This window comes from Nicotiana tabacum, chromosome 22, assembly GCF_000715075.1.
Source record: "Nicotiana tabacum cultivar K326 chromosome 22, ASM71507v2, whole genome shotgun sequence".
In the NCBI taxonomy this organism is placed as follows: domain Eukaryota; kingdom Viridiplantae; phylum Streptophyta; class Magnoliopsida; order Solanales; family Solanaceae; genus Nicotiana; species Nicotiana tabacum.
The window spans coordinates 159,458,364-159,602,542 of NC_134101.1; the positions used below are offsets into that span (position 1 = coordinate 159,458,364).

Consider the following 144,179-nt stretch of genomic DNA (forward strand, 5'->3'; position numbering starts at 1 on the left):
TTTGGCTTCCGCAACAGTAGTCACAGCAATCCTCAGATGGGAGATCTGGTAAGATCGGAAAACGATCCAACAAGAGATACCAAGCACGACAAAGATAAGTGTCTTCATTAATTCTAACATTTTATATAACCTAGACTAGATTTGATCGCCATCTATATTATTACTGAGAGTAAAGTTCTTCCCAATCAGGCATGTCTGGACCGAGACGCCTCAAGAATGATGCAGTTGCAGCAGTCTTCATAGGATATCTTGGTAAGATAGGGGCCAAAGCGTGACAAAGATAAGTATCTGCTTCATTTCCTCACAATTTCATATAACCTAGATTTGATCACCATTTATATTTATTATTGCTAATGTAATTCTTCCCAATCTGGAAAGTTATAGACTTAGGCGCTTCGATGATTATGCAGTCGCAATAGTCTTAGTGGAAAATCTGCTATGATCGAGAAGGGGCCAAACAAGCGATGCCAAAAACGAAAAAGAAAATTATTTTCTCCAAGTAATTCTGCGCCATTCTATATAACCTAGATTTGATCGCTATCTATACTCATTCCTAAAGTAATTTTTTTCCCATTTTGCTACAACTTTTCCTTTTCTTTAGTTTTACACGCACTTCAAAACTATACTGCAATATTTAGGCAAAGAAATTGACTATTTTATTTTAAAAAACGTTTAGTAACTTTAGCGCAATAATTTTTTTTATATAAAGAAGGGAACAAATAAAATAATGGTGAAGTTTTGGGTTGCTTAAGTTTCAACCTGTCTTAGAAATTGACTTCACGACTAATGAGTACATTAGGGAGGGACTATGCTTGAATACGACATATTATATGAACTTATAGTTGTAAATTTTAATTAAAGTTGAACATTTCGAATTCGTAACATATTTAAGGAGATCAACGACACGAGGACGATTGACTAAGCTGGACCATGGCAAACTCAACCAAAGTACAAGTATAACTTCCATAAAGTTACATGCTATTAATTCTTTTAGTTACATTTCTTTAATCACTTCCTTGAACAATGCTTACACTTATGTCAATCATAAATAGCTCAATTCCAATTGTGTACATTTGTTAGGAAGATTAGTGCAACTCTTCACTTATTCACGCCGAAACACAAATTAGTATCCCTAATCTCAAACTTAATGCTTGCAATTAATCTATTTCCCCTAGTCCATGTAAGTCTTACTATATTGCACTATTGATTGTTTTGTCTAGTTGCTATATGTATTTTTTGGTTAACGAGAATATGTACTAGTCCTATGATCTTATTGATACTTATAAAAATATGTAACAACTGGAATAATATATTTTATCAATTTGTCTTTGATTTTAAACATAGGCTCAAAGTAAAGTTATTTATTGGTCGAGATAAGTATATTTATAGAATCTATATTATATTAAAAAGAGAGTAGTGAAGCATGTGGTTAAGCCAAGTGACAAGCTAAAATAAAGCCACTCGGCAATTTTAAGACAACATTAAAAATCTATATCTATATTATATTAAAAAGAAAGTAGTGAAGCATGTGGTTAAGCCAAGTGGCAAGCTAAAATAAAGTCACTTGGCAATTTTAAGACAACATTAAAAATTTGAATTATAAATGGAAACATATTTGATGGAAGTAGTAGTTCAATAAAAATTATTATTTAATTATGATAGGAAATATATTTGACGTATGTTGACTCTTCAGAATCTCTATTATATTATTAAATTTAAATTTAAATTTGGAAAATAAATAATATAGAGTAGTATAATTTAGTTAACCTTTTTTGTATAATTATGGTAGGGACGTCTGTTATGGAAACAATTAAAGATTGATAAAGTATTCTTTAATTGATCAAGCTTTGTATCTGACCTTATTTTGGGTAAATATACACTAATGTAGGTATCTTTAATTAAATTTTTTGTGTATAATTCAGTTATGGTCGGTATCCTTTTTTTGAGAAAAATCAATTAAATTTTTGTTTTGTATCTTACATATTAATTTTAAGTTGAAATAATAATTCTTTGTTTAGTACAAGCTTTGGATCTGACATTATTTGTGTACAATATACATTAATATAAGTATCTTTAATTAAATTTTGTATATAATTCAGTTACGGTAGGTATCCTTTTTTGAGAAAGAATCGATTAAATTTTAATTTTGTATCTTGCACATCAATTTTAAGTTGAAATAATAATTCTTTAATTTGTTGGATTCTGTTTGTATAACATTAATAAAAGTTATTACTATTAATAATTGAATTTTTTGAATTGCATAAAGTTGTCACCGAATTGTATAACTAAATAGTACTAAATATCTTTTTCTTTTGAAAAAACATTCTCTAGAATTTTGTACTAATTACTAATTGATTTTTTGTTAAAGAATTGCTAGAGTTGTCACCGAGCTATATAAGGAAATAATATTAAATACCTTTTCCTTTTGAACATTCTCTAGAATTGTGTAGCTAATCTAATTAATAATTAAAACAAAATTTATAAACTGCATAAAGATATTTAGTTTCCTTTTGAAGAAACATTCTTTAAAAATTTTCCCTGATTAATAATTGAATACTTTTTTATGAATGGTATATTAGAACTATGACTGATTATATAAGGAAATAATATTAATACATTTTTCTTTTGAACATTCTCCAGATTTGTGTATATACTTAATAATTGATTTTGTTTTTATGAATTGCATATTAGAGATGTCGCTTATTTACCTAAGAAATTAGTATTAAATATTTTTTTCCTTTTGAAAATCCTCCAAAATTGTGTATCTACTTAATAATTGATTTTTTTATAATATTGTATATTAGAGCTGACACTGATCTATATAAGGAAATACTATTAAGAATCTCTTTTAATTAGGGTTTTGCTGCTTATAGTTTTTAATATATTAATCATATTATATATAGAAACATAATTAATGGAAGTAGTTTAATGAATCTTATACATAATCTAAATAGATCTAGACAAATCTAATCTATATATTTATATTTAAATTTATATGTATATTTGTATCAATATCTATATCTATATCTATATTTATATCTATATATTGATCCACTCATAGATTTTCTTCTATGTTAGCTAGAAATATGGAGGTGAAAAATTAATTAAAAACTATAATAGAAAAAAATATATTAAAAACTATAAGAAATATATATAAAGACGTAAATTGAGATAACCTATGACTATTTATACTTTGGAGTAAGTTAAAATATAAAATAAAACTAAAAATTACTTAAGATATTAAAGATTTATTGAGTTTAAAAACTAAATAAATTCAAGCAGCAAAATAAGATCTTACATAAAGTATACAAATTAATTATAAGGTAAGAGAAAAATTAAATAATCAGCAAAAGATATTTTAATAACAAGAAAAATAAATTCATATTAATATTGATAAATCATGCAAACGAATATTTTATACGTAAATATTACTACAACATTTAGATATAATGTGTTCAAACAATTAAGAAAATATTTTTCTATGATTAATATTTGAATTGAGTTTAGTTAGTTTAAGTTTGAAAGCATACCATAATTTTTTTTAAAATATGGTCCAATTAAGAAAATAGAATGATTAAAATTATTTGAATTTGAGATGAGAAAGTATTTTAATTTTTATCTATATTATATTAGAATGAGTATGGTAAAAATAGATATTAAATTCAAACAGGCTAATAAAAATTCACATGACAATGTAATAATATTAGGTATTGAATAATATAAAATCAATAATAAAGAATAAATAGAAAAAAACTAAGATTTTTTATCATAGGAAAAAGTGTAAAACTTATTTAAATTTGAGATGAGAATTTTTTTTATATTATGATAAGAAAAGTCATAATATAAGTCCACATAACTTAAGTCTAATAGTAAAATAAAAAAATAAAAATATTGAACAATACAAATAAATTAGAGATAATGTAAGAACATTTATAAATCATAAGTTTAGAAAATAAAATAAAGTAAATATAAAATAAAGTAAATATACAATACTTAAAAATACTATTAAATTTTCGAGCAATATTTTTGAAACAAAATAAATATTTATTTTATAATTAAAAAATTATATATTTATCTTATATTATTAAAGAAAAATAGTTGAGAATGATATTAAATAAAGTTACGAGTTAATGAAAAGCCATATAAAACGTAATAAGACTATATATTAGATTAAAAAAATAGGAAAATTATGTTAACTTATTAGAAATTTACTATTAGAAATGAAAAGAAAAGACTATTTGAATTTAAGATTAGAAAGTTCTTAAAACTACGATGTGAATGCTCAAATTATGAATAATACCACGAAATTGAAGTCTTATTTATGAAAAATAAAATAATAATAAAAAATAAAATTTTAAATTATAAAATAAATTTCTAATATAGGTAATTTTACAAAAATTAAATTTGTATGTTAAAACTAAAAGAGAAAAAAAATTATGTAAAGAAGTAAAATGACAGTGAAAATATTACTACAACATTTAGATATAATATGTTCAAACAATTAAGAAAATATTTTTCTGTGATTAATATCTAAATCGAGTGCAATTAGTTTGAGCTTGAATGCATAGCATAATTATTTGAAAATGCGGTCCAATTTAGAAAATAAAATGATAAGAATTATTTGAGTTTGAGATGAGATTTTTTTTGAAAATATTACGTAAAGAATTAAAATGACAGTAAAAATATTATTACAATATTTAGAAATAATGTGATCAAAAATTAAGAATTTTTTTTCTATGATTAAATAATTTTTTAAAAATACAAAATAAATTTCTAATATTGGTTATTAATAATGAAAATTAAAAATTAAATTTTATCTTATAGCTAAAAGAGAACAAAAATTTAATTGCATCTAATACAAAATTAATTATAAGAGAACTCAATACATTTGGAACATGATAATCAAATAACTTATGTATTAATATTTTAGACTTATGATTAATATCTGAATCGAGTGCAGTTAGTTTGAGTTTGAATGCATAGCATAAGTTTTCGAAAATGTGGTCCAGTTTAGAAAATAAAATGATAAGAATTATTTGAGTTTGAGATGAAATTTTTTTTAAAAAAAAATTATATTACGTAAAGAATTAAAATGATAGTAAAACTATTATTATAATATTTAGAAATAATGTGTTCATAAAATTAAGAATTTTTTTTCTATGATTAAATAAATTTTTAAAAATACAAAATAAATTTCTAATATTGGTAATCTTAATAATGAAAATTAAAATTAAAATTAAATTTTATCTTACAGCTAAAAAAGAAAGAAAATTTAACTGCATCTAATACAAATTAATTATAAGAGAACTCAATACATTTGGAACATGATAATCAAATAAGTTACATATTAATATTTTAGACTAATTAAAAGTTACAATTTAAAACAAAATATGACATTATTTTGGTTATAGGTAAAATATTAATATAAAACTAATTAACATTTATAGTAGGAAAGAGAATGTATATTAAAAAGAAAATAGAGCTAGTGTGAGGATACTTATACTTTAAATTAATTTTAATATAGATAAAATAAAATAATTAATTATATTTAAAAATATTACTGACAAATTTAATTGATTAAAATATTATGAATAAGAGGATAAAAGTATAAAAATATATCAAATTTCGAGAATAAAATATTTATTTTTATCACATACTATTAAAAGGATAATAAGTAAGTCATTAATTTAATTATAAGCTAAAAAAAATTATATGATGGTATAATAATATGAAATATTAAATAATACAATAACTATAAGAAAAGAACAAAAAAAGGAATTTACGTAAAAATAATGTGATGAATAAGACATATTTGACTTTCTGATAAAAATAAAGTGATTGTAAGAATTTTGTTAAAATAATATGATCTAGTATGCTCGAACAAGACAGATCACAATATGACATGTTTAATATTCTTTAATATCGACAACGGAACGAAATGCAAGTACTAAAATCAAGGGGTTAGGTTGCTACAAATATATGTTAAAAAGATTGGTTGTCTACTACGAGATTTGATCAGTAATTTCATATCCTGCTTCATAATTAAATTCTCATGTTATATAATTTTTATCTGAGATATACATATTTTAAGGTTATTTGTACAAATATATGTTAAAAAGATTGGTTGTCTACTACGAGATTTGATCAGTAATTTCATATCCTGCTTCATAATTAAAATCTCATGTTATATAATTTTTATCTGAGATATATATATATTTTAAGGTTATTTGTACATGATTCAAACAACATACTTCGCAATTTGAAATGATTTGTTCGCGCATCGCGCGGGTACTAATACTAGTTGATAATAATTGTGTTATTGAAAAATATGCATAAGACTATTGTAACATGTGGTACAACACCATTGACACATTATGTTTGTTTTGCCACTATCATCTTACTATATAATTAATCTAATTTGCAATATCCAAGTAAGACTAGTTAGATTCTATGAATTGGATGATGTATTATCATTCTTTGCTTAAAATCCCAAATATTTAAGAATTTCACATTGCCCACATGTATAGTTAGTGTTATTATTTCTCTTTATGTGGTTAATAATTGATGATTATAACATAATAATAATAATATCTTTAAAAATGGAGAAGTTACTTAAATTGTACAGTTGAAAATTTAATCTTTAGATGAGTTTGAAATTAAATACTACACAATCCACAACAGAAAAATACATTATACACTGCACCAACTAACCCTGGTTATCATCAAGTAAGTGTTAGAACAAGGTTAACCCACGTTAGTCAGTGACCCCTATATAAAGAGTCCAAACTTATTCAGTGTTGGCAGCAGAAGAAAAAAGAGTACTCAGAGCTCGTGCCAAATGTTGTGGCCATAGCGTGCAAAATGCAAGAAATGGAGTTCACGCCTTTGCAAATTTTGGCCTTTTATAACCTTTGGTGAGTGACCCTTTTGATTTTGGATTGAACTTTTGCTCTTTCTAGTTTCACTCTTGATATATGTATGTATCGAGAATCAGTTTTTTCCTTTTTTGGTAAGACTCCTTTTCCAGGTTTATTGATTATATTTTTGCCTTAGTTTATTTGGGTTTTTGAAGATTTTTCTCGATTGTTTTTTTTTTTGGCTAGAATTTTGATTGATAAATTGTTATCTTTTTTTTGTGCAATTCTGATGCTTGATTTTTCGCCTTTGATTCATTTGAGTGATTTTGTTGCAGAAGATTAATTTGTTTGGCAGCTCATTTACTCTGACTCAGAGGTAATCTTCTTTTCTTTCATTTATTTCCATTCCCTTGATAATGTTGCTGGTTTATTATGCTTATTAGAGCTGTACCTTTTTATTGCATTTCTGTTTGGATAATTTTATGTTGATGTTATGTAGCTTATCAAGGAATGATGCATACTTGTTTTTATCTTTACTTTTGCAATTTCTCATTCTCTGCTGCTATGTTTTCTTTACATTTTTAATTCCCGCAAACACCACATTACCACTGAATGGCGTAGAGATTTGAGTAATTGAATTACAGCAGAATTTGCATTCCTCATTGAATATTAGTTCTTTGGCTGCTTCACCTGAATGATAATGTTGCTGCTTTTATCGTGCTCACTACACTTGTTCTTGTTCTTTTTCAGCCTGTCATTTTTGTTTTGGTTATTTAGCCTATCAAAGAAACATTGATATGTGTTTTTGCCTTTGTCTGACAACTCCTTTTTTCTCTGCTGCTATGTGTTATCTTAAATTTTAATCCCCACACACACCCCGACATTATTACCTAATGGCGTCTTGCTGCAGGATTGGGAACCACAGATAGACACTTGAATGAGCAAATTGCAGTAGTATTTGTAAATCTCGTAGACAACATAATCAAAATGGTTGATCATAACAGCACTGATGATTCCAATGAAAAGTCATTGGTGCATTCTGACCAGGAAAAAGGAAGTAGGAACAAGAGGAAGTTCTTATCTGAGTTTCCTCCTAGTGATTCACCTGTCCTGTCTCTTACTGAGTTTCCAAGATATGAATTATTAGAGAAAAAACTGCACAGCACTCTTAATCAGCTCAAGTCATTGGATGGTGGGTGTCATCAAGGAGTGGAAAGGTCAGCAGATGGAGATTGGGAAGAACCAATAACATGTCAACTCGAGGAACTTTTATCACAAAACCTGTCTGCTACTTTCCGGAGTGCAGTCAAGAGGATTGTTGAGTGTGGATACAGTGAGGAAATTGCTGAACGGGTTATATTGAGGAGTGGCCTCTATCATGGTACCAAAGATACCGTCTCAAATATCGTCGATGGTGCTTTGGCTTTACTAAGTAGGGAAAAGGATTTTGATACCTCTAGACATCTCGCGTTTTCTGATTTACATGGGCTGGTAGAGTACACCATGCTGGAGATGGTATGTGTGCTGAGGGAGGTTAAGCCAGCTTTCACAGTTGCTGAAGCAATGTGGTGCCTCTTAATATGGGACTTGAACCTGGTACATGCATGTACAGTGGAAGGTGATATTCTTGATGAGTTATGCAGTCAAGAAAGTCCAGGCAATAGCTCGAAGACTGAGGCTTCTGAGACTACTCAGTCAAACCCGGATAAACTACAGTTGTCAAAACCTTCCATCCCTATTGCTCAATCCAAAGTTGCTGTTGCTAGTGCAGCCCCTCAAGAACCGACTTCTAAAAATTCACATGTTCGTCAAGCGGCAATAGGGAAAGGAAGTTCGGTACCTCTTCCAGAAGCAGAGGCTAAATCCTTACCCACCAGCAGCAGGGGGCATAAGCAGAATCCCTCGAAAGCAGCAGTGTTAGAAGATAAGTTGGGAGCTGGTAGAAAGGGGTCATCCCTAAACTCCAAGAAGGATCTTCTTAGGCAAAAGACATTTCAGTTTGAGAAAAATTACAAAGGCCGTATGGGTAAGGGTTCCATTAAGGCAAAACTCTCTGCCTGGGGCAATATGGTTATGGACAAGACACTCAACCCTCTGTCAGGTTCTTCTGGTGCAGCAACGAAGAGTTCTTCCTCTAAAGTAAATACTTCAGTTAAAAACAATAGTCCTATAGCAGAAGGAAGTTCTGATAGTCTACGCCCTTGTTCATCCACTGCACCTGCAACTGACGACTCTGGCGTGCAACATACTGTTATTCCATCGCCAGCTGTAAACAAAAAGGATCCTTCATCATTAGCTTTGGATCCTAAGTCTAGTGTAAAGGCCCCAGGCGGCAGCACAACTAGCTCTTCTGAGGTTCCAGATTATTATGCTGGTATCGCATATGATGAGTCTCTGGGGAAATATGTCCCTCAAAATGAGAGAGATGCTGCTATTTTGTTGCTAACTCCCCATATGAAAACACTGCAGAAAGAGCTCCAACGGTGGACTGATTGGGCAAATGAGAAGGTAATGCAGGCTGCTCGGAGGCTTGGCAAGGACCAGGCGGAGCTTAAAATGTTGAGGCAAGAGAAAGAAGATGCTGAAAGATCTCAAAAGGAAACACAAATGCTGGAGGAAAGCACCACAAAGAGGCTTTCCGAGATGGAGCATGCATTGTCAAATGCTAGTGGCCAGATTGAGTTGGCTGGTTCTACTCTTCACAGGCTGGAGGGGGAGAATGCTGTGCTAAAGAAGGAGATGGACGCCGCCAAGCTCTTTTCCGCAGTGTCTGCTATAAACATGCATAAAGCTTTAGCAACAGAGCAGGAGACAGTGAAGAAGTATCAAGCAGGAGAGGTGGAGAAGCGCTCATTGCAGGAGGAACTCTCTATGCTCAAGCATGAAACATCTGATTTACAGCAGCGACAAGAGAAAGTCAACAAGCGCCTGGACCAGTTTGAGGTATTTCTATTCTGGGAAAGAAGTTCTTTTGCTTAGTCGATCAAAGTTTTATATTTTTTACAAATATAGTTAGTGTTTTTAAGGCCTACCTGTTGTACAACCGGTGGTAGATGTTTAGGCTGTCAGTAACTTGTTGTTATAGTTCAATTATAATGTCAGTTCTTTTTTACTTATAGCCTCCAGTAATAGTTGTTCCAGCATTCACTTATGTAGTCCTGCTGAAAATTCATAGTGCTATTTGATATTCCTTCTAGTATAAATGCTAGCACATTATAGAAACTTGTAAGACTTTATTCTGTGATTTGCTTCTGAGAAAACAAAGAATTGCAGGTTCTATGGAAGCAGGAGGAAAGGCAGAAACAAAGGTTTGTACAGCAAGCCGATTCCTTGAAAGCTGAAAGAGAACAACTCGGTGTTCAGGGAAAAGCAGCGGAGAATAATTTGAGAGAAAAGGCAGAGAGCAGCATGCAAAAGCTTAAAGAAAATATCCGAAAGCTTGAGAGTGAAATCTCTCAGTTGAAATTGCAGTCTGAAAGTTCAAAAATAGAGGCACTTAAAAGAGGCATTAATGTGGGGCTACCTCCTAATATCAGAAAGAGTTTAGCAGGCTATGAGGATAATTTTGGCTCTACAGTAAAGATGGAGAGGGAGTGTGTTATGTGTATGACTGAGGAGATGTCGGTGGTTTTTCTCCCTTGTGCACATCAAGTCCTTTGTGCAAAATGCAACATGCTTCATGAAAAGCAAGGAATGAATGACTGCCCTTCTTGTAGGACCCCAATTAAGATGCGGATTAATGTCCGCTTTGCTCATTCTTAACAGTTAGCAACGGGAAAACAGTGACAGGAAAAAGGAGCTGGTCGTTGGAGGAATGATGTTTCAAAGCCAAGACATTTTTCGTTTTTTAGTATGTCCTTTTTTGAGGCCTTTCTTTCATACCTTAACTGTAATATTGATAGGAAAATGCAAAAAAGGTATAGATATGTAGAAAGTAATGTGAAAAAGAGTTAGAAAGAGGGACTGGTTAATGAGCCTTGTAAATGCTTACTTTGAAGGTTTTATACAAAATGTTGTTCTCTCTGTTTTCTTCCCATTATTAGGTAATATACTACTTAGCAGGAGAACTTGTTTTTTAAGATCTTTCTCAAACATTTTTGACAGCGGGTTCCTATGTTGGTTACACCTTTTCAGTGATAAGATTTTGTTCAGCTTGGAAATCTTGATACAGATTATTGGAAACAAAATCAGACTCCCAAATTTCCTACCTCAACACGCTTGTTACATTTGAAGAAGGGGTGTTCGATACAGCTACCTACAAAAACAAAACTATTTACCCTTATCTACCCATTTGTTTTTTTACTCATAAACTAATTACATTTCCTACCCATAATAGTTTTTGTGGTGATTTTTTTCTGTATTCTCCAATTCTTTTTTATTTCTATGCTTCTTTTCTTTTTCTTTTTTCTTTTTTCTTTTTTCTCGTTTTCTTCTTAATTTTTTCGTTTTTCCTTTTCTAATTTCATTTAACTTCTTTTTTTTTTTATATTCTTTTTCTTTTCATAATCTAATTTCATTTACTGTTTTCATTATTTTTTATTATTCTTATTTTTATACAATAAGAAAAATAACTGATATAGTAAATATTTATTACCTATTTTTTTTTAATATAACTAGTGTAATATATCTTTTGTCTTTTTTTCATTTTCTTAATTCAATTGTTAAACTGAAATATTATGAGTTGTCACTTCATCTAATTCACTGAATATCACACTGATTGCTGCTAAGCACCATAAATTACATAATCAGATTCTAAGAATCAACACGTGATTGCCATACAAACCTTGATCTTCTTCCCTACAAATATCAGTACACACTCTACCATTAGCAGTAACACAACCAGTCATGGAGCAAGAAAGCATAATCTACGACCACCAAATCTCTATATATACTAGTTAGAATATAAATGATAATAAAATATTGGAAAATACAATAAAAGTATAAGTAGCAAAAAAGACTTGTAGTAACATATGATACTAATATGGTATACATGTATACCAACAAAGTATATGATTGCTCTAGAATATTACAACAATTATCTGCGACTATACTATTGTACCAAAATATTAAAGGATGCAATATAAGTATGAGAAAATTACATGCTCGCATTGCAAGCTAAATATTCGCAAAGCAACTTGCTCATTCCGTATACTAACAGGGTATATAGTTGTACGGGATTATTCCAACAATTGGCTATAACTATAGAAACTATTACATAATACACATAATATATGTCTATCGGCACAAAAAAATTCCAGTACTGCAAATCATGTTCATATAAATAATTTTAGAATAGAATTCACTTAAGAATGCAGCTAAAACAACAAAAAAATGTTCAAACTACCATATGATACCAATATGGTATATAACTATACCAACATGGTATATAATTTTATTTGTTAATTCTTAGCAACTATATGACTATACTACTATTACATAACACACATGCATAAAGAGAAAGATAAAAAAATAGTGTACCACATATTAATATAATAAAGTATTTCAAGATATTGTACTATATTACTATTATTAAAAGAAAATCAAATAGTATACCAATTAAATGCAGCTAATACAACCAAAAAATGATTCAACTAGCATATGATACCAATATGACATATAATTATACCAATAGGGTATACGGTTCTACTAATTAATTCCAGACAACTATATATGACTATACTACTATTACATAATACACATGCATAAAGAGAAAAATCAAAAAATAGTGCACCACATATTAATATAATAATGTCTTTCAAGATATTGTACTGTAATACTATTACATAAAACAAATGCATAAAGAAAAAATTAAAATGATTACATAATAAACATGCATAAAGGAAAATTTTAAAAATTCAAGATACTGTACTATTCTACTATTACTAAAGAAAAGTCAAACAGTGTACCAATTAAATATAACTAATACAACCAAAAAAGGTTCCAATTAACATATGATACCAGTATAGTATATAGATATACCAACATGATATATAGTTGTACGCGAAGAGTTTAAAAAAGATTTAATTCTATTATTACACCGAAATAATATCAGTTGTCACATAATCTAATTAACTCAATTTTCTACATCATAATCTAATATCAGTCAACTTGGAAAATCCTCTAAACATAAATTGCCGACTTTCGGCAAAACAATACAAATCAACATCCGGACCTCCGAATGTGACTCCAAGCAAATACTGTTCTAGGGTTGTTTTCACAAAAATCAAACTTCGGTCAACATTTCCAACTTAGGCTTTTAAACCAAGAACCAAAGGGACCAAAATAACCCGAAGCCTTTTCGGAACGAAAATAAACCTCGCAAGTTATAAAGCCAAAATTACACGTGTGTAAAGCATCAAAAGGGGAAAGAAGGCGCAACTACATAAAACAATCAGTTGGATCGTTACAAATGATGACTACCTATAAAACCTTACAATTTTGTGGCAGACTAAAACCTTAGAAATTTTTATTATTTTTTGATAGATTTTTTTGTTAGCCTTCCCCCCCTCTGGATGGATGATAAAGACATAAAAGGAAAGGTGGATAGATCATACATCTACTTAGAAAATATAGGGATACTGGCAACGTCAGAAAGAGAAGAAAGAGAAAGAGAGGAAAAAGGATAGGGGATGAAAGAAAAGGGAGGAGAAAAGTTAGCTGCAGAGAAAACAAAAATAGGACGATAGATGGTCGGGTTATTATTTTTGATTGTATAGGTATGTACTGTAATTATTTCTAGAATGGGTAAAGTCGGGTAATATTTTTGGGTAGAATAGGTATATAACATAATTTGCTCTTGAAGAAGGTGATGGATTTCTGTAGAAATGACATCAGGTCGCCATTTTAAAGGGCTGCTATTTAAAGATTAGCCAGTGCATCCTAAATTTTAATTTTTCAGTTCAATTTTTCGAACAAAAATATCATGAATATTATCACGAAGTTGAGATTTTTAGTTTAAAATTTTAGGACAAATTAAGTACTGATTAATTTCTAAATAGCATCCATGAGAATGACTATCTGTGCACTTGTACCTAGATTTCTCCTTAGTTGAATGACCCAAGTTTATATCAATTGCACCTCAATATCAAACTAGTTAAGGTTGATTATATCAATCTTCATATTATTATTATTACTATTATTAGGAAAAAGGGTCAAAAATATTTCTTTACTATTGTTTATTGTTTACTTGTGCCAACCGTTATACTTTTCGTCCATTTTTGTCCCTACCGTTAACAAAGTTTGCAAAATTACCCCTTAACCCTAACGTCCCTCCACTATGGCAGCTGATCCCATCAATTTTATCCATGTCAACTTCTATGTCAACTACCATATCATCGACCCCACCAAATTAAAACCCTAACATAAACGACCCCCAAATCCTTCTTAAACATTTTACTGCGCGACAAAACCAGACTATGTATTCGAAAAAATTGAGTCAATCCATAAAAAGATACAGCCAATAAACCGCCCTAAATGTAACTTGTAAGATCTGAAACAGTAAAGAAATAATTTTTACGGTACAGAGATGAATTTTAAGAGTTTTTCATCAGAAATAGGGAGAAAATTGGTGATAGTATCAAAAATTTGAACATTGAAAAAAAAAATCAGCTCAAAATTTCCATTCTTTCGATCTTCTCTAAGAGAATATAGGAACGCGTGTTCATTTCAATATGTGCAATTAGTTCAAAATGAGCATATGAAATCGCTGGGAAAAGATAATGCAAAAAAAAAAAGAAGGAAAAAGACCCTTCAATTTTATTTGAGGATTTCCAATGCTGACATGGCATTTTATTTGGTGCGACCTGCTGACTTGGCTGCTGATATGGACAAAATATTAAAGGGGTCGGCTGTCACAGTGGAGGGACGTTAGGGTTAGGGGTAATTTTGCAAACTTTGTTAACGGTAGGGAGAAGAATGGACGAAAAGTAAAACGGGTGGCACAAGTAAACAATAAACAATAGTAGAGAGATATTTTTGACCCTTTCCCCTTATTATTATTATTATTATTATTATTATTATTATTATTATTGTTGTTGTTGTTGTTGTTGTTGTTGTTGTTGTTGTTGTTGTTGTTGTTGTTGTTGTTGTTGTTGTTGTTGTTGTTGTTGTTGTTATACAACTAGTTTGAGTTTTATTGACGTGACTATATGAATGGTTCTTTATTCTCAAGGTTCAAATTCGACAGCTGCGTTTTAGAGTGGAGGGAACCCAATTATCCTACCACGCCCCTCGGTAATACCTACAAAAACTTTCAAGTGCGGCAATTAATTAATAATAGAGCTACACCATTTTGAGGGAGATGCATACAACTCTCATTTGATAGCTGAAGAAAATAAATTATCCAATTCCTATTTTCCCATCCTTCGTAGCACTTCTGAATCAAAACTGCTGCATTTCTCTTAACTTAACATCATGATGAACCCAAACATTTTTATGAAGCATACAATGGCAACACTAGAGCATATGGCTAGTATAATTCGATTGATCCTGATCAATGCATCTATATTGAAGTGATGAAGTGGAAAAGAGTTTTCGAAACAGCGCAAATACTCACAAAATTCATTCTGGTAAACTGGTCCTTCTACATATAAAATAAACCTGAATAAGGTTTATAATTAGCTCCATTTGCAAGGAGCAGTTGGATGATCATCTACTTGCAAAAAGACTTGCAAGGAGTAGCACGTCTTTTGATGTTATAGCGACAAGATGAGATGTAATTTTTTTGACCAGGAGTGCAACCAAACCCTGGGTTCCAACTATGGGAATGAAATTCTTTTGTAAGCGCTTTTTCTTTTACTGTGAAAAGAATTTCTACCGGGAGCGATTTTCATTTTAATCCATCTTATGCCAACACGGAGATTGGACACCGATAATTCAATCTTATGGTTCTTCATTATTTGCATATGGCCATTTTGCCCTAGACTTTTAGTTTAATATTTCTACTCAATGGACGTGATTATTGGCAAGAAGTTACTGAATCCATTTAGAGATGACAAAAAGGGAGTGCAGGAAAAACGAATTATAAGATAACTTGTGCATTACCTTGCAGAAACCAGAACAGAAGTCGATATGTCCGAGTGGTTAAGGAGACAGACTTGAAATCTGTTGGGCTTCGCCCGCGCAGGTTCGAACCCTGCTGTCGACGAAATCCTTTTTTACCACTTGTCGTTTTTCTCTTGGTTCAGCGCCCTTTTTTGCCACCATTATAAACTTAACGCATTTACGTGATAGGTCTATTTCTTGTTGCAATTGGGTTTAAACTTTTGGATGTGGCTCTTTTGTCCTTTCTTGATCTCTACTGATGCTTATATTGAAGCGTCGTAATTGGTCCTCATTTTCTTCAAAGTTATCAAAGCTAAGCTAGCTGGTTAGATATTGTGCTTCTCTGTGTTGTCATAATCACACGTTTTCTAGCTTTTAAAGTGTGAAATTATGAATATAATTTTGTCGAAGACAAAACAGAAAAATGGAAGAAATCTACCGAAGTTATTTGATATTAGTTAATGATGTGTTACCAAAAGTTGGACTCTTATTACAGACGTAGTAATCATATAAAATTACTTATTGTCACAGACAATGCTACTGCTTTGTTTAATTTGGCTTAAAAGCGAACCGCGTCCTACGAAGCACACGATTTTCAATTAATGGCATCAAGTAACATATATTCTTCATTATTTTTGGACTAATCAATTGAATTTCTTTAAAACAACTTTTAAGTATATTAGCAGAAGAACAAGAACTTAATCAGGAGATGATGGCGCTCAAATTTATTATAGTTAATCTATAAGAGCTAGTTAGGACTGTTTGACCAAAAGATGTCAAAACCTTTTTGATTAAAACAATTAACAATAATGATGAGGTCAATCTTAGTCAAACATAATAAACCCTAGATCTGGAAATGAATTGGAAAGTAATGAATAAGATGAAACAAGAGCAAGCAATCTTCATTCATCGTTGTCTTTTCCTCTTTCATGATGCCAAAGAGGTCATCGATTTTACATCCTTTTTGGAAGAAAATAGAAGGAGAGAATGTAGAGAGAGAAAACCAAAAGAGCCCCCGCTATCTTTGGAGAATTCACCCATATATATAGTTCTGAGACCATGGCCACCTTCTCCGATCGGTATGCCCTTACGTTGTGGTCTTTTCGTCGTTACTTAAGTGTTGTCTTTTGACCCACTGTACACTATGGGTACTTAGACCGAAGTAGGTTGTGATGGTCCTCGCGGGGTTTTAACTGGGTCTGCTACTGTGGTCAGATTTTGACCCATACAGTTAGTCCCTCCGTCCGTCGGGGTCGTCTATTGGTGGGCCCGGCGGGCGGATTATGATTTTGAACACTTAGGAGAAATCTGATTGTTCGTGCCTTGGACGTAGTCTTTGGATCGAGGCACTGGGACGACGATACAACGGTGCCCTTGGAACCGTCGCGACCGTTCAAAATTGAAGCGTTTGTTCGATTTGAAACGCCGTTCGTGGCTGTTTTCATTATGACACACGTTTCCTGGTGATTGAACCGTTTTGTGCCTTTATCAGTTTCGATTAGCGACTCTTGGGTTTTCCGCTTGGGGAATTTATGTCCCTATAAATAAAGGAAATACATCATTCGATTAGTACACTTTCTAGCCTTTGTTGAGAGAACAGTGTAGATCTTCCTCTACTTAGATACTTTCAGATTTTCGATCTTCTTTGGTTAGCCGGAAATTTTCACCCCTGTCTCTTCTTTTTCTTAAGCCCTTTGTTCCATTAAATCAATACAAACGACTGGTAGTTCTTCCCGTGCTGATAATCTTGCCGCAATTCCGGCGTCAGAAAGTGATGTCTCTGCTTCCGAAGGAGTGGAAGTGATAGAGGAGGAGGGGATTCCGACGGTGGCCGAGATATTGCCTCACCCTGGAAAGCCTTGGAACGATTTCCACAGTCCTGCCGGAGAAGAGCCGGAACCCGCTTCCTCTGTTATGACTTAGGCAGATATCGCGGAGCTGAGGGCAAAATAGGGGATCCCTCGCCATGTTGAAATGTTGCCGGTGGTGGGAGACGATATCATACATTTCGATCGCCCGGGATATTGTGCGTTCTACGCCTATCCCTTCATCGTCGGTATACTCTTCCTCTTCCCCTCTTGGTAGTAGATTTATGCCGTTTCTATGAGGTATGTCCAGCTCAACTTTCACTGTATTTGTATAAACTATTCCTTATGCTGCTCAAGTTCGCGGAGCTTGCTGGTCTGGATGTCATGTTGAGGCACATGCTCAATATCTTTTCCCCTCAACTCATCTGAGGCATGATGATCCACATGCGCCATCGAGGGACAAAGAGTCTGGTGGTGAGGATGGACGACAGGGCCAATCATCGCTTTTATGAAAACTATTTTTATATGCAGACTGAGCACCTCGTGGCAGATCCTGCAGGATTCCCTGAAAGATGGAACTTCACACGTAAGTTTGTGCCTTTAGTTGGAATGATAGTCGACCGCTTTCCTTTGGGCGGCTATTTAACTATTTTTGTTTTTGCAGTCGCGAGACTACCCCCTGTGCCTGTTGACGATATCCGTGAATGGGTGAACGCCATTCTTCCTCATATAACGGGAGTTCGCGCAGGGGTTGTTGTTGAGTGTGTTCATCTTCAGGCAAAGGTGTGGTCGATGCAATCCAAGATGGATTAAAATGCCATTAGGGTCGAGGCGATGAGTGCAGAATGGGTGGGAAAGTTAGCTGAACTGGAGAGAAAGGTTTTCGGGTTGGAGAATATTAAGAGTTCTTGGGCGTCGGCTTCAGCTAGGGCGACGGCTTTAGAGGACACTATCCACGTTCTTTAATCCGAGCAGGAATCTGAGAGGGCGACGATGACGCTTAAGGAGGCGAGGCTTGAAGAGTGTATTGGTGACATTGATCGGGAAGCGTCGGCTTTGGGGTCCGGGTCACTGCTCTTGAAGCCGAGAAGGCGCAATTGTTGGCACAAGTTGAATCTTCCTCCGCCGCCGTTCCCCGTTATCTACATGAGCTTTGGGTACATGCCGAGGCCCAGCGAGACATATATAAGAGTTTGGGGGAAGCGGGCAATATTTCTGAGGCTTCATATGAAGGAGCACAAGCGAAGGCACGAGAGGCTCGTGTTAACTGCGGATATGATCCTGCGACACCGGGCGCCGATGAGGATGTTGATATTGAAGAGATACTTCCTAGAGACAGTGGTGAGGAGGACGACAGTGATGACGCCGAATGAAAGAATTGCTTATCTTTGTGTTGTTTTCGTTTTTTTGTTGTCTTTGTGTTCTCTTTTTTTTTTTTTTTCTTTAGACATTCCCGGCTTTCAGCCGTATGTAATTGGTCACTATTTGCACAACGGCTTTAAATAAAAAGGAGTTTTCATCAGTGTATGTCTTTTGCGCTTCCCTTCCTTTTCCTTTGCATAATTTTGGCGTGAAATTTCGGATTTCCGTATGGTCGATTCCTGATTTTCAAGGGATTTAATCTCAGCCGACTGAGTTGGACTTCGTCGTGTGGGTCTGAATGGAGTCGTTGAACTGCCTATTTGGGCGAGGTCAATAGGTGACTATTTGCTTTGAGCGTATTCGCTTTTGATTTGAAACGGGATTTTATAACATACTCGTTATTTCGGACGAAGCCAGTCATAACTTGGGTCGTCCGGGTAGGATCAAACTACCGTTGGCGATGGCCCTTGGCCTTAAGGGTGTTATTTCAAACTTTCGTCGAAATATTAATCCGCCGTTGTTCGATCGAGGTCGAATTCTTCTCTTTGGCGAAGGCCCTTGGCCTTAAAGGTGGATGTTACTTTCGATCCTACACCGAAGTAATATCCTGTCGTGACTCCCAGTTTTCTTCGGCGATGGCCTTTGGCCTTAAGGGTGTTATTTCGAACTTTCATCGAAATATTAACCCGTTGTTGTTCGATCGAGGTCGAACTCTTCTTTTTGGCAAAGGCCCTTTGGCCTTAAGGGTGTTATTTCGAACTTTCATCAAAATATTAACCCGTCGTTATTCAATCGAGGTCAAACTCTTCTCTTTGGCGAAGACCCTTGGCCTTAAGGGTGTTATTTCGAACTTTCATCGAAATATTAACACGTCGTTGTTCGATCGAGGTCGAACTCTTCTCTTTAGCAAAGGCCCTTAGCCTTAAGGGTGTTATTTCGAACTTTCATCAAAATATTAACCCGTCGTTGTTCAATCGAGGTCGAACTCTTTTCTTTGGCGAAGGCCCTTGGCCTTAAGGGTGTTATTTCAAACTTTCATCGAAATATTAACCCATGTTGTTCGATCGAGGCCGAACTCTTCTCTTTGGAGAAGGCCCTTAGCCTTGAGGGTTTTATTTCGAACTTTCGTCGAAATATTAACCCGTCATTGTTCGATCGAGGTCGAACTCTTCTCTTTGGCAAAGGCCCTTGGCCTTAAGGGTGTTATTTCAAACTTTCGTCGAAATATTAATCCGTCGTTGTTCGATCGAGGTCGAACTCTTATCTTTGGCAAAGGCCCTTGGCCTTAAGGGTGTTATTTCAAACTTTCGTTGAAATATTAACCCGTCGTCAGTCCTAGTTTTTTGGAGAGTCGGGTATCCTTTGGGGGAGTCCTAGTTCTGCTCAACCTCTGTGCTTCCTGGGTGAGTCCCAGTTCACTTGATTTTGTTTGCATCAGAGAGTATAATGTCGGAAAGTATGAAACGTTGTTGTTTTGCTCACGTCCGTTTCGTGCACACATTAGAGTTTCCTTGTCTAATCTTTTCACTTTCCAGTCTGGAGATGTCATTGGTGGGTGGGACGATGAATTATACTTTGAACTTAGGGATGTCTCCCTCATCGACTTGGTCCCTAAGCTCCCGGGAAAACCCTATTGGGACAACTCCTAGGTGAGGGAGGGAGATTACAGCTTAAGGGGCATCATTTTCTAGAAGTTGGATTGTCAGGTGGCCGATATTTCGGTTGTTTTGTAGTAGTTTCCCATTCTCCAGTTGAGATGTTTCTTTGCTCGCTCGCCTGCACGGCGCTTGTGTTCCCGTTTGAGCAAACAACAGAAGGTGAGCCAAAATAATATTTTCCTTACCCCGATCCGATGAGTCGGTGAATGAGGGTTGATTTATAGCGTTGCTCGTTTTACTTGGCGTTTCAATGGCTGATGGGGTGGTGGTTTCTGAATTTGGTGGATGTATTCAGCTCCCTTTCCCCTTCTATTTTGTGCTTTTGCCTTGCGTGGATTGGGCTTGCCTTAGCGCTCTTTTTTGGTGGGTGATCATGATTCTGATTTTTGACCAAAAGATGTCAAAACTTTTTGATTAAAACAATTAGCAATAATGATGAGGTCAATCGTAGTCAAGCATAATAAACCCCAGATCTGGAAATGAATCGGAAAGTAATGAATAAGATGAAACAAGAGCGGGCAATCTTCATTCATCGTTGTTATTTCCTCTTTCATAATGCCAAAGAGGTCATCGATTTTACATCCTTTTTGGAAGAAAATAGAAGGAGGGAATGTAGAGAGAGAAAACCAAAAGAGCCCCCTATCTTTGGGGAATTCACCCCTTATATATAGTTCTGAGACCATGACCAGCTTCTCCGGTCGGTATGCCCTTACGTTGTGGCCTTTTCGTCGTTACTTAATTGTTGTCTTTTGACCCACTGTATACTATGGGTACTTAGACCGAAGTAGGTCATGATGGTCCTCGGTACCCTGCCCCTTAGGCGGGGTTCTAACTGGGTCAGCTACTGTGGTTAGATTTTGACCCATACAAGGACAATGCAGTATCTTTAAAGTATATTAGCAGAATTAATACTATTTTCTTAGTGCTTGGACAATATTTCAACTTCTGCTAGTTGCAATAAATTAGAACTGACTCTACTATTGCTATTTCTGTTTGATCAAAAAATATAAACTTTCGGTTAGACTATTAAATTTTATGTAATGGAGGATTAAACTTAGTTAATGATAATATCTCTAGATATGAAACTTGACAACACGGATAACATGAGATAAATTCAGTATGAGATTGAAAATGACGCACATTTAATATTTCAAAGGGTATGAGCAATAATGGAGGAATAACTAGCAATAAATAACAACAAATGCCATTTAAGTAAATAAGGAGAACGATTCACCCAATAATGAATGAGACGGATGATTATTCCTCCTGACAATAATGAGTGATAGACAAATCCTAAAATGTTTGAACTATTCTCAGATCTTATGGACAAGTGTCGAATAATGTGAGTATGAATATTGATGAAAAGGTAAAGTTTGTATCTTTGCTAGAGAGAGAGAATCTTCTTCTGAAAAGTGTTCTTATCAAGTGAATATTACATGCCTAATCGCCCTTTTTTCTATTTATACAAGACATATCCCGAACAAATCCTAATAGTACAAGTGAAGAGAATATCCGATAGAATATTCTCTTTAATATCCTATTTCAAATACTAGCTGTTACAGTCCTTTACACAATAATCGACCTCGGTCATGGTTGACACCTCAACCATGAACTTAGCTGCTTCCTGGTCGACCTCGACCGATTCTCTCCATAGGGCCATATTACGCTAAGTATCCTTAGAGCAGATTTTGTCCTATACAGTTAGTCCCTCCACTTATTGAGGCCGGCTCCAAACGAACCAGATAGACAGGCTCTGTTTATCGTGGTTGACAAAATTGGGTGAGCAAGTCGAGTGTTAGCACTTCAGACGAGGTGACAACATGACCTTTCGTGAGCCACAACCTTTGGGGTCGCATCATTTCAGAATGAAGCCATGACATCATGCATCATTATGGCATATTTTTCCTATACTTTGCGTCATTTCCCGTATATCTGCCGTTTTGATACCTGTGCTGGGTAATGATGGCCTGATTTCTTGGTCTTGACGCTTGAATTCTTATAAATAGGGGCATGAGACCATTTGTTTGTATTTTACATATTCTTAATATCGAATCCTTGTGTCTTCTTCTCTACTCTTCACATTGGATCTTTGCCTTCTTTTTACATCATTAATGCATACCTATTCCCCTAATTCTAGTGATTCCAGTTGCTTCCTACTCTACTATACTCAAAAACCCCTTCTCTTTAAAAACATGGTTAACGTATCCTCTGGTTCCGGCATAGAAACTGACCCTTTCCCTTTGGCGGTGCGTATGACTCCTCATCATGATAGTGTTTCTGTTACCGTTGAAGATGAGGATTTTCCTACGGTGGAGGAAATAATCCCTCGTAGTGAAAAAATTAGGTTTGAATTTTCGAAGTCGCCTGAGATGACCCTGAGATATTGGAGGCGACGATGAAAGAGGTCGATCTTGCTGACCTTAGATAAAAGTTCAAAATTCCGTCCTGCATTGATCTGATTCCGGCAAGGCGCGATGTGGTACAAATACACGCCCCGGGTACTGCACGTTCTATGCGTACCCTTTCTACGTCGGCTATTTTTTTCCTCTTCTCCTGTTAGCGGAGGAATTTTGCCGTTATTACGATGTTTTCCCGGCCCAGCTTTCTCCATAATCTACAAGATTATCGGTATGTTTACAAAATATGCAGAGTTGGTCGAAGTCGAGGTCTCACTTTGCCACTTGATGCATCTCTTCGCCCCTAGTTTCTATAGGGGCGATGTTGCACCTTCACCACCGAGGAAGTAAATGTCTGGTGGTGAAGATGGACGATAAGGCAAATCATCAGTTTTGGCTCAATTACTTCTTTGTCAGAACCGAGGACGTGGTGGCCAATGCGAGCAGATTCCCTAAGGCTTGTAATTATACCATATCTCCCCTTCTCTTTTTTGTCAAGCATTTGTTTTGCCTGTTTTAGTCGTGGTTTGACATTTTGTTCTTTATTTGTGTAGCCGAGACTGCTCCCCCTCCTTTGGTCGGGGACATTCATGACTAGGTTAGCCAGGTTCTGCCTCACACAACAGGGATTCGTGAATGGCCGTCATTTCTCAAGAATCTCGGGCTTGCATCTTTCGTGACCGGTGAGTTCACCTATTTATATCTATACTGTTTCAAAATCATGTTGCTTGCTTATTATTGTCTTGTGTGGGAAGTGATGATCTTTTAATCTTCCTTTTGCAGCCCGAGCATCTTCGAGAAGGCCGAGGGATCCCCCTACTGCATTTTGTAAGATGAAAGCTGCTTATTTGGAGTCCGTTCCTATTGTGACTATGGCCACACCTGCCCAGTTGTCTGCTTCTATTCTTCCTTCTACCGCTACTAGGTCTTCTCGGTCATCAACTGCATCTGCAGCAAAACTCCTGACTTCCCCTTGCATAATTTAATAGACGAAGAAGAGGAGTCATTGCCAAGTGAGGAGGGTTTGATTTTCCGCAAAAGGATATCTGTGGACGTTAGTGATGGGACCGTCCGAGCCGTGGATTCAGTAAGGGGTGATCGTGAACTGGTGACCGTCGTGCTTGAAGATGACACTAAGTTTCCATTTGAGGTCCCGCCATCAATTGAGGCCGTAGAAGGCGTACCTATTCATGATGCCAAGACTGGAGTTGGAGGGCCATCTGTGGAAGTTCCGGGTCCTGTACGGTGAGATGAGCCATCTTCCTCGCGATCGACTAATGTTCCTTCTTCATTGGCCGATGGGAGAGGTAAGGGTGTCGCCGAGGATGGTTATGAAATGGGCTCCGACCTTGATGCCGACGAAGTGAGGATGATGGGGGAGTGGTTTACCCGACTTGAAGTGAGATTAGATGGGTCTATGTGGACCATTGCGATCCCCATGGATCGAGACTTACTAGTTAATACGGAGAATGTAGTCCCTTCCTAGGTCCCCTCTACTCCGACATGGAGGGTAAAACTCTCGAAAAACTGGAAGATGCTACCCTATCAAGGAGCATAGCCAGTCTCGCCCTCAGGGTAAGCTTTTCGACTTTTAATTCTCAAGTTCAATGCTTTGTACTTCATTCTCACTTGTTGCTCTTTTATTCTAGACCGCGGTTTTGGAAATTGAGACGCTCGATGAGAAGAGAGGAGCAAGGCTATCTTCTAGAAGATGGAGTAGAAGTATCGTGAGTACCATAATAAGCACCGTAAGATCTTCAGAGGGTTTGGTGAGAGTGGCAATTTTCAGGCTCTTCGAGATAAGCTGAAGGAGAAGGATGACGAGCTAATGAGAGTCATCGGAAAATGCAGCGTCCTTGAGGGGGCGTTGAGGGATAAGGAAGAAGAGCTTGAGGTGAGCAAGGGGGTTAAAGCCAAATGTGCCGATCTTCAAGCCCATGTGGTCTCATTGCGTGCCGAGCTTGAGGAGTGTCAAATCAAAGCGGACGCTCTGAGTGGCGAGGTCGTCGAGAAGAAGCAAACTTGGAGAAGGCAGAATTGGATCAGTTGGGGTTGTGAGGAAAGCGGAGGCTTTGGAGGTGGTGATCTGCGTTCTTCGTTCTGAACGGGGAGTGCTTTGGAGACGGTCAGGCTGAGAGAGGAGTGGCTTGATGAGCGGATAGGGGAGCTGGAGAAAGAGGCTTCAGGCCTTGGTGACCGAATTGCCGCTCTCGATGCCGAGAAGGCGCAGTTATTGGCTCAGTCATCTTCTTCCCGTACTTCTACTTTTCCTGATGTTCCGCATGATTTGTACGAGGAATGGAATCACACCGAGGCCCGACTGGATGTATTTAGAGATCTGATGGGGGCAGGGACTGTTTTAGAGGCTGACTTCGAGGATGCTCGTGCTAAGGCACGTAGAGCTCGAGTTGCTTGTTGCAATGATCCTGCTACACTAGAGGCCGACTATGATGAGAAGGATGCAACCATACATCAGATCGAACATGACGCATGGTATGAGGACGAGTATCCCAATGGCGTTGGCGGTGGTGGAGAGGCAGATGGAGATGGCCGAGGCAATCAAGCTGATGACGCTACTGGGTCAGGCAGTGATTAGTTGTTTTTCCTTTTATTTTATCCGTAGACTTGTGTATATATGTTTGTGGGCATCTTTTCGAGCCTTTGTGAAAAAGAATATTCTAAGTATAAAATTTTGTTTTTGTTACTCGTACCTAATTCTTTTTCATATGTTCGAGATTGTATGCCTCCTCTTTTTTTTTCTTGGTTGACTTAGTAATAAAAACTTAGTTCAAGTAGGTTATTTAGATTAAACTTAAAAAATATTTACCTATTAAAAATGGTGAAAATAAAAATATGATCAAAAATTAGGTGCTCACACAGGGGCCACACACACCTTGTCCCGAATAACTTCATTCCTAATTTTATCCAAACTAGTATGCCCACACATTCATTTCAACATCCTCATTTTCGCTACTTTCATCTGCTGGACATGGGATTTTTTGACTGGCCAACACTCTGCCCCATACAACATAGTCGGTCTAACCACTACCTTATAGAACTTACCCTTAAGTCTCAACGGTACATTCTTATCACACAAGATACCGGAAGCGAGCCTCCACTTCATCCACCCTGCTCCGATACAGTGTGTGACATCCTCATCTATCTCTCCATTCTTCTGAATTGTAGATCCCATATACTTGAAACTCTCTCTTGGTAATGACTTGCGTATCGAGTCTCACATCCCCGTCCGCCTCTTGGGTAACACCACTGAACTTGCACTCCAAATATTCTGTCTTGGTCCTGCTCAACTTATGACTCGTGAGACCTAAGTGAATCTAGTACTCTGATACAATGTTGCCACGACCCAAAATCTGTTAAAGGTCATGTTGGCACCAGACACCACTATCAAGCAAGCCAACACTAAATAATTAATTAAATTCTCATTTTAATATTTTTGAAATCATAAATTTCCTTCAATTTAACTAGTAAAAGAGGAACTTTATAGAATAAATAATAATGTCTTACAATTTCCATACTGAATATCCCATAATCATCCCAGAACCCTGTGTCACAAGTGCATGAGCATTTACTAGGAAATAAAATACAATACAGCAGCTGTCCGGAATACAAATTTGGACAGGAAAGAAAATGTAAATACTCTGAAGGAGACTCTGCTACCTGCAAGTTGTAATATGGAATGCAGTCCACCTAAGTCCCCTGTCAACCATGCCGTTGTGCCCACTAGGCCACTAGCCATACATGTGCCTGTACAATAAAATACAACAAGTGTAGTATGAGTACGGAAACAAACGCATACCCAGTAAGTATCCAGTCTAATATCGAAGAAGTAGTGACGAGAGGTTGACTTCGACACTTAGTAAGGCCAACAATAATATACCGATAATGTGATTAATCATGAATTTTATAAGATGATTGTAAACTCAATAATATGAAGCAGGTAAACAATTCTTTTGTTAATAGGAGATTTTCAAATTTATTTTTATCTTTTAACAATTTATATATCCATCCAATGAGGCCACAACAATTATCAATAATTCCAAAAATAATCAATTAAGTCATGCGCAAATCATGCTGAGATCGTACGGCCTGATCCAACATAATATTTAAACTGTGCACTGCCGGAGGGTCAAACGACGTGAATCATAGATACATCTATTTAATCTGCCGAGGCGTTCGGCCCGTTCCACAAAAGAAAAACACAATCAACAGTCAATCAAGAACTCATCAAGGAGAAATTATACAAGGAAATGTCAATCCTCTTTTAACGATTAAGAAAATAAAGTTTAACCATTTAGAAATTTATTTACCAAGTTTGATATGATTGAAGCAATTTAAATTGATAATAAGGTTACAAATATCGCAAGTATAGCATGCTTTTGGGTCCTAGACTACGCAGACTTAAGCATAATAGTAGCTACGCACGAACTCTCGTCACCTCGTGCGTACGTAGCCCCCACAAATAAAAGCACATATTGAATTATTTCACCTACGAGGTTAATTCCATCTTACAAGGTTAGAAAGGAGACTCACCTTGCTCAGAAGTTCCATAACCGGCTCTGACGAGTGTCTGGCGTGTGTATAAATTGAACTCGTACTCCGTCAAATCATAGTACAAAAAGATGTCGAACTCACAAAGATTGGTTTATCTATTCTATAGACATTTCTTGTTTTAATTACTATTTGAGAAAATTAGAAAGAGTTGAGTTATAAATTAACTAGCTAAAAATGCATGAATAGAGCAGTAGAAAATATTTTATTTTTCACAAATATAATAAATGATATTGGGATCTTGACTTCACTTAATATATCTATTATATAGTAGAATTATTATTCTTCAATTTCTATTTCTCAAAAATGTATAAATGTCTCTCATGATTACAAATATATATTATTACTCAAGTTGAATAATTAATTGCACTCCTCTCGGTTATACAAATTATTCTTCAAAATAGTAATACTAAAGAACCAGAAATATATGATTGAACTAAAACATGCTCTTGGTAGTAAGTCCCTTTCGGTTACCCTACTTGTTATAACTGATTATTACACCATTCGACTCTCTCGATTACAAATAAGTGTAAAATTCATTATAACATAAAAGAGATAGATGTTACTAAATAAATATTAACATTTATCAATACTATATTTAACTATATTATTTCTTCCGCCTCTCTCGATTACAGAATTAATAAACAGTTAATATGTAGTACAAGATAGATAGATGTTAATAAATTAAATAACATCTAACTGTAAAAGCAGATAAAAGTTAAATAAATTCTAGCTCAAGCATGTGAATTTTAGGAATAATATCTACTATTATATAGAAATATTAAGATCCTTTTTTCTCCCAAAACAAGAAAGTTACTCCATACTGGAACTAGTACTAATAATAGAAATATTCTTGTCCATTAAATAAAAAATAGAAAGAAATAGTCAAGAAGAATAATTCCCCCTATTTAATAAAAAATAGGAACTAGAGTAATTTCCTACACTGGAATTTATTTAAAAACAACAACTAAACCATTATTGTGATTTAAAATAAAAGATAACTCGATACTAGTGAAAGAAATAAAGTAGAGAAGCTTATTAAGAATTTGGATTTAGACTTCTAGCTCTAAGCTTTCTCTCTACTCTGATTCCTCTGATCGGGCAACATCTCTTTATATAAGAAAGTTTCATGATGACTTCTCGATTTGGTGCTAGATTTCCATGGTAAATCTAGATTTTGCATTTGCAGATATGAGAATTTGAATTCTCGATTTGGTGCTAGATTTCAATGGCAAATCTAGATTTTGAAATTGCAGAGATGAGAATTCTGCAATTCTAAGTTTAGATTTCATTGATTTCATCATAGCAAATCGAGACTTGGTGCATTGTCACGGTTGTAATGAATCATAACTCGATCTTACACTTCTTTGTTGTATTTTCTTGAATATTTTGTTTTTCATGTTGCGCACAATAATTCTGCTATAATTATTCCTGCAAAATAAAGTTAAGAATATGGAGGAAACATGATAATCTATATGTTTTCATGAGAGAATTTTATATAGTTAACATCTGGTAAAATGCACTTATCAAATTCTCCCATACTTAAACTTTTACTCGTCCTCGAGAAAAGAAAATAAATGAACATAGTAACTAAACAGTTACGTGAAATCATGAGAGGTTTTGACATATAAGAATTGACTAAGACCAATCCACGAGTTCAAATAACTTTTAACTATACTCATGTTCACCTATTGAGAACTGAAATCATAATATTTTTTAATCCCAAGTGTGTCTCACTGAATGAAGAGAGATGCCCATATATCATACAATATATAGATATAAGATTAAAGAAGGGCATAGATAAAAAATGCGCCCACTCTCAATAAAGAAGTACCTCAAGCTACTGAAAATAACCATAAGCTTGACTATCATATGGTTCTCTACTAATATAGGAGTCTCTGAGTTAAGATCATGTAGGACTTTTGCAAGGTTGTAAAGAAGGCTTAGGGATGGGTAGAATACATATAGATAATAGTGACTCAAATTCCCTATGAGCACTATACATTTATTTTATTTCTTAAGTACAATTGTCTTTCATTTCATTTAAACAATAAACCTCTGTTTTGTTTTATCCCCTTCAAAATTTTTTTTATGGAGTCGCCAACTTTTCTTAGTTGCTATTTTTTTTGAAATTCGGAAGCAATTATTTTTTTATTTTTTATTTAAAAAAAATAATATCTCAAAAGATCAACAACCTCAAACAATTATTCTTTCACCAATTATTTTTGCAATTACACCTCACACCCAGATTTTTATATTCAGATCAACTCTTAAAGTGCCCAAAAGGGAATTGGGTGATCAAAGAACAAGTCATAACAACAAACAGGCTAAGGGTTAAAGCTTGGCGACCAACAAAATAAGAGATAATTTATTTAGGCTCAACTGGGCTAACTAGAGATAAAAATTATTAAGGTAGGTCAATATAGGCTATGGCTCAACAAAGAAGGCCTATGTCCATTTCTTTACTCAAAGATCTGCCTAGAATTTTGCCTCAATCCACATTTAAGGCAAGTTCTAGATTTCCAGATAAGCTGGAGAACTAGACAATATAGCTAATCGCACAATACACTTGGGCCAACGAAACTATGATTTCAATTACCAATAAATAAGCATGAGCTTAGTAAAGTGATCATAAAACCCGTGAATGGTACTTAATCAAATTCGTCTTTTCTAAGTGTCATGCTTTTCAAGTCAAATCAAGTTTAGCCAGCTTATTTACCAAAACAAGTTAAAAAATCCTAAAAAAAATGTTCAGTTCAAAATATTACGACCATGGCAAAGAACTGAACAAGAAATCCATGGACGTACATGAAATAAGTTGCCTTAAGAATAAGGCAGCTCAATTTTTTTTTAAAATTTATAATTTTACTAAAAACACATTTTTCAGTTATAAAATATACTCTTTTTTTATTTTTTATATTTAACCGAAAAAAACATAAAATAAATACATATATAACTAACATATTCCTCTGCCCCCTAGCTTAAATAATGTCATGTCCTCGTAACAAATAACTTAAAAGTAAAAGGAGATAAAGGAGCTTCCCTGATTTTTTTTTTCGATTCTGGCCTCATTTCTTTTTCTTGGCTTCTCAAGGTTTCTCTCATATAACAAAGACAAGATTATGACAAAGAAAATGTTCTTTTTCATGATAGGAGAACACTTTCATTGTTGAAATCATGAGAGTGCTTCTTTATTATGGCAAAATATATTAATACATACTACATACACACATATATATATATATAATACAAACATGCAATTATTATTATTTTTTACTTTTTTTTAAGAAAAAAAACTAATTTTATTATATATATATATATATATATATATATATATATATATATATATATATATATATATATATATATATATATATATATATATATATATATATTTACTAAAAGGAAATATTATATGTTACTACTAATAATTACTTAAACGATTAAAGAGAGGGGACGAAAATAGTTCTGAGTTTAACATCGCCAGCTCGACTTATTTTAAAAATTAGGCAAATAGGATTGTTGATGCCTGTTTGTCGAAGAATCTGCTGATATAAGGCTTCAAACGATGATCGTTTACTTTGAATTTGTCTCCCCCATCTGCATGTTGTACTTCAATGGCACCATAGGGGGTCACTCCTGTTACTGTATATGGTCTTGTCCAGCGTGACTTAAACTTTCCTAGAAATAATCTCAATCGGCTATTGTACAACAGAACATGATCTCCAACTTTAAAATTTTTATGGCTGATGAGCTTGTCATGCCATTTTTTTGTCTGAGAAAAGCACAAACTATATGAGCATCATTTTTTCTAGTAGTAATTGCTTCTACCCATTTTGAAACGTAGTCAACAGCTACCAAAATATATTCATAGCCGTTTGAAGGAGGAAAAAGACCCATAAAATCAATGCCCCATACATCAAAGATTTCACACACAAAAATAGAGTTAAGAGGCATTTCGTCCCTTTTTGAAATGTTACCGATTCTCTGGCATGTATCACAAGTGGTGACATAATTCCTTGCATCTTTGAATAAAGTAGGCCAGAAAAATCCAACTTCAAGTACTTTAGCTGTTTTCTTTCTTCCTCCATAGTGTCCTCCTACAGTCCCATCATGGCAGTGACTTAAGATGTTGTTCATTTCTGTCTCCGGCGCGTATCTCCTGATTATGTCATCTGCACAAAATTTAAACAAGTAAGGATCTTCCCAGTAATAATGTCTTGCTTCTTTTTTAAATTTTTTCTTTTGTTCATAAGAAAGATCTTTTGGAATCCATCCTCCAGCCAAATAGTTGGCAATATTAGCGAACCAAGGTGGTCGATTTATAACGGTTGTGACTGAAAATATATGTTCATCGGGAAATCCCTCTTTGATATCTTCTATCTCAGTAGGAGGATTTTTCAAACGAGACAAATGATCAGCTACCTGATTCTTAGAACCTTTTCGATCTTTTATTTTAAGATCGAATTCTTGCAAAAGGAGTATCCATATTAGCAATCTGGGTCTAGCATCCTTCTTTTCTAAGAGGTACTTCAAAGCTGCACGATCAGTATAAAGTGTAACCTTTGTTCCTATCAAATAGGAACGAAATTTGTCAAATGCAAAACTACTGCAAGTAGTTCCTTCTCAGTTGTTGCATAATTCTTTTGAGCTTCATTGAGGGTTTATCACGACCCCGGTTCGCCCTCCATGAACCATCGTGACGACACCTAGTCTCTACGAGTAGGTAAGCCTAGATTGCGGAAGAAAACCAAAATTTATGGAAGTAAAACAACTTTAAACAGTAATAAAGTAATAACAATGTTTAAATATGCCGCTCGGCATACACCATATTCAACTCTCAATACCAAAACATAAATCCAAGACCCAAAAACCCACGAATCACAAGCTAAGATCAATACTACATAGCTCTATGTCATGAACCCAGAATTCCTATCCTCGGGAGCCGTGATGGCGCCTACTCGTAGAAGCTAGGCAAGCCACAAATCCTAAATCCCTAACTCCTTTATTTTTAATCCTTTTTATTGAGCATAACATCAAGCGTTAAATATTAATTTAACCGCGGAAATATGGAATTAAAGCGGAAGATTTAAATTAAATAAGCTGAACAATAATGCGGAAATCAACATATGCCTCTACCTAAGAACTGGTATCACATCACTCACGAACTACTAAGAGTACTAAATACAACCGTTTGAAAGAAATATAACACTGTTTGTCTCGAATACATGAGATAACAGAATGGAATATAAGATAGAGGAGACACCGAGCCTGCGAATGCCTGCAAGGTTACCTCGGTATCTCGATGGGTTGAAGGCTGGCTCCTGCGCTACTGCTGTTGTCCAATACCTGGATCTGTGCAAAAGAGCATAGAATGTAGTATCAGTACAACCGACCCCATGTGCTGGTAAGTGCCTAGCCTAACCTTGGCGAAGTAGTGATGAGGCTAGGACCAGACTACCAAATAACCTGTGCAGTTCAAATATATATACATGTACAACGGAAAAGAAATATAGGAAATAACCAGTCAGTGTGGGAAGGGGAAACATCTTAGGGAAGGTAACAGTTCCAAATAGAAAACCTCAAAAAAAGGGAGAAAGCAACAAAGCCAGAATGTCAACAATAATCAGAAATCAACATTTTGCACGGCAATACCTTCGTGCTTTTACTCTCGTCCTCACACAAACAATATCAATAATAAAGATGTGCACGACATCACCCTTCGTGCTATTACTCTCGTTCTCACCAAATCAATCGTATCATAATAATGTGCACGACATCACCCTTCGTACTTTTACTCTCTTTCCTCACCATATAGTCAATGAATATCGGTACAGAATAGTACATCGTACGGCACGACATCACCCTTCGTGCTTTACACTCTTTCCTCACAATAGCAAACAATGCACGGCATCACCCTTCGTGCTTTAACACTCTTCCTCACCCAAACAACAATCACAAACAAAGGGGCAATGGAGTAGACAAATAATGGTAGAAATCCCGGCAAGGGAATACAATTAAACAGCTAAATCCCGGCAAGGGAACAATATCAATAAATCTCAACATCCCAGCAAGGGAGATAATAAACAAAGCAACAAACATCCCGACAAGGGAGATAATCAACAAAGTAACAAACATCCCGGCAAGGGAACAATTCAATAACTCTTCCTCTTTCTACCACTTTTTACTTTATAACTCACTTTACCACTTGAGTCAATGCTCCAAAGGGTTCAATTATTTCATATACTTTCACAATTCATATTATAACTCGAGCCAATGCTCCTCGAAGTTCAAAGATCACAATTTCTTTCACATGCTTTTTACAACATATATATATCATCATTAAGGCATGAAAGATACAACAAAATCAGACTATCCGCAATATAAAGACTCACGGTCATGCTAGACACTAACGTATAGATACTCATCACCATGCCTACACGTCATACTCGACAATTAGCACGTAGCAAATAAGACTCAACTCCTAATCCCTCAAGCTAAGGTTAGACCAAACACTTACCTCGAAGCTTTGAACACCACTCAAGCCTCAATTATAGCTTTACCCCCTTGATTCCACCATCAATCCGCTCGAATATAGTCACAAGTTACTTGATTACATCAATAAGTGCTAAATGAATCAACCTCAATGCATGAAAATGAGTTTTCCCAAAGTTTTACACAAAAGGTCAAAATCACCCCCGGGCCCACGTGGTCGAAACCCGAGGTTCAAACCAAAACCCAATTACCCATTCCCCCACGAATGAAAATACAAAAATAGGCTTCATTTGCATTTAGGATTTAACTTTGAATTTTAATAATTAATTAGTAATTAAGTTGCTTTACAAAAATGGAAAATTACAAAAATAGTTTATTTTGCTCTTTAGTTTTGATTTTTGAATTTTGGTAGTTTTTCTTTAATTTGGTATTTAATTAGTCGTGGTAATTATCATCTAGAGTTAGTTAATTCAATAGGATAATTTATTTAGGAATTAATTTAGGTTTATGTTTAATTTTAATTTTAATTTAAAAGGAATTAGAAAAAACTAATTTGAAAAAGAAAGAAAAAAAATTGAATAAGAGGTCTGGGTTTGGGCCATTCTTGTTTAAAAATCCATAGGCCCAAATATTTTTCCCTGAAACCCGTTCAGGCAGCCCACGACCCGCCCCTGATACCCGGTCCATCCCCCCCCAAAAAACGATGCCGTTTTGGATTGTGTAATTTGAACCATTGATCTCTCCTTGATCAAACGGCTCAGAACTGAAGCTTCATGTGTATTTAAGTGTCCGAATAACCCTACCCCCCCTCAGAACCCCCTTCTGTTCATCACCCATGCCTCTCATCTCCTTGCCAAACCCTAACGCTGCCCTTCATCCCTTCGCCATTTCCGGCCGGCGTTGGAGCTCGAACACCACTCAAATTTCATTCATGCAACCATCGCCCTTCCCTCAACCCCAATCCACCACCATTTCTTCCCAAGCCCTCACCGAATCAGTCCAGTTTTGAATCGGAAAACAAAGAAGAAAAGAATCCGTCAAGCCTTCAAATTCCCTTGAACGATAGAGTTTGAAACGGGTATTGACCGTTTGTTTTCTTTGAGAACATACGGTTAGTGTTTGTTTCGAATCAAATCTAAGTCGTAGAGTTCATCAAGCTTTGTCCGGACGACCTTAAAGGTATTCTTTCCGTCTCTTCTCCGTCGTCTTCCTCGTCAGTTTCATTATTTAACTCTGTTTCTGGTGTTTCTCCTCCATCTTCATTTCGCCTTTTTCTTTTCATTTTTCCTTTTGTTTCTGTTTGAATTCATAGCCATGAGTTAACTTTAATTAATTTTGTTAAAGGGATAGAACTAATTCGGTTTGTTAGTATTGATTGGACTCTTTTGGGGCCATCGTTTAAATGATAATGTTTGGGGTAAGAGTTTTAGGTCTCAGAAGATTCAGGGGCTGGGTGAATTTCTTGGGCCCTCGATTTATTGTGACCCATCCCAACAACAGCCTTAGAGTTCTGGTTTATCGGCTGGGCCTGACCCATAGTTGGATTAGGCTGGGAGGGTAATAAACAAGGGTTTTAAAAGGGTAATTTTGGCAATTGGGGAAGGGAATCTTGAGTAACATAATTCAGAAACTTCTAGGAAAGTGGGGTGGGGACTTATAGGAAATCTGGTGTTTTAAACTAAGGGCTTTTGAGCAAAAACGAAAATATGAAAAGGGTCAAAATAAAAAATCTGATTTCTTTAGGCTGCCCTAGTGCCTTGCCTGTAAAGGCAACTTTTCTTGCCTTTCAAGGCAGAGTTTGAGAGCTGGAAATCCAGAAAATAAAGAAGCTGCATAATTTTACTATTTTCGTAGACTTCAAGAGTTAAAGTTTTGAGGGAAACAAAATTCTAAAAAACTGAAAAGGCTAAACACTTTGGAAACACACTGATTTCTCTGCATTTCTTTGTGGAAAATTGTTCAAAATTCTAATTAGTTTGAAATTTCTGATTCTCTTCATTAGTGAGAATCTCTTGAAAGGCTCCAATTCTATACCTGGGTTGAAGATGGTTTGACTTTGGGATATTAAAAGTTGAGTTTGAGCTGCAGTGGGGTTACTATTCCATTGTTGTTGCTGGGTTCTATTCTGCTACTGCTTGTTCTACTGATTCCTTACTTCCTCTGCTTTCCCTTATTCTCAGGTACATTTTCTGAATTCTACATAATGTGAGGTTCACCTTGAAGGTGGAAATAAAAAACAAAGTTGAAAGCACGGCATTAGCTTTACTTGTGTTTCAGTTGCCTTTTTCATGATGTTTATGTCTTTAGTTACCTAATCCATTGTGTATTCTAGTTGGTTTCTGTTTTGAATAGTCAAACTCTTATAATTGTATTTGATTTTGGGGACTGATAGAATGATTGTGTTAGAAGACTCAGTCAAATCAAATCTATCTTAAATTTGTTTTAGTCTTAGATGAAATAAATGTTCATGCTGGGTGATAACCTCATGTTGAACTGGGTAAAGAGGCTAAGGGCAAAAATGGTGATGCGTAGGGTGCTATTTGAAAGATACTGAAAATGTTATTGTTGCTATGAATGACTTGTGGTGTATGATTATGAGTTCATGTTGAAAATAGCTTAATTTACCTATGAGTATTGTCTAAGATTTGGCATAAATCAGCCATGTGTTTAACATCTGTGGAATGAGTTTTTTTACTTCACAGTTTCAAATTCTGTTTTGGAAAAGGAATTCAGAGGCATGGCGTGAAGGGTTCAAATTTATTATGTAAACACTGTCCAATTTAAGTAATTCCTAAAAGTGAGTATGGATATGTGTAGAATATAAATCAATTATCTGTTTAAGGCTATTCGAGGTAGGATTTAGTAAATGGAATCAAATTGAAGTGTCTGTTCTATTAGAGTTTAAGTGACTGTGTATGGGTTCTCATGACAGCAAAAGACTGCTTTTAATTTGAAAAGGGTTGAACATTAGGAACAAGCTTGGTATTTGTCTCCAGGGCAGTAATGGCTTTTAATTCTAAAAATCTTGTGCATAATCAATACTTAGTGCCGGATTTCGCAGTTGCGCCTTTTAGCGGTGGCCCAGTGTCCCCTTGACGTCCCAGATGTGACGGGCTTCATTTAAGCCTAGCCCTTTTGGCTTCGATGTGCAAGCTTCAAAAATGCTGATTTGGGCCTGTTGTAACTGAGCTTCGCACATAACCAAACGTTGGGTCATTTTATTCTACTGATTATTAAGGGTTAAATTATGTGTTGGCCTAGATTGAATTCAAATCATGCTAAGCCTTTAATTAATCTATTAGACCTCTTCGGTAGTGGAGGTGAGCTTTGTTAAATAACGAAAGCAGTTCGGGTCTTCGAGAGTTTAGCTTGAACTCCCTTTAAAATTGGATTTGAGGTGTGCCGTGCCAAATAAATCCTAAAATGCATGGCCCTCGCTTAATTAATATTTTTAATCTTTAGAAATCGAGGCATGTCATTTAGTTGAACTTCCATGGCCCTCGTAAACTTGAAAGTGCGTAGTTTCTTTAGGCATGCCATTTTAATAATTTACCTTCCTAAACTCGGGTGCGCATTTATGTGACCCAAATCCAAATCCCTAACAATGTTAGATAAAATATGTCGAGAGCCGCGGGTGCATTTATGTGACGTGGTTCGTGATGTATTTTAAAAGACATTGCAAGTTTCCTTTAAAATAATTAAATAAGGGCTGTGAGCACGTGATTTTTGTCCTACATGAATTACTCCCATAAATTCAAACAAAATAATTTCTTTTCATTATTTGGAATTTTTGAGGATTTTGTGGCATTTTCTGATAATTGTTTGCATTTGTCTATGCATATTTATTTTATTTAATTAACGAAAAATACAAAAATATGTCGCATTTGCATTTAGGATTTAACTTTGCATTTTTGAATTAAGTAGTAAATTAGTTATTTTATAAGAATTGAAAAAATCACAAAAATAGTTTAATTTGCACTCTTTAATTTGAACTTTGATTTTGAGTAATTTTCTTTTAATTTACTTTTAATTAATCGTGATAATCTTTAATTAATTTTAATTAGTGTTTTTTCAGGTTAATTAGGTCCTAGGATTTAATTTAGATTTTAATTTATTTTTGGAAAAAAAGAAGAAAAAAAATTAATTGAAAAAATGGGAATTGAAGAAGTTGTTTGGGCTACATTGTCCTAATTTACCCATGGGGAGTAGTTTAAAGATTCTCTTAGATAGCAAGATTTAGCTGAAGTCACACGTGTAGAAGATATAACTTAGATTTAAAATTGTCGTTTAGTTAAGAGTTGTCAGGACCCCCCCTGAATAATGGGACCTAGATTTCAAATTCTTAATGATACTTGGTAATATGATTTAGTTTTACACTCACATCTATGCCCAGCCACCAAACCGGGGTAGAAACTTTTCTTTGTTTTGTCTATTTTGTTGAAGTCAGGAGCCCGCCTAGAGAGCAGGGAATACATTTCAAGTCAGCAGTCAGGAGCCCGCCTGGAGAGCAGGGAATACATTCAAGTTTAGCAGTCAGGAGCCCGCCTGGAGAGCAGGGAATACATTTCAAGTTGAAGTCAGGAGCCCGCCTGGAGAACAAGGGAGTACAATTTAAGTTTTTAGCGTTCAAATTCTTTGTTTTATCTATTTTGAAGTCAGGAGCCCGCCTGGAGAGCAGGGAATAATTTCAAATGCAGCAGTCAGGAGCCCGCCTGGAGAACAAGGGAGTACAATTTAAGTTAAGCAGTCAGGAGCCCGCCTGAAGAGCAGGGAATACTTTCAAATAAAGCAGTCAGGAGCCTGCCTGGAGAGCAGGGAATACATTCAAGCACAGCAGTCAGGAGCCCGCCTGGAGAACAAGGGAGTACCATTTAAATTTTAGCTTTCAAATTCTTTGCTTTGTTTATTTTGAAGTCAGGAGCCCGCCTGAAGAGCAGGTAATGCATTTCAAGTCAGCAGTTAGGAGCCCGCCTGGATAGCATGGGAATACATTCACATTTTGAAGTCAGGAGCCCGCCTGGATAACATGAGAATACATATCAAGTTCAGCAGTCAGGCCCCACTTGAAGAAGGGGAAAACATCTCAGTTTACAATTCAAGGTGGCAACAAACGGATGTCTCCGGGAGAATGGAGGACAACAAGGCAACAAGAAACACAAAAGCAAGTTTGAAGATATAGATAGGACTTTTGTAATCCATAGACCATAGTCTAGTCTAGCTTCTTGTTTTATTTTGACATGGTGTAATAAGGGGGTTCAGTAAGCAGTAGCAACAACAGCAGCAACAGCGAAATCACAGCTTCCTGGTAGTCCCAGGTACCAAACATTCCTGAACTACACTGACCTGATTTCTTTTTAGCCAAGGATATGTAGGCAACCTCGAAAGCAGGGTGCGGTCAAATCTTTCAAAAATGCTTCCCACAGAATATTCAGACGGGCAAAAATCGCTCGTATCCGCTCACTTTATCTTTGCACGAAAACTCTTCGTGTTTCCAGGCAAAGAGGGGCAGGTGTGAGCACGTGATTTTTGCCCTACATGAATTACTCCCATAAATTCAAATAAAATAATTTCTTTTCATTACTTGGAATTTTTGAGGATTTTGTGGCATTTTCTGATAATTGTTTGCATTTTTCTATGCATATTTATTTTATTTAATTAGCGGAAAATATAAAAATATGTCGCATTTGCATTTTGGATTTAACTTTGCATTTTTGAATTAAGTAGTAAATTATTTATTTTATAAGAATTGAAAAAATCACAAAAATAGTTTAATTTTCACTCTTTAATTTGAACTTTGATTTTGAGTAATTTTCTTTTAATTTACTTTTAATTAATTATGATAATCTTTAATTAGTTTTAATTAGTGTTTTTTCAGGTTAATTAGGTCCTAGGATTTAATTTAGATTTTAATTTATTTTTGGAAAAAAAGAAGAAAAAGAATTAATTGAAAAAAGGGAATTGAAGAAGTTGTTTGGGCTACATTGTCCTAATTTACCCATGGCCCAATATTTCTTCCCCAAAATCCAGGACAAACCCGGCCCAGAAATCCCTATACCCGTCCAATACCCGGCCAACCCGCCTGCCAACTCGACCCGTTCCCCAAATAAATCGATGAAACCTAGAGGAGATGAGTGGATGAGCCCTAAGCCTAAACCAACGTGTACTGTTCGTCTTCTCCAAAATCACTCGAACCAAGCCCCAAATTCAGTCCAAATTCGGGCGAGTGAATCCCAAATCTCACCTCACGTGTTCCCCCTATCTCCCCACCACCATTTTTAACGGTTTCTGACACCAAAGATTCCCCTCTCCTCTCACTCGCTCGAATTTGAGCTATATCTCATGATTGGAAGGTTCTGAGAACGAGGAGCTGGATGAGTGTGAGGCATTGGATCGATTTCACTTAATCCAAGCCCCACATTCATCAAGGGATTCGTTTTCAAATAGGTCCAGTTCCGATTTTGATTTTTTTTCGGAGTTTGATATTTGGAGAGAAAAGATTGAAAAAAAATCATTTTAGTTTTCCTTGCTGGCTTTTGTGTTTTCAGGTGCGATTCTGGGGAGGAAGGTGAAAATTTCAGTCTCTTTTGCTCTGTTCTTAGTTCTGTTTCAAAGTCCGGAAAAATCGAAGAAGAGTTTTCCATTATCCTTCTTCGATTCCCTTCAAAAATGGAGACGAACTGAGTTGAGATCGAGTTGACCGTTCGTGTTTGAGTTCGTAGTTTTTGCATCCTAACGCATTTGTAGTCGCTGTTCTTCGAGTTTTATTGTCAAATTCACTTGTATCGGGTTCAAGGCAGAGTTAATCTAAGTTTTGCAACTCAGGTTCATCCCTTATCCTCTTCTTTATCGCTCGTGATTCCATGTTTGTTTGTGTTCGAATTCCACCATAGTTTAGTTTGAATTTGGAAACTCAATGTCTGTTTTGTTCTTAGTCGAGGTCTAAACTCGTTTGGCCTTGGTTCAGGTCCATTTTATGTTACTTTTTTTGAATTGAAAATAGTCCCAAGTCATAATAGAGTATGCTGGAATTTCTGAGTTTGTATCTCGTTGTTGCTGTCATTTAGGCTTCTGTTGGTTGAATCTTCCAGTAAGCAGGTTTAAGTTAGTGTGGTTCTATTCTCTGTTCTTCGAATCCCAGCCGTGAACTTATGGGATGATCGTCGGTTATCTTATCGTGTAAAAGGATTGGGAATGAATATGAATATTAGCAATTTGGAGGATTATTTCACGAATTTTCTACTGAAACCTTATTCATGTGTGTTTGCAAGTTCAAGCTAGGACTGTTCTCAGCTGTGTGTGTTCGTGTGTGTGTTTAAATTGGTGTTGAAACTCAGCTGTGTCGCTGCTTGTATATGTGTAAATTTGCTCTATTTTCTTTCCCCCTGCTCGAAAGTTATCTACATTGTTACATCTATAAGAACTCTGTTCTGTCGTGCTACTAAAAACAACTGATTCAAGCAATGAATTGTGTTGAAATATGCAGCATTTTGGGAATATTTGTTTGGACTGTTAGCGTGCTGAAAAGCTACCTTGTTTTGCACTATCTAGGCAGCTCTATTTCTTGCTCTTGTTCGAAATTTTATATGCCTTGTTTTTGCTACAAGACTTCTGCTCTTTTGAGTTGTTGAAGAAGTCAATTTGAGCAGTTGTTGGCCTGCCCTGTTTCGCACTATCTAGGCAGCTCTGTTTCCTGCTCTTGTTTGAAAATTTTGCGCTGTTAGCCATGGTGTTCTGTTTGAGGATTCAGCAGTGTTAAAGTTTCTGTGACCAGTTTTTTTTTCTGATTTCACAATATTCTGTGGTGTTCTGCCAGTTTCGTTGTATTGAAATGAAGGCTTGCTAGTGTAAATTGAAGTGTTTTGAGCTGGGATCAGGTTCCCTACAAACTGATTGGTCTTTGTTCATCTGATGTTCTTTTAAACTATTTCATAGCTACTATTGTTTAATGGCAGGCCCCTCCTTAGTATGTGATTAGATCTATCTTCAACAACCAGTTTGGTTCAGTCTCTAAGTTGATTCATAGGAACTTTCTTGTCTCCACGGTTTAGTTTTGGGACATCTTTCCCTTTGTTAAAACTTCAAATTGGGTGAGAATTTTGATAGCCAGTCAGAGCTGTAGCGACGAAGTTTGAGTATGGCAATATTTTAGTTTATGCTTTATTATGAATTCAGTGGTCATGAAGTTGTTGGTTCTTATTTACTATGAAGTTTCATGAGTTGCATGATTTAAGTGAAATCTAGTTGATGTATGCTGCCAACATTTTGATGCAAAGAAATTGCTTAGTTGTGAAGACGATCGTTCTCAATGTTTAACCTTTTCTTGATTCGAGTTACACTTCTGTGTTTGATTCGGTTATCCTGTTGAACTCTCCAGCTGAGATCTAGCATACTATGAGATTTAAATGCTATTGTTTCCTTCAAATCTTCCTTATTAAAATGGTGATTAGTTAGTGAGCTTTGAATTCATGGCATAGGCAGTTTTTTTTTCCGGTCATTGTGCCAACACAAGACACCAAGAAAGCAAGAAGTTTCCTGGGAGCAAATTCAGGGATTGGGCTTTATATTGGCTATGGGTTTATTTAAAAAGGGAAGAAATCTTGGAGCCTATGCACTGAAATTGCACCTGGCCCGTTTTCACAATCATATATTGTTAATATATATGTAGAACAGATCCGACATCTTGGTCCCTCTTAATTAAGTATGACTATTCTAATTATATCGAGGCGTGCCATTTAGTTTCCATGGCCCTCGCAAAGTTGCAAATTCATAATTGCTTTAGGCGCGTCAGTTTAATAATATTACCTTCTTAAACTCGGGTGCGCATTTATGTGACCCAAATCCAAATCTCAACGATGTTAAAATATGTCAAAAGCCACGGGTGCATTTATGTGACGTGGTTCGAGATGTGTTTTAATAGCGTTGTAATTTTCTTTGAAAAAATGAATAAAAGTGGTTAAAAAGTCAGAATTTGCATATAGTTTTAAAACTTGTATTAAAATCAGATAATTAAGCCGAATATAACAGTTGAGCGACCGTGCTAGAACCACGGAACTCGGGAATGCCTAACACCTTCTCCCGGATTAATAGAATTCCTTACTCGGATTTCTGGTTCGCAAACTGTTAAACCAAGTCAAACTTTTCCTCGATTCGGGATTAAACCGGTGACTTGGGACACCATAAATCTCCAAAGTGGCGACTCTGAATCTTTAAATAAATAAATCCCGTTTCGATTGTCCTTTAATTGGAAAAACTCCTTTATACCCTTCCTAGGGGGTGTAGGTAAAAAGGAGGTGTGACAAGGGCGGTTTTAAAAAGGGGTTAAAATGCACATAGGTTTAAACATGTGCTAAAATAAGATAATTAAGCCGAATATAGCAGTTGAGCGACCGTGCTAGAACCACGGAACTCGGGAATGCCTAACACCTTCTCCCGGGTTAACAGAATTCCTTACTTGGATTTCTGGTTCACGGACTGTAATATAGAGTCAAGCTTTTCCTCGATTCGGGATTCAACCGGTGACTTAGGACACCATAAATCTCCCAAGTGGAGACTCTGAATCTTTTAACAATAAATCCCGTTTTGATTGTCCTTTAGTTGGAAAAAATCCCTTTTATGCCCCTTTATAGGGGTGTAGTGAAAATGGAGGTGTGACAGCTCTGGCGACTCTGCTGGGGATCGAACCCAGAATCTCTGGTTCAGGGTTTAAGAATTCGAGCTTAGAATAATTGTTATTGTTGAGGCTTTATTTATTATCTGATTTTATCATATGTTTGGGCCTAATGTGCTAATTGTTGCTTTTACCGCTGTGATATTATCTGAACTATATATATAAATTGCTACGAAATCCCTCTCTTCTCTGTCTTGAGGAGTGCACGCTGGTCGTGATTTCTTTCTGTTAGTGTCATATCCCAAATAGAACGAGGTTCGGACAAGTTGCAAAGCCGGATAATCTTTTGGTTACCGGTACGCAGCCCCCCCCCGGCTCGAGTTGTCCGCTCGGGTAAGCCAGGTCTAGAACAAATAAACCCAGGGTTTTAAAACCTAGTATAACAATACCTCATGCTGGATTCCTAGTAGGAACGTCTGTTTGGATCGTGTGCATTTTTGACTTTGGAGACTCAACACAGGGGTTGAGTCTGTCTAGGACAGGTGCACCCGAAATAAAAAGACTATCCTGATGCATCTTACTTGCTACTTGTGCATTTATTTGCTTCGGATTTGCATGCTGACCGACTTTTGAATTAAAGGAGAGAGTTCGGAAAAGAAATAATAGTGTAGAGGGTTAACAGAGTTAATCACCTGTTTTAAGAAAAACCAGTATCCAAATAGCGCCGAAACTCTGCCGAATTTTTGAAAAAAAAGAGAGGAGAAAAATGAATTGAAAAATGGAAAAAAAAAAGAAGAAGAAAGTTTGGTTTTCAAAAATAGTTCATTTTATTTGCCCGAACTACGCCAGTTTGATTTCCACCGGATGTGGGATACGTAGGCAACCCCCATCGGGTCCAACTTTCTTTTTGCAAAAATAGCCCAAAAGAACAAAAATTTTACTTTTATTTGAAAATAATTAGGGCGATGCCATTCTTGTCAAAAATAGCCGAATGTCCCTAAAAGGGTGCCGGAAGGCTGCCTTTGCAAGAACAACCGCGTGTGGTCATTTTTCAAGGTTTTCACCGGTTAGACAACATAGCCTTAAAATCTTCGTCTTTGAGGTGCTGAAAGGCCGTATTTGCAAAACCGGATTTTTTTTTTAAAATGACAAGAGAGGAAAAAGTGTCAATTTTGTCTTTGAGTCAAATGAGTCTTGATTTTTGCTTAATCACCCTAATAAATGTGCAGAATGAGCACGAGTCCAAGTTTTCCGATAACAGTCATGAACAAGATCCCTTTGGAGTTGCATATGTGGTGGGAGGATCTGGAAAAATCGGAGCAAGATAAAGTCAATCTCCATTTGGGAGGTCTCACCGGGTTGTTAAAAATCAAACCCAGAGGAGATGTCATAAAGGCTTTGGTTACGTTTTGGGACCCGGCCCATAACGTATTTCACTTTTCGAATTTTGAACTCACCCCAACCTTGGAAGAGATAGCAGGTTATATGGGAAGTACTGAAGGACTGAGGCATAAGTACCTGATCGCTCCAAGAGCCGTTAACTCTCACAAATTCATGGATTTGTTAAAGATAAGCAAGGGAGTCCCGTACGCCGAGTTGGAGGGTAGTTTTTCCACTCTATGCTTTATATATCAGAGGTACGGGCATGTCGGAGGGTTCAACGATCCGGAAAGTGGGGTTTGTAGCAAAGAAAACCGAACAAAATGGGATGAGCATAGGCGTTGCGCCTTCATGGTAGCTTTCCTCGGCCTTGTGGTGTTTCCCCGAAAAGACGGGAATATCGATTTGCTGGTGGCTGGAGTCGTCAAGGTCCTGATTACCAATGCCAAAAGCATTCTTGCCCCTATGATAGTGTCTGAGATGTACTGAGCTCTCACAGCTTGTAAAGCTGGGGCAGATTTCTTCGAGGGATGCAATTTGCTATTACAGATAAGGATGATTGAGCACCTGTGTCACCGCCTCAGTATATGAGCTATGGATCTACAAAGAAAAGTTGCATTGAAGAGTTTGACACAAGGATTTCAGGGTTCATGCTGCCAGAGGGGTTTGGAGATTGGGTATCTCGCCTTCGTTCCATTACTGCAGGACAAATAGAATGGACATTGGGTTGGCTTCCTGTTGAAGAGATTGCATATATGCCCACCATTGGTCCTTACTTCCTCCTAATGGGTCTGTGAGGTATTCAGCCCTACGCTCCTTACCGGGTGATGAGACAATTGGGAAGGTGTCAGGTGGTTCACCAAGATGAAGACCTTAGCGTTTATGCTGTCGAGGTTAGTTCCGACGGCCAATTTCATGAAGAAATAGTTCGTTCTAAATGGAATGAATGCCAGTATTTGACGATGAACACTCGAGTGCGTGACCTATCTAGAGGTGAAGTCTCACCCGCCTATCTTGCCTGGTATAGAAAGAAAAACACTGCAAGGGCCAAACCAGAAATACCAGCCAAAAAGCCTCACATTCAGGAATTCGTTGAGGCGTCGCAAGAACAGTGGGCTTGGTTGGCTAAGTAGAATGAGTATAGGGCCATAATAGGAAAATTGGAAAAGCAAGTTAGAGAGCTTCAATTCGAGAGTGGCTTGCAAGTCGCGGCAGACGAAGGAGAAAAGAAAAGGCTAGCCAAAGAAAATGAGGCCCTTCGAGCCCAAATTCAGAAAATGAAAATAGCAGCAGAAAACCCCGCCCGAAGTGCCAAAGATGAAAAGCTTATAAATAACCTGAGGCAGAAAGTGAATGACTACAGTTTCGATTCGAACAAAGCAAAAAGTGAACTAGCCAGGGCTCAAAAGCAGTTGGCTAAAAACACAGATGAACGAGCGCACCTAGTTAAGCAGTTGAAAGAAAAGTACGACGATGAGGTCGCAGGATTAAAGAAAAGGGTCATTGCCACAGAAAACAAAATGATCAAACAAGCGAAAGATTTCAAGGCTGAAAGAGAACATTGTTATATAGCATTGGCGCAATTAGAAATAGATTTGCAACAACTTTAGGAGCAGAATCATGTGGCAGAGCAAACTTTGGAAGCCAGGGCCCAACAGACTGGGCATAGGTGTCATAAGAGAGAAAATTAGAAACATCGCAGATTATATCGTTATGAAGTGCCAAATCTGTGAGGATATGACTCGCACTACCTTCTTCGCGGCAGTGATGACATTTGTTAAACAGATAATTAGCGACTTGGACCGACTTCAAAGAGATCTTGCATATAGGCCCGCGGCGAGACCGAATGATGTCCCGCGGGCACCAGGAGCATTGATGTATTCATGATTTCTCATTTGAGTCTGTATTTCCTTTTCCGTTAGAGTCTGTCAGTTGTGTTGAGTTTGTATTTTCTTTTTGCTGGAGTCTGTCAATTGTGTTCGAGTCTGTATTTTCTTTTGTTGGAGTATGATAGTTTATTTTTGGAGTCTGTATTTCGTCTCTTCATCCGCGTCTGTTAGTTTCTCTCGGAGTCTGTTAGTTTGGAGTCTTTGTAATCAAAGTCTTTGCTTTTTATGAAAATTCCAAAAAATGTTTTATTTCATACTTATCTCCCAGAACTACGTTCGGTCTGATTCATGCGGGGTCATGATACGTAGGCAATCTCCATAGGATTCAACCATAACCAAATGAGAAAAAAAAACAAGAGAGGAAAAAACAAGAGAAAAAAAAGAGAGAAAGTAAGAGAAAAGAAACAATGGAAAAACAAGAGGAAAATGAAAAAAGAAGAGCAAAGGCCAGAATGAAAAGAAAGAGAAAAAGAAGGAAAGTTGTAAGTGGAAAAGCCGGGATGACGCAAGCAGCCGATCAAATGCATGATAGAAACGGTTAACTGCTTAGGTGCATTCATTCCCCAAATGTGCGGTTACCAATTTGTTAAAGCCCTAACCACTAACAAGGCTGTTGTTGATGCATTAAGTTCAAGCAGGGTTAGTTGGCTGGCATTCTGGCAACTCACTCATACAACACCCGATCAAAAGACAGGCTGAATATGGCCAACCAAGAATCGGAGACAAGTATTGTTGACCCGTCAAAAGAGGTGGAAGAACTGGATGTTAATGCAATGAAGGAAGAGATGTATAAGTTAAAGCAGCAGATGGCTGAAATGTACCAAGCCTGGGCAAAGGGGCATCCACCACCGGTTTATCCCGCCAACCCTGTTTATATCCCACCATTAGCCCAACCTCCGGAGCCTCCCACTGTGAACCCATCTCCAGCATTTCCCCTCTACCAACAATGCTATGGTGCCACTTCCCATAATTTTCAAGCTCCACCACCCAAACAGGTCCCAACCCCACCAATTATACCCGTGTTTGTGGCACCTCCACCTGCTACATTACACCGATCTTCTAGTAAACCTCTATTCCAAACTCACGATAACCAGTACTATCCCCCTAAACCCACATTCATAGTTCCAGAACCATATTCTTACACCCCTTATCTTGATCTCCCGGTAGGAACCGAGAAGCCACCCAAAAATCTTGAGCATGAAGAGATGATCAGAAAGTTCAAAAGCTTAGAACAATCATTCAGAGATATGAGGGGGTTGGGAGGTCAAATAAGTGTGGCTTATAAAGATTTATGTCTGTTCCCAGATGTTCAGTTACCAGCAGGGTTCAAAATGCCCAAGTTTGATTTGTACGACGAGCACGGTGACCCTGTAGCACACTTAAGAGGATTTTGTAGCAAGATGAGAGGAGCAGGTGGAAGAGATGAATTGCTGATGGCATATTTCAGCCAAAGTTTGAGTGGATCGGCATTAGAATGGTATACCAGACAAGATCACAGCAGGTGGTACACATGGGACGATTTGGCCCAAGCCTTTGCCTGCCATTTTCAGTACAACCTCAAAATTATCCCATACCGTCTGTCATTAACAAAAATTGAGAAGAAGCCCGGTGAGAGCTTTAGGGAATATGGATTCCGTTGGAGAGAGAAAGCAGCGAGGGTTGACCCTCCGATGAAATAAAGTGAGATGGTTGACTATTTCTTGCAGGCTTTGGAACCCACTTATTTTGGTCACTTGGTGTCAGCAGTGGGCAAGTCCTTTAAGTTGTAAAAATGGGAGGCATGGTTGAGTTGGGACTCAAGTTCAACAAGATCATGAGTTATTCAGCAATCAAAGCAACCACCCAGGCCATTCAAAACGGTACTGGAGGTGTACTCGGGAAGAAGAAGAAAGAGGATGTTGCCACAATTGAGTCGGGAGCTTGGGTTGGATCCAGGAACCTTCCACGTTACTACAACCCGCCTTGACCCTACCACCAAACTTACCCCCACAGTCCATATAGTCCACCACAACACTACTACCCAACGCTTGATCCCCATGTTTCCGTCCATCACGCACAAACCTATACCCAATGTCACACCTCCTTTTTCCGGCACCGCGAGGTGCGTAGGGAGTTTTTTCCAATTAAAGGACAGTCGAAATGGGATTGGTTTAATTATTTCAGAGTCGCCACTTGGGAGATTTAGGGTGTCCCAAGTCACCAATTTTAATCCCGAATCGAGGAAAAAAATGACTCTATATTACAGTCTGCGTACCAGAAATCCGGATAAGGAATTCTGTTAACCCGGGAGAAGGTGTTAGGCATTCCCGAGTTCCGTGGTTCTAGCACGGTCGCTCAACTGTTATATTCGGTTTATTTATCTGATTTTTAATACAATTATGAACCATGTGCAAATTTTATCTTTTACCGCTTTATTATTATAATTATTATTTTTTAGGAATGTGAACATCGCTTAAAACATATCTTTGGATTGTGTCACATGAAATTCACCCACAATACGAAACATATTTTATTTGATGTTTTAGGATTTAGATTTGGGTCGCATGAAATGCGCATCCGAGTTTAAGAAGGTAAAATTAATTAAATCGCGCCTAAAGAGTCTAACGCGTCATTATCTTTTGGGAAGGAAGTGAAATTCACTAAACAATCCATCCCAAATTCTAAGTAATTTTTTTAAAATAATTAAATAAATAAATGAGATTGGAGAATCCTATACATTTGTATTATTTACATCTATTTATTTTTAGCGAAATCCTTTAATAATATCCTTTAATGACTACCTTTTTATTATTACTAAATTTTTTATAAATATAAAATCAATATCTACATTCTTGAAAATGACATATTAAATAGAAGAGAAAAACAAATATTAGCAGAAAGTAATAAAATTATAATCATAGATACAACATGGAATTATCGAAAAGTAAAAAATAAAAATAAAAAAAAAACTAATTATCCCATAGTTGGATTAAAATTCAAATTGTTAGTAAGACTATCTATTTATTTTTAGCGAAATCCTTTAAGAATATCCTTTAATGACAACCTTTTTATTATTACTATGTTTTTTATAAATATAAAATCAATATCTACATTCTTGAAAATGACATATTAAATAGAAGAGAAAAACAAATATTAACAGAAAGTAATAAAATTATAATCATAAATACAACATGGAATTATCGAAAAGTAAAAAAATAAAAAAAAACTAATTATCCCATAGTTGGATTAAAATTCAAATTATTAGTAAGACTTAAGCTTATTGAAACTAATTATTTACAAATACTGAAAATTGAAAGAAATAAAAATAAAAACTTGAGTACTAAATCATATTTCTAAAAATTTAAACAATTTAACATTAACTAACTTTGTTTTAATTCATCATGTCCTAATACTTGTTTGCAAACTAATTCATGTTATAACTGAAATTGACTACATGATTCGGATTAACTTATCGTTGACGAAAAACCTTATGAATAAGGAACTTAGTTAATTTTTGCCAAACTGATTCAATAACGCCATTTTTACGTTATTTCTTCTATTTTTTTATTTAAACAATTTTAATTAATAATCAGGTTTAAATATATTTCCTAATAATCTGGTAAAGACGTTATTTAATATGTCGCTATAATATGCCTAGTTATGCTGATGACAGTGATTTACGGAATAATAATACATGAATAACCTAAATACAATACAAAAAATTAAATTAAACTAAATTAAAAATTTAACACTCCATTCTTCATTTCAGCTTACAAAATGCCAAAATTACAGTTGTGTACCTGATATTGTCAATATAAGAAGAAGAAAGTCAGCAACGTAATACGTAACACAGCAACAGCAACAATAACCAGCAATAACCAGTCAACGAAAATCCCAGTGACAGCTTTGAAAAATTCAAAATAAAATCCAGGAATGCCGAAAATAACGGACAGAAACCAAGGGAAATTTTCAGATTTTTGAAAGGCTAGTTAATCTTCAACCCTTAATTTCTACACCTGTATACCAGAATATTTATCAGGTGTGTACTACTTTCTCTTCTAATTTTCAATTTTTTTTTCTTTGTATGTTTTTCTTTTCTTGAGAGTTTCAATTTTTTTTTTTCGGAATAAATGTTCAGCTTTTTTTTTCAATCTCTTTTTTTTTCTGTCTGTATTTCCTTTCTTCTATCATTTTTCAGACCTCTATATATAATCCCCACGCTTTAATCAATTAAAATCAATCCCTTTCTCTACCAAACCCATTATCTTCCCACTCATCCCCATTACATTAAATAAACATATCACACCACCCCATTTCATTTTGTCCCCCATGCTTCTTTTAAAATAATGCAAGATTCCCCTTTAAATTAAATCTTGTCCCCCCTTTATATTAAATAATAATATCACAAACCACCCCATTTCATTTTGTCCCCCATGCTTCAAATAAACAATTACAAAATGTACAATTCCTAAACTACCCCTTCCGACCTTACTGAAATTACCAAACTACCCCTGAACGTATTACAAATTTACCAAACTACCCATCAGCTATAACACATCAATTAATCAAACTTAACCAAAATATAGACAATATGATCAATTTCTAACAATGTTCAAACAACAATATGAACATGGATGAACATCATAACAACAATATCACATGAACATGATTTTAACAACATTTCAACAACAAATCACATGAACACAAATTGAACAACCAAGAACAACCAAAATTTGATTGAACAATATTTTTGGCAACAACAAACCTATTTTTCGGATTTAAACAACAACAACAACAATCAAACAAGTATATTTAGATTCTTAAATTCAATAATATTGAACTTAAAATCAACTCTAACAATATTATAACAAACAATTCTTTTAAACAAGATTATGAGACTAATTCAAGAAATAATCACAAATGGTAAACAAGAAATCAAACTATACACATTTCGGATTCAAAATCAAACAAACATAATATGAACATGAATGAAAAGATTCAACCACAATAACAAACTTTATTCAAATTTCGAATTGAACTTAAACAAAACAAATAAACATATTCAAATCACTAATCTTCAAATAATCAATTAATCTTTCTTAATTAAATCCAACAAAAAAAATATAACAAAGATACATGATCATGAATGAAATCTATATTAAACAAACAACGGATTCAAGCGATTTAAACTAAATCTAACAATATTAAACCTAAACTAACAATTCCTTTTTTTGCAAAAATTAAATTAACATGAAATAAACTAAAAATCAATTAATTAAATTTTCATTTGACTCTGAAAATTAAACCAACCAAACATATAAACAAACTAAAAAAAATTATTTCAATGATGAACAAACAAAACAAGAATTGAATCATTTATCGATTTTGGATCCGAAAAATACCAAACAAAAAATATGGACGATAAATGAGATCCAAAAAAAACCACTAACCGGAAATGAAACGACGAACAACGACCCACCAACGACGAACTCGGACAGTGATCGACGACATCGACCAAAACTACTTCATGTATGCGAACTCGATTGGACTGAATGATGAAGACGAAACGGAAGCAACTGATGATGAAGAAGCCATAGCCATCGAGGTTTGCGAGCTCGATATGGACTGAAGCAGTAGCATCCGCTACTGCTGGACATCGGAGATTTGAAATGGACGCAGCAGCAGCTCGGACGCGAGGAGGAAGCAGCTGCGGCGAGCAAAAGGAGTTGAAGAAGAAGCCGCGATAGTAGCGGCGTGGCACAGGCAGGTTGTTTGTTCGCCGTTGGTGTTCGCGACTGTGGTCGGAGCTCGTGACTATGGTCGCGCTGGCTGGGGTTCGATGACGAGGAACGCAGCCATGGCTGCTAGAGAAACAGTGGTCGTCCATGGATGTCGAGCTCAAGCTTGAGCTCGACGAAGAAGATGAAAGCAAACGCGGGCAGCCATGGCGCAAAAAACAAAAACGACAATGGTGAAGCTTGAAGGCAACCATGGTTATGTGGTGAAGGGGTGGTTGTAGTGGAGATGGTGAAGTAGTCATTGATGGAGCTTTGCTTAAGGAAGAAGAAGAAGAAGAAAGATAGAAAAGGGGGGGGGGGGTGAGTTAGGCATTTCTTAGGGTTTTCTAAATTATTATTTTTTTTTTGTTTTTCTTTGTTTTTTTTTTTAAAATGAAAGATTATAGGGTGTTGGGTTATGGACCGGGTTGACCCAGTTCGAAATGGACTGGGTCGTAGGGAAGATTGGGCCATTATTTGGGCCTGTGGCTTGAAATTGAAGAAAAGGCCCAATTCCGACTTTCTTTATATTTTCGCTCTTTTTTCTTCTTTTATTTATCTAAAACTAAATTATAAAAATACTTAAACTATTATTAAGAACTAAATTAAGTTATAAAAGCGCAAATTAACTCCCAATAACAATTAACGCACAATTAAGTATTAATTAAGCATAAAATTGTATATTTGGACATTAAATGCTAAAAATGCAAACGATGCTTATTTTTGTAATTTTTTAATTTTTGTAAAATAAATTTAATTACTAACAACTATAGAATTAAACCTACATGCAAAATGCGACATATGTTTGTATTTTTTATTAATTTATCAAATAAACACGCACAAACAAATACAAATAATTATTCAAAATATCACAAAATATCACAAAATTGCACACCAAAGAAAAATCATTTTATTTTTGGATTTTTGGGAGTAATTCTCATATAGGGCAAAAATCACGTGCTTACAGCTGCCCCTCTTTGCCCGGATACACGAAGGGTTTTCGTGCAAAGATAAAGCGAGCGATTTTGCCCATCCGAGTACTCCGTGTGAAGCATTTTTTGAAAAAGATTTGACCGAACCTTTGCTTCAAAGGTTTCCTACATATCCTGGGCTAAACAGGAATCAGGTCAATGTAGTTCGGGAAGTCTTGGTAGCTGGGACTACCATGGGACTGCAATGTTATTGCTGTTGCATGCTACTTTTACTGTTTGCTGACCTCCTTATTACACCATGCTTAAAAAATAAGAAGCTAGACTAAGCTAGAAATTACAGAATCTTATCTGTTTTCCCCCTTACTCCGGTTGCCTTGCTTTTTGTCGGTTTGTGTTTCCTCTGGTGCCTTTTTACCAAGACTTCTGGCCCTTGGCTTTTTTTTTTTAATACCAGTTTTCGTCATTTTGTTCGGTCCGCTGGGGACATGGCTTTCTTCATTAAGCTTTTTGGCGGTTCCTCGGGGGACACGATTATCTTCATCAGATTCATCAAGACGCGTCTTTTCTTTCTTTTGACTCATGCGCTTGAATTTGCGCTGGGACTTCTTGTTGCCACCTTCTGCCTTCTGGTGTTGGGATTTTATTGTTTCCTGCTGGGGATTCTTGTTGTAACCTTTGCCTTCCGGTGGGGTTAATGACTTCAAAATCTGCAGTATAAGATTGAAAAGTATTCCTCTCGTTATACAGGTGGGTGCTTGGAAATGGAAAAATGAAATGTATGCCCGCATTATACTGGTGGGCGACCTGGAAATGGAAAACTGAAATGTATGCCCGCATTATACTGGTGGGCGACCTAGAATATGGAATGAACAGACAAAATGTATTCCCTCATTATACTAGTGGGCGACCTAGAACTGAAATGTATTCCCGCATTATACTGGTGGGCGACCTAGAACTGAAATGTATTCCCGCATTATACTTGGTGGGCGACCTAGAACTTAAAAGTATTCCCGCATTTTACTGGTGGGCGACCTAGAACATAAAGTATTCCCGCATTATACTGGTGGGCGACCTAGAACTTAAATGTATTCCCGCATTTTACTGGTGGGCGACCTAGAACTTAAATGTATTCCCGCATTTTACTGGTGGGCGACCTAGAACTGAAAAGTATTCCCGCATTATACTGGTGGGCGACCTAGAACTTAAAAGTATTCCCGCATTATACTGGTGGGCGACCTAGAACTTAAATGTATTCCCGCATTTTACTGGTGGGCGACCTAGAACTTAAATGTATTCCCGCATTTTACTGGTGGGCGACCTAGAACTTAAATGTATTCCCGCATTTTACTGGTGGGTGACCTAGAACTTAAATGTATTCCCGCATTTTACTGGTGGGCGACCTAGAACTTAAATGTATTCCCGCATTTTACTGGTGGGTGACCTAGAACATAAAGTATTCCCGCATTATACTGGTGGGCGACCTAGAACTTAAATGTATTCCCGCATTTTACTGGTGGGCGACCTAGAACTTAAATGTATTCCCGCATTTTACTGGTGGGCGACCTAGAACTGAAAAGTATTCCCGCATTATACTGGTGGGCGACCTAGAACTTAAAAGTATTCCCGCATTATACTGGTGGGCGACCTAGAAATTAAATGTATTCCCGCATTTTACTGGTGGGCGACCTAGAACTTAAATGTATTCCCGCATTTTACTGGTGGGCGACCTAGAACTTAAATGTATTCCCGCATTTTACTGGTGGGTGACCTAGAACTTAAATGTATTCCCGCATTTTACTGGTGGGCGACCTAGTTGGTAAAGAATAATTTGAATTTGTTTCCTTGATTCTCCGAGAAAATTTCCACTTGTGGCAGAAAATTTTCTGCCCCAATTCTGGCGATCTTTCTTATGGCGTATCTTTAGGCCATCATCAACACTTTATTTTCCTGTTCAAATCAAAGAAAATTTAGTTAGTTTTTCTTTTTTTTTTTTTTTTTGAGTGGTCATGTCACTCCTGATGGGGATGATTGTTCCCTTTCCCTTATTCCTGTTCGGCGTTCTCAAAACTTGTTGGGGATGATGTTATTTGCTGGGGATAACATTCTGCTGGGGATGGTTTTTCCATTTATCCCTTCACCATTTTGTATCTCAAAAATTTCTGGAGGTTATTTTGCCGAAGAGGGATTTTCCTTTCTTCCCTTCCCCTTCTGTGTTGTCCGACCACCTCGGAGCTTGGTCGATATTCGGTCGGAGTACTCTGGGGATCGTCTTGGAACTTGGCTTACAATTTCCTCAACATGTTTTTTTTTTTCCGGCTCTTCCCCGTACTTTCCTTGCCATTTTAGGACAGTATTATTCGGCCTAGCAACCAACGTCTTTTGTCTTATTGCCTTGTCTCTTGCCTGCCCTTTTCACATTTTATGTTGTACCATTTTGGCAACTGGTAGTAAGCTCTGAAAGACCTTTCTTAAAACATAAATTTCTAGAAAAATTCTTTTAAACAAAGAAATGAAAAGATAGAAAAATGAGAAAATCTTTCTGAACAAAAAAAATGAACTTATCTGGGTGATACAACCGAGTCCAATGATCATGTTGTGCATTCCGGATTAATCAACCCAGTCTATTTGTGTCGATCAAACTTTTTGATGTCTTCACTTGCTGGGGATAAATAGGTGCCCAATTCTTCGCAAAATACGGATCTTTTCCATCAATCTATCTTGTCGCCTTATAGTGCCCTTCGCGGGGTTTTCACTAACAAGGCTCTCTCATTTCTCACAACTCTCGTCGCCTTATGGTGCCTGTGAAGGTTTTCACCGATAAGACTCTCTCATTTTGTATTTCTCAGCTTACGTCGCCTTATGGCGCCTGTGAAGGTTTTTCGCCGATAAGACTCTCTCATCTTATTTTCTCAGCTTGGGATTGGAGTGTTGCCGATAAGATTTTTCTCTGCCAGGAATTCTTTTGGCTATAAATTCTTTCAATTCATGATCCTCATTCAGTCAGGGACCGACGTTTTATTCTTGGTTTTCATTTGCCTATCTTAACACCTCTCGGATACTGATCGGGAGGTCTTTTTTGGATATCAATATAGGTTTTAGAAGAAAAGGATATAAAATTCAAAATAACTTTGATGGGTAAAGTATTACAACTTTTGGAATCAAACTCCTTTTTTTTTTCTTTTTTTTTTCAAAATTTAGAAACATAATTTCTGCCCCAATTTTCTTACTTGGGGATTTTTCTTTTGATTTTTTTTATTACCTTATGACCGAGCCGTGAGGCGCCTACGTATCCTCTTTGAGGAATCAGGTCGAACGTAGTTCACTGACTCCTTTGTTTTCTTGCGACCTTCAATTTTTTTTTCATACATTTTTTCATTAATGATTCCAAGAGAGGGGTATAAAAAGATAAGTATGGCTCAAAGGGGTAAAACAAAGGTTAAAAGTGTTTGGATAGAAGAAAGAATTGCCTCCGTCATTTCATTATTCGATAAGCACTAAGTACAAACAAACAAATAAACAACAAAAGAAATTACACATAATATCTTTTGACTGCATCAGAATTGATAGCCATGTCGACGCATCTTCCTTCAACATCCGTCAAACGTAAAGCGCCATTGGATAATACTCTGGTCACAATATACGGCCCTTGCCAATTCGGGGCGAACTTGCCTTTTGCCTCAATCTGATGTGGGAGGATCCGTTTCAATACTTGTTGCCCTACTTCAAATTTTCTGGGGCGCACCTTCTTATTGTATGCTCTTGCCATTCTCTTTTGATACAACTGGCCATGACATACTGCTGCCAATCTTTTTTCATCCATTAAACTCAGCTGCTCTAGTCGGGTTTTGACCCATTCATCATCGTCAATCCCGGCCTCAACGATAATTCGAAGGGAAGGAATTTCAACTTCCGCTGGTATTACTGCTTCGGTTCCGTATACCAACAAATAAGGAGTCGCACCTATTGAAGTACGAACAGTAGTGCGGTATCCTAACAACGCAAATGGTAGCTTTTCATGCCATTGTCTGGATCCTTCAATCATTTTCCTCAATATCTTCTTTATATTTTTGTTGGCTGCCTCAACTGCTCCATTCGCCTTGGGCCGATACGGGGTGGAATTACGGTGTGTAATCTTAAACTGTTCACATACTTCTCTAATCAAGTTGCTGTTAAGATTAGCACCATTGTCCGTGATTATTATGTTTGGGATCCCAAATCTACAAATGATATGGGAATGGACAAAATCCACCACTACCTTCTTGGTTACAGACTTAAAAGTTTTGGCTTCAACCCACTTAGTGAAATAATCGATGGCTACCAGAATGAACCTGTGACCGTTCGAAGCTGTCGGCTCGATAGGCCCAATGACATCCATGCCCCATGCTACAAATGGCCATGGTGCGGACATTGTGTGCAATTCCGTTGGTGGAGAATGAATCAGATCTCCATGTATCTGACACTGATGGCATTTCCGTACGAAACTGATACAATCATGCTCCATAGTGAGCCAATAATATCCCGCTCGCAGAATCTTCTTTGCCAACACATATCCGCTCATATGGGGCCCACAGACTCCAGCATGTACCTCTGTCATCACTATCGTGGCTTGACCTGCATCAATACATCTCAGCAATCCCAAATCTGGGGTTCTTTTGTACAACATTCCTCCACTGAGGAAAAATCCATTTGCCAGTCGTCGAATGGCTCTCTTTTGATCTCCGGTTGCCTGCTCCGGGTATATTCCCATCCTGAGATATTCCTTGATATCATAAAACCATGGCTCGCCATCCATTTCTTCTTCTATTATGTTACAGTAGGCATGCTGATTACGAACCTGAATATACAATGGGTCAACATGGATTTTGTCTGGATGGTGCAACATCGATGCTAAAGTGGCCAAAGCATCGGCAACCTCATTGTGAACTCTCGGGATGTGTCTGAACTCCACTGATCGAAATCGCTTGCTCAGATCGTGCAAACATTATCGATATGGTATAAGCTTCAAATCCCGTGTTTCCCATTCACCCTGGATCTGATGTACTAGGAGGTCCGAGTCTCCCAAGACCAAGACGTCCTGAACATCCATGTCTGCAGCCAATCGTAGGCCCAAAATACATGCCTCATATTCAGCCATGTTGTTGGTATAATAGAAACGTAGCTGAGCTGTAACAGGATAGTGATGTCCTGTTTCTGAAATAAGTACTGCTTCTACTCCAACTCCTTTTGCATTAGCAGCCCCGTCAAAGAAAAGCTTCCACCCTGGTTCCTCATTCAGTTCTAACTCCTCTATATGTATCACTTCTTCATCAGGAAAATACGTCCTCAAAGGCTCGTATTCTTCATCAATAGGATTCTCAGCCAAGTGATCGGCCAATGCTTGAGCTTTCATGGCCGTCCTCGTCACATAGACAATGTCGAACTCTGTGAGTAATATCTGCCATTTTTCCAATCTTCCTGTGGGCATAGGCTTCTGGAAAATATACTTTAATGGATCCAGACGTGAAATAAGGTATGTAGTATGTGACAATAGATAATGCTTAAACTTCTGTGCTACCCAAGTTAGAGCACAACATGTCTTCTCAAGTTGGGTGTACTTATTCTCATAGACTGTAAACTTCTTGCTGAGATAATAGATGGCTTGCTCTTTTCTTCCTGTGATGTCGTGTTGACCCAACACGCAACCAAACGAATGATCCAGGACCGTTAGATAAAGGATTAATGGTCTCCCCGACTCAGGTGGAACCAATACAGGTGGATTGGATAAATAACCTTTGATCTGGTCAAATGCCTCCTGACATTCTGCCGTCCATTCTATCGCGGCATCTTTCCTCAGCAATCGAAAGATGGGTTCACAAGTTGTTGTGAGCTGAGCGATGAATCTGCTGATATAGTTCAACCTTCCCAACAGACTCATTACTTCTGTTTTGTTCCTCGGTGGCGGCAATTCCTGGATGGATTTGATCTTTGACGGATCCAACTCAATGCCTCGCCGACTGACGATAAATCCTAACAGCTTTCCAGATGGAACACCAAATGCACATTTGGCTGGGTTGAGCTTAATGTCGTACCTTCGAAGTCTTTGGAAAAACTTCCTAAGGTCTGCTACGTGGTCTTCCTGACGCTTGGATTTGATGATCACATCATCTACGTACACTTCGATCTCTTTGTGTATCATATCATGGAACACAGTAGTCATTGCTCTCATGTACGTTGCCCCAGCGTTCTTCAAACCGAATGGCATTACCCGATAACAATAAGTCCCCCATGGCGTAATGAAAGCTGTTTTCTCTGCATCTTCTTCATCCATCAAAATCTGATGATACCCAGCGTAGCAATCCACAAAGGAGCCGATTTCTCGCCCGGTGCAATTGTCGATCAAGATATGGATATTGGGCAATGGAAAGTTATCCTTTGGGCTTGCCCTGTTCAGATTACGGTAGTCGACACATACCCTGATCTTCCCATCTTTCTTTGATACTGGCACTACATTAGCCAACCAATCAGGATATCGAGAGACCCGAATAACCTTTGCTTGCAGCTGCTTGGTTACTTCTTCTTTAATCTTCACACTCATATCTGTCTTGAACTTCCTTAGTTTCTGCTTGACGGGAAGACAGGCCGGGTCAATGGGCAATTTGTGAACCACTAGCTTGGTGCTTAAACCCGGCATGTCGTCATATGACCATGCAAAAATATCTTTAAACTCAATGAGTGCTTTGATTAATTCTTCCTGATGCCAGGCTCAATGTGGATGCTGATTTTGGTTTCTCGGACATTATCCGCATCCCCTAGATTTACAGCCTCGGTGTCATTCAGATTAGGCTTGGGTTTCTCTTCAAATTGGCATAGTTCTCGGTTTATTTCTTCGAAGGCTTTATCCTCATCATATTCAGACTCATAATCGATCTCTTGTATCATTAAATCAGAGTCAGATTGATTTATTAGACTAGGTCGAAGATCCGTCGTTCATGCCATGTCATTAGAACCGGTAAAAAGAGAACTGTTCAGAAAGAGAAAAGAATAAAACAAAATTAAAATGAGACAAGAAAAGAATTTTATTAAAATGCGGGATAACAGGGTTCACACTTTTACAAGATAAAATGAGATTTGGATTACACCCTGAATAATCCGAAAAATAAAAAAGCAAAAATCAAAGCCTACTACCAGGACTCTCCCCGAGTAGGAAGAGGAGTAACCGTCCAATTGTTGGTTTTGGCCTCAGGCCCCATAAACTGTATGTCTGTTCCGCTGGAACCCTCTCCGACTTCTACCATATTGACATTAGTGAACAATCTTTCGAAACTCTGATTCAGTCCCCGTCAATCCCAATCAATCGCCCGAGAACTTTCGGGACTGGTGACCCCTTGGCGCTTGCTCTAACAAAAGATCTTGAGAGACGTGGCACAGGTTTGGGAAGAAACCAAACTTTCTTCTTCATTTTCCGAGCTCGTTTTACATCTGCCGCAGTCGGTTTGAACCCCAACCCAAAGGTCTCCAAATTCTTGGGCAAGGAAACAGGTTGAACAATTTCCTGAAGTTCAGCTCCCAAGCCTTTTCCTGGCATAAACCCATTACCCAGCATTTCTGAAACCATCATAACCGTTGCGGAAGCTATCCTAGGATGCTGAATGATTTCACCCTCGGGGATCTTGTTTGCCGACACTGCATCAAAAATCTGGTAGACCCAGGGACCTTTGTCATCATTGGTCTCTATGAAGGGTGCAATGGCGCCTCCTACGGTGCACGCAGTGTCCTCGCTGTGCAACACGACCTCTTGTCTATCCCACTCGAACTTGACCATCTGATGCAAGGTGGATGGCACTGCTTTGGCTGCATGGATCCACGGTCGTCCCAACAGAAAGTTATAAGATACCGTAGCATCTAATACCTGGAATTCCATGGTAAACTGGACTGGACCGATGGTCAACTCAAGTATAATATCCCCCACGGTGGCTGTTCCATTTCCGTCAAATCCTCGGACGCAAATGCTATTCTTTTGGATTCTTCCGTGGTCGATCTTCAATTGGTTCAGGGTGGATAATGGACAAATATTGGCACTTGAGCCGTTATCCACTAATGCCCGAGTAACTGCCGAATCTTCACATTTGACAGTTAGGTAGAGAGCTTTATTATGCTCTGTGCCCTCCACTGGCAGATCATCATCTGAAAATGTTACCCTGTTCACCTCGAAAATTTTGTTGGCAATCGTTTCCAGGTGATTTACAGAAATCTCATTGGGCACATGAGCTTCATTCAGTATCTTCATCAGGGCCCGACGATGTTCATCCGAATGGATTAATAATGATAGCAGTGAGATCTGGGCCGGTGTTTTCTTCAACTGTTCGACCACGGAGTAATCCTGCACTTTCATCTTCTTTAAGAAATCCTCAGCTTCTTCTTCTGACACAGGTTTCTTTATTGCAGCTGGATTGGGTCTTCTCAACTCCGCCGGAGCAAAACACCGTCCTGATCGAGTCAGTCCCTGCGCCTCACAACTATTCTCCTCCACTTGTTGTCCCTTGTACATCACCACTGCCTTCTCATACTTCCAAGGCACAGCCTTGCTATCAATCACTGGTGTTTGGACTACTGGTTTTATGATGACCGGTTCCCTGCAGACCCCTTTCACAACAACCACGGGTGCAGATGATGCTCCCGTTATTACCAACTTGGCTAGTTCTGGTTTCCTTGTAGCGGCAGATGGATTCTTCCCCAATATCACCACTGGCTTGACATCTTCCCCCTTCAACTGTACCCCTGCTTCCTTATTGATCGATTTTTCTTTCGGAGTGGCACGGATCATCATCACTGTTTGTGAGGGTTTCTTCGGCTCCCCTCCTTCGTGCACAAGTTCGATCATGTGGGCTTCAGGGTGCTTTGGCAATGGGTTCTGGTTAATGTTGGGTGCCTCCGGTGCCTGTACCTCGATCTTGTTGGTATCAATAAGATCTTGTATTGCATGTTTCAGCCTCCAACATTTCTCGGTATCATGTCCGGGAGCTCCCGAACAATATTCACATCTTACCGAGTGATCCATATTTTGGGGTAAGGGATTTGGTAATCTAGGCTCAACAGGATTTAATAAACCCAACTGCCTCAATTTGTGGAACAAGGCAATATAAGTTTCCCCCAACTCAGTAAAAGTTCTTTGCCTCTGCAATCTTTCATTTCTGGCGGCCAGATTTCCCCTGAAACCCATCCCTGGAGGGTTCCTGTAGGCTCTTGGTGGTGGATAGGTGTTTTGTGGTGGTGGATATGTGTTATGTGGAGGTGGGTATGTATTGTGGGGAACCGGCGCGCGCCATTGTGGGCGAACCGGAGGTTGGGTGTATGTCTGGGCTTGATGGACGGTGAAATGTTGTTCTTGTGGTTGGTAGTAGGGTTGTGGAGGGTAATTTGGAATGTGTGGGTAGTTTAAACGATGGGGTCTGGGTTGGTAATGAGGGGAAGGACCTCTAGATCTGGACCAATTGTCGGCCTCTAATGTCGTGACCTCCTCTCTTCTTTTCTTCCCTAGCACACCTCCCGTGCCGCTCTAAATGGCCTGAGTTGTTGCCTTAATTGCCGAATAACTCAGGATCTTATTGGACTTAAGTCCCTCTTCTATCATACCTCCCATTTTCACAACTTCATTAAATGATTTGCCAACTGACGTCACCAAGTGACCAAAGTAAGTTGGCTCGAGAGTTTGTAAGAAGTAATCCACCATTTCTCCTTCTCTCATTGGGGGATCAACTCTGGCTGCCTGTTCTCTCCATCGGAACCCAAATTCCCGGAAGCTCTCTCCGGGTTTCTTCTCGAGCTTTAGCAATGTGAGACGGTCTGGGACTATCTCAAGGTTGTATTGGAAATGTCCTGCGAAAGCCTGTGCCAAGTCATCCCAGGTGTACCACCTGCTCGGATCTTGTCTTGTATACCACTCTAACGCCGACCCGCTCAAACTCTGGCCAAAGTAAGCTATTAATAGCTCATCTTTGCCCCCTGCTCCCCTCATTTTGCTACAAAAACCTCGTAGATGTGCCATAGGATCACCATGCCCTTCGTATAAATCGAACTTGGGCATTTTGAACCCTGCTGGTAATTGAACGTCAGGGAAAGGGCATAGATCCTTGTAAGCCACGCTGACTTGGTTACCTAACCCGTGTATGTTCTTGAAGGATTGCTCCAGGCTTTTAAATTTCCGCATCACCTCGTCCTGCTCTGGGCTCTTAGCCGGCTTTTCAATCTCCGCCGGGACCTCAAAGTGGGGATTATAGGTATGTGGCTCGGGTGCTTTGAATGTGAGTTCAGGGGGTAGTATTGTGTATCGTGAGCCTAAAACAGTGGCTCACTAGATGATCTGTGCAATGGGGCTGGGGGAGGTGCCACAAAGACGGGAACATTTGGTGGAGGAGGGTTTTGAGTGGGTGGTGGAGCTTGGGAATCATAAGCCTCTCTTCCCTGATAATAGTGATGGCTTGGGAAACTTGTTGAAGGACCGGGAGAGGGGTATTCCGGCGTGTGTGTTGGTTGGAGGGTAGGAGTAACGGGTAGTTCTTGCCCCTTCTGGGCTCTAGCTAAGGCTATCTGCATTTCATTCATTTCTAGCCTCATTTTTTCCATTTTCTCCAGGGCTTCCTTCAGCATCTGATTGGCCGTTTTTTCTGACTCAACGCTGTTGTCTGACCCAGTCATGCTTTCTGGTATAGGACCTTTTGATCTTGTCTGATAATGGTACGGTGCCAGTACGCTCTAACAACTAACTGATATTGATTGGAAAAACAACAAACTTGTCAGTGTTAGAGTCTTAACAGATATTGTAATTGCACGTTAGGGGGATGCAATGCTCCTAGGCAGTTAATCATTTCTAACATGCTTTTGCTCTGACCGCATGCATCATCCCGACTTATTTTTTGCTCTGACAAATATATATTCTTTTTTTTTTTATTCTTTTTTGCTCTGACAAATATATATTCTTTTTACGGTCGAATCCTATAGATTGCCTACGTATCGTGACCCCGCACGAATCAGACCAAGCGTAGTTCGTGCCATAAGACCAAATATTTTTTTATTACTCAAAATAATGCTATTACAAGCCATCACAAAAAATACAGACTTTATATATATATTTTTGAGAATGTTTTTTTTTTTTTTTGAGAATGTTTGAAGAAAAGGAAAAAAAACATATGGGTAGACAACAGACTCGAAAAACAAACAAGTGCAAGATTGAACTAGGGATACATTAAAGCTTTGAATTTTGGTGCCCGCGAGGCATCATTCGGCCTTTCCGCGGGCTTGGGGGCCAGGCTTCTTTGCAAGCTTTTTAGTTCCTCCATGATCTGATGGACATAACCCATGATTGAGGCAAATAGGACATCACGAGGCATCTCTTCACATGTTAGGCACTTTGTGGTGATATAGCGCCCTATATCATTGATCCTACCCCTGATTCTATCCCTCTCTATGCACAGCTGTTCTATCCGTTGATTCTTTAGTCCCAATATTCGAGTATTGTCAATGAGCTGCTCTTGGAACCTCTCCATTTGTTCTTCCATCCGAGCTATCGACTCATGGTAGTGTTCTCTATATGTTCTAGCATCCTGGGCTTGTTTGAGGACCCGATTATTGAGAATGGAGTTTATCTCTCTCAATGTCGCAACACTCATTTCGTAGTCCCTTTTTACTTGCCATAGGTGCTCTCTCCGTGATGTTGTAACTGTAGCCCACCTGACCCGCATTCTTGTTATACAAGCCTGGGATCTCTCCAAGTCTTCTCGGCTTTGGCTGACTTGATTTCTCAATTCCGCTATCAACCTTTCATCAGAGCGACGTTTCTGTCGGTCGCTATCACTCTTACTGACTTGGCAAATTCGGGCTTTCAGTGCCTGGTTTTCTTTGGCTAATTTGTTCTTCTCACCCTGCTCTGAGGCTACTTGAACGTTGTTTTCAAACATAAGCCTTTCAATTTGTCGCTTCAGCTTCCCGATTTCAACCCGGTAGCCTTCCTCTCTCACTAACCAGCCCCACTGTTCCTGCGAATCATCCGTAAATTGTTGGACGTGAGCTCTTTTGGCAGGCCTCTGACGAATCTGGAACCTTTTCCCAAACCAAACATCGTATTTTGGGTCTACCTCACCCTTAGCCAGCTCTCGAACCATAGTCTTGGGTTCAAGGAATCTACATTCGTGCCACAGCTTTCTAATTTTTCCTTCGGGGAACACGACTCCTGGACTCAACTCAATGGCGTGCTTGCTTAGATCCTCATCAGTGGGAATTACCTGAAATCTTCCTAGTTGGCGCAGTACCCGATGAGGAGCATATGGTTGGATGCTACGAAGTCCCATCAAAAGAACATGACATTCCTCGGCCGCCATGTATATTACCTCAGTATCATTCAACCACCCAAATGCCCATTCAACTTGGTCGGCTGTTGTTGACCTCAATTGTGCAAGCCATGCTTCGACGCCTTCGGGAAATATGACGCCTGTCATTCGTTTCTCAAAGCCACTAATGCAGTTTCTCTCAGTCAACCTGTGGTTCATGTATCCCACTCGGTGATGGAGGTGTTCTTGCATCCACAGCTGGAGTAACAGATTGCATCCCTGAAAGAACTTGCCTCCTTCTCGGCATATAGTTAAAGCTCGGTAGATTTCAGACAAAATCAAAGGAACCACAGTACTGTCGGTTCTTTTGATTGCAACATCGGCCATCCCTACAAGGCCTATCTCTATTTTTTTATCTTTGCGAGGACAGACCACAACTCCCAGAAATGCTGTGATAAATGCCAAAGTACGTCTTGCTTCCCACTTGATTCTGTTCCCAGTGTGAATTAATCCGAGGTTTGGTTCTTCCAAACCCTGAGGAATTCCGTACCGTTGATACAAGAATTGGAGAGTACAACATCCCTTCGACAAATCATCATTCTGTACCTTCCGACTAATGCTTAGCAAATCCAAGAACGCGTGCGGAGATACTGGTCTTGGTGAAAGTAAATACTGCCCTCTTAGTTTCCCATTCAACCCCGCATATCCGGCGACTTCCTCTAGTGTAGGTGAAAGTTCAAAGTCAGCAAAACGAAACACGTTGCGGGTTGGGTCCCAGAACGGTATTAGAGCCTCGATGATATCTGTCCTTGGCTTGATATTCAACAGATCGACAAAACCTCCCAAAACTCTTTCCACTATCTTTATACTATCCTTTCCCATATCATTCCACCACATGTGGAGTTGTGAAGGGACCTCGCTACACACTGAGAATGATTCATTTTGACTTGTGCTCATCCTGCACATTTATTATAGTGATTAAAGAAGGAAAAACTTTTATTTGACTTAAAAAACTATCTATATTCTAAAGAAATATTTTTTTGGACTTAAAATTTTTTTTATTTTTTTTTTTTTTTTGAAAAAAAACTTTTAAGGAGAAAGGAAATATTTTTGAACTAATATTTTGAATTTATAAAAGAAATACTACAGAAAAAAAATATTTTTTGAATTTTATTTTGAATATCTTTTAAACAAATAAATGGGATTTTGAAATTAAAAGGAAATATATTTTTTTTTTAAAAAAAATTGAGGTCTAAAAGAAAAACTTTCTAAAGAAGTGAGTAATGTTAAATATTTTTGGATTTTTTTTTTTGAATACAGTGAGCCGAAACCAAAGAGGTTTGCCTCTGATCTCACATCCGGTGAGAATGACCCGCGTAGTTCAGGCTATAAACTAACTAATTTTTGAAAACAAACAAATTTTTCCTTTTTCTTTTATAGCAAAAAAAAACCTATTTTCCTTTTTTTTTTTTTGAAAATAAAGAAAATTAAAATAAAAGACTTATTCCTACACACTTTCTCCTTTCTAAGCAAACAAACAATTAAAAGTAAAAATATATATGTTTTTTTTTAAAAAAAAATTCGGCAGCATTTCGACAGTACTTGGACACTGATTTTTTTCTAAATTAATCATCTAACTTTCCACTTGCTATTTTTATTTTATTTTATTCTTTACACTCCCGAGACTCAGAAGCCGGTCAACATGCAAGACCGAGCAAATAAATGCACATAAAACAAATAAGATGCATCAGGATGGTCATTTTCATTTTTGGTGCACCTGTCCTAGACAGACCCAACCCCTGTGTTGAGCCTCCAAAGTCAGATGCACGTGATGCAAACAAACGTTCCTACTAGGGATCCGGCATGTGGCTTTGTTATACTAGGTTCAGAACCTGGGTGTTTGTTCTAGACCTGGCTTACCCGAGCGGACAGCTCGAGCCGAGGGGGGTAGCGTACCGGGAATACAGAAGCTTCACCGGCTTAGCAACTTGTCCGAACCTCGTTCTAAATTGGGATTTTACACTATACAGAAAAGAAGTCGTACGAAGTACACCCTTCTTCATGATTTAGAAGACTCAGAGAGGAGATGGGTTTCGGCACAGTTTATACACAGTTCATGTAATATCAAAGCGGTAAAAGCAGCATTTAGCATATTAGGCTCAAACATGTAAAAATCAGATAAAACCAAATATAACAATTTATATGAGCTCGAATTTCTAACCCTGAACCACTGGTTCTGGGTTAAGGTCCCCAGCAGAGTCGCCAGAGCTGTCACACCTCCTTTTTCCGGCACCGCGAGGTGCGTAGGGAGTTTTTTCCAATTAAAGGACAGTCGAAATGGGATTGGTTTAATTATTTCAGAGTCGCCACTTGGGAGATTTAGGGTGTCCCAAGTCACCAATTTTAATCCCGAATCGAGGAAAAGAATGACTCTATATTACAGTCTGCGTACCAGAAATCCGGATAAGGAATTCTGTTAACCCGGGAGAAGGTGTTAGGCATTCCCGAGTTCCGTGGTTCTAGCACGGTCGCTCAACTGTTATATTCGGCTTATTTATCTGATTTTTAATACAATTATGAACCATGTGCAAATTTTATCTTTTACCGCTTTATTATTATAATTATTATTTTTTAGGAATGTGAACATCGCTTAAAACATATCTTTGGATTGTGTCACATGAAATGCACCCACAATACGAAACATATTTTATTTGATGTTTTAGGATTTAGATTTGGGTCGCATGAAATGCGCATCCGAGTTTAAGAAGGTAAAATTAATTAAATCGCACCTAAAGAGTCTAACGCGTCATTATCTTTTGGGAAGGAAGTGAAATTCACTAAACAATCCATCCCAAATTCTAAGTAATTTTTTTAAAATAATTAAATAAATAAATGAGATTGGAGAATCCTATACATTTGTATTATTTACATCTATTTATTTTTAGCGAAATCCTTTAATAATATCCTTTAATGACTACCTTTTTATTATTACTAAATTTTTTATAAATATAAAATCAATATCTACATTCTTGAAAATGACATATTAAATAGAAGAGAAAAACAAATATTAGCAGAAAGTAATAAAATTATAATCATAGATACAACATGGAATTATCGAAAAGTAAAAAAAAAAAAAAAACTAATTATCCCATAGTTGGATTAAAATTCAAATTGTTAGTAAGACTATCTATTTATTTTTAGCGAAATCCTTTAAGAATATCCTTTAATGACAACCTTTTTATTATTACTAAGTTTTTTATAAATATAAAATCAATATCTACATTCTTGAAAATGACATATTAAATAGAAGAGAAAAACAAATATTAACAGAAAGTAATAAAATTATAATCATAAATACAACATGGAATTATCGAAAAGTAAAAAAATAAAAAAAAACTAATTATCCCATAGTTGGATTAAAATTCAAATTATTAGTAAGACTTAAGCTTATTGAAACTAATTATTTACAAATACTGAAAATTGAAAGAAATAAAAATAAAAACTTGAGTACTAAATCATATTTCTAAAAATTTAAACAATTTAACATTAACTAACTTTGTTTTAATTCATCATGTCCTAATACTTGTTTGCAAACTAATTCATGTTATAACCGAAATTGACTACATGATTCGGATTAACTTATCGTTGACGAAAAACCTTATGAATAAGGAACTTAGTTAATTTTTGCCAAACTGATTCAATAACGCCATTTTTACGTTATTTCTTCTATTTTTTTATTTAAACAATTTTAATTAATAATCAGGTTTAAATATATTTCCTAATAATCTGGTAAAGACGTTATTTAATATGTCGCTATAATATGCCTAGTTATGCCGATGACAGTGATTTACGGAATAATAATACATGAATAACCTAAATACAATACAAAAAATTAAATTAAACTAAATTAAAAATTTAACACTCCATTCTTCATTTCAGCTTACAAAATGTCAAAATTACAGTTGTGTACTTGATATTGTCAATATAAGAAGAAGAAAGTCAGCAACGTAATACGTAACACAGCAACAGCAATAATAACCAGCAATAACCAGTCAACGAAAATCCCAGTGACAGCTTTGAAAAATTCAAAATAAAATCCAGGAATGCCGAAAATAACGGACAGAAACCAAGGGAAATTTTCAGATTTTTGAAAGGCTAGTTAATCTTCAACCCTTAATTTCTACACCTGTATACCAGAATATTTATCAGGTGTGTACTACTTTCTCTTCTAATTTTCAATTTTTTTTCTTTGTATGTTTTTCTTTTCTTGAGAGTTTCAATTTTTTTTTTCGGAATAAATGTTCAGCTTTTTTTTCAATCTCTTTTTTTTTCTGTCTGTATTTCTTCTCCTTCTATCATTTTTCAGACCTCTATATATAATCCCCACCCTTTAATCAATTAAAATCAATCCCTTTCTCTACCAAACCCATTATCTTCCCACTCATCCCCATTACATTAAATAAACATATCACACCACCCCATTTCATTTTGTCCCCCATGCTTCTTTTAAAATAATGCAAGATTCCCCTTTAAATTAAATCTTGTCCCCCCTTTATATTAAATAATAATATCACAAACCACCCCATTTCATTTTGTCCCCCATGCTTCAAATAAACAATTACAAAATGTACAATTCCTAAACTACCCCTTCCGACCTTACTGAAATTACCAAACTACCCCTGAACGTATTACAAATTTACCAAACTACCCATCAGCTATAACACATCAATTAATCAAACTTAACCAAAATATAGACAATATGATCAATTTCTAACAATGTTCAAACAACAATATGAACATGGATGAACATCATAACAACAATATCACATGAACATGATTTTAACAACATTTCAACAACAAATCACATGAACACAAATTGAACAACCAAGAACAACCAAAATTTGATTGAACAATATTTTTGGCAACAACAAACCTATTTTTCGGATTTAAACAACAACAACAATCAAACAAGTATATTTAGATTCTTAAATTCAATAATATTGAACTTAAAATCAACTCTAACAATATTATAACAAACAATTCTTTTAAACAAGATTATGAGACTAATTCAAGAAATAATCACAAATGGTAAACAAGAAATCAAACTATACACATTTCGGATTCAAAATCAAACAAACATAATATGAACATGAATGAAAAGATTCAACCACAATAACAAACTTTATTCAAATTTCGAATTGAACTTAAACAAAACAAATAAACATATTCAAATCACTAATCTTCAAATAATCAATTAATCTTTCTTAATTAAATCCAACAAAAAAAATATAACAAAGATACATGATCATGAATGAAATCTATATTAAACAAACAACGGATTCAAGCGATTTAAACTAAATCTAACAATATTAAACCTAAACTAACAATTCCTTTTTTTGCAAAAATTAAATTAACATGAAATAAACTAAAAATCAATTAATTAAATTTTCATTTGACTCTGAAAATTAAACCAACCAAACATATAAACAAACTAAAAAAAATTATTTCAATGATGAACAAACAAAACAAGAATTGAATCATTTATCGATTTTGGATCCGAAAAATACCAAACAAAAAATATGGACGATAAATGAGATCCAAAAAAAACCACTACTTCATGTATGCGAACTCGATTGGACTGAATGATGAAGACGAAACGGAAGCAACTGATGATGAAGAAGCCATAGCCATCGAGGTTTGCGAGCTCGATATGGACTGAAGCAGTAGCATCCGCTACTGCTGGACATCGGAGATTTGAAATGGACGCAGCAGCAGCTCGGACGCGAGGAGGAAGCAGCTGCGGCGAGCAAAAGGAGTTGAAGAAGAAGCCGCGATAGTAGCGGCGTGGCGCAGGCAGGTTGTTTGTTCGCCGTTGGTGTTCGCGACTGTGGTCGGAGCTCGTGACTATGGTCGCGCTGGCTGGGGTTCGATGACGAGGAACGCAGCCATGGCTGCTAGAGAAACAGTGGTCGTCCATGGATGTCGAGCTCAAGCTTGAGCTCGACGAAGAAGATGAAAGCAAACGCGGGCAGCCATGGCGCAAAAAACAAAAACGACAATGGTGAAGCTTGAAGGCAACCATAGTTATGTGGTGAAGGGGTGGTTGTAGTGGAGATGGTGAAGTAGCCATTGATGGAGCTTTGCTTAAGGAAGAAGAAGAAGAAGAAAGATAGAAAGGGGGGGGGGGGCGGGTGAGTTAGGCATTTCTTAGGGTTTTCTAAATTTTTTTTTTTTTTTGTTTTTCTTTGTTTTTTTTTTTTTTAAAATGCAAGATTATAGGGTGTTGGGTTATGGACCAGGTTGACCCAGTTCGAAATGGACTGGGTCGTAGGGAAGATTGGGCCATTATTTGGGCCTGTGGCTTGAAATTGAAGAAAAGGCCCAATTCCGACTTTCTTTATATTTTCGCTCTTTTTTCTTCTTTTATTTATCTAAAACTAAATTATAAAAATACTTAAACTATTATTAAGAACTAAATTAAGTTATAAAAGCGCAAATTAACTCCCAATAACAATTAACGCACAATTAAGTATTAATTAAGCATAAAATTGTATATTTGGACATTAAATGCTAAAAATGCAAACGATGCTTATTTTTGTAATTTTTTAATTTTTGTAAAACAAATTTAATTACTAACAACTATAGAATTAAATCCTACATGCAAAATGCGATATATTTTGTATTTTTTTATTAATTTATCAAATAAACACGCACAAACAAATACAAATAATTATTCAAAATATCACAAAATATCACAAAATTGCACACCAAAGAAAAATCATTTTATTTTTGGATTTTTGGGAGTAATTCTCATATAGGGCAAAAATCACGTGCTTACACCCAACCTCCCGCTCACGCACAATGGCGTGCGACGGCTCCACCAAGTCTATACCTAGCTCCACAAAATGCCCATCCACCCCCAAGAGCCTACAGAAATTCCCCTGGAACAGATTTTCGGCCAAATCAAGCCTTTAAGAATGAGAGGTTGCAGAAGTAGAAGACTTTCACTCCATCGGGAGAATCATATTCTAGTGTATTCCACCGACTAAGACAGTTGGGTATGTTGAATCCGATCGAGACTAAACTGCCGAATCCCCCTCCCAGAAATCTTGACCGCTCGGTGAGTTATGAGTATTGTTCAGGGACCCCGGGTCACGACACAGAGAAATGCTGGAAATTGGAAACAGCTATTCAGGAGCTCATTGATACTAATCGGATTGAGGTCCAAGCCCCGGAGGTACCCAACATCAACCAGAACCCGTTGTCGGCCCATCATGAGACTAATATGATTGAGATAATGCATAAGGGAGGGGAGCCTAAGAAGCCTTTGGAAACCGTCATGATGATTTGGGCTAGTGAAGCCAAGCCGTTCGAAAAGTCAACAAATGAGAAGTTTGTGATCAAGTTGAACGAGGCAAATAATGAACCATCTGTGGAGGTCAAGAAAGGGTCCTCAAGTGACGTTGCAGGAAAACATGAAAGAGCAAAAGTGGTTGTGCTAGGAGTGACGAATAAGCCTGTGGTAATTGTGAAGGGCGCCCGCACAGATCCTGTCGTTATCAAACTGGTAACTCAATTACCGATAGTCAACAACAAGGCAGTCCCATGGAATTATGAACGAGTGACAGTAACTTACAAGGGGAAAAAGGTTAAAGAAGAAGTGTGTGAGACCCATGGTTTGACTCGATCGGGGAGATGCTTCGCCCCCGAAGAGTTGAGAAAATCCAAGACCTCAAAAGATAACCCAGTATTGGTGAAGAAAGTGGTGACTGAGGAAGAAGCAGAAGAATTTCTGAGAAAGATGAAAGTACAAGGCTATTCCATTGTGGAGCAGTTAAGGAAGACACCAGCTCAGATCTCGCTCTTGTCATTATTGATCCATTCAGACGAACACCGTCAGGCTTTGATGAAGATCTTGAACGAGGCCCACGTTCCTGACAAAATCTCAGTAAACCACTTGGAAAAGATAGCTAACAAGATATTTGAGGTGAACAAAGTCACTTTTTTTGATGATGAGTTGCCCATAGAGGGTATCGAGCACAATAGAGCCCTCTATCTGACGATAAAATGTGAAGATACTGTGGTTACTCGGGTACTAGTTGACAGCGGTTCCAGTGCAAATATTTGCCCTCTCTCCACTCTGAACAAGTTGAAGGTGGATGGTGAAATAATTCAGAAGAACAGTATCTGCATTCGGGGATTCGATGAGGGAGGGAAGGATTCGGTCGGGGATATAGTGCTCGAGCTTACAATAGGGCCAGTTGAATTTACTATGGAATTCCAGGTGCTCGATGTAGCTATTTCTTACAATTTGTTGTTAGGTCGAACCTGGATTCATGCTGCTAAAGCGGTCCCGTCCACTCTGCATCAAATGGTTAAGTTTGAATGGGATAGATAGGAAATTGTTGTGCATGGCGAAGACAATTTGTGTGTTCCCAGTGATGCCATTGTTCCATTTATAGAGTTTGAAGACGACAAGGGGCCGTGGGTTTAACAGGTTTTTGATACGGTATCGGTAGAGAAAATTCCTGAAGGGAAGTGCGTGCCGACTCCAAGGGTAGCTGCTGCATCAGTCATGGTAGCCGTTGAAATGTTGAAATATGGTTTTGTACGGGGCAAAGGTTTGGGTGCATCTCTGCAAGGTACCATACAACCTGTTTCTCTTTCTAAAAACTTGGATACATTTGGTCTGGGGTTCAATCCCATAGTCGCAGACATGAGAAGAGCTAGAAAAATGAAACAGAAAGCATGGGCCCTTCCAAAGCCAGTCCCGCATCTATCCTGATCATTTGTCAGGCCCGGTACTAGAAAGCGCCCAGTGACGTCGGTTCCCATTTCGGTGGTTGATGTGGATGGAGATTTGATGGAAAGGTTCGAGAGGATATTCGCCGATGTGAACGTGTTGGAAGCTGGAGAGGGTTCTAGCAAGGCGGATGTGTAATTTGTTGGGCCCGCTGCAAAGATTAACATTTGGGAAGCTACTCCTCTCCCCACCAGGAGGGAGTTTTGGTAGTTTGTTTTGATTTTCTTCAATTTATCTGGATTATTCCATGGTTGTAATTCAGATTAAAGGTGTTTAACGGGCCGGGTTGACCCATAACCGGACCGGCCCAGACCGGTTAAAACCGGAACCGGACCGGCCCGGTACATAGGGGGCCGGGTGGGGCTGGGTAGGAGGGGTAGAGGGGGTTGGTCCGTTTAAATTTTGGTACAGTTAACCGGACCGGTCAAACCTAGTCCACATGAACAGTATCGTGTACTGGTTAAACCGGCCCGGTACAACCTTTTTCTTTGTTTTTTTTTAAATTTTTTTGAATTAAGTAGGGCCCACTAACCGTTGGCAACGGTCAGACCTGGCAGGGATCCGTTGCCCAACGGGTTAATTGCATTAATAGCCTCTTTTTTCTTTAAAATTTAACCGTTTTTTAATTTACAAAATTAACCTTCCCTAAAACTATAAATACACCCCCTCTTCTTCATTTCTTCACTCAACTCTCATTTCTCAATCTCAATTTCTCTCATTCTCTCATTCTCCAATTTTCAAAATTTCAAGTCTCAATCTCAAATTCTCAATTCTCAATTCTCAAATCTCAATTCTATTTAAATCATGTCTCGTACTTCTAGAGTGCGCTCATATGTTTGACAGCACTTTGAGGTGGTAGAAGAAAATGAAGAAGGTCAGAAAGTAAAGTGCAAGAACTGTGGTCAAGTCTTAAATTTTCGTTCAGAGTCTGGCACGGGCAGTTTAAGGAGGCATATCAAGTATTGTCTTGAGCGTCCTCCGGAAATTCGTATTTAAGATTTTAAGACAATTTGTGTTATTTTAAAATTATTAGACGTATTTATGCTTAAGTTTTTAGTTTGTTAGATTAATTTGAAGTATTGTTAATTTATTATGCATGAAAATTTTGTTTTACTATATTTTGTTAATTTACTTTTTAAATGCAAACTTTAATTTTGAATTTTGAAATAAATGTAGCACTTGCAATTTATATTAATACTTTTGTATTAATATAACTTGTAATCTTTAAATTAATACAAAGTATTAATATAACTTACAATAGTTATACAAAATACAAAAAAATAAAAAATACACTAAACCCGGCCCGGCACGACCCCCTCAACCCGTAACCCGTACGGTTCAATTTTTACCCTAATGAACCCGGACCCGTTAAACTCATTAAGCCCCAACCTATAACCGGCCCGGACCGTAACCCGTACGGGTCCAAAAAACAGCAACCCGGCCCGGGCCACCCGTTTAACACCCTTAATTCAGATTCTATGTTCCGTTCGTTTGGATGTATAAACCCCGTTATCTTTAATTTCAATGAAATGCAATTTCTCTTTTCCTTGCTTCCTGATAGTTTTATTTTTGTTTTCCTTTCTTCCTTGTATAGTTCTTTTTATGCTGGCCTCGATGATATGACATGCATGCGGAATCTCCGGCCCAGTCTTAAAAGCCAATCTAGTTCTGAAATAGTAATTCAAGAAATAGAATGTGATGTTGAATCGGAATATGATGAGGATGAAGCTTTTGAAGAGATTAGTAAAAAATTAAGCCATTTTGAAGAAAAACCCAAGCCTAACCTGAGTGATACAGAAGCAATCAATTTAAGGGACCAAGATAATGTCCGGGAAACTAAAATAAGTGTCCATCTTGAACCACAACTCAGAGAGGAGATAATTAAAACACTGTTCGAGTATAAAGATGTGTTTGTATGGTCCTATGACGACATACTAGGTCTAAGCACTGGCTTGGTGGTTCACAAATTGCCTACTGACCCGGCATTCCCTCCTGTCAAGCAGAAGTTAAGGAAATTTAAAACTGATATGAGTGTGAAAATTAAGGAAGAGGTCACCAAACAGTTTCAGGCCAAGGTCATTCGGGCCACTCGGTATCCCACTTGGTTAGCCAATGTAGTGCTTGTGCCAAAGAAGGATGGCAAGACCAGGGTGTGTGTTGATTATCGAGACCTCAACAAGGCGAGTCCCAAGGATAATTTCCCACTGCCGAACATCCATATATTGATCGATAATTGTGCCAAACATGAGGTTAGTTCTTTTGTGGATTGTTATGCGGGCTACCACCAGATCTTAATGGATGAGAAGGACGCATAAAGGACAACATTCATCACGCCATGGGGAACGTACTGCTATCGGGTCATGCCATTTGGTTTGAAAAATGTCGGGGCAACCTACATGAGGGCAATGACGACCATATTCTAGAACATGATACACAGGGAGATCGAGGTTTATGTGTATGATGTGATTGTAAAGTCTAGAAAGCAGTCTGACCATGTCAGAGATCTGAGAAAGTTCTTCCAAAGGCTTTGCAGGTACAATCTCAAGCTTAATCCTGCAAAATACGCATTCGGTGTTCCGTCTGGAAAGTTGTTGGGATTCATAGTCAGCCGCCTAGGTATTGAATTAGACCCGTCAAAGATCAAAGCTATCCAGGAATTGCCACCTCCAAAGAACAAGACTGAGGTGATGAGCCTGTTGGGGAGATTGAATTACATCAGCAGGTTTATTGCTCAGCTCACGACAACTTGTGAGCCCATCTTCAAATTGTTAAAGAAAGATGTTACAGTCAAGTGGACAGATGAATGTTAGGAAGCATTTGATAAGATAAAGGGGTACTTATCAAACCCACCTGTGTTGGTCCCGCCAGAACCAAGGAGACCTTTGATTCTATATTTGACAGTCTTGGACAATTCATTTGGATGTGTGTTGGGATAGCATGACATCACTGGCAGGAAGGAGCAGACCATATATTATCTCAGCAAGAAGTTCACATCTTATGAGGTTAAGTACACTCAGCTTGAGAGGACGTGTTGCGCCCTAACTTGGGTAGCCCAGAAGCTGAAACATTATTTGTCATCTTATACTACTTACCTCATCTCTCGCTTGGATCCGTTAAAGTATATCTTCCAGAAGCCTATGCCCACGGGGAGGCTCGCAAAGTGGCAGATCCTGCTCATAAAATTTGACATTATCTATGTGACCAGGACCGCAATGAAAGCACAAGCATTGGCTGACCATTTGGCTGAGAATCCTGTGGATGAAGAATATGAACCTTTGAAGACTTACTTCCCTGATGAAGAGGTAATGCACATTGATGAATTGGAATAGATTGAAAGGCCAGGATGGAAGCTTTTCTTTGATGGTGTTGCTAACATGAAAGGCATTGGAATAGGAGCGGTACTTGTTTCTGAAACAGGGCATCATTACCCTGTTACAGCACAGCTTCGGTTCTACTGTACTAACAACATGGCGGAATATGAGGCATGCATTTTGGGTTTGAGGATGGCTGTGGACATGGGTGTCCAGGAAGTCTTGGTCTTGGGTGACTCGGACCTTCTGGTACACCAGATTCAGGGAGAATGGGAAACACGAGATTTAAAACTCATACCGTACCGGCAATGCTTGCATGATCTCTGCCAACGGTTTCAATCAATAGAGTTCAGGCATATTCCGAGGATCCACAATGAGTTCGCCGATGCTTTGGCTACTCTAGCGTTAATGTTACATCATCCAGATAAGGCTTATGTAGACCCGTTGCATATTCAGGTTCGCGATCAGCATGCTTATTGTAACATGGTGGAAGAAGAACTCGATGGCAAACCTTGATTTTAGGATATCAAGGAATACATCCAAAGGGGAGTATATCCGGTACAAGCCACAGGTGATCAAAAGAGAACAATTCGTTGCTTGGCAAGTGGATTTTTTTTAGTGGATAAGTTCTGTACAAAAGAACTCCAGATCTCGGGTTATTAAAATGTGTAGATGCCACATAGGCTGTGGCCATCATGATCGAAGTACATTCTAGAGTCTGTGGACCGCACATGAGCGGGTACGTGTTGGCAAAGAAGATTCTCCGAGCAGGTTATTATTGGCTCACTATGGAGCGAGACTGTATCAGTTTCGTGCGTAAATGTCATCAGTGCCAAGTGCATGGAGATTTGATCCATTCTCCAACATCTGAATTACATACAATGTCTGCACCATGGCCTTTTGTTACTTGGGGAATGGATGTCATTGGACCAATCGAGCCAGCAGCGTCTAATGGGCACAAGTTTATTCTGGTGGCCATCGATTATTTCACCAAGTGGGTAGAGGCTAAAACATTCAAGTCTGTAACCAAAAAGGCGGTGGTTGATTTTGTGCATTCAAATATCATTTGCCGGTTCGGGATACCGAAGGTGATCATTAGAGACAATGGGACTAATCTCAATAGTCATCTGATGAAAGAGATATGTCAGCAGTTCAAGATTACACATCGCAATTCTACCTCATACCGCCCTAAGGCAAACGGAACAGTTGAGGCAGCCAACAAGAATATAAAGAAGATACTTCGAAAAATGGTGGAAGGTTCTAGGCAGTGGCATGAAAAGCTGTCGTTTGCATTGCTAGGTTATCGCACTACTGTCCATACTTCAGTAGGGGCGACTCCTTATTCGTTGGTGTATGGCACTGAAGCAGTGATACCCGCAGAAGTGGATATTCCATCCCTTCGAATTGTCGCGATGGCTGAGATCGATGATAAGGAGTGGATCAAAACCCGCTTAGAACAATTGAGTTTGATCGATGAGAAAAGACTGGCAGTAATGTGTCATGGCCAGTTGTATCAACAGAGAATGGCAAGAGAATACAACAAGAAGGTGCGTCCACAAAAGTTTGAAGTGGGGCAGTTAGTATTGAAATGCATTCTTCCTCATCAAGTTGAAGCAAAAGGAAAATTCGCCCCAAATTGGCAGGGGTCATTCATTGTGACTAGAGTGTTGTCCAATGGTGCATTGTATTTGATAGATGTAGAAGGCAAATGTGTAGAAATGGCTATCAATTCTGATGCAGTCAAGAGATATTATGTATGATTTCTTTCTTTGATTGTACTTGTTTGTAATTGGCACGTTTCGAATATTGAAATGACGAAGGTATTTTGTTCTGCTATCCAAACACTTTATCCCTTGTCACCCCTTTTGAGCCTTATTTGTTTTCTTTCATACCCCTCTTTCGGAATCAGTAACAAATGTCAGGAACACAAGCGTAAAAGATAAGTAAAGGAAAAAGAGAAAAATAGAAAGAAAAGAAATAGAAAGAAAGAATGAAAAGAGAGAGAAAGAATGAAAAGAGAAAGAAAAGAAATAAAAAAAAGAGAAAAAGAAGAAAAACAACAAATAGAGAAAAGAAAGCAAAAAAGAGAAAGAAAAGAAAGAGAAAGGAGAAAATCACAACAACAAAGTAATTCCTATGTCATGAACTACGTTTGACCTGATTCCTTTTAAGGATACGTAGGCAGCCTCACGGTTTGGTCCCATCAAAATAAAAATCTAAAAGTCCCCAAGCAAGAAATCGAGGCAGAAGTTGTGGTTGTTATAAGAAATCTGGTTCCGAGAGTTGTAATTTTGAACCCTTGATAAGTTGTTTTGAGCCTTTTATGCCCTTTATTTCTAACCCCATCCAAAATCCCACATTACGGTCCAAAGAAAGACCTTTCGATCAGTCTTCAATAAATGTTAAGGCAAGCAGGTAGCGGTGATTCACATCAGGGGCAGCACTCTGGTCCAATCAGGAGAAATAAAAATGAGAGTGTCTTATTGGTGAAAACCATCACGGGCACCGTAAGGCGACGAGAGTTGAGAGAAATCAAAATGAGAGAGTCTTATTAGTGAAAACCCTCACGGGCACCGGAAGGCAACGAGAGTTGAGGGAAATAAAAAATGAGAGAATCTTATTGGTGAAAAATCTCACTGGCACCGTAAGGCGAAAGTGAGTTGAGAGATGAATGGATGAGAGAGGTCTGCTGGTGGAAACCTTCCAAGACACCGTAGGATGAACAAGGTCAGGATTTGGGTGAAGAAATCAGGTTATGAAAATTCCGAGGCAACAAAGTATGGCAATTGAAAGTTGATTGGTTGAACAGATTGGGCCGATTAATCCAAAATGCATGTCATGATCATTGGTACCAGCTGTTCCACTCAGATAAGTCTCGCTTTTTTTTCTCTTCATAGTCTTCCAGTTTTGGATTTCTTTATCTTAACTCTGAAAGTCATTGCATTTCATTTCTTTTGGGTTTATTTCTTTAAGACGTTCCCCAATGTCAGTTATATTTAAGCAAATAAGAAGGAATTTTAAAGTTCACTACCAATTTCCAAAATTGCAAAGCACGGCGTGGTCAGAGCATACTAAGGATAACATGATGTAAAGGGGGTACAAGGAATCACCGGAAATTTCATTGGGGGAATGATTTGGTGATGTCATGGAAATGCAAAGGTTCAGTTAAAGGGGTTAGAGGTGTGAAAAAACGTTTCGGGTATAGAACACTCAGGTCATCCAAAGGTTAGGGGTTTGAAAGTCAGTCAGAAAGTCAGACGGTTCAGGGCCAGTGCGGAGAAGACAGTCAAAACAAAATAATACAGTGGAAGGATCTTCAGCACAAATGCCATCAACTAACTACCATTTTAAACTGACAAAATGTTCTTTGATTGAAACAGGGGCAGAAAAGTTCGTTTGTTTCAGAGGAACTCTCCGCAAGGAAAGGCAAGCATCAAACAGGCTTGACAGTAAGTTTCAGGACCCTCTTAGAAAATGAGACCTAGTTTAAATGTTCAGAAATAGCATAATCTAGCATAAGTGTATCCCAAAGGAATATAAGTTGGCATAGAAGTTTGCATGTTCGAGATAGGATTCAATTAGGAGTTTTCAAGACCCTCCTGGATAATGGGACTTAGCTTTAAAATTTGGATTAGATAGCAACATTTAGCATAAATTTTGCTGTAGGGTAGTATAATTCAGCAATAAAAGTTGTCACTCTTAAGATAAAACTTGACTTTTGATTTTCAGAACCTCCTGTATAATGGGGAGTAGTTTAAAGGCCTTCTTAGATAGCAAGATGTAGCGGAAGTCATGTCTTTGAAAGATATAACTTAGATTTAAAATTGTTGTTTAGTTAAGAATTGTCAGGACCCTATTGAATAATGGGACCTAGCTCTTAAATTCTTAGTAATATTTGGTAATATGATTCAGTTTAACACTCACATATGTGCCCAACTACCAAATTGGGGCAGAAAATTTCCTCTGTTTTTGTCATTTCGTTGAAGTCAGGAGCCCGCTTGGAGAGCAGGGAATACATTTCACGTTAGAAGTCAGGAGCCCGCCTGGAGAGCAGGGAATACATTTCATGTCAGTAGTCAGGAGCCCGCCTGAAAAGCAGGGAATACATTTCAAGTCAGCAATCAAGAGCCCGCCTGAAGAACAAGGGAGTACAATTCAAAGTTTTAGCTTTCAAGTTCTTATTGATATTTGGTAATGTGATCCGTCTTACACTTACGTCTATGCCCAACCTCCAAACTGGGGCAGAAAATTTTCTTTGTTTCGTCTATTTTGAAATCAGGAGACCGCCTGGAGAGCAGGGAATACATACAAGTTTAGCCATCAGGAGCCCGCTTGAAGAGCAGGGAACAGGTTTCAAGTTGAAGTCAGGAGCCCGCCTGGAGAACAAAGGAGTACAATTTAAGTTTAACCTTCAAATCCTCTGTTTTGTCTATTTTGAAATCAGGAGCCCGCCTGGAGAGCATGGAATATGTTTCAAGTTGAAGTCAGGAGCCTTCCTGGAGATCAGGGAATACGTTTCAAGTTGAAGTCAGGAGCCCGCCTGGAGAGCAGGGATTACGCTTCAAAGTGAAGTCAGGAGCCCGCTTGGAGAACAAGGGAGTACAATTCAAATTTTAAGTCAAGAGCCCGCCTGGAGAGCAGGGAATATATTTCAAGTTTAGCAATCAGGAGCCCGCCTGGAGAGTAGGGAATACATTCAAGTTCAGCAATCAAGCGTCCAATCGGAGAAAGGAAAAACATCATCAAGGCGTAGCTGGCAGTCAGGCATCCACCGGGAGAAGCGAAAAATATCTCAGATTACAATTTAAAGCGACAACAAAGGGATTCCATCGGGAGAGTACAAGTCAGCAAGGCAACAAGAACCACAGGATCAAGTCTGAAGTTACAGATAGGATTTTGTAGTGTATAGATCATAGCATAGTCTAGTTACTTTTTATTTTATCATGGTGTAATAAGGGGATGCAGTAAGTAGTAGCAGCAACAACAACAACAGTGAAATCATAACTTCATGGTAGTCCCAGCTACTAGACATTACCTAACTACACTGACCTGATTCCTTTTTAGCCAAGGATATGTAGGCAACCTCAGAATCAGGGTGCGGTCAACTCTTTCAAAATTGCTTCCCACGGAGTATTCAAACGGGCAAAAAATCGCTCATATCCGCTCACTTATCTTTGCATGAAAACTCTTTGTGTTTCCGAGTAAAGAGGGGCAGCTGTGAGCACGTGATTTTTTCCCTATATGAATTACTCCCATAAATTCAAAACAAAGCAATTTCTTCTATTGTTTGCAATTTTGTGGATTTTTGTGGCATTTTCTGTTAATTATTTGCATATTTCCTGGGCATGTTTATTTTTATTTAATTAATGAAAATACAAAAATAGGTTGCATTTGAATTTAGGATTTAACTTTGCATTTTAAGAATTAATTAGTAATTAAGTTGCTTTACAAAAATGGAAAATCACAAAAATAGTTTATTTTGCTCTTTAGTTTAGATTTTTGAATTGTGGTAGTTTTTCTTTAATTTGGTATTTAATTAGTCGTGGTAATTATCATCTAGAGTTAGTTAATTCAATTTGATGGGATAATTTATTTAGGAATTAATTTTGGTTTATGTTTAATTTTAATTTTAATTTAAAAGGAATTAGAAAAAACTAATTTGAAAAAGAAAGAAAAAGAATTGAATAAGAAGCCTAGGTTTGGGCCATTCTTGTTTAAAAATCCATAGGCCCAAATATTTTGCCCTGAAACACGTTCAGGCAGCCCACGACCCACCCCTGATACCCGGTCCATCCCCTCCAAAAAACGACGCCGTTTTGGATTGTGTAATCTGAGCCGTTGATCTCCCCTTGATCAAACGGCTCAGAACTGAAGCTTCATGTGTATTTAAGTGTCCGAATAACCCTACCCCCCCTCAGAACCCCCTTCTTTTCATCACCCCTGCCTCTCATCTCCTTGCCAAACCCTAACGCCGCCCTTCATCCCTTCACCATTTCTGGTCGGTATTGGAGCTCAAACACCACTCAAATTTCATCCATGCAACCATCACCCTTCCCTCAACCCCAATCCACCACCATTTCTTCCCAAGTACTCACCGAATCAGTCCAGTTTTGAATCGGAAAACAAAGAAGAAAAGAATTCGTCAAGCCTTCAAATTCCCTTGAACGATAGGGTTTGAAACGGGTATTGACCGTTTGTTTTCTTTGAGAACATACGGTTAATGTTTGTTTCGAATCAAATCGAAGTCGTAGAGTTCATCAAGCTTTGTCCGGACGGCCTTAAAGGTATTCTTTCCGTCTCTTCTCCGTCGTCTTCCTCGTCAGTTTCATTATTTAACTTTGTTTCTGGTGTTTCTCCTCTATCTTCATTTCGCCTTTTTCATTTCATTTTTCCTTTTGTTTCTGTTTGAATTCATAGCCATGAGTTAACTTTAATTAATTTTGTAAAAGGGATAGAACGAATTCGGTTTGTTAGTATTGATTGGACTCTTTTGGGGCCATCGTTTAAATGATAATGTTTGGGGTCAGAGTTTTGGGTCTCAGAAGATTCAGGGGCTGGGTGAATTTCTTGGGCCCTCGATTTATTGTGACCCGTCCCAACAACAGCCTTAGAGTTCTGGTTGTTCGGCTGGGCCTGACCCATAGTTGGATTAGGCTGGGAGGGTAATAAACATGGGTTTTAAAAGGGTAATTTTGGCAATTGGGGAAGGGAATCTTGAGTAACAGAATTTAGAAACTTCTAGGAAAGTGGGGTGGGGACTTATATGAAATCTGATATTTTAAACTAAGGGCTTTTGAGCAAAAACGAAAATATGAAAAGGGTCAAAATGAAAAATCTGATTTCTTTAGGCTGCCCTAGTGCCTTGCCTATAAAGGCAGCTTTTCTTGCCTTTCAAGGCAGAGTTTGAGAGCTGGAAACCTAGAAAATATAGAAGCTGCATAATTTTACTATTTTCATAGACTTCAAGAGTTATAGTTCTGAGGGAAACAAATTCTGAAAAACTGAAAAGGCTAAAAACTTTGGAAACACACTGATTTCTCTGCATTTCTTTGTGGAAAATTGTTCAAAATTCTGATTAGTTTGAAATTTCTGATTCTCTTCATTAGTGAGAATCTCTTGAAAGGCTCCAATTCTATACCTGGGTTGAAGATGGTTTGACTTTGGGATTTTAAAAGTTGAGTTTGAGCTGCAGTGGGGTTACTATTCCATTGTTGTTGTTGGGTTCTATTCTGCTACTGCTTGTTCTACGGATTCCTTACTTCCTTTGTTTTCCCTTATTCTCAGGCACATTTTCTGAATTCTACATAATGTGAGGTTCACCTTGAAGGTGGAAATGAAAAACAAAGTTGAAAGCACGGTAGTAGCTTTACTTGTGTTTCAGTTGCCTTTTTCATGATGTTTATATCTTTAGTTACCTGATCCATTGTGTGTTCTAGTTGATTTCTATTTTGAATAGTCAAACTCTTATAATTGTATTTGATTTAGGGGACTGATAGAATGATTGTGTTAGAAGACTCAGTCAAATCAAATCTGTCTTAAATTTGTTTTAGTCTTAGATGAAATAAATGTTCATGCTGGGTGATAACCTCATGTTGAACTAGTTGTAAAGAGGCTAAGGGCAAAAATGGTGATGCGTAGGGTGCTATTTTAAAGATACTGAAAATGTTATTGTTGTTATGAATGACTTGTGGTGTATGATTATGAGTTCATGTTGAAAATAGCTTAATTTACCTATGAGTATTGTCTAAGATTTGCATAAATCAGCCATGTGTTTAACATCTGTGGAATGAGTTTTTTTACTTCACAGTTTCAAAGTCTGTTTTGGAAAAGGAATTCAGAGGCACGGCGTGAAGGGTTCAAATTTATTATGTAAACACTGTCCAATTTAAGTGATTCCTAAAAGTGAGTATGGATATGTGTAGAATATAAATCAATTATCTGTTTAAGGCTATTCGAGGTAGGATTTAGTAAATGGAATCAAATTGAAGTGTTTGTTCTATTAGAGTTTAAGTGACTGTGTATGGGTTCTCATGACAGTAAAAGACTGCTTTTAATTTGAAAAGGGTTGAACATTAGGAACAGGCTTGGTATTTGTCTCTAGGGCAGTAATGGCTTTTAATTCTAAAAATCTTGTGCATAATCAATACTTAGTGCTGGATTTCGCAGTTGGGCCTTTTAGCGGTGGCCCAGTGTCCCCTTGACGTCCCAGATGTGACGGGCTTCATTTAAGCCTAGCCCTTTTGGCTTCGATGTGCAAGCTTCAAAAATGCTGATTTGAGCATGTTGTAACTGAGCTTCACACATAACCAAACATTGGGTCATTTTATTCTACTGATTATTAAGGGTTAAATTATGTGTTGGCCTAGATTGAATTCAAATCACGTTAAGCCTTTAATTAATCAATTAGACCTCTTCGGTAGTTGAGGTGAGCTTTGTTAAATAACATAAGCAGTTCGGGTCTTCGAGAGTTTAGCTTGAACTCCCTTTAAAATTGGATTTGAGGTGCGCCGTGCCAAATAAATCCTAAAATGCATGGCCCTCGCTTAATTAATATTTTAAATCTTTAGAAATCGAGGCATGTCATTTAGTCGAACTTCCATGACCCTCGCAAACTTGAAAGTGCGTAGTTGCTTTAGGCATGCCATTTTAATAATTTACCTTCCTAAACTCGGGTGCGCATTTATGTGACCCAAATCCAAATCCCCTTCAATGTTAGATAAAATATGTTGAGAGCCGCGGGTGCAATTATGTGACGTGGTTCGAGACATATTTTAAAAGACATTGCAAGTTTCCTTTAAAATAATTAAATAAGGGCGATTTTAAAAAGGGGTTATAATGCACATAGGTTTAAACATGTGCTAAAATCAGATAATTAAGCCGAATATAGCAGTTGAGTGACCGTGCTAGAACCACGGAACTCGGGAATGCCTAACACCTTCTTCCGGGTTAATAGAATTCCTTACTCGAATTTCTGGTTCGGGGTCGAAACCCGAATTTCGGACCAAAACCCGATTACCCATTCCCCACGAATCCAAATGTATAATTTGTTTTGAAATCGGACCTCAAATTGAGGTCCAAATCCCCATTTTTTGGAGAACCTAGGTTCTACACAAAACACCCAATTTCCCCCATGAAAATCTTTGATTTTAAGTTGAAATCATGTTAAAAGATGTTAATGATTGAAGAAAACTAGTTAAAAATGACTTACAATTGATTTGGAGAAGAAAGGTTGTTTGAAAAATCGCCTCTTATGTTTTTGGGGTTTTGAAAAGTGAAAAATAACTTAAAATCCCGTCTATTTATACCCCTCTCAGACCCTCACCACGGACCGCATAAAAAGGACTGCGGCCGCGGAGCTCCACCGCGGACCGCATTAAACGGACTGCGGCCGCACAGGCCTCTCTGAAGACCTGCAGCTCAGCACCCTGTGCGGACCGCACAAAGGTGACTGCGGCCGCACAGTCTCCACCGCGCCCCACACACTCGCAGACCGCACTAAAGGGTTCAGAGGCCTGCAACTTCCTGAACCTGCAACATCTCACTTTCTAAGCCTAAGGCATCCCGGAACCTACTCAAACTCACCCGAGCCCTCGAAACTCCAACTCAAGTATACACACAACCTCAAAAACATCCTACGGACATATTCGTGTAATCAAATTACCAAAATAACATCACGAGCATCGAATTAAACCTCGAGATCAATGAAATTTCTCAAAACTCTTTTAAACATCACATTTCTCAATTAAGGTCCGGATCGCGTCAAACGACGTCTGTTTTTAACCAAATTTCACAGGAATGACTCAAGTCATATATAAGACCTGTACCGAATGCCGGAACCAAAATACGGGCCCAATACCAACTCGTTCTAATCAAATTTCATTTCAATTTCCTTAGACATTTTCAGAAAAACAATTTCCTTAAAAAAATTCACTTCTCGGGCTAAGGACCTCGGATTCCGATTTCGGGCATACGACCGAGTCCCATATTTTCCTACGGAGCCTTCGGGACCATCAAATTACGGGTCCGGGTCCGTTTACCCAAAATATTAACCGGAGTAAAATTTATTCATTTTAACATCAAAACTTAGCATTTTTCACTAAATTTCATATATAAGCTTTTCGGCTACGCGCCCAGACTGCACACGCAAATTGAGGCGACTTTAAATGAGGTTTTCAAGGCCTCGAAAGCACATAATGGGTAAGAAAATAGGTGATGACCATTTGGGTCGTCACATTCTCCACCTCTAAAACAGCCGTTCATCCTCGAACGGACAGAAGAAGGAAGTACCTGAGTCGGGGAATAAATGAGGATAACGGCTCCGCATATCGGACTCGGACTCCCAGGTCGATGCCTCTCTTGGATCTCAACTGACGAACTTGCCGGTCTAGAATAGCTACCGGCTCCTCCTCATAGGACAAGTCCTTGTCCAACTGGACAGTGCTGAAATCTAACACGTGGGATGGATCGCCGTGATACCTCCAAAGCATGGACACATGAAAAACTGGGTGCACGGCTGATAAGCTCAGCGGCAACGCAAGTCTATAAGCCACCTCTCCCACTCGATCAAGAATCTCAAATGGACCAATGAACCTAGGGCTAAGCTTGCCCTTCTTCCCAAATCTCATCACGCCCTTCATAGGCGACACTCGGAGCAATACCCGCTCACCAACCGTAAAAGCCATATCTCGAACCTTGCGATCTGCATAGCTCTTTTGCCTGGACTGGGCTGTACGTAGTCTATCCTGAATGATCCTGACCTTGTCCAAGGCCTCCTGAACTAGATCCGTACCCAACAACAGAGCCTCTCCCGGTTCAAACCATCCAACCGGAGATCGACACCGCCTACCATATAAAGCCTCATAAGGAGTCATCTAGATACTCGACTGGTAACTGTTGTTGTAGGCAAACTCTGCTAAAGGAAAAAACTGATCCCACAAACCTCCAAAGTCAATAACACAAGCTCGGAGCATATCCTCCAATATCTGAATAGTCCGCTCGGACTACACGTCCATTTGAGGATGAAATGATGTACTCAACTCAATCTGGGTGCCCAACTCTCACTGAACTGCTCTCCAGAAACGCGAAGTAAACTGCGTACCTCGGTTCGAAATGATAGATACCGGCACACCATGAAGGCGAACAATCTCCCGAATATAGATCTCTGCTAACCTCTCGGATGAATAAGAGACTACCACGAGAATGAAATGCGCTGACTTGGTCAGCCTATCAACATGACCCAAACTGCATCGAACTTCTTCTGAGTCAGCGAAAGTCCAGTAACAAAGTCCATAGTGATCCGCTCCCACTTCCACTCGGGAAGCTCAATCCTCTGAAACAATCCACCAGGCCTCTGATGCTCGTACTTAACCTGCTGACAATTCAAACACCGTGCCACATATTCCACAATATCCTTCTTCATTCTATGCCACCAATAATGGTGCCGCATATCCTGATACATCTTCGCGGCGCCCGGATGAATAGAGTACCGGGAACAATGGGCCTCCTCTAAAATCAACTCTCGAAGCCCATCCACATTAGGCACACAAACTCGACCCTGCAATCTCAAAACTCCATCAACACCTAAGGTAACCTGCTTGGCACTTCCACACTGCACCGTGTTTCTAAGGACACAAAAATGGGGATCATCAAACTACCGATCACGGATACGCTCCAATAACGAAGAACGAGCGACCGTGCAAGCTAATACCCGACTAGGCTCAGAAATATCCAACCTTACGAATCGATTGGCTAAGGACTGAACATCCAAAGCAAGCGGCCTCTCAACGACTGGGATATAAGCAAGACTGCCCATACTGGCTGATTTTCTACTCAAAGCATCGGCCACCACATTGGCCTTTCCCGGGTGATATAAGATAGTGATGTCATAATCCTTCAACAACTCCAACCACCTCCTCTGTCTCAAATTCAACTCCTTCTGCTTGAACAATTACTGAAGACTCTTGTGATCAGTAAACACCTCACATGCCACGCCATACAGATAATGCCTCCAGATCTTCAATGCGTGAACAATGGATGCCAACTCTAAATCATGAACCGGGTAGTTCTTCTGATAAATCTTCAACTGCCTCGAAGCATAGGCAATGACCTTGCCATCCTGCATCAACACTGCACCAAGCCCAATACGGGAAGCATCACAATAGATTGTGTAAGGCCCTGAACCCGTGGGCAATACTAACACCGGTGTCGTAGTCAGAGCTATCTTGAGCCTCTGAAAGCTCGCCTCACACTCATCCGACCATCTGAACTGGGCACCCTTATGGGTTAACCTGGTCATCGGGGCTGCGATAGATGAGAACCCCTCCACGAACCGATGATAGTAGCCTACCAATCCCAAGAAACTCCTAATCTCTGTAGTTGATGCTGGTCTAGGCTAGTTCTTGACTGCTTCAATCTTCTTCGGGTCAACCTGAATACCCTCTACTGACATAATATGACCCAGGAATGCAACTGAACTCAACCAGAACTCACACTTCGAGAATTTAGCATATAACTAACTATCCCTCAAGGTCTGAAGAACCACTCTAAGATGCTGCTCGTGCTCCTCCCGGCTATGGGGATATATCAGAATATCATCAATGAAGACTATCACGAATGAGTCCAAATAAGGCCTGAACACTCGGTTCATCAAATCCATAAAGGCTGCTGGGGCATTTGTCAACCCGAATGACATAACCAAGAACTCATAATGCCTGTACCGAGTGTGGAAAGTTGTCTTAAGGACATCAGATGCCCTAATCCTCAACTAATGGTAGCCAGATCTCAAGTCAATCTTTGAAAATACCTTGTCACCCTGAAGCTGATCGAACAAATCATCAATCCTCGGCAGTACATACTTATTCTTGATGGTGACCTTTTTCAACTACCGGTAATCAATGCACATTCTCATCGAACCATCCTTTTTCTTGACAAACAACACCGGCACACCCCAAGGCGAAATGTTGGGTATAATAAAACCCTTCTCAAGCAAGTCTTGCAACCGCTCCTTCAACTCTTTCAACTCTGGCGGGGCCATGCAATATGGCGGAATAGAAATGGGCTGAGTGCCCGGAACCAAATCGAAGCAGAAATCAATATCCCCGTCGGGTGGCATACCCGGCAGGTCTGAAGGGAAAACATCAAGAAACTCACGAACCATGGGCACCGAATCAATAGAGGGAACCTCAGCACTGGAATCGCGAACATAAGCAAATAGGCCAAACACCCCTTCTCGACCATACGCCGAGCCTTCACGTACGAGATAACACTGCGGGTAGAATGACCAGGAGTCCCTCTCCACTCTAAACGGGGCAAATCCGGTAAGGCTAAGGTCACAGTCTTGGTGTGACAGTCCAAGATGGTGTGGTATGGGGATAACCAGTCCATCCCCAATATAACATCGAAGTCGACCATGTCTAACAGCAACAAATCAACACGGGTCTCAAGAACCCCAATCACCACAATACAAGAACGATGAATTTGATCAACCACAATAGAATCATCCACCGGTGTAGACACATAAATAGGAATACTCAATGAATCACTAGGCATGACCAGGTACGGTGCAAAATAAGATGACACATACAAATACGTAGACCCTGGATCAAATAGCACTGAAGCATCTCTATCACAAACCAGAATGGTACCTGTAATGACTGCATCTGAAGCCTCAGCCTCGGACCTAGCTGGAAGGGTGTAACATCAGGGTTGTGCCCCACCACCCTAAACTACCTCTCTAGGACGGCCTGGTGATGGCTGGCCTTCACCTCTGGCGGACTGAGCTCCACCTCTAGGACCTCTACCTCCACCTCTAGCACCTCTACCCCCACTTCTAACTGGCTGGGCGGCCTGTGGAACGCCTGGTGCCTGTACCATAGCACGAGAACCCTGATACTGAGAGCTACCTAGTGCTCGAGGGAAAACCTGGCAATGTGACCGGGATCACCACAAGTGTAATAATCCCTCGGCTACCAAAACTGCTGGCCTTGTCGACCTGAATGACCACCTCAGAAACTCTGAAGCGGTAGTGCACTGATGGGAGATGGTGGTGCACTGTAAGGCTGCTAATCAGAATAGTGCGTCTGAGAACCACGACCACCTGAAGTACCATGAGAGACCTGGAGAGCTAACTGAAAGGGCCTAGGAGGTTGGCCTCTACCATATGAATCTCTACCTCCAGACGTGGTATCACTGAATCTGCTTGAATGACGAGGCCTCTTATCCGACCCACGACCACCTTCATGTGACAAAACCATCTCAACTCTACGGGCCACATTGGCTGCCTCCTAGAAAGTGATCTCACTCCTGGCCTTCTTGGCCATCTGAAGACGAATCAGTAGAATAAGACCATCAATAAACCTCATCACCCTATCTCTCTCGGTGGGAAGTATTCCAAGAGCATGGCGAGCTAGATCGATGAACCTGGTCTCATACTGGGTGACCGTCATGGAACCCTACTAGAGGCACTCAAACTGCCTCCGAAAGGCCTCTCTCTGAGTCACAGGGAGAAACTTCTCCAAAAACAACGCTGTGAACTGCTCCCAAGTCAAAGATGGCGAACTGGCTGGTCTAGCTAAGCAATAAACCCTCCACCAAGTCTTGGGGGATCCAGACAGATGAAAGGTAGCAAAATCAACTCCATTTGTCTCAACGATCCCCATGTTCCGAAGAACCTCGTGACAACTATCCAGATAATCCTGGGGATCCTCAGTAGATGCACCGCTGAATGTACAAGTGAAGAGCTTGGTGAACCTATCCAGCCTCCACAAAGCATCGGCGGACATAGCCACTCCATCGTCGGTCTGAGCTACTACACCCGACTGAACTGCCATAGCTGGTTGAACCGCTGGAACCTGAACCTGGGGAGCTACCTGCTCTAGAGTGTGCGTAGCAGGAGTCTGAGCCCCTCCTCCAGCCTGAGAAGTGGCTGGTGTTACGGGAAGCAAACCCGCTCTGGTGATACTCTCCATGAGGCCCACCAATCGGACCAGAGCGTCCTGAAGAACTGGGGTGGCAATGAACCCCTCTAGGACCTGAGCTGGGCCTGCCGGAACTGCTGGGGCCGGAACCTCCTCCTCAAAATCAACCTGAGGCTCCGCCACCGGTGTTGCTGCTCGGGTTGAGCTCTGCCCCTACCTCGGCCTCTAGCACGGCCTCGGCCTCGCCCTCTACCCCTAGTGGAAGCTGTTGCTGGGGGCTCGAGCTGCTGAGCAGTAGATGAGGAAGTGCGTGTTCTCACCATCTGCGATAGAACAAAGTAGAAATCCAATTAGCATTTGAGGAACAAATCCGCATGACAAGAAAGAACAAGTGTGAAATTTTCCTAACTCTATAGCCTCTGGGGGATAAGTACAAACATCTCCGTACCGATCCCTCAGACTCTACTGAGCTTGTCCGTGAGTTGTGAGACCTATGTAACCTAGAGCTCTGATACCAACTTGCATGACCCGGAATTCCTACCCTCGGGAGCCGTGATGGCGCCTACTCGTAGAAGCTAGGCAAGCCACAAATCCTAAATCCCTAACTCCTTTATTTTTAATCCTTTTTATTGAGCATAACATCAAGTGTTAAATATTAATATAATAACGGACATATGGAATTAAAGCGGAAGATTTAAATTAAATAAGCTGAACAATAATGCGGAAATCAACATATGCCTCTACCCAAGAACTGGTTTCATATCACTCACGAACTACTAAGAGGACTAAATACAACCGTTTGAAAGAAATATAACATTGTTTGTCTCGAATACATGAGATAACAGAATGGAATATAAGATAGAGGAGACGCTGAGCCTGCGGACGCCTGCAAGGCTACCTCGGTATCTCGGTGGGTTGAAGGCTGGCTCCAACGCTACTACTGTTGTCCAATACCTGGAGTCTGCACAAAAGAGTACAGAGTGTAGTATCAACACAACCGATCTCATGTGCTGGTAAGTGCCTAGCCTAACCTCGGCAAAGTAGTGACGAGGCTAGGACCAGACTACCAAATAACCTGTGCAGTTCAAATATATATACATGTACAACGGAAAATAAATATAGGAAATAACCAGTCAGTGTGGGAAGGGAAAACATGTTGGGGAAGGTAATAGTTCCAAATAGAAAACCTCAAAAAAAGGGGAAAGCAACAAAGCCAGAATGCCAACAATAATCAGAAATCAACAATTTGCACGGCAACACCCTTCGTGCTTTTACACTCGTCCTCACACAAACAATATCAATAATAAAGATGTGCACGGCATCACCCTTCGTGCTTTTACTCTCGTTCTCACCAAATCAATCGTATCATAATAATGTGCACGCACCACCCTTTGTACTTTTACTCTCTTTCCTCACCATATAGTCAATGAATATCGGTACGGAATGGTACATCATACGGCACGGCATCACCCTTCGTGCTTTAACACTCTTCCTCACCCAAACAACAATCACAAATAAAGGGGCAAGGGAGTAGACAAATAATGGTAGAAATCCTGGCAAGGGAATACAATTAAATAGCTAAATCCCGTCAAGGGAACAATATCAATAAATCTCAACATCCCGTCAAGGGAGATAATCAACAAAGCAACAAACATCTCGGCAAGGGAGAAAATCAACAAAGCAACAAACATCCCGGCAAATAACTCTTCCTCTTTCTTTCAATTCTTACTTTATAACTCACTTTACCACTTGAGTCAATGCTCCAAAGGGTTCAATTATCTCATATACTTTCACAATTCATATTATAACTCGAGCCAATGCTCCTCGAAGTTCAAAGATCACAATTTCTTTCACATGCTTTTTACAACATATATATATCATCATTAAGGCATGAAAGATATAACAAAATCAGACTATCCGCAATACAAAGACTCACGGTCATGCTAGACACCGATGTATAGATACTCGTCACCATGACTATACGTCGTACTCGACAATTAGCACGTACCAAATAAAACTCAACTCCTAATCCCTCAAGCGAAGGTTAGACCAAACACTTACCTGAAAGCTTTGAACACCACTCAAGCCTCAATAATAGCTTTACCCCCTTGATTCCACCACCAATCCGCTCGAATCTAGTCACAAGTTACTTGATTACATCAATAAGTGCTAAATGAATCAACTCCAATGCATGAAAATGAGTTTTCCCAAAGTTTTACCCAAAAGGTCAAAATCACCCCCGGGCCCACGTGGTCGAAACTCGAGGTTCGGACCAAAAACCGATTACCCATTCCCCCACGAATGCAAATGTATAATTCGTTTTGAAATCGGACCTCAAATTGAGGTCCAAATCCCCAATTTTTGGAAAACCTAGGTTCTACCCAAAACACCCAATTTCCCCCATGAAAATCTTTGATTTTAAGTTGAAATCATGTTACAAGATGTTAATGATTGAAGAAAACCAGTTAAAAATGACTTACAATTGATTTGGAGAAGAAAGGTTGTTTGAAAAATCGCCTCTTATGTTTTTGGGGTTTTGAAAAGTGAAAAATAACTGAAAATCCCATCTATTTATACCCCTCTCAGACCCTCACTGCTGACCGCATAAAAAGGATTGCGGCCGCGGAGCTCCACCGTGGACCGTATTAAATGGACTGCGGCCGCACAAGCCTCCCTGAAGACCTGCAGTTCAGCACCCTGTGCGGACCGCACAAAGGCAACTACGGCCGCACAACCTTTACCGCGCCCCGCACAAAGGTGACCGCGGCCGCGCTGGCCCTTCCGCGGTCGCACGCGGTTTCTCGGGGACCGCACTAAAGGGTTCAGAGGCCTGCAACTTCCTGAACCTGCAACATCTGACTTTCTAAGCCTAAGGCATCCTGGAACCTACTCAAATTCACCCGAGCCCTCGAAACTCCAACCCAAGTATACACACAACCTCAAAAATATCCTACAGATATATGTGTAATCAAATTACCAAAATAACATCACGAGCATCGAATTAAACATCGAGATCAATGAAATTTCTCAAAACTCTTTTAAACATCACATTTCTCAATTAAGGTTTGGATCGCGTCAAACGACGTCCGTTTTTAACCAAATTTCACAGGAATGACTCAAGTCATCACCGGAATCAAAATACGGGCCCGATACCAACTCGTTCTAATCAAATTTTATTTCAATTTCCTTAGACATTTTCAAAAAAACAATTTCCTTAAAAAAATTCACTTCTCGGGATAGGGACCTCGGATTCCGATTCCGGGCATACGACCGAGTCCCATATTTTCCTACGGACCCTTCGGGACCGTCAAATCACGGGTCTGGGTCTGTTTACCCAAAATGTTGACTGGAGTCAAATTTATTCATTTTAATATCAAAACTTAGCATTTTTTACCAAATTTCATATTTAAGCTTTCCGGCTACACGCTCGGACTACGCACGCAAATTGAGGCAACTTTAAATGAGGTTTTCAAAGCCTCGGAAACACATAATAGGTAAGAAAACAGGTGATGACCCTTTGGGTCATCACACTCTAACTCTGGAATGTCTAATAAGAACAGAAAAATACATAAGGGCTAAATACTAAAGCAAGAATAGAAAGGGACTTCTTGGTCTGCGGACGCGACAGATGTACCTCGAAGTCTCTAGAGCAGTCGCCTCCTCAAGGATGATAGGCCTGGGTAGCGGTACCTGGATCTGCACATGAAAAACATGCGCAGAAAAGACATGAGTACACCACAGCGGTACTCAATAAGTGTCAAGCCTAACCTCGGTTGGGTAGTGATGAGGAAGGTCAGGGCCCTACTGAAATTAAATAAATATAAAGATGACAGGATAAGATAAGCAGCACAATTGAGAATCTACGGTAAGAATCTACACAGGATAATAAGAGTACAATAACGGGAACAGAGATGAAGGCAAACCACAAGGAAGTACCACTCATAACAAGGATGATAACCGGGGATCTCTTGGTATCCGGAGGATCTCTTGGTATCCTCAATATATGCTAGGGATCTCTTAGTATCCCGAGGATCTCTTGGTATCCTCAAGATATGCTAGGGATCTCTTGGTATCCCGAGGATCTCTGGGTATCCTCAATATATGCTAGGGATCTCTCGATATCCCGAGGATCTCTTGGTATCCTCAATATATGTGCCAGGGATCTCTTGGTATCCCGCACCTCAGTTCAGATCATAAATACATATAGGGAATCTCCTAGGATGCCGTCTCGTAGTCCTAAAGTAAAACACACAGCAACAACACAAGAATACCCAATTAAGCTAAATTTCGTACCAAGTAAACAGTTAATTCTAGCCTAACATGCTTCACGTAATGCAATTAAGGCAGTTTAAGCAAATAGGCAATTAAGTCAACTAAACATGCTTTTCTAAACTAGCAACAGGCTAAATTCACAAGTAGAATAAAATAGGAAAAAAGAACTCAATTGAAATACTTAAGGAAAAATCGAATTTTCAACAATTAGCTCAAGTATGCGCTCGTCTCCTCACGTACAAGGCATTTCAATTATCAAATATATCATATCCTAAGGAGAAGGTCCCCGATACAAAGTTAGACAAGCCTATTACCTCAAACCTACTCAAAAATCAACCTGAAACCACGCTCTTGCCACGAGTACTCGACTCTAAATGGCCCAAATCTATTCAATTCAATTGCATAATGTAAATAACACTTCATGTAACTAATTCTACAATTAAATTCTAAGCTAATACGCGAAATTATGTAAAATGATCGAAACGCCCATTGGGCCCACGTCTCGAAATCAGGTAAAATTTATATTTTCAGAATCCTCACACTCTCACGAGTCTAACCATATCAAATTTATCTCATTCCGATGTCAAATAACCAATCAAAACCCAATCTCTTGGTCTGAGAACTTTTCCTCCAATTTCTACCAAAATTTCGAAATTAAAGGATGGATTTAAGTGTAGATTCATTGAAATTAGTCTAAACCGAGTAGGAATCACTTACCCAAATTGCCCAGGTGGAAGTCTCTTAAAAATTCGCAATCTCCCGATCTTCCAAGTCCAAAATATGAATTATGGTCTAAACCCTCGATTTTGGGTTTTAAATTCTGCCCAGGTGTTTTGTTCATCACGATCGCGAAAGGTGACTTGCGATCACGAAGAGTAAAAGTTGATGGCTAATGAACTGGGCTACGCGAAAGCGAGATAGGGCACGCGAACGCGAAGAAGGAAAGGGCAGGCTTACGCGTTCGCGGACAAGGCCATGTGAACGCGAAGGGAAAAAGGCCTCTGAACAACCGGCTCCTAGTTCTACTATGCAAACGCGAAAGGCGGAATGCGAATGCGAAGGAGGAAGGGACAGACTTCCGCGATTGTGAGGCAATTAATGTGATCGCGAAGAACAATTTAATCACCCTCCGAAATTACACTACGTGAATGCGGAAGGGAGTTTGCGAACGCGATTAAGGAAACCAGATACCAGATATTTCTACAACTCTACAAGTTCAAAAATGACTCGTTGAGCATCCGAAATACACCCGAGGCCCCAGGGACCTCAACTAAACCTGCCAACCAATCCTAAAACATCATTCAAACTTGTTCCAACCTTCTGGATGCTCAAAACAACATCAAAACACCTACTTTTCATCAGATTCAAGCTTAAGAATTCCAAAAACTCTAAAAACACACTTTCGATCAAAAAGTCTATCAAACCTCGTCCGAATGACCTGAAATTTTGCACACACGTCACATTCAACACTACGGAACTACTACAATTTTCGGAATTCCATTCTGACCCTTGGATCAAAATTTCACTATCGGACCAGAACTTCAAAAATTCAACTTTCGACATTTCAAGCCTAATTTAACTACGGACCTCCAAAACACAATCCGAACACGCGCCTAACCCCGAAATCACCCAATGGAGCTAATGGAACCATCGGATTTCCATTTCGAGGCCGTCTTCACATTGTTTCGACTACGGACAACTTTCCAATACTTAAGCTTTCATTTAGGGACTAAGTGTCCCAAAAACTCTCCGAAACTCAAAACCGAACATCCCGGTAAGTCAAAATAGCAGAAATAAACTCGAGGTAAGCAATTAATAGGGGATCGGGGCATAAATTCTTAAGACGACCGGCCAGGTCGTCACATCCTCCTACACTTAAACATTCGTTCATCCTCGAACGAGCATAAAGACATACCTGAAGTAGTGAAAAGATGAGGGTAATGGCTGCGCATATCCTGCTCGGTCTCTCAGGTTGCCTCCTCGACTGACTGGCCCCGCCACTGAACCTTCACTGATGAAATGTTCTTTGACCTCAGCTTTTTGACCTGCCTGTCCAATATTGCCACTGGCTCCTCAACATAAGATAGATCCTTGTCCAACTGGACTGAACTGAAATCGAACAAGTGCGACGGATCACCGTGATACCTCCGGAGCATCGAAACATGAAATACCCGATGAACTTCTGCCAAATTGGGAGGTAAGGCAAGCTCATATGCAACCTCCCCAACACGCCTCAATATCTCAAAAGGTCCAACAAAACTCGGACTCAACTTCCCTTTCTTCCCAAATCTCATAACGCCCCTCATAGGCGAAACCCAAAGCAGAACCCGCTCTCCAACCATATAGGAACTATCACGAACCTTCCGATCCGTGTAACTCTTCTGTCTGGACTGTGTTGTATGGAGTCTATCCTGAATCACCTTAATATTCTCCAAATCACCCTGAACTAAGTCTGTGCCTAATAATCTAGCCTCACCCGGCTCAAACCAGCCCATCGGGGATCTACACCGTCTCCCATATAAAGCCTCAAACGGTGCCATCTGAATGCTGGACTGATAGTTGTTGTTATAAGCAAACTCTGCCAATGGAAAGAACTGATCCCAAGACCCTCCAAACTTAATCACACACGCACGGAGCATATCCTCAAGAATCTGAATAGTGCTTTCGGACTGTCCGTCTGAGGGTGAAATGCTATACTCAACTCCATCCGAGTACCCAACTCATGCTGAACAGCTCTCTAGAACCGTGATGTGAACTGAGTACCTATATTTGAAATGATGGACACTGGAATACCATGCAGACGAACAATCTCCCAGATATAAATCTCTGCCAGCCGCTCCAAAGAATAAGTAGTATACAAAGGAATGAAATAAGCGGACTTGGTCAGCCGATCCACTATCACCCAAATAGCATCAAACTTCCTCAAAGTCCGTGGGAGCCCAACTACAAAGTCCATGGTGATCCCCTCCAACTTCCACTCCGGAATCTCTATCTACTGAAGCAACTCACCCGGTCTCTGGTGCTCATACTTCACCTGTTAATAGTTGAGACATCGAGCTACGAACCCAACTATATCTTTCTTTATCCGCCTCCACCAATAGTGCTGCCTCAAATCCTGATACATCTTCGCGGCACCCGGATGGATGGAATACCGTGCACTATGGGCCTCCTCTAGAATCAACTCCCAAAGCCCATCAACATTGGGTACACAAATCCGACCCCGCATCCTCAATACCCCATCATCACCAATAGTCACATCTCTGGCATCACCATACTGAACCTTGTCCTTAAGACAAGCAAATGGGGGTCATCATACTGCCGCTCCCTGATACGGTCAAATAAGGAAGACCGAGAAACCATGCAAGCTAGAACCTCACTGGGCTCCGAAAGATCCAATCTCACAAATTGGCTAGCTAAGGCCTGAATATCCATCTTCATATGCATCTCTAATGCTGGTAAATAAGCCAAACTCCCCAAACTCTCCGCCCGGTGACTCAAAGCATCGACTACCACATTGGCCTTGCCCGGGTGATATAGAATAGTGATATCATAGTCCTTCAGCAACTCTAACCACCTTTTCTGGCGTAAATTTAGATCCTTTTTCTTGAACAAGTGCTGCAAGCTCCGATGGTCAGTATAAATCTCACAAACACTGTATAAGTAATGGCGCCAAATCTTCAGGGCGTGAACAATGGAAGCTAACTCAAGGTCGTGAACAAGGTAGTTCTTTTCATGTATCTTCAACTATCTGGATGAGTAGGCAATCACCCTACCGTTCTGCATCAACACTACTTCGAGGCCAACCCTCGAGGAATCACAATAGACTATATAAGACCCCAAACTTGTAGGAATATCAAAATTGAGGTTGTGGTCAAAGCTGTCTTGAGCTTCTAAAAGCTTGCCTCACACACCTCCGTTCACTGGGATGGAGCACCCTTCTGGGTCAACCTAGTCATAGGGGCCACAATCGATGAAAAGCTCTCCACAAACCGATGGTAGTAACCCGCCAAACCAAAGAAACTGCGGATCTCAGTAGCTGGGGATGGTCTGGGCCAACTCTGCACGACTTCTATCTTCTTCGGATCCACCTGAATACCCTCACTCGATACCATGTGGCCTAAGAATGCCACTGAATCCAACCAAAACTCATATTTCGAGAACTTACCATATAACTTCTTCTCTCTCAGAGTATGAAGCACAGTCCTCAGGTGATGCTCATGATCTTCCTGACTCCGAGAATACACCAGAATATCATCAATAAAGATAATGATGAACGAGTCAAGATACGGCCGAAACACACTGTGCATCAAATTCATAAAGGCTGCTGGGGCATTGGTCAGCCTAAATGACATAACAAGGAACTTGTAATGACCATACCGAGTCCTGAAAGCAGTATTCGGGATATCTGACTCTCGAATCTTCAATTGATGGTAACTTGAGCGCAAATCAATCTTAGAAAACACCCATGCGCCCTGAAGCTGGTCAAACAGATCATCAATATGAGGCAAAGGATAATAGTTCTTAACTGTCACTTTGTTCAACTGGTGATAATCAATACACATACGCATAGAACCATCCTTTTTCTTCACAAACAAGACAGGAGCACCTCAAGGTGATACACTGGGTTGAATAAAACCCTTATCAAGCAATTCCTGTAACTGATCCTTCAACTTAGGAGGAGCCATAACATATGGAGGAATAGAAATGGGCTGAGTGCCCAGCAACAGATCAATGCCAAAATCAATATCTCTATCAGGCGGCATGCCTGGAAGATCAGTTGGAAATACATCAAGAAAATCTCGTACTACTAGAATTGAATCAATTGAAGGGGTATCAATGCTGACATCTCTCACATAAGCTAAATACGCGTCACACCTCTACTCAACCATATGCTGAGCTTTAAGAAAAGAAATAACTCTACTAGGAGTATGATCTAAAGTACCCCTCCACTCAACACGCGGTACACCTGCCATAGCCAGCGTCACAATTTTGGCGTGACAATCAAGAATAGCATAATGGGGAGACAACCAATCCATGCCCAAGATAATATCAAAATCTACCATGCTAAGCAACAATAAATCGGCTCTGGTCTCAAAACCACTATGAGCAACCAAACACGACCGATAGATGCGGTCCACAATAAGAGAATCTCCTATAGGAGTATAAACATAAATAGGGGAACTCAAAGAATCCCGAGATACACCCAAATGCGGAGCAAAATAAGAAGACACATAAGAGTAAGTAGAGCCTAGATCGAATAGAACCGATGCATCTCTGTGGCAAACCAATATAATACCTGTGATGACAGAATCGGAGGCAACAACCTTGATACGAGTAGGAATGGCATAATATCTGGCCTAGCCTCCCCCTCTAAGGCGACCTCTACCTCCTCGACCTCCACCTCTAGTTGGTTGGGCAGGTGGGGTAACAACTGGAGCTGTAACCATAGCCTGAGAATTCTGCGGGGCACGCTGTGGCTGAGAAGTCTGTGGAAGTGCACTCCTCCCAAGTCTAGGGCAATCCCTCAGTACATGGTATGTGTCACCACACTCAAAACAAGCTCTGGGAGGACATGGCGGCTGTGATTGGCTCGAACCAGGTCTGGTGGACTGACCTCTGAAAGCACCCCTCGTAGGAGGCGCGCTAGAAATCGGAGGTGCATAATAAGGCTCCTGAGGCCTAGGAGGAGCTGGAGCACTACTGGCTACTGGAAGAGTTGAATGAACAAGGCGACTCATATAACCCCTACCATGATGACCTGCAGCTGGGGTACGGGCACCAAAATAATGGCCCGACTCTTGAGACTTCTTGGCCTCCCTATCCTCTCTCTCCCTAGCATGTATACCCTCAATCCTCCTAGCAATGCTCACCACCTGCTGATAAGAACTCACGAGTCATGCTAGACCTGATGCTGGGAATAAGGCTCTCAATAAACCGGCGAACTCTCTCGCGAACAGTAGAAACCAAGGCTGGTGCATGCCTAGCCAAACTAGTGTAACAGACGGCATACTCTGAGACAGTCATAGTACCCTGGCACAAATGCTCAAACTCTGTGCGCCTTGCATCCCTGAGGCTCTTTGGAACATACTCTCTCAGGAACAGATCTGAAAACTGAGTCCAAGTTAGTGAAGCAACCTTATCTGGACTGTCTAACTCATAGGTGCGCCACCACTCATAGACGGCTCCTCGAAGCTGGAAGGTAGTGAAGGAAACCCCACTCAATCCTGATATACCCATGGTACGGAGAATGCAGTAACTCTTATCTAGAAATCCCAACCGCTGAATACAGGAGGCTTGTACCTCTTGAACCTCTCAAGCCTCAGTTGCTCCTCCTCGGAAGTCGCTGCCCTGCCCTCGGGCTGAACTGGCACTGCAAGCGGTACATGAATAATCTCAAGGACCTGCTCAACATGCACTCACTGTTTAGGAGAGCGGGCGGCGGGAGTCTGTGCTCCTCCCTCCACCTGAGATATAGCTGCAGCAAGGGGAAACAATCCTGCCTGAGCTAGAGTGGTGTACATGCTCATGAACTGTGCCAAAGTCTCCCGAAGATCTGGAGTAGTAGTAGTAGTAGGAGTGTCAGGGGCCTAGACTCCGGCTGGAACTGCGGGTGGTACCTCGGCGGCAGTCGCGCAGGTGCTCTGGCTGCACCACATACGCGTCCTCGTCCTCTACCCCTGCCCCGGCCTCTGACGGTTGTAGTAGAGTGTGCGGGTACTTGATCATCTCGGGTAGCACGTGTCCTCACCATCTATGAGAGAATAGAAGACAAAAGTTTAGAATTGTGATGTCAAAATATCGCACGACAAGGAAATCAAATGAAGTGGAATTTTCCTAATAGTTACATAGCCTCTTGTAGATAAGAACAGACATCTCTGTACCGATCAGCGAGACTCTAATAAACCGGCATGTGATCCATGACTTCTATGAACCTAGGGCTCTGATACCAACTTGTCATGACCCTGGTTCGCCCTCCGTGAACCATCGTGATGGCACCTAGTTTCTACGACTAGGTAAGCCTAAATTGCGAAAGAAAACCAAAATTTGCGGAAGTAAAATAACTTTAAACAGTAATAAAGTAATAACAGTGTTTAAATATGCCACTCGGCATACACCATATTCAACTCTCAATACCAAAACATAAATCCAAGACCCGGAAACCCACGAATCACAAGCTAAGATCAATACTACATAGCTCTAACTCCGGAATGTCTGATAAAGAAAAAGAAATATAGAAGGGCTAAATACTAAAGCAGGAATAGAAAGGGACTTCTTGGTCTGCGGACGCAGAAGAAGTACCTCGAAGTCTCTAGAGCAGTCGCCTCCTCAAAGATGATAGGCCTGAGTAGCGGTATCTGGATCTGCACATGAAAAACATGCGCAGAAGAGGTATGAGTACACCACAACAGTACTTAGTAAGTGCCAAGCCTAACCTCGGTTGGGTAGTGACAAGGAAGGTCAGGGACCTACTGATTAAATAAATATAAAGATGACAGGATAAGATAAGCATTACAATTGAGAATCTACAGTAAGAATCTACATAGGATAATAAGAGTACAATAACAGGAACAGAGATGAAGGCAAACCACAAGGAAGTACCACTCATAACAAGGATGATAATCGGGGATCTCTTGGTATCCTCAATATATGCTAGGGATCTCTTGGTATCCCGAGGATCTCTTGGTATCCTCAATATATGCTAGGGATCTCTTGGTATCCCGAGGATCTCTTGGTATCCTCAATATATTCTAAGAATCTCTCGGTATCCCGAGGATCTCTTGGTATCCTCAATATATGCTAGGGATCTCTTGGTATCCCGAGGATCTCTAGGTATCCTCAATATATGCTAGGGATCTCTTGGTATCCCGAGGATCTCTTGGTATCCTCAATATACGTGTCAGGGATCTCTTGGTATCCCGCACCTCAGTTCAGATCATAAATACGTACAGGGGATCTCCCAGGATGTCGTCCCGTAGTCCCAAAGTAAAACACACAGCAGCAACACAAGAATACCCAATTAAGCTAAATTTCGTACGAAGTAAATAGTTAATTCTAGCCTAACATGCTTCACGTAATGCAATTAAGGTAGTTTAATCAAATAGGCAATTAAGTCAACTAAACATGCTTTTCTTAACTAGCAACAGACTAAATTCACAAGTAGAATAAAACATGAAAAAAGAACTCAATTGAAATACTTAAGGAAAAATCAGATTTTCAAGAATTAGCTCAAGTACGCGCTCGTCACCTCGCGTACAAGGCATTTCAATTATCAAATATATCATATCCTAAGGGGAAGGTCCCCCACACAAAATTAGACAAGCCACTTACCTCGATCCCACTCAAAATCAACCTGAAACCACGCTCTTGTCACGAGTACTCGACTCCAAATGACCCAAATCTATTCAATTCAATTGCATAATGTAAATAACACTTCAAGTAATTGATTCTACAATTAAATTCTAAGCTAATACGCGAAATTATGTAAAATGACCGAAACGCCCCTCGGGCCCACGTCTCGGAATTGGGTAAAATTTATATTTTCAGAATCCTCACACTCTCACGAGTCTAACCATATCAAATTTATCCCATTCTGATGTCAAATACCCAATCAAAATCCAATCTCTTGGTCTAAGAACTTTTCCCCCAATTTCTACCAAAATTTCGAAATTAAAGGATGGATTTAAGTGTAGATTCATGGAAATTAGTCTAAACCGAGTAGGAATCACTTACCCAAATCACCCAGGTGAAAGTCTCTTCAAAAACTACAATCTCCCGAGCTTCCAAGTCCAAAATATGAATTATGGTCTAAACCCTCAATTTTGGGTTTTAAATTCTGCCCAGGTGTTTTGTTCATCGCAATCGCGAAAGGTGACTTGCGACCGCGAAGAGTAAAAGTTGATGGCTCCTGAACTGGGCTATGCAAACGTGAGATGGGGCACGCAAACGCGAAGAAAGAAAGGGCAGGCTTACGCATTCGCGGACAAGGCCATGCAAACGCAAAGGGAAAAAGGCCACTGAACCACCGACTCCTAGTTCTACTATGTGAACGCGAAAAGGGGAATGCAAATGCGAAGGAGGAAGAGACAGACTTTCGTGATCGCGAGCCAATTAATGCGATCGAGAAGAAAAATTTAAGCACCCTCCGAAATTACACTACGCGAACGTGGAGGGGAGGTCGCGAACGCGATTAAGGAAAGCAGATACCAGATTTTTCTGCAACTCTACAAGTTCCAAAATGACCCGTTGAGCATCCGAAACACACCTGAGGCCCCCGGGCCCTCAACCGAACCTTCCAACCAATCCTAAAACATCATTAAAACTTGTTCCAACCTTTGGAACGCTCAAAACAATATCAAAACACCTACTTTTCATCGGATTCAAGCTTAAGAATTCCAAAAACTCTAAAAACACATTTTCGATCAAAAAGTCTATCAAACCTCGTTCGAATGACCTGAAATTTTGCACACATGTCACATTTAACACTATAGAACTACTCCAACTTCTAGAATTCTATTCCGACCCTCAGATCAAAATCTCACTATCGGACCAGAACTTCAAAAATTCAACTTTCGGCATTTCAAACCTAATTTAGCTAAGGACCTCGAAAACACAATCCGAATACGCTCCTAACCCCAAAATCACCCAACGGAGCTAATGGAACCATCGGATTTCTTTCCGAGGCCATCTTTACACTATTCCGACTATGACCAACTTTCCAACACTTAAACTCTCATTTATGAACTAAGTGTCCCAAAACTCTCCGAAACTCAAAACCGAACATCCTGGCAAGTCAAAATAGCAGAAATAAACTCGGGGTAAGCAGTTAATAGGGGATCAGAGCATAAATTCTTAAGACGACCGGCCTTGTCGTCACAGGGTTCTACTGGCATAGTAAATAGCCTGAAAATCTTGTCTCTCTTTTGTCCCAATATCGCTCCAACTGCTATATCACTCGCATCACACATTATTTCAAATGGTTCGCTCCAATCAGGAGAAATAACAATTGGAGCATTAGTCAAATTTTCCTTGAGAATCTTAAATGCTTTTCTGCAATCATCTGAAAATTCAAACTTCACATCTTTCATCAGTAGGTTAGTCAGCAGTTTTGAGATTTTTGAAAAATCTTTTATAAACCCTCTATAAAAACCTACATACCCTAAGAAACTTCTAATGCCTTTAACAGTGGTAGGAGGGGGTAATCCTGCTATAAGATCAATTTTAGCCTTATCAACTTCTATCCCTTTAGCAGAAATTTTATGTCCTAAAACAATTCCCTCTGTTACCATTAAATGACATTTTTCCTAATTAAGAACAAAATTTGTCTCTTCACATCTTTTAAGCACCAAAGTTAAATTATACAGACAATCTTCAAATGTCTTACCAAAAAGTGTAAAATCATCCATAAATATTTCAAGAAACTTTTCAGTCATATCTGAGAAAATTACTGACATACAATGCTGAAATGTAGCAGGAGCATTGCATAGTCCAAATGGCATTCGTCGGTAAGCATACGTACCTTGGGGCATGTGAATGTGGTTTTCTCTTGATCTTCTGGAGCAATTGGTATCTGATTATACCCAGAATATCCGTCAAGAAAACAGTAAAAACCATGGCCTGTAACTCTTTCAAGCATTTGATCAATAAAGGGCAAAGGAAAATGATCTTTCCTTGTGGCATCATTAAGTCATCTGTAATCAATACAGACTCTCCATCCTATGACTGTTCTAGTAGGTATGAGTTCATTATTTTCATTTTTTATTACTGTCATACCTCCTTTCTTTGGTACTACTTGTACAGGACTTACCCAAGACTGTCGGATATTGGATAAATGATACCTGCTGCTAGAAGTTTCACCACTTCTTTCTTGATGACTTCCTGCATTGCTGGGCTTAGTCTCCTTTGGGGTTGGACTATTAGCTTATAATCATTCTCCATAAGAATCCTGTGTATACAAATAGCTGGACTGATTCCTTTGATATCAGCTATAGTCCACCCTAAGGCTGTTTTGTGTTTTCTCAAGACTCCAATCAGTTTGCTTTCCTGTTTATGGTCAAAGAAGATGAAATGATTACTGGAAATAATTCAGGTTCAAGAAACACATATTTTAAATGAGAGGGAAGTTCTTTGAGTTGAATTTTTAATTGAACTCCTTCTTATAAAACTTTCTCATTTTCTGACTCTTTTTTTAGAATTTCGGCTTGTTCTCTAATTACGGGGTTATCATCACTTATGGTACCTGACCTAGCCAAACATCTCTCCGATGAATCAATAATTAACTGATTATCTTTGTATTCGTCTACAAGGTCATCTAGTAAGTCAATTTGAAAACAAGATGATGATGACTCATTCCCAGGAAATTTCATCATTTTCTGCATATCAAATATTACTCTTTCCTCATCAACTCGCAATATTAATTGTCCTTGATGAACATCAATAATTGCTCTTCCTGTTGCGAGAAATGGTCTACCTAAAATTAATGGTACCTTAGTATTTTCTTCCATTTCAAGCACTATAAAATCTACTGGGAATAAAAATTTGTCAACCCTAACAAGGATATTTTCAATAATTCCTTTTGGTCTCTTAGTACTTTAATCAGATAATTGAAGAGACACACCAATATCTTTCATTTCACCAAGTTCTACTTTCCTGAAAATTGACAAAGGCATTAGATTTATCGAGGCACCTGAATCACATAACGCCTTTTCAAAGTGAGTACCTCCCACGGTACAAGGAATTGTAAAACTTCATGGATCACCAAGTTTCTGTGGGAGCTTATTTTGGAGTATAGCACTATATTTTTCCGTAAGCTTAACCACTGAAACTTCTTCCAATTTTCTTTTATTTGACAGAATTTCTTTAAGAACTTTAGCATATGAAGGCATTTGTGTCAAAGCATATGTGAAAGGTATGTTAATATAAAGTTGATTCAAAATGTCTAGAAACTTTGAAAACTGTTTGTCAAGATTTTCTCTTTTCATTTTTGGGAAAAAGGGAGGGGTACAGAGTGAGGATTTGTCTTCAATTCATTTTCTTATACTTTTTTTCCTTTTTCTTTTTGTTCTTTTAGAAGTTCAACGTCTCTTTTATTCATACCTTCATTTACCTGTTCCACTTCTTGTGATTTTCCTTGTCTATCTGCATATGGATCATCAAGAATTTTACTTGACCACAGAGAGATGGTTTTGAGGTGTTCTTTTGGATTTTTCTCAGTGTTGCTTAGTAGAGCACCTTGAATTTGTCCAGACATGAGGGTCGCTAATTGGATTACCTGAATTTCCAAATTCTTCATAGCAGAATGTTGACTTTTAACCTTCTCGTCAATAGCTTTAATTAATTTGTACATCAGGTCTTCAAGGCTTTGTTGATGAGCTCTTTGAGGCTACTGCTGATATTGTTGAAAGCTTTATTGCCCTCTATTTTGATTTTGAAAACTAGGTGGTCCCTGTACATGCTGCTTTTGATTAAAAAATCTTTAAGGATTTTTAGCACTCCATTGAAATCCTGGATGTTTTTCTGCCATGGGACTACCAAATGAGTAATTATTTCTATAACTAATCATATTTACATGTTCCTTATTTTGTGTTGAAACTTGACATTCATGATTTGGATGATTACCTTGACAAACATCACAATTCTCAAGTTGGGATGATATGTGAACACCTACCTGAAAAGCCTCAACTTTTTGTGTTAAGGTTGCAATTTGTTGTGTCAATGAATTCAAAGCTTCAACTTGATTTACCCCTGCCGTTTTCTTGATAATCATTCTATCTGAGGGCCATTGAACAACATTTTTCAAAATCTCATTAAGCAATTGCATTGCTTCTACAGTAGTTTTTTTCATTATTGATTCTCCTGATGCTGCATCAATTACATTTCTAGCAGAGGGTTTAAGACCATGATAGAAAATATATAAAATGTTAGGGTCTTGGATACCATGATGTGGGCATTTTCTTAACATTGCTGCTAATCTTTTCCATGCCTGGTATACATCTGTCTGCATAAAATTATTGATTTCTTGCTTCATTTTAAATATTTTTGTAGGTGAAAAATATTTATTAAGAAATTTTTGGGTCATTTGGTCCCATGTTGTAATGGAGCCTCTTGGTAAACTTCGCAACCATGTTTTGGCTTCACCTTTTAATGAAAAAGGAAAAAGCCACAACCTAATAGCATATGTTGTGACTCCATTATACCTGCAAGTTTCAACTAATTCAAGAAAATCAATTAAATAGGTGTGAGGATCTTCACTAGCATCACCAGTAAACTGACATGACTGTTGAATGGTTTGAATCAAGCCTGTGCGGATTTCAAAATTGTTTGTTGCAATTGGTGGTCTCCTCACACTTGATTCTCCTTCAAAATGATCTATCCTTGCATAATCTCTAAGTATTCTGCCACGTCGTGGAGCTACCTCATCAAACTATTCTTCTACTTGATGTGGCGGGAGTTGGTTGTTGTTAAGTTCTTCATTCTCCATTTCTTCACAAGCTATACTTTGAGGAGATGATGTTTGTCCTTTCCTGCGCAATCGAAGAGATTTTTCAATTTCTGGGTCGTAATTCGCCAACTCTTTTATTGAAGAGCGGGTCATAAACTACCTGAAATCCTAGCAAAGATTTTTTTTTTTGTTGAAAGAAAATCAAACTTAGTTCCTAAAATAGTAGTGGTGATACCAAAAAAAAAGTATATAAAATTTAAAATAGTAGTAGTACTTAATATAACTAGTGATACTAATTAAAAACAGAAAATAAAGTATTTTTGTATAATGAAAAGAGCTATCTGATCCTAGAAATAATAGTATGACACTGTAGAGTAAAATATAAATTAAAACGATGAAGAAAGAAAATGATACGAAAACAGTAAGTAGTATTATTATTAATAAGAGAAAACTAAGAAAAACAAATGTTAATAATAATAATAATAATAATAATAATAATAATAATAATAATAATAATAATAATAATAATAATTATTATTATTATTATTATTATTATTATTATTATTATTATTATTATTATTATTATTATTATTATTATTATTAAGTTCTCAAATTAGTAACAAAACAATTAATCTGAAGTAGATGTTGCCAATCCCCGGCAATGGCGCCAAAAATTTGACGAGTGTCTGGCATGTGTATAAATTAAACTCGTACTCTGTCAAATTATAGTATAGAAAGATGTCGAACCCACGAAGATTGGTTTATCTATTCTACAGACGTTTCTTATTTTAATTACTATTTGAGAAAATCAGAAAGAGTTGAGTTGTAAATTAACTAACTAAAAATGCATGAATAGAGTAGTAGAAAATATTTTGTTTTTCACAAATATAATAAAAGGTGCTGGGATCTTGACTTCACTTAATATTTCTATTATATAGTAGAATTATTATTCTTCAATTTCTATTTCTCAAAAATGTATAAATGCCTCTCACGATTACAAATATATATTATTACTCAAGTTGAATAATTAATTGCATTCCTCTCGGTTATACAAATTAATCTTCAAAATAGTAATACTAAAGAACCAGAAATATATGATTGAACTAAAACATGCTCTTGATAGTAAGTCCCTTTTGGTTACCCTACTTGTTATAACTGATTATTACACCATTCGCCTCTCTCGATTATAAATAAGTGTAAAATTAATTATAACATAAAAGAGATACATGTTACTGAATAAATATTAACATTTATCAATACTATATTTAACTATATTATTTCTTCCGCCTCTCTCGATTGCAGAATTAATAAACAGTTAATATGTAGTACAAGATAAATAGATGTTAATAAATTAAATAACGTCTAACTGTAAAAGCAGATAAAAGTTAAATAAATTCTAGCTCAAGCATGTGAATTTGAGGAATAATATCTACTATTATATAGAAATATTAAGATCTGTCTTTCTCCCAACACAAGAAAAGTTACTTCATACTGGAACTAGTACTAACAATAGAAATATTCTTGTCCATTAAATAAGAAAATAGAAAGAAATATTCAAGAAGAATAATTCCCCCTATTTAATAAAAAGTAGGAACTATAGTAATTTCCTACACTGAAATTTATTTAAAAACAACAACTAAATCACTATTGTGATTTAAAAGAAAAGATAACTCGATACTAGTGAAAGAAATAAAATAGAGAAGCTTATTAAGAATTTGGATTTAGACTTCTAGCTCTAAGCTTTCTCTCTACTCTGATTCCTCTGATCGGGCAACATCTCTTTATATAAGAAAGTTTCATTATGACTTCTCGATTTGGTGCTAGATTTCCATGGCAAATCTAGATTTTGCATTTGCAGATATGAGAATTCGTCATTCTAAGTTTAGATTTCGTCGATTTCATCATGGCAAATCTAGATTTTGCATTTGCAGATATGAGAATTTGAATTCTTGATTTGGTGCTAGATTTTATTGGCAAATCTAGATTTTAAAATTGCAGAGATGAGAATTCTGCAATTCTAAGTTTAGATTTCATCGATTTCATCATGGAAAATCGAGACATGGTGCATTGTCACAGCAGTAATGAATCATAGCTCGATCTTACACTTCTTTGTTGTATTTTTCTTGAATATTTATTTTTCTTTTTTCATGTTGCGCACAATAATTCTTCTTTAATTATTCCTGCTAAATAAAGTTAAGAATATGGAGGAAACATGAATTGTGATGTTAAATCTAAAGTATAATCACAAAATATAATTAAAAATTAGTTAGAGGCACTTACCCAATGATTTGATACGAAAATCCTCTCTCAAAATTGCCCACTCTCGGACCTAGGGTTCAAAATATGATAAAATGAAGCAAAAATTCGAGTTATACAGCTGAAAACAAGCTGCAGATGTCGCATTTGCGATCCGGGGTTCGAAATTGTGAAATTTTGCAATTGCGAACAAGAACAAGGCTGGAAAAGGTCGCATTTGTGACAAAAATATCGCAATTGCGAACTGGGCGTCGTAATTGCGATAGAGATGTTCGCAATTGCGCCCATATCAGAAACCAACAGTTTTTCCGATAGGGAAATGGGCATAACTCTCTCATACGATGTCCAAATTCGACGATTCTTTTTGTTATTGCTCTGTAATTACAATACAAATCTAATGGTTGAATAAAAATTGAATTTGGAGTTCATTTTCTTAATATAGTACCATTTATGCTTGAAGAAACGACGACGAAGCATAAAAAACAAGCGCAACACAACCTAAACCTATTCGAAACTCACCCGAGCCCCCGAGGCTCCAAACCAAATACCCACACAAGTCTAAAACATAACAAAAACTTGACCGAGGCCTTAAATCACATCAAACAATGTCAAAACCATGAATCGTACCCCAAATCAAGCTTAAGAACTTTAGAACTTTAAACTTCTACATTCGATGCCGAAGCCTATCAAATCATTTCTGATTGACCTCAAATTTTGCACATAAGTCACATTTGACATTACGGACCTACTCCAACTTTCAAAATCGAAATTCGATCCTGATATCAAAAAGTCCACTCTCGGTCAAACTTTCCAAAAACCTTCAAATTTTCAACTTTCACCAAATAACCCCGAAATGACCTACGGACCTCCAAATCTATATCCGGACGCGCTCCCAATACCAGAATTACCACACGGAGCTATTCCCTGACTCAGAATCCTAAACGAACACCGATAACATTGAAATGCACTTTAACCCAAATTTATGAAATTTTTCCAAAGTTCTAACTTCCACAATAAGGGCCGAAATGCTCCGGGGTCATCCAAAACCCGATTCAGACATACACCCAAGTCCGAAATCATCATACGAACCTTTTGAAACCTTCAAATACCGATTCCGAGGTCGTTTACTTAAAAATTACACATTAGCAAATTCTCCCAACTTAAAATTTTTGAAATGAGAATTTTCTCTCTAAATCAACTCCAAACTTCCCGAAACTCAATTCAGGTCACACGTACAAGTCATAATACCTGAAGGGAAGCTAATCATGGTCTCAAACTACCGAACGACATGCTAGATCTCAAAACGACCGGTCAGATCGTTACAATTATGACGCCACCTCACGTTTCATCAATCAGGACTATGTCATCTGCAAATAACAAGCACCAAGACACCTCCCCTTGAATGTGACGTGTCAAAGAATCCATCGCCAAAGAAAACAAAAACGGGCTAAGTGTTTATCCCTGATGTAACCCCATCTCAACCGGAAAGTAGTTAGAGTCTCCTCCTGCTATCCTAACCCGTGTTTTAGCCCCATCATACATGTCCTGAATCACTCTGATATATGCTACAGATACTCCTCTAGCCTCCAAAACATCTCCATAGAACCTCTATCGATACTTTGTCATAGACTTTCTCCAGGTCAATGAACACCATATGCAAATCCTTCTTCACCGCCCTATACTGCTCTACCAATCTCCTCACAATGTGAATAGCCTCAGTAATCGACCGTCCCAGCACGAAACCAAACTGGTTCTCGAAAATGGACACACACCTCCTCAACCTCCCTTCAATCACCCTCTCCCACACTTTTATCGTATGGCTTAACAACTTGATACCCCTATAGTTGTTGCAGTTTTGGACATCCCCCTTGTTCTTGTACAATGGAATCATCATACTCTGCCTCCACTCGTCAGGCATCTTCTTCGTCCTAAAAATGACGTTAAACAACCTAGCAAGCCATTCCACGCCCTCTTTACCTACGCTCTTATAGAATTTCACCGGGATCTCGTCCGGCCCAGTTGCTCTACCCCTACTCATCCTGCGCATAGTCCCTACAACCTCTCCCACTCGTATGCGTCTACATTACCAAAAATCTCGTTGCCGCTCCGAGTACTCCAACTCCCCCAGCATAATGCCCCTATCTCCCTCTTCATTCAAGAGTTTATGGAAGTAAGACTGTCATCTCTGCCTAATATGTGCCCCCTCCAATAAAAATCTTCCCTCCTCGTCTTTTATGCATCTCACTCAGTACAAGTTAAGAGAATATCCGATAGAATATTCTCTTTAATATTCTATTTCAAATACTAGCCATTACAGTCCTTTACACAATAATCGACCTCGGTCATAGTTGACACCTCGGTCATGAACCTTGCTGCTTCCTGATCGACCTCGACCGATTCTCTGCTTAGGGCCATATTACGTTAAGTATCCTTAGAGCAGAGTTTGGCCTATACAATTTCCTTTCTTCTCTTTTACTTATAAATATCCATAGGGTCAAGATAAAAGTGATTGAAGACCATCTCTTTATGAAGTACATACTTTTCGCAAAAGAAATGTGTTTAATTTGCAGACGGTTATATTATTTGAACAGTGAATGTCGTATTTACTATACCTTTTAACTCAAATTATGTATAATCAAGTAATTATAAAGATATACACGTACAAAGTTCGCACTTGCTGCCACAAAGTAATGCAATGCAATTATTGATAACCATTGGTTTAAAATTCTGAATTCGTCGGTTTGATTGTTTAGCTATGAACCCTCTCTATATACCACCCCAATCTGATAGAATTAGAGGGAGTTTGTTTGGGATCAAGGCCAGCAGAATATTTTAATCTCGCTTAGTAATTAACATATACTTCTAGAAAACACAAACCTTTTCTTAAAAAATCATCTATAACTGAGAGAAACAATATAATTATTACCCTCCCGACGAAATACAAATTGGAGAAGATATTCACCAGGGTGATTAACCGCAAAATATACATATATTTTTATATTAAGTTCACACCCGCTTTACAAGTATTCCTGACCTTTTATTTATATGATACTTGGCAAAAAACTTAAGCAATAATTTTTTTTGAAAAAAACTTAAGAAATATTTCAGGGGCTATAAAATTAAATATTAAAAATAAAATGAGAAGTTTAAATTAAATTATTTTTGAATGTTAAGGGAATAATAATAATTGCAATTATAACTTGGTAACCACTAATTTAAAATTCTTGATTCGTTTTTTCAAAAAAAAAAAAAATATTTAGGTCGTGAACCCTCTCGCAGCCTCCGCCAACATGATAGAATTAGCGGGAATATATTTGGAGTCAATACAAGAAGAATATATTAATGGCCTCCTCACTAATTAACATATAGAAGAAAACAAACCTTGTTAAGGTCATCATTTATAATTGAGATTCTCTTAAATGAAACATCCTTCAAAACATGAGCTGGAAAATCTTAGTTAGTTGGACCTTGTTTTCCTCTTTAGTTTAATGAATAATGACTCCCCCCCCCCCCCTCTTTCTAACTCGCTCACATACTCAAAAACATATAACTTACAACTAATTAACACCAGTACTGTGTCCCATTTAATTGAATGTGGTACTTGTGTCATTTTAAGGGCAAACAAGAATTATTTGGGTTAGAAGATAGCTGTGATTAGGATCTTTAAAGGGAGAAAGAGAATCTTGGTTAAATGCTCCCTCCGATTCACAATAAGTGACTATTTTATATTTGGCACACTCATTAAAAAAATATGAACTCTTAGAAAAAAAAGGATGTATTTACGAAATTAATCTTAATTAATTGTTACCTTGACACATTTGAATATGTAAATAAGGGGGAAAAAAAGTAAAATTAATTCCTTCTTGATTATATAAATTAACATTTATTTTGGACCAAAATAAAAAGATAAAATGATCATTTATTGTGAACCGCAAAGAGTAATTAAACTAGAATAATTAAGAAAGGGATCTTGAAAAGCCACAAGCAAACAAAGGAGGCAGACGGAATAAGAGCTGTCTTCTCAATTTTTCATAATCAGTGCCTTATCTAGGTGTAAATTAAATGCATATGGCAGCTTCATTCATATAGCAAATCCAACCCAAACATCATTTAAATGTAAAGGTGGCAAAAAGAATATATACCCCACCTGCCTACGTGATATATAATATCAACGCTTTCTCTTTCTCAATTCTTGATTATCCTAATAGCTAGTGATATTGTAAAAGAGGGACCAACTTATTCAATGCCTTGAAGTTTTTTCTCCATTAATCGACTCTGGATGAAGCAGTGATAGTTGGCTACTTGGCCTCAATTTGAATTTTCGTTCACTTTCGATAATAATAAAAAGAAATCGACGAATTTCTTGAGAATTCTACAAGATTCAATATTAAAATAATTTCAGAGGTTTTTCCTGACTTTGTACGTGTCAACAAACAATTCGAAATATCTCAACTTTTTTAGAATAGGTCCGAATCAAATAGCAATGATTTGAAGATTAGCTTTTTTTTCCTTCTTGAATCTTGTTCATTAGAGATCAGAAATTATTGAAGAAATAACAAGATCTTTCTTTTATTGAATTAATAGTACAAATATGGACGTTTTTGACGGTTATTCACTTTTGTTTGAATAGGATCTTTCAGTAGCGCATCTAAATTCTTTTCAAATGAGCTATCAGTTCAAGTAGTAGTAGTACTATTATTGCCACTTTGAACAACAAAAATTCCATTCAATATAAAAGACCCTATTGCTAGAGGGGACACTAAACTATCCAGAGGTGGATTCAAGATTAAGATATTTAAGATTTTTTGTATTGAATTCATTATATTCATATATAGAATTTGCTGCATTTTTGGTGGAGTTCTTCACATAAATTGGGATCTTTACACAAATAGCCGGTTATATTCATTGCTTACTTTTTCTAGTCATATACATAGATTATACGAGATTATACACATGAATTATACATCTACATAATACATAAATTATGCATATATTATACTTTTACCGACTATTTTTCGTTTAAGTGATTGAATGAACGACTATTTGGGTTAATACTTCCCATAAATTTATGTTGGCAAAATACCTTAAAACCACCCTAAACTTGGCACACATTATTGATTACATCATTGAACTATCTATGGTCTTAATTACCCCCGTATACTTGGTTATTCGATAGTTGTTACCCATTTGGACGATCTCATCCTAGAAAAGTAGCATGCACTCGCCTGTCACGTAGATTTTTTTGTCTATGTGATTTTATTTTGAAAAATTAAATATATTTTTATCTTTTTAAGTATGTTACTTTTTTAGATAATTTTTTTTCGAATAAAATTTATAATAAAACTTGGATAGAACTACATTATTTAGGCTATTTTTTTTATTTAGCTAAAAATAATAAAGTATTAGTTATTCTTTTTTTGAAATTGACCCGAAAATAAAGATTTATATAATTGAAATAAACAGTCAAGGCATCTAAAAAGTTATAAAAAATATATAATTTGAAATTTATTATTTTGGCTATAATTTTTTTATATAACTCTAAATTATGGTGCTCTAATTTTATTTTATTTTTTTACAGATTTTATCTGAAAAAGTAAAAATACATAGTTGAAATAAATAGTCATTGCATTAAGAGAAAAAATAAAAAGAGTGTACAACTGCAAGTCATTATTTTGGCTATAGTTTTTTTATTTGGTAAAAAGTAATAGAGCTATGGCCAATTTTTTTATAGGTTTTGACTTGAAAATAAAAAATATACAATTAAAATAAATAGACATTACATATAAGGAAAAAAAAATATGCACAACTGGTACCCCATTATTTTTGCTAAAAGTTTTTTATTTGACTAAAATAATGGAGTTCCTACTAAACGTTTTACAAATTCGGCCAAAAAAAGAAAATATGCAGCTGAAACAAATAGACAATATATCTTAGAAGAAATTAAAAATAATAAAAGGTAAAGTAAAGTCCACATTGCATGTTAAGATGAAGCGAGAAAAAATGCATAATTGTAACTAGGGGTGTACATGGACCGGGTTGGTTTGATTTTTATTAAAACCAAACCAAACCAACTATCTCGGTTTGGATTGGTTCGGTTTTGTCGGGTTTTTCGGGTTTTCGGGTTTTTTTTGTTACATGAATATTATTTCAATCTTACTTTGTTAAAATTATAAATAAAGCTTTGATAAGTGAATATATATTTAGTAAATATGGAAAAAATTGACAAACATATGATCTATTAAAATATTCTAATGGGAGAATTTTTTTAGTAACACATGATAGTTATTTTCTTAGTTGTCTAATAATAATTTTTCGTTAATTTACGCTTTCAAGGTTAATACAAGAGAGGATCCCAAATAATTCTATATTTTCTAAAGAAAATTCACTATAAAGTCTTAAAAATATAAATAAAATTTATATATTTATATGTCGGTTTGGTTCGGGGTTTTTTATTCAATACCAAACCAAACCAAACCAAAGAAACCTAGTTGGATTTTTTAATCGGTTTGGTTTGGTTTTTCAGTTTAGTGCGGTTTTCCAGTTCAGTTTGAACACCCCTAATTGTAACAAATAAATCATTCTATATGGCTATATGACAATTAAAAGTTAAAAAATAACATATTTGGAAGCTGATTTTTTAATTTTTCTTCACTCTCATGCGCTTAAAAGAGAGTGCACCCTCACTCTTTGCCATATCAGCATCCAGGACGGTAATGACTCTCAAAAGGCTATATTGAGGGGGATAATTAAGATCACGAATAGTTTAGGGATATAACTAATAATCCGTGCCAAGTTTAGATTTTTTTTTTTTATAGGTATTCTGCCATTTATGTTTCGCAGGAAAAGTATTTGATTCAAAGGAATCAGTATCCTACGGTTTGCGTCATAACACACTTTTTAAAATTTCCTTACTTTTTTTTTTTTTAGTGTGAATAGGTGGTCCTGATATTTCTTGGCCGGCATGTAATATGCACATTGTAGTTATTTGTGTGGTAACGACTTTACAAGGGACTAATGACCTACCCACTAATGGGCGGAAACTTAATTTGATTTAGACAATATTTTTCTTTGCTGCTTTCACTTTTTAATGCTGCATATTCTTGGTCATTTATAATATAACATGCTAAGTAATTAGTACTATATTTATGGTAGGACCTGCAAGACCATTGGGTCCACTCAACTCGTATTAAATTACAGGAAAAATTGATATAATAATAATTTTTGCACGAAGACGACCCAACCCATAATTAACAATATTGAAATTAATGGAACATATAAAGATAGGGAAATGCGTATTAAATTCCTGTTTTTCTTCTATACTTTTCTGGAAGAGTCCCATTTCAATTAAAGAATGACGTTTACCCGTTTATTAAATTGAGATTTGATTTTATTGCAGGTCACTACTTACTACTCAACTTTTATTTTGTTGCATTAGAGCCATTAAATTATTTCTTAATAACATGAATCACATAACTTTGTTCAAGTATCATAAATATTATCAAGCTATTTGTTTGTAACAAAAATCAAAATCTCTTTCCCCAAAAACCAAAGCAAGTCACTTTTATTACTAAAAGTTCTTTCAAATTTACTTTAACTCTCATATAAAGTGTTTCTTTTGACATCCTAATGACTTTATGTGTTGAGTTACTTTTAAATTATTAAAAATAGTTTAATGACTTTTCATGATACTTACATATAGTTGAGTAATTTTTTTGTTTGAATATAAAAAAAAGATATTTTAGTAGCTTTAATTGCAATATAGTGAAAGTTGACATTAGGAAATCAACCCTCAAATGACAATAACTACAAACTCTACAATCTCTTTCCTGTTATAAAATAAAGACTGTAAAGTAAAGACAAGTATAGAGAGAAACTGATATATTATTCGAATTCACACTGATATACATAATGAACTGAAATCTCTTCTATTTATAGAAGAAAGGAAGCTGCTGTGTAAGCTGTTACGCAAGCTGCTGTGTAAGCTGCTATTACAAGCTGCTGTGCAAGCTGTTGTGTAAGCTGCTACTGCAAGCTGCTGTGTAAGCTGCTACTGCAAGCTGCTGTGTAAGCTGCTACTATACCAGATATGGATAATCTTCTACTGAGAGTAATGTTTATCCATAATCGGGTACCGAAGTGATAAGCTTCTTCAGGAAGCTTATTTCCAATAGAGTACTAAATGGATAAACATATTTACGATGGAGTCCCATATGGATAAGCTTCTTCAGGAAGATTATTTACAACGGAGTACTAAATGAACATCCATAATATATTTATAACACTCCCCCTTGGATGTTCATTAAAAGATAATGTGTCTCATTAAAACCTCACTAGGAAAAACTACGTGGGAAAAAAATCCTAGTGAAGGAAAAAGAGTACACATATTTAGTAATACGCATTGCTAGGTGCCTCATTAAAAATCTTATAAGGAAAACCCCATGGGAAAAAACCTTAGTAAGGGAAAAAGAGTGCATCGCGTATTTTACTCCCCCTGATGAAAACCTTGTTTCAAATATTTGAGTCTCCGCATTCCAATCTTGTATACCATCTTCTCAAAAGTTGAAGTTGGCAAAGATTTAGTGAATAAATCTGCTGGATTATCACTTGAACGGATTTGTTGCACATCAATGTCACCACTTTTCTGAAGATCATGTGTGTAGAATAATTTTGGTGAAATGTGTTTCGTTCTATCTCCTTTTATAAATCCTTCCTTCAATTGGGCTATGCATGCAGCATTGTCTTCGTATAAAATTGTGGGTCTTTTCTCACATCTCAAACCACATTTTTCTCGAATAAAATGAATTATTGATCTCAACCATACCCATTCCCTACTTGCTTCATGAATAACTATTATCTCAGCGTGATTTGAAGAAGTAGCAATAATAGATTGCTTTGTGGAGCGCCATGATATGATAGTACCTCCATATGTAAATACGTAGCCGGTTTGAGATCGAGCTTTATGGGGATCAGATAAATAACCCGCATCTGCATAACCAACAAGGTCTGCACTATCTTTGTTAGCATAAAACAAACCCATATCAAGAGTTCCCTTTAAATATCACAATATATGCTTAATCCCGTTCCAATGTCTCCGTGTAGGAGAAGAACTATATCTTGCTAGTAAATTAACAGAAAATGTTATGTCAGGCCTTGTAGCATTAGCAAGATACATTAGTGCACCAATTGCACTGAGATAGGGTACTTCGGGACCAAGGAGTTCTTCGTCCTCTTCTGGAGGTCGGAACAAATCCTTATTCACTTCAAGTGATCGAACAACCATTGGTGTACTCAATGAGTGCGCTTTGTCCATGTAAAAGCGTTTTAAGACCCTTTCTGTATAGGCAGATTGATGGATAGAGATCCCGTCTGCTAAATGTTCAATTTGCAGACCAAGACAAAGTTTTGTCTTTCCAACATCTTTCATCTGAAAATTCTTTCTTAAGATATTCAATTGCCTTTTGGAGCTCTTCTGGAGTTCCAACAAGATTTATGTCATCAACATAAACAACAAGTATAACAAATTTTGATGCCATTTTCTTTATAAAAATACATGGACAAATAACATCATTTATGTAACCTTCTTTCAGCAAATATTCACTAAGGCGATTATACCACATGCGCCCAGATTGCTTTAAACCGTACAAAGATCTTTGTAATCTAATTGAATACATTTCCTGAGATTTTGCTTCAGGCATTTTAAATCCTTCAGGGATTTTCATATAAACTTCATTATCAAGTGAACCGTACAGATAAGCTGTAACTACATCCATTAGATGTATTTCAAGCTTTTCATGTAGTGCTAAACTGATGAGATATCGAAATGTTATAGTATCCATAACAGGTGAATATGTTTCATCAAAATCGATTCCAGGTCGTTGTGAGAATCCTTGTGCAACAAAGCGAGCTTTGTATCTTTCAACTTCATTTTTATCATTCCTTTTTCGCACAAAAACTCATTTATGACCAACTGGTTTTATACCAGCAGGTGTTTGGACTACTGGTCCAAAGACCTCTCTTTTAGCAAGTGACTTCAATTCCGATTGAATTGCCTCTTGCCATTTTGGCCAATCAGATCTTTGTCGACATTCTTCGACAGATCGAGGTTCAAGATCCTCACTATCTTGCATAATATTAAGTGCAACATTATATGCAAAAATATTATCCACCACTATTTCAGATCGATTTAAATTAATCCCATCACCGATCAAACTTATTAAAAGTTCCTCACTCACATGAGCTTCGGGTTCATTAATTTCTTTAGGAATCCAGAACTAATCAGATTTTGGGTCTCTTCAGGAGATCCCTTCATAGTATCGTTTTGATCATTTGTCGATTTTCTTTTTCTAGGATTTCGATCCTTAGAACCTAAGGCCTACCACGCTTCAGGCGTGCTTTAGGTTCACTATCTCTCATGCTAGTAGATGGTCCTACTGGGACATCAATTCGGATATGCACATTCTCTGCTGGGATATGTGACTTGGTTATCCTTTTCAAATCAGTAAATGCGTCTGGCATTTGATTTGCTATATTCTGTAAATGGATGATCTTCTGGACCTCCTGATTACATATAGGGGTACGGGGATCAAAGTGAGATAATGATGAAATTTTTCACACAATTTCTCTTTTGATTTCCTTTTTCTCTCCCCCTAATTGTGAAAAATTTGTTTCATCAAACCGACAATCTGCAAATCGAGCAGTAAATAAATCTCCTATTAATGGTTCAAGATAGCGAATAATAGAGGGTGATTCAAACCCAACATATATTCCTATCCTTCTTTGTGGTCCCATCTTACTACGTTGTGGTGGTGCTACTGGCACATATACAGCACATCCGAAAATTCGTAGATGGAAAATATTTGGTTCATGACCAAAAACTAATTGTGACAGAGAATATTTATTATAATGTGTCGGTCTGAGACGGATAAGTGATGTTGCATGCAAGATAGCATGACCCCAAGCAGTAGTGGACAATTTTATTTTCATAAGTAGTGGTCTTGCTATCAATTGCAGACGTTTAATAAATGAATCGGCAAGACCATTTTGAGTATGAACATAAGCTACAAGATGTTCAACTTTTATCCTAACGGATAGACAATAATCATCAAAAGCTTGAGATGAGAATTCTCCAGCATTATCAAGGCGAATAGCCTTTATAGGATAATCTGGGAATTGTGCCCTTAATCGAATTATTTGGGCTAATAGGTTTGCAAACGCCAGGTTGCGAGATGATAGTAGGCACACATGAGACAATCTTGAAGATGCATCTATTAGGGCCATAAAATATCTAAACAACCCACTTGGTGGGTGAATAAGTCCACATATATCCCCATGTATACGCTCTAAAAAGGCAGGGGATTCAATACCAACCTTCATTGGTGATGGTCTAGTGATCATTTTTCCTTGATAACAAGCATCACAAGAAAATTCGTCATTTGTAAGAATCTTCAAGTTCTTTAATGGATGCCCACTCGAATTTTCAGTAATTCGTCTCATCATTATTGATCCGGGATGGCCCAAACGACCATGCCAAAGCACAAAAGTATTTGAATCCGTAAACTTCTGGTTTACAAGAGAGTGTGCTTCAATTGTACTAATTTTTGAATAGTATAAGCCAGAAGATAAAGTTGGTAATTTTTTTACAATACATTTCTGGCCAGAAATATTCTTTGTAATACAAAGATATTCCCTGTTCATTTCATCTATTGTCTCAACATGATACCCATTTCGGCGGATATCTATAAAACTCAACAAGTTTCTTCGGGACTTGGAGGAGAACAATGCATTGTCTATAATAAGTTTTGTTCCTTTAGACAGAAATATTATGGCTCTTCCGGAGCTTTCAATCAAACTTATATTACCAGAAATTGTTGAAACATTTGCTTTTTCCTTATGCAAATAAGAAAAGTATTTCTGATCGTTGAATATGGTATGATTTGTTCCACTATCAATAACACAAATATCTTCATGATTTATCTTTGATCCAAACATAATTTGAGGGTTATCCATATTCTTCAAAATCACATAAATAAAATATATTATAGTAAATATCATTATCAAAGCATATCTTTTATTTATGTACAAAAATTACATAACCATACTATCTATTACAAACAACAAAAATTAAAATATTTACATTTCTACAGATTCACTACCGACTACATGACTTGTTTCTCCTTCTGGGAGTGCAAAGTAATCAGCTACATCCAAATACATGAAGTCTAAATTATCTTCAGAAATAAAATTTGCTTCAGCATTTTTCTCTGTCTTCTTCAGGGAGGCTTGATAAAGCTCAACCAGGTGCTTTGGCGTACGGTAGGTACGTGACCAGTGCCCTTTTCCTCCACATCTATAGCATACATTTTCTGCATTTGGCGCTTGCACCGCTTCATGCTTTTGTTCCTTCCTTTTCCACTGCTGGTGGTGAGGAGGCTTCTTTGGTGCATTATTATTACCATGATTGGGGTTTCTTCCCCGACCACAGCCATGACCACGATTGGGGCCACGACCTCTTCCACGTTTAGCTTGGTGGAAGTTCGTCTCATTCACTTCAGGGAATGGACAAGAACCAATAGGTCGACTTTCATGATTTTTCATTAATAGCCCATTATGTTGCTCTGCTATAAGAAGATGTGAGATAAGTTCAGAATACTTTTTAAATCCCATCTCTCGATATTGCTGCTGCAGGAGCATATTCGAGGCATGAAAAATGGTGAAAGTTTTCTCTCAACATATCATGATCAGTAATATTATCACCACATAATTTCAATTGGGAAATAATTCTGAACATAGCAGAATTATACTCACTGATAGATTTAAAATTTTGTAGCCTTAGATGAGTCCAATCATAACGTGCCTATGGAAGAACGACCATCTTCAGGTGGTCATATCTATCTTTCAAATTATTCCACAGTATGACTGTATCTTTAATAGTGAGATATTCCATTTTCAGGACCTCATCAAGGTGATGACGTAGGAATATCATTGCTTTGGCACGGTCTTGGTTTGATGCCTGATTTTTATCCTTGATGGTGTCTGCCAGACCCATCGCATCAAGATGAATTTCAGCATCAAGCACCCAAGACATGTAGCTTTTGCCTGATATATCCAGGGCTACAAATTCAAGTTTAGAAAGATTTGACATTATTTAGGAAAAGAAAGTTCTTACCTCTAATACTTTCAAAGTATTTGCTCGAGATGTCAGAGTCTCGTGCTGATAACGTGTTATAAAATAAAGACTGTAAAGTAAAGACAAGTATAGAGAGAAACTGATATATTATTCGAATTCAAACTGATGTACATAATGAACTGAAATCTCTTCTATTTATAGAAGAAAGGAAGTTGCTATGTAAGGTGCTACTGCAAGCTGCTGTGTAAGCTGATACGCAAGCTTGCTGTGTAAGCTGCTACTGCAAGCTGCTGTGTAAGCTGCTACTGCAAGCTGCTGTGTAAGCTGCTACTGCAAGCTGCTGTGTAAGCTGCTACTATACCAGATATGGATAATCTTCTACTGAGAGCAATGTTTATCCATAACGGAGTACTGAATGGATAAGCTTATTATACCCGGTATGGATAATCTTCTACCTAGGGTAATGTTTATCCATAACCGGGTACCAAAGTGATAAGCTTCTTCAGGAAGCTTATTTCCAATAGAGTACTAAATAGATAAACATATTTACGGTGGAGTCCCATTTTTCTTATAAGAGATGGTCTTGATATATTTCTCTAATGCACTGGGAGTAGTGCCCGCCGGGTTTTGGGTGACGTGGCTTTCCCAGCAAGAAAACCATTCCTCGCTGTTGCATTCTGATTTGTATTGACTGTCTGTCTTGACTCACCAATATAGTAGTAACTGGAATTGTAAGTTAAATATATTGACCTCATATGGATTATTTCACGGGTACAGATCCAATATAAATATGTGTAAGCATTTGGTAATTGTATGACGTGCTAATTATAGGTATAATAATTTGATTTTATAATTATAACTTGTTAGACTTTTACTTTATCAGGATGATGTCTGAGTTAGCTTGTACACAAATTGAACTTTTCCACCAAAATTAAGGCATATAAGAAAAAAAATAGCTATTCTGTTAAGAATTAAATTATGTCTTCCTATGATTTTCACTCTCTTTATTAATTATATATATAAATCTTGTTAGACCATTTTGACACGGATAATTACAGGGGCAATGTTAGTTGCGGGTTCGGCTAAATTCAGTAGCTTTTGTTCACACCGTGTATTTGTATATGAAAACCTAATAAATATATACAAATTATTAATTTATAACCCAATAATTTTAAAAAATTATAATCCCGAACTCATAAGGCTGAAATAGTAGCTCCGCCCCTGGGTAATTACCATGAGTACATCAAGAAAAGAAGTTAAATAACATGGACATTTGAGTAGTATACACCAAATGATGATTTAAAAAATGAAGATATGACGACTGGATTAGGAGGGAGTAGTTGAGTTATTCAGAACATATTCTAATCATTCTTGTTTTTATATTCCAATTGTTTAATCAAAAATCTAAAGAGACATATCTCTATTGTCCAATAAACGCCCTGTTCTCTCACCCACTATCCTCTCGGGGCAGTTACCGCCCCCACCTCACTCTCCTCATATAGAGTCATATTTGCCTTCCAATAGTGCTCCCTTTACAGAAAGAGAGAAGAAATTTTTGTGCTAAAACAGAGAGCCCTAAAAATACCTGCCAATTATCACCAACAGTAAGACTCCTTCTGTTCCTCCAACTCTACTCACAACCAAACTCCTCATAAACTATTCTCTTTTGATACTGATAATCACTGTCTAAAGATTTACTGGCCGTGTTAATTCGCTGTTTATAGACCCATTCGACACGTCTAATTAAAGATTAAGGGACCCAACCATCCCGCCACTTGTGGTCACAATACTATTACTAGTCATTTATATTTCATGCCACTATTTAAAGACAAAAATACATTCATTTGGAAGGAGGGTCTCGCCAAAGCAGCTTCCGTCAACTCTCTCTATTCATTCCCATTTCTTAATTGGTCATGCTAAGAGTTGTCAACCAAAAGCTGAAGAAGTTTTGTTTTAGTCTAAGATGGCCTATACGCCGCCGTTCAAAGACCAAGATGAAGATTACTGTCAAACAGCTAGGAAAATCTAATTCTCAGGTTGAATCAGATAAAGAAGCAGCTAATGCAAATGGGTCTGCACTGATCCATCCCACAAATGGGCATGAATTGGGTCGTTCTAAATCTGGACGTACAATACGTGTAGCTACATTCAATGCTGCCCTTTTCTCTATGGCACCGGCACTTCCCAAGAAGATTGACAGGTCAGCTAGCTTTGACTTTGAAAATGATGATTATTACTCCGATAATTTAAGAGCAAAATCAACAAATGATCGTCCTAAGAGTATCCTCAAACAATCTCCTCTGCATCCTAGTAAAGAAGCTGATACTCTATTAAAGAAGCAAGCTTTTGCTAAATCAAAGTTAAGGGTGTCGATAAATTTACCAGATAATGAAATATCTTTGAAGAAAAGTGGGCGATTAAGCTTTTTGGGATGTGATAGTGATAGTGAGAGGTTTTTGGGAAGTAATATATGCAGGGGAAAAGCTCCTATAAGGTCTACTGTAAGTATGCCACGTATAGATGGTCAGAGTTATACAAGTAGAAGAAGTGTTGTTGAAGTTTTGAGAGAGTTGAATGCTGATGTTTTGGCCTTACAAGATGTTAAAGCAGAGGAGGAGAAAGGTATGAAGCCGTTGTCGGATTTGGCTGCTGCTTTAGGGATGAATTATGTATTTGCAGAGAGCTGGGCGCCTGAGTATGGTAATGCTATTTTGTCAAAGTGGCCCATTAAGTCTTGGAAGATACAAAAGATTTTTGATGACTCCGATTTCAGGTTCTTAATCATTTCTCAATCCTTCATACGATCAACTTCTTAAGTCATATACTCTGATTGTTTTATTTATGGAATATAATACTATGTGCTAACGGGTTAGTTATCAGTTTACCAGGTTACCAATCAAGTGTGATATTTTTACACTATCAATGCGTATAGGTTAAACCGAAAGTGCTAACACTGTTTTCCTTATTTCATAGGTTTGCACTTTTGTTTTTCCTAACTCAGCTCCCAGATTTTCAATCATACAAATACACTATATTATTATGAAACAAACAGTTATGTTTTTTCGTTTATTTTCCCTTTTCATTGAATAAATTGCTAATTCAATGCTGGAACTGCGGAAAGCACCATTGTCATTACTCATTAGGATCCCCCCTCCCCCCCAAAACAATTTTGTCATGGTTGTATTTTCCTGCACCTTATACTCCAGGAAATTTGTATTAGTTGCTACTTACTTCGTAGTTAATTCCCAAAGTACTTTATGTGTGATTCATGTTTTACCTTACTGCATTTTCTATGTCATGACAAACTTATGCCAGCCGTAAAAATAAATGAATTAATAAATTTCAGAAAGAATTTATCATTTACTTCAAAATTTCAGGAACTATAAAAGTTTTAGCCTGACTGATGAAGCGCATCCGTAGAATTTATCATTTAATACGTATGAAGTATAATCTTTATCAGAAGTGACCACTAAAACCCAGCTTTTTATCAGTTATAACTCAGTTATCTGGTGTTGAACCTCTGGTAAAGTCATATGTTTCTTAAGTACGCAATATGGATATCAAGTTACTAGCTCGTGTATTACAAGTGGTTGAGTGAATCTAAGAATGATATTTATACAGTAAAATGCAATTATGGTAATCAAAATGCACTTAAGCATAAAGCACTTGATTTATTTTAACAAAGATATATGTGAATGCAGAAATGTTCTGAAGGCCACAATTGATGTTCCTCGAGTTGGAGAATTCAATTTCTACTGCACTCACCTTGATCACTTGGATGAAAATTGGCGTATGAAGCAGATTAATGCAATAATCCAATCCTCTGATAAGCCACACATTTTAGCCGGGGGATTAAATTCTCTAGACGAAACAGATTACTCTCCTGAAAGATGGACAGATATAGTAAAGGTGCACTATAAATCACGTCTTAGTTAAGAAAAAAATCAATTTATATGGTGTTTGCTTCTTTCCTTATTCAATTTGAATAATCACTTTCCAGTATTATGAAGAAATGGGAAAACCAACACCAAAAGTTGAGATAATGAAGCATTTGAAGAGTAAAGAATATACTGATGCTAAGGATTTTGCTGGGGAATGCGAGTCTGTTGTCATGATTGCCAAAGGACAGAGTAAGCAACTCTTCATTCTCTTGTTAATGAAACAAAAGTAATACTCATAATTTAAGATGCTCCCTCTGTTTCAATTTATATGACAATCGTTTTTCTGTTGTTGGCTCAAATTTTGTGAAAATTTTACAGGTGTGCAGGGAACGTGCAAGTATGGAACACGAGTGGATTACATACTCTCATCATCGGATTCACCATATAACTTTGTTCCAGGCTCATACTCAGTTTTCTCCTCAAAAGGAACTTCTGATCACCACATAGTAAAAGTTGATATGGTAAAAGTAGATACTGGTTCTCAACAATATGTCAACAAGAAACGGCGGCAACCAAAACATAAAGTAGTCAGGATTACTCATTCAAATCCAAACAAGGGTGTGTGGAAAATAGACAAATGAAACATATAGGCAGATTGTTTATTTTGGTTGATTTACGCTTCCTTGTCAGTTCTTCTGATCACCTCATAGTGCGGTGCTATAGAAAGGAAAGAAGAAAAAGATATAGATGACTTAATTTATATGATAGATCTTGTGATTGAACCACATATCAATAACAGTTTGAGCTTGGATTTATAATAAGAGCTAAATGTGCTGTGTCCTCGGCCCAGCTTCACAAATTTGCTTTGTTTCTTTAGGCTAAGCACTGCAACAATCACATGATTTAAAGGAGGTCCAGGATTTGTACCTAGCTAGGACGGGTTTTCTTTCCTTTGTAAGACTGGAGTTGCCACCTTGGGTAGCTGGTGCATGAATGGCAATGTCATCTCTAAGTGTTGTGTGTTCTTCTCTGTATCTAAAGAGATTCAAGAAACCCAGACTTACCACTATATTGGAAATAACTATAGAGTAGGAATGAGGTCAAATAATGAAGTGCCAAAAAGCAAAAAGGGCAAAAAAAAAGTAGGAATTAGGATCACCCTCCCTCTCAAGTCTCAATGTAAATGCTCTCAGTTTATAAGTTTTCCTCTATTCTTTTACGAGTTCAACTATGCTCCCAGTTTGTAGGTTTTTCTCTGTTCTTTTATGAGTTTTGACAATGTAAGAGAATTTTTCACACTACAAGGTCATCTACAGATATCTATCATAATAAGACAATTTTAACCTACTACAAATTAAAGTTACGAGTAGTGTAAAAGTTAATTCAATCGTTTTATAATGAACAAAGTGAAGATGAAAGATCCATCGTGCATCGTAGTCGACTTAGACTACCCTTCCCTTCTACTAGTGGTGCCCTAGTCCTGTCTCAGGACATTTCGGAAATTGCCCCTTATATCTAAAATAAATAGACAATGCATAACCTTATTGTCCTGAAATGAATGACTATACTACGGCTATCACATGGACAACTCTTGTATTGATCGACCATGTAACCTTGCAAAATATGTTTCATCTCTCTCATCTCGACAAATCCAGTCCAATAAGGCACTCCTCTAATGCTGGAGTTGCTTTAAAGTAGATAGATGATAAAACAAGCCACTAAGGCATGTGCGAGTGTGACGACAAGTAGAGTATATCAAAATCTATTAGGAGTATTTTATTAAGAAAAACCTAAAAATTGCACGATAAGCTTCGATTCAATCGGTTTTCAAAGAATCACTAACACTCCTAGTGTGTGCTTAGGTATGATAAATATTGTTGATTGGAGTCAAATCTTGAATTTAAAAGTAACAAATGCACCATTTAATATATAGTACTTTTTTTCTAAAAATGTTCCAAATACGCGCGCGCATATATATATATATAGAGATTATATCCTCTCCAATTGTGAAGGTAATTTAAAATATCATTTTAAAACAGATCTTCTTACCAATTTTGAAATACGAAATTGGGATGCCAAGCTGTTAAAATTTAACTTTATTCTATCGGCATTCATATGATAAAATCCAGAAAAATCTAGTGAAAAAGTAGAACTAAATTTCGAGCATTATATATAAGATGCATGTGTACGCTCAATAATATACTCAATTGTAAGCTTTTCTAAATGAACGTATGTGAAGTTGTGATTCTCTGCTTCTCTCTCTTGATTCTTTGATTTAACAATGTAAGTCAATTTCTCTAGCTTTTATTTATGTTCTGTAATCGTTCAGTTGATCGGTTTAGATTGTATAAACTCTTGAAAACATCAAAAGAGAGATGATGTTAAATATACATGTAAATGTGTCCTTTTATAAATACTCTATCTACTATTCCCAAGCTAAATTATCATCGGCAACCACCACCACCACCATCAACAACCATCTCTGCCACTAACATTCATCGCAGAGCCACAACCACCAACCACTTCCATAGCTAGTCACTACCGATCACTATTGCACAAACACCATCGCTAGTTGTCCACGACCACTACCAAGCACCTTCTCACAACTTTACAGTTGACTATCCCCCCTCCAACTGCCATCGTTGCTGGCTTTTAAAGTGTACTTCATTAATAACAAATAATAGTTTTATACCAAACTATCTAAATTAATTTTTTATTTTTATAGATATAATATATAATTATTATTTTATTTTAATTTTGTATTTATTAATGTATTAATAAGCTAAATTATATATATATATATATATATATATATATATATATATATTCATGTTGAAAAATAAACAATCTGAATTATTTAGAGATAATACCTTAATAATCATATATGTATTAAACTTAAGATATTTAATTTAAAAAAATGGACTTTGCACTCGCTTATCTAAATGATTCTAATATGTTTTTATATGCCTTAATTAGGTTCCGAAGTTGTGATAATTCTGGAAGTCATTATGAGAAGATTTCACAAGTTCCTAGCTATTATGCCTATCAGATCTATAACGTTATGTTTCAGGAAGCCTCCGTTATTTGCAGGTAGTAGTTATATATATTTTTTTAAACAGGGATTTTTTATAAAAAAATATTTGCATAAAATTGTGTATTTAATAGATGAAGGTTTCAAATCTTTGGTTTAGCAAAGAAATGAACCGTATATCATATAGTTTTTTGCCGGATTCAAAAGTTTAGCTTGTTAAAGAAATGCGAGTTTTATTTGCAATTTTTTCTCAACAAATATCTCTATTAGAAATCAGAGTCGCTTTTCATTTGCACACACATGAAAAAATTGTTGGAAATAGACCTTTGTGACACCATAATCTTGGATCCTTGAGTTGTTAACGTAAATATGAGCTTCTTTTTATATGGAAATAGCTAATTTTTTTATTTAAATAAATGCAGCCTAACTATGCACATCGAAAAATGACAAGATAGTTGCGTCAATAATCTTCTCCTTCAAGTATATCTCATCCTTAATTTATTTTCAATAATTTAACCATTTATTTTTTTAATTTTTAGTTATCAGTATATTTGTATATGTAATGGTTTATAACAGGTAAGTAACATGTTTCTAATTTATTTCTTAAAGATAATATGTTTTTAATTTTCCATTTTTTATGGAATGATTGCAGAGAGAAACTGTTGAGCAAGAATATAGACAACAAAGGAGAGATTATCCAAAGATTCCACATATTAGGCGGCATTCCTCATTTTGAATTATAAAATCTTTTGGAAAATATTTCCAAAGATTAAAAGTAACTTTTTATTTTATATTTCCTTACTTTGATTTTATTTTATTTTTATTAATTAGATTCTCTTGATTGATACCTTCATTCTAATATTCCTTTTCTTTTTACAGGTCCATGTTGGAGTTATTGTTACGTGAACTTGGTCTACCAAAACATGCTTGATTCAACATTTGCTGATTTTGGTTCCTTTCTGGTGCCCACAGATCAAAGTGCTCTAGTAATTTCATCATTATTTTACCATTAATGACGATTAGTTAATTTTTTAAAATTCTAAAGTGAGCCATTTTCTCCAAATTAATAATATATGTAACAAGCTAATGTACATTCTTTTAATTAGGCTGAAAAGGACCAAAACGCTACAACAGAGGATCTTCAAATTGGAGAGCAAAACAACATGCTCGTCCAAAACCTAAAAAAGAACTCGCTCCCAAAATACTACAAGAGAAGCATGTTGGCCGCGGGGGAAGTACCGTCAGCAGCTGGACGATCCGTGGGTGCAGCCAACCAACCCCGTAACATGAGGCCGATTACGCCTCCGCTGGTGGTTGCACCCTTACCCGCGGATCCTCTTCCTCAGTATGTTTCTCCGCCGAGAAAAGACGTTGCGTCGTGGTGTGTGAAAGAGAGTTTCATTCATTAAAGCGTTGTTTGGACACATGAATTCACATCCATATCGCGGGTGGAAAGGTGCATATCTTCCTCCAGTACAAGAAAAAGTAACTAAAAATGTTGGTAACTCGGTGGAAGAAGAAGTACCTCCTGAAAGGCGCAACATACTCCCCGATCTCGGTATGCACTGAGGCAACATGATATGAGTTCGGCACAAGGTATTGTAAAAGGATAGAAACGTAAACATCCCCTCGGGCAAAATATGTACCACAACCGCCCTTCGGGCTACCTCATAATCACTCGTAATCAACCCCTCGGGCAACAACATGAAACAACAACAGCCCCTCGGGCAATATCACATCTCTCACATTGGGTACCCGTACTCATTGGGGGTGTTCAGACTCCGGAGGGGCTCCTACGACCCAAACGCTATCACAAGCCATCTCGTGGCATAACAAATCAGGCCCTCGGCCTCTCATATATCACAAATCAGTGCACATGCTGCGGCGTGCAGACTGATACCATAATGTCCTCACAATACAGGCCCTCGACTTCACTCAGTCAGAAATATCGCAAGCCACTCAGGCAACAGTAAAACATGATACTCAGCCCAAAATATCATTTAAAAATATCAAAACGAAGTAAATACGGCTGAGTTATAAAAACAGTAGAATTCAACATGACAGAGTACAAATATTAAGTCAAACAGTGAGGAATAGCAGTAAAAAGTCCCTAAGGATCCAAAATAGTTGGCACAAGGCCCAAATATAGCATTCAGCCTAAAACATGGTAACAATTTCCAAAACACAATGATATCCAACAAGTTTTAATCAAATACGCGACTTAACAGTCGTACGGGACGAACCAAGTCACAATTTCCAATGGTGCACGACCCCACGCTCGTCATCTAGTGTGTGCGTCACCTCAAAGTAGCACAACGATGTAAAATCTGGGGTTTCATACCCTCAAGACTGTCGACGCCCCCTTTTTTTCTCTAACCGTGGGGTCAGAAATCGGGTATACGACATTGGGAGAACAACTCTATTCCCTTTCGAGGATTGGGTTTAGAAGTTGAAGAGTCGTCACCTAATGATTATAGTGCATTAGGACACTTTTTTAGAAGAGTTTGAGTTGGAAAACCAGAGTTCGGGTAAGGCCTAGAAATTATCTCGAGGGGAAGGTGTTAGGCACCCCTCAAGATCCACTAGTGTGGTTCCCGGCCATGTTGCATTTGTGACTTTACAAGTAAACAATCAAAGCTCAAATAAGGACTCGCATATAACATTGCAATTAGGTTGAAAACTTTTGAAAGTATATAGAGAGGGCAGAAATAAAAAAAGAGATTTGAATAATTTTACAAGAAAAGATGAAAGCAAATAAAGGGATGGGGGTCCTAAGTTTATAATTAATATGGATCACTTCAATGCAATACCCAGCGATCACTCCTCAGAAGAGGGGTCACACGTGATATTAGCGCACCAGTCATCATATCCATATCTACCCTTCCCACCCCGTTAAGGTATTAAAGCGCGAAATGGTATCGTTACTTATTGCATGCTAGTACCCGTACCACAATCCTATCAATATCGGAGGCATTGAGACTACTAATCCTAAAGGGGAGGGAGTTGGGGCATTTTGGGGAGTTTCAAAGGACAAAATACTAAGGCATCAATCAAAACACATAATGCAATAAATGGGAGGGAAAATAAGCAAGTAAGGCTCAAGTAAACCTCCTTAAATCAGATAAGCCATAGAGTTTAGCATGTCTTGCACATACTGGTTTGGTCTGTATTAAACTTAAACGTTAAGGCAGGCTGATTTATCACATATTTTCAGATAAGAAGTACGAATTAGGCCTGCCTGCTGGTTGTAATTAACAAAGACTGATGCAGTTATAAATTTTTACCCTAAGGCTTGCCTAGGCGTTAAACAGAACCTATAGGCATGATATCTATCAATTTCAGGAAAAACAAAGAGAGTAAACTGATTGCAGAAAAGATTTGTTAGTTACAAAAACATAAGTTCTGCAGGTTCTTACGCGTTATTGCTACTAATTTTAGACGAATTGGCGATTCAAGTTAGTTAACAGCTTCTATAGGCATGCTTTCTAAGTGTCACTGATTTTAAACACTATTTTTTAAACACTGTTATTATTATACAGAAATCCTATAGGCAGGTCATCTATATGCAATTGGTTAGTTGTTTAAATCCTATAACAAGTTTGCCTAATGACGGATGCACATACAAAATTGCAGAAAATTCTATAGACATGGTATCTATATGAAAGTGCAGAAAATCCTATAGGCAAAATATCTATATGAAAGTGCAGAAAATCCTATAGGCATAGTATGAAGATGCAGAGTTCCTATGGCATCTATATGAAAATGCAGAGTTTCAGTGATTTGTATAAGATGCAGAACTTTTAGAGACAGTAATTCCTACAAGCATGATCTCTAGATGGGATACAGAATTTCAGAAATGATAACCCCTATAGGCATGATATCTACCCCTTGCATGCATAGTCCCCATCCCTTTTTACTAGCCGACCCCAAATGTTATTACAAAATTATTACAGACCAGAATTAGTCAAAAAATAAATAAAATACATCCGAAATCAGAATTCCAACCAAAGAGGGCCTAATTTAGACTCCCGGTCTGACATATGTAGTAAACCAACTTCCAAGGATCCAGGTTTCTAAAGCCTTCTCTTATTTGGGATGTGTCAAAGTTCCAAGGAGCTTCAAGATCTCCAGGCAGTGCTTACACCCCAAATATCATTCCAGAATTGTAGTAAAGTGCAGTGTGGAAAAGCCAGCCCTCAAATGTCCAAGTTCAGAGGGAACTCAAGGTCCCAAGGCAAGGCTCATATGAGAGGGGTAGAACTTAAAATCTAAGAGTAAGTGCAAGTGCAGGGAGGGGAAATGATAAGCTGGTGGTCATGCCAAGCAATTTGAAGTGTTGGCACACCCCTGACCAATTTGTTATTTTCAAATTGAGGAGTTATGACTTATTGAAAGCCAGGTTTAGGCCTGGATAGCCATTTAAAGGCTACCAGACCATAAACTTTAACTCAACATACATAGGGGTAATGATAGGGAATTCATACCAGAAACAGTAAACAAGGAAGAGGGGGGCAAAGGGCATGATCAGCAATGAAACATAGTGACACACTCTTTACTTGGGGTCAAAATTTAGTTCATGGACAACAATTCATGTTGCCATGCTCTGAATCCCCATTTATAAACACATAGAGGGTAAGGGAGTAGGGATCAAGCATTTGCAGGAAAGTAAAGCGAACAGTAGCACATGAACATGTCAAACTCTGCAGGTAATAGGCATAGATATAAAGACTATAAGTAAACACATTAGGATGATTGCTGGGAACTGAGTTAAGACATACCAGTAAAAGTGCAAGAGCAGGATGCCAAGACAAAGCAGTAATAGTATATTAACATTGGCTTTTAGCCGGCTAATAATAAGAAGGAGCAGAGAACAACAGTAGAGCAAAAGAGCAACAGGGAATACAGATTTTGAAAGTATTCAGTGGTGTGTGTAAGTCAGAAGACTGTTGTGTGTTTTTTTGTAAAGACTTAGGGTATTTATAGTCAAAAGTAGGTGGTAAAATAAGGTAAAAATCACGGAAATATGTTAATTGAAGAACTCGAAATCACTTAATCAAAGAATCAAGGAAGTACTCCCATTAGTTAAGGGAATCAAAATCAAACGAAAAGATTCAGCACCATATAAGGCAAATAGGAAAAATCAGCGTAGGATTAAATAAGAAAAAAGTCAAGGTTCAATATTGCATATAGTAGTCGAGTAAGACCAAATTTAGGAAAATTCCAATTAAGGAAAGGCTTAACAGAACAGAGTACTATAACAAATGAGGTAACAAAACCAATTAATTCAAATGAGCGAGTAGAATGTTAGTTTTTTTTTTGTTTTAAGAAAGTTTTTGAATTACCAATCAATCAAGGAAAATCAGAATCAATCATGTGAAGTCATGATTCTGCATTTTTAACATATAAATAGAGGTAAATGAACAAAAGTAGCGAGCAAAGTTAACTAGGAAGGAACAAGGGATGAACAAACATAACCACTCAGAGATAGTGAAAACAAGTTAAGATTCAGCAAGACATATTCGAAGCACAGTGACTATGAAACATCAACAAAAATCAAGCAAATAGGCCAGCAGGCAGAACCAAAGCAAGGAAAATCAGGCTAATATATACAATCAAATGAGGAAACATGCTAACACATAGAGACAAAACAAAGGAAATTAGGCTAACACAGGTAATCGAAGCAAAGAAACATGCTAACACACATAATCGAATGAAGAAACATTTTCTAGAAATTAGGGTTTTTAGCAGAGTCAAACTAAAAAACTGTAAGAGCATAGAAATCGGTCAGAATAAACAAAGAAAAGGTTTTAATCATAAAGAAAATCAATCGAAGCATGCATAAAAAGAAATCCCAGAAATCCTAATTTCGAAGAAAGTAAAAAAAATGGTTCAAAGCAAAGGATCTTTCAGAATAAACTCGAGAATAAACAGAGCACAGAGGAAAACATGAGAATAGCATGAAATGACACCGTTTTTGAGAGATTCAGGAGAGAGTTAGGGTTTCAAAAAAAAGGAAACCTAATAGAAGTGGGAAAAACCTGTCGTAACCTCATAGATCGTGACATATAGGGTGTGATTTCGCCTGAAATCACACCGGAGAACTCGCATATAGAAGAACCAGGAACCCTAAGTCTCAAATCGCCATGGTCCATAAGCCTCGAAGGTCTTCGAGGTGTTGAGCAGGACGATGAGAGGTCCCTTGGAGCCTTGGGGTTGAAGGGAGGTGGCCGGGAAGACGGTGGAGATCATCGGAGAAGAGAGAACCAAAAGGTTCTAGAGAGAAGGGAGAGGGAGAGACGATATATAGAGAGAGAGACCGTCTGTGGAAATGAGGGGTTTAGGGGGGGGGTAATTGAATTTAATTAAGGGAATTAAATCTAGGCCGTTGATCTTATTTGATCAATGGCTCATATTGGACCGGGTTATATTGGGGATTGGGCTGGGTTAATTTAATTAGGATATTGGGCCATTTGAATCTGATAGTGGGTGTGGCCAATTTGGCTAGAATTGAAATAATAAGGGATGTTTGTTAAATAGCCAATCTGCCCTTTTATTATTTTATAAAATAGTAAAAAGATGATTTAAAAATAAATTAAAGGCACTGAAACAATTAATAACATATAAATATTAATGTAAAAATACTAAAAGTGATCTTATAATTATAAAATGCTATTAATTGTAAAATAGGCTATAATTGCAATTATATGCAATTAGCTTAAAAATGCCAAATAAATTTTTAAAAAATATGCAAAAATCACCTTAATTATATTTTGGTGTAAATACGGGAATGAAATAAGTTATTCACCAAAAAATGATAATTTTGAGAATGACTATTGGATTTTGTGGTATTAAAACGGGTAGTAAATCGGTTTAAAAATCATTAAAAAAAACTAAAACTCTTGGGTGTGCTTATATATGCACATACATGCTATTTTGGAAGTATTTTGGGTACAAAAATACCTAGGGAAAAATTGGGTATCAACAACCGCCCCTCTTTACCCGAGGAGGATGGAAGAGTTGTCGGGTAAAGATAAGATGGCCAATTTTGACCGGAAGTGGAGATTTGAAAGGAGTTTTGACCGAGCTCTGGTTTTTGAGCCGTCTACATATCCCTGGTCTTACAGGAATTAGGCCATATGTAGTTTCGGAACCATTGACGGAATATGCCGATGGAGATTTGAAACGGACGAACGCGATGTTTAGATTGAGAAAGGTTGTCTGAAAAATTGATAGGCTGCGGGAACTGGAGCGGGATCGCTCCTGCTGAGACGGCTGTTTGCCAGCCGGTGTACCTGCAAGTAAGCAATACGAGCGCATATTGTGCGTAAATTTAAACGTGATGCAAGTTCCCATTGGACCATGAATGCTGTCCTCGGACGGTTAGGATGACGTCCTTGAACCATGACATCCTGGGCCATGAAGCGTATGATAAAGGATTCACAGGCTATGAGATGATGTTCTTGGGCTATGATAATGGTGCCTCCGAACCATGATGCCTTTGAATAATGATATGCAAAAGATAAAATGGAGTCCTCGGGCCATGGCATGGCGTTATCGGGTTATGAAAATGGTGCCTCTGAACAATGACGCCCTTGGACAGTTTGGCGATCTTTCAGCCCATGAAATGCAGAAGGTGGCGATCTTTCAGCCGATGCAAGACGTAAATAAAAGGTGGCGATATTTCAGTCGATGCAAGAAAGATAAGATGGCGATCTTTCAGCCGATGCAAGAAAATAAAGTGGCGATATTTCAGCCATGCAAGAAAATAAAGTGACGATATTTCAACCATGCAGGATGGAGACAGAGCTTAGTCTCGGAAGGCAGAAAGGTAGCCTTATGCAAAATGCAGATGGAGACAGAGCTTAGTCTCGAAAGGCAGAAAGGCAGCCTTATGCAGATGATGATGGAGGTAGAGCTTAACCTCGAAAGGCAGAAAAGTAGCCTTATGCAAAATGCAGATGGAGACAGAGCTTAGTCTCGAAAGGCAGAAAAGTAGCCTTGTGCAATGCAGGAAATGCAGATGGAGACAGAGCTTAGTCTCAAAAGGTAGAAAGGTAGCCTTATGCAATGCAAGAAATGCAGATGGAGGTAGAGCTTAACCTCGGAAGGCAGAAAGGTAGCCTTATGCAATGCAGAGAAATGCAGATGGAGACAATGCTTAGTCTCGGAAGGCAGAAAGGTAGCCTTATGCAATGCAGAGAAATGCAGATGGAGACAATGCTTAGTCTCGGAAGGCAGAAAGGTAGTCTTATGCAATGCAAGAATGTAAAAGGATGATTAGTAATAAGATCTCTTAGCTGATAGCCGATTACGACAATATGACTGCTGGGGAGATTGTGTACGGATAGCAATTGCGGGCAAGTGATGATTCTGAGAAGTTGCATTCTTGGGAAAGTATGCGTACATAAGTATACCTGATGATATTGCAAGTCAAGTGCCTGCATCCAAAGAAAATCGTGAGTTCTATGAGGGGAAAGGTTAGTTCGTCTTCCCCAGGCTCTTGGCGTTGTGTGTCATTGGGGTAGCGTCGCTAAACAACAACAATTCGGATAATAACTATGCATGATTTAGTAAATATAACGTATATAATCGAAAATAGTTTTCTTTAGATGATCCAACGACTACGACGTGGTCCAAGACATTGCAACCTCTATTTCTCCGGAATTTTGAGGGTCCTCCTCAAAATTCTACCCCAGTTTGCTGAGCGGACATTTCTGACGGTTGTGCTGAATGACTAAAAACATCTTTGGAATTTTGAGGGTCCTCCTCAAAATTCTGCCCCTGTTTACTGTGCTGGCGCTTCTGGCGATGCATGAACTAAATTTTGAGGGTCCTCCTCAAAATTCTGCCCCAGTTCCAATAGCGGGGGAAAATGGAATTTTTATTAAGTTATGACCGAACCCATAGGGCTTCCTACATATCCCCTCTTAAATGGGAATCAGGTCAGGCGTAGTTCAAATGGAATCATAAGTGGTTACACATAATATCGTTTCACTGCATCTGAATTGATTGGCTTCGGCCAGACTTCTCCATCCATCTCTGCAAGAATAAGGGCTCCTCCACTTAGAACCCGGTGAACCATGTACGGACCCTGCCAATTGGGAGAGAACTTCCCCTTGGCTTCATCTTGATGTGGGAATATTTTCTTCAACACCAGCTGCCCCGGTGTAAACTTCCTTGGTTTAACTCTTTTGTTGAAGGGTCTGGACATTCTGTTCTGATACAACTGACCATGGCAAACTGCATTCATCCTTTTCCCGTTTATAAGGGCTAACTGCTCGTAGCGACCTTTTACCCATTCTGCATAATCCAACTCTACTTCTTGTATGATCCTTAGGGAGGGAATTTCTACCTCGGCGGGGATGACCGCCTCTGTACCATAAACCAGCGTGTAGGGAGTTGCTCCGGTCAATGTGCGGACTGTAGTGCGGTATCCCAATAAGGCGAATGATAACTTCTCATGCCATTGTTTGTGCCTTTCGACCATCTTCCTTAGTATCTTCTTGATATTCTTGTTGGTTGCTTCCACAACTCCATTCATCTGAGGCCTGTAGGCTGTAGAGTTCTTGTGTTTGATCTTGAAAGTTTCACACATTGCTTTCATCAAGTCACTGTTGAGATTGGAACCATTATCGGTGATGATTGATTCCGGAACCCCGAACTGACAAACAATGCGGTCGCGGACGAAACCCGCCATAACCTTCTTAGTGACCGCCTTGTATGATGCTGCTTCGACCCATTTGGTAAAATAATCGATTGCCACTAAGATGAACCTGTGCCCATTTGATGCGGCAGGCTCGATAGGTCCAATAACATCCATTCCCCAAGCGGCGAATGGCCATGGTGAGCTTGTCGCAGTAAGCTCATTTGGAGGTGCCTTTATCATATATGCATGTATCTGACAGCGATGGCATTTGCGAACATACTGGATACAGTCTGTTTCCATAGTCATCCAAAAATACCCTGCTCGGAGTATCTTCTTTACTAAGACAAAATCATTCATGTGCGGCCCACAGGTCCCTGCATGCACTTCGTCCAATAGCCTGGATGATTCTTTTGCTTTGACACACCTTAGTAAACCCAAATCGGGAGTCCTTATGTACATGATTCCTCTACTGTGAAAGAAGTGGCTGGATAACCTACGAAGTGTGCGCTTCTGAGTAGCGTTGGCAAGTTCTGGATATTCCCCTATTGTCAAGTACTCCTTGATGTCATGGAGCCATGGTTTTCCATCCGCTTCTTCCTCAACATGGGCACAATAAGCTGGCTGATCATGAATCTTTACTGGGATGGGATCAATGAAATTTGTATCTGGATGCTGGATTATGGACGACAAAGTAGCCAATGCATCGGTAAACTCATTCTGGACTCTGGGGACGTGCTGAAATTCTGTCTTTGTGAACCTTTTCCTCAACTCCTATATATGATGTAAGTAGGGAAGTATCTTAGAGTTCTTGGTTGCCCACTCTCCTCGAACCTGATGTATGAGCAAGTTTGAATCCCCGATCACTAGCAACTCTTGAACGTTCATGTCAATGGCCATTTTGAGCCCCAAGATGCAGGCTTCATATTCGGCCATATTATTAGTGCAAGAGAACCTGAGCTTGGCGGATACCGGGTAGTGCTGGCCGGTTTCTGATACTAAGACTGCTCCTATGCCAACTCCTTTGAAATTTGCAGCTCCGTCTAAAAACAACATCCAACCATCATAGGATTCTGCAATATCTTCTCCTATGAAAGATACCTCTTCATCGGGAAAATACGTTTTTAGGGGCTCGTATTCTCCGTCCACGGGATTCTCGACGAGATGGTCCACTAAGGCTTGCCCTTTGATTGCTTTCTGGGTCACGTAAACAATGTCGAATTCACTTAGCAGGATCTGCCACTTGGCGAGCTTGCTAGTGGGCATGGACTTCTGGAAGATATACTTCAGAGGGTCCATTCTGGATATGAGATAAGTAGTGTAAGCATAGAAGTAATGCCTTAACTTCTGCGTGACCCAAGTCAGAGCACAACAAGTGCATTCTAAAAGAGAATACCGGGCCTCGTACGGTGTGAACTTCTTACTGAGATAGTAGATGGATTGATCCTTT

The 144,179-nt window shown here is 38.0% G+C and overlaps 3 protein-coding genes and 1 non-coding gene across 5 annotated transcripts; 3 read left to right on the plus strand and 1 right to left on the minus strand.

Annotated features, from left to right (window-relative positions):
• The first annotated feature begins 6,784 nt into the window (after window positions 1-6,784).
• LOC107786506 (putative E3 ubiquitin-protein ligase RF298) lies at window positions 6,785-10,880 on the plus strand. 2 transcript variants are annotated; one of them, XM_016607995.2, is made up of 4 exons: window positions 6,785-6,914; window positions 7,193-7,233; window positions 7,768-9,800; window positions 10,131-10,880. In XM_016607995.2, the coding sequence occupies exons 3-4, from the start codon at window positions 7,845-7,847 to the stop codon at window positions 10,617-10,619; spliced, it is 2,445 nt and encodes an 814-aa protein (XP_016463481.1). In that variant the 5' UTR covers window positions 6,785-6,914; window positions 7,193-7,233; window positions 7,768-7,844; the 3' UTR covers window positions 10,620-10,880. The 2 variants fall into 2 exon arrangements, with proteins under 2 accessions (XP_016463481.1, XP_016463482.1); XM_016607996.2 differs by having other exon boundaries at window positions 6,806-6,914; window positions 7,196-7,233.
• Window positions 10,881-15,920: 5,040 nt separating this feature from the next.
• TRNAS-UGA (transfer RNA serine (anticodon UGA)) lies at window positions 15,921-16,002 on the plus strand. Its single transcript has one exon. It is a non-coding gene; the product is annotated as a tRNA-Ser (tRNA).
• A 15,195-nt stretch (window positions 16,003-31,197) lies between these two features.
• Window positions 31,198-108,855, minus strand: LOC142176134 (uncharacterized). The gene is made up of 6 exons (XM_075243209.1): window positions 108,517-108,855; window positions 108,159-108,394; window positions 107,871-108,021; window positions 107,736-107,811; window positions 31,551-32,263; window positions 31,198-31,467 (listed from the first exon to the last, which is right to left on the minus strand). The coding sequence occupies exons 1-6, from the start codon at window positions 108,853-108,855 to the stop codon at window positions 31,198-31,200; spliced, it is 1,785 nt and encodes a 594-aa protein (XP_075099310.1).
• An 18,844-nt stretch (window positions 108,856-127,699) lies between these two features.
• LOC107763653 (uncharacterized) lies at window positions 127,700-130,876 on the plus strand. Its single transcript, XM_016582142.2, has 4 exons — window positions 127,700-128,947; window positions 129,876-130,083; window positions 130,175-130,304; window positions 130,434-130,876. Exons 1-4 carry the CDS (start codon window positions 128,088-128,090, stop codon window positions 130,694-130,696), a joined length of 1,461 nt encoding a protein of 486 aa, XP_016437628.1. The 5' UTR covers window positions 127,700-128,087; the 3' UTR covers window positions 130,697-130,876.
• The last annotated feature ends 13,303 nt before the right edge of the window (window positions 130,877-144,179 follow it).

Bases quoted from the DNA above. Each gene is read 5' to 3' on its own strand.
- LOC107786506 (XM_016607995.2), top strand. From the start codon at position 7,845: ATGGTTGATCATAACAGCACTGATGATTCCAATGAAAAGTCATTGGTG. The intron at 9,801-10,130 runs GTATTTCTATTC...AAAGAATTGCAG, and splicing joins AGCGCCTGGACCAGTTTGAG to GTTCTATGGAAGCAGGAGGA.
- LOC142176134 (XM_075243209.1), bottom strand. From the start codon at position 108,855: ATGGAAGAAAATACTAAGGTACCATTAATTTTAGGTAGACCATTTCTC. The intron at 108,022-108,158 runs GTAAGTCCTGTA...TGATGCCACAAG, and splicing joins CCAATATCCGACAGTCTTGG to GAAAGATCATTTTCCTTTGC. The intron at 32,264-107,735 runs GTAAGACATTTG...CCTATTTGATAG, and splicing joins GGATGATTTTACACTTTTTG to GAACAAAGGTTACACTTTAT.
- LOC107763653 (XM_016582142.2), top strand. From the start codon at position 128,088: ATGCTAAGAGTTGTCAACCAAAAGCTGAAGAAGTTTTGTTTTAGTCTA. The intron at 128,948-129,875 runs GTTCTTAATCAT...ATGTGAATGCAG, and splicing joins TTTGATGACTCCGATTTCAG to AAATGTTCTGAAGGCCACAA. The intron at 130,084-130,174 runs GTGCACTATAAA...ATCACTTTCCAG, and splicing joins GATGGACAGATATAGTAAAG to TATTATGAAGAAATGGGAAA.